The sequence below is a fragment of the Epinephelus fuscoguttatus genome, linkage group LG5 (genome assembly GCF_011397635.1).
Source record: "Epinephelus fuscoguttatus linkage group LG5, E.fuscoguttatus.final_Chr_v1".
Lineage (NCBI taxonomy): Eukaryota > Metazoa > Chordata > Actinopteri > Perciformes > Serranidae > Epinephelus > Epinephelus fuscoguttatus.
In genome coordinates, this window is record NC_064756.1 from 13,706,875 (window position 1) to 13,823,477 (window position 116,603).

The 116,603-nt window shown below is 41.7% G+C and overlaps 3 protein-coding genes across 3 annotated transcripts; 2 read left to right on the forward strand and 1 right to left on the reverse strand.

The window, feature by feature from the left end:
- Window positions 1-4,291: 4,291 nt before the first annotated feature.
- On the reverse strand, window positions 4,292-35,938 carry serpini1 (serpin peptidase inhibitor, clade I (neuroserpin), member 1). The gene is made up of 9 exons (XM_049576206.1): window positions 35,855-35,938; window positions 19,066-19,354; window positions 15,869-16,099; window positions 15,405-15,599; window positions 8,958-9,162; window positions 8,285-8,382; window positions 5,519-5,605; window positions 5,310-5,399; window positions 4,292-5,220 (listed from the first exon to the last, which is right to left on the reverse strand). The coding sequence occupies exons 2-9, from the start codon at window positions 19,331-19,333 to the stop codon at window positions 5,144-5,146; spliced, it is 1,251 nt and encodes a 416-aa protein (XP_049432163.1). The 5' UTR covers window positions 19,334-19,354; window positions 35,855-35,938; the 3' UTR covers window positions 4,292-5,143.
- A 2,722-nt stretch (window positions 35,939-38,660) lies between these two features.
- On the forward strand, window positions 38,661-52,537 carry pdcd10a (programmed cell death 10a). Its single transcript, XM_049576211.1, has 8 exons — window positions 38,661-38,852; window positions 41,460-41,653; window positions 45,696-45,749; window positions 45,935-46,052; window positions 46,628-46,754; window positions 49,111-49,189; window positions 49,285-49,367; window positions 49,798-52,537. The coding sequence occupies exons 2-8, from the start codon at window positions 41,570-41,572 to the stop codon at window positions 49,877-49,879; spliced, it is 627 nt and encodes a 208-aa protein (XP_049432168.1). The 5' UTR covers window positions 38,661-38,852; window positions 41,460-41,569; the 3' UTR covers window positions 49,880-52,537.
- Window positions 52,538-56,848: 4,311 nt separating this feature from the next.
- LOC125888686 (WD repeat-containing protein 49-like) lies at window positions 56,849-94,688 on the forward strand. The gene is made up of 17 exons (XM_049576194.1): window positions 56,849-57,101; window positions 57,324-57,632; window positions 60,726-60,899; window positions 61,391-61,474; window positions 61,625-61,717; window positions 62,881-63,052; window positions 66,528-66,695; window positions 67,004-67,152; window positions 67,793-68,026; window positions 70,518-70,682; window positions 75,628-75,743; window positions 79,794-79,924; window positions 86,162-86,248; window positions 86,401-86,514; window positions 89,037-89,227; window positions 92,536-92,733; window positions 93,622-94,688. Exons 1-17 carry the CDS (start codon window positions 57,021-57,023, stop codon window positions 93,826-93,828), a joined length of 2,673 nt encoding a protein of 890 aa, XP_049432151.1. The 5' UTR covers window positions 56,849-57,020; the 3' UTR covers window positions 93,829-94,688.
- Window positions 94,689-116,603: the final 21,915 nt, after the last annotated feature.

The following is a 116,603-nucleotide window of genomic DNA, read 5'->3' on the forward strand; positions in this document are numbered from 1 at the left end:
GAATGTGTTGCATATACAGCTCATTTACTACCCACATGGGCCCCACATATAAATGCTGGCTCAGGCCCAGGGGCCCAAAGTGACCTTCATCTGCAAAATGTCACTTGAATTAACATGAACTGAGCAGCAAGCCTCAATATGACCATAAAGAGACACAAACACACCACAGAGAGATGCAAATGAACTTCAGAGATACTCAGAAGAACTCTTAAGAACATGACTAAAATACACACAAAATGCTCTCAAAGAGACACAAAATTGATTAATAAATGTCATATTTGTGTAGTTAAATTCCCTCTTATGAAGAATGCTATCAGAAATACAGAGAAGTTAACACTGACTGTGAATGACAGTAACTGAACGAGGACTTCAGCCTCCTGGTGGCCATGACAGGCTACATTGGCTTTCACTGAACAATCAGATGTGGGAATGAGGGGGTCAGTGGTGGGAAAATACGCAAATCCTTAATTAAGTAATAGTGCAGTGTTAAAACAATACTTCACAAATAAGTCCTGAACTCAAATTTATTTAAGTAAAAGCTGTAATTTTAATGGTGTGAAAGTGAGAAATGATCCCTTTCAGAGTAAATAATTGATACATTAATGCATCAGTAATTAAATGCTGTGTCTGTTCCAAGCTGTAGCCCACCAATACCTGCTTTATTCCCTGCATGGTTTAAACAACAAATGTTGTGTTTTTGTTCCTGTCTTCTTGGATGTTTTCATGGGGAGGAGGTTGATTTAGATTTTCAGTGGCACACAATAAAGACATAAGGCACAGCTATCATACCAGCTGGTGAAAGTAATTTAGATTTTGACTTCCTACACCCATGGGCTGTCGTTCCTCAACAATGCAGCTCGTTGTGTTTAAGATATTGCGGCAGTGAAACACACTGAGCGCACTGAGGAGATGAAAAAGCTATTAGATATTTCATCGAGGTAAATGAAAACCCCTGGTACTGCAGGGGACTGTGGAAATAATTCCTCCTGACATCGTACTAACTTGTGTTTAGCAGAGCTATCGCCTCTGCCGGTTATTTGCAGACAGAGTTGTCATCTGCAGCGTATAGCCTATCTGCTTTTGCTATTCATCATTAAAAGGGATTTGTTTTGTTCTTTTACGATCTGTTTCATCTACTGTGACAGTCATGTCATAGATAATTGGTGTTCCTAAAACATCGACTGAAGATGGGATGGCGGCTGTCACATCAAAGCATCTTTATTTTTTTATTGTGGTGTTTGTGTTTATCACACAGCACAAATGTTCATATAATGGCAGGGAACATCTGTCGGGGATGTAATCAAGGTTTATTTCCTAATGTATTACTATTACCATGCCAGTGCCATGCAGACAGCAATAGGTGAGCTGGTAGTGATAGGAGTGTTTCAGTAATTTTGGGGTGATAGCTGTCTCGCTGTAGTGCTATTGATCAAGCTAGATTGTCTTGGTGTTGGAGATATTGGCCTTAGAGATGTCTGTCTTCTCTCTAATAACCTAGTGAGACCCTGTGTCCTCATATGAGGACATCACATTTTGGGTTTACTTACCTTATACTTGGTTCTATTTAACTTAGACCTGTTGTCCTCGTTCCTCATATTTGTGCCATCTAGTGGTAGTAAGAGCACAATACACTAATTGTGTAAAAACAAGATGGCAGCCATCTCTGCCAAGTTTGTTTGCAGCCGATCATGACACAAAAGTGGACAAGGTCCAAAACCTGATCACATTTTATGGCTGAGACTTGTTTATTTATGATTGATAATGTTTGTAGTTTGATATGGCAACAAATTTGACCAACTGTAACAAGGACATTGGGACTTTATTATTGTCTCATTTGAGGACATTGGGACTTAATTGTTGTCTTGTTTAAGGACATTGAGACTTTATTATCGTCTCATTTGAAGACATTGGGACCGTACTGTCATCTCATTTGTGGACATTGGGACTTCATTGTCATCTCATTTGAGGACATTGGGACTTCATTGTCATCGCGTTTAAGGACATTGGGACTTTATTATTGTCTCATTTGAGGACATTGGGACCTTATTGTCATCTCATTTGAGGACACTGGGACTTAATTGTTGTCTTGTTTAAGGACATTGGGACCTTATTGTCATCTCATTAAAGGACATTGGGATTTAATTGTTGTCTTGTTTAAGGACACTGGGACTTGATTATCGTCTCATTTGAGGACAGTGGGTGTGACTCCCTCCCCAGGCACAATCAGACACAAGTGGTTTTCTTGATAGGTTTTACTGAAGTCTTCTCTCCTCATCAAACCGTGAAAACTAACAATACACAGTATTAAACATACAGACAACACGTTAGCTGAATAGCAAACATGATAACAAACAACAGAAAACAAAAATAAATACAAACGTAATAAAGTACCTCGTTGGCTGCATGCTAGGAAAGGAAATCATCTTGGAATCTTCTTATCTTCATATACACCAGTAAACATTACTCTTGTTCTAAAAGCAGGTACAGCTCACCCTCAGGTGCATATGAGCATCTCTCTACGCAACCTGCACTCAACAGCGTCAGCTAGCTTCTAACTCACTCACGTTAACCAGACGGAAACAGCTCAACGGGGCTTCAAAATAAAAGACTCTTCCTGTTTACTAAAAGAGCACAAATAAAATACAGAATATTACCCAAAATAAATTCTGACTCAAAGTCATTCTTAGATGGAAACTTCATGGAAATATGTAACACATATAGTGGCAACAGTTACAGTAGGACTTAATTATCACTGACAATGTTCTTTCAGTTTTTTCAGTTTTTCATATTTATCAGGTGCCACTGATCCCAAATAGCTAGGGGAAATTAAAAATGTATACCAAGCAAAGGTTCAGGTCTCAGGAGGATTTAATGGAACTGGATGACACTCGGCTTGAGGTGCTCAAACTGCCAAAAAAATTTATTTGAAAAACTCAACGACAATGTCCCTTTCCAAATATCATGACTCGGTTACTCAAGATAACAACAGACCTTGTTGTGAGCAGTTTCATGTAGGAACTATTTTTTTTTTTCACCAAATTACACCCACCAACTGTATCACCGAGCAGTAGGAAGTGTGCATGCACTCATGGACAAGAGGATCGTGCTCCTGACAGTGCGAAATGTAAGCACTGATGGTGTCCTCCACTGAGCTCTAATGTTAGCTAGCTCAGTGGTGCTACATGAGCTAGCAGTAGATGCATGCTTTTTTTCTTCACTGTTCGGTAGAAAGAAAATAGTTCCTAAATGAAACTTCTCACAGCCATGTTTGTGGATTATCTTGAGTGACCGGGTCATGATTTCTGGAAAGGGACATTTCTGTTAAGTTTATGTAATGCATTTTTTTGGCATTTTGAGGCCCACAGACTGGGTGCCATCCATTTGCATTATATGTGAGAAAAGGCAGACATCTCTACGGCTGATATCTCCAACACTCAGCAACGCACACCATAACAAACTAGCTTGATAAACAGTACTACAGCTAAGAGGGAAAATATGTATTTTTGATTCTGGGATGAACTTTCCCTTTAAAATGAAAGATACACAACACAGAATATCTATATACGTAAGGAACAACGTCACTTCTACTGCAACTATAGTTATGAAAATTGGATTCTAAATGATAGCTGTATGCAGTTAATAGATTGTAATTTTATTTACCTTTGAGGTTCACCAGGCCAGGATATTTTGTATTAAATAGAAAGACTTAAAATAAATACTGACTCTTACTTTCTCATATACACACTTCCTTATGACGCAACATTTATCAGAATCAACATGCAGGTCTCATTCGTCCTTGGTCACAGTTCATCCTTGCCTGGCCCAGTGATATGATCTGTTTCTTTGTGTGTGTGTGTGTGTGTGTGTGTGTGTGTGTGTGTGCGTGCGTGGTAGCTAGGTGATGCCACAGGCCTGAAACCACTCCAAGATGCCTTGGCAGGACATTGTCTGCCCAGGGAAACTGAGTTACGGTCAAACAGCCAACTTCTGCCCTGGCTGTTCAACAGTACCAGCCCTCCGTGGGGCATTATATAAAGTCTATTATATATTCAGGCATTGGATACATAATGGAGTTATTCTAAAATGGTTTCATAAACTCCTGAAGCATTGCATGGTTTTCAGTCACACCAAATCCTTCATTTAAAGGACCTGAAAGATGCATTAGCTGTTATTGCTCAGAGTATAATGCCAGGTTAAATGCTGCGGACCACATAAGCGGACCACAGTCCACATAAGCTCTACTGTCCTCACAAACACAGTAAACACACAGACAGTTTTTTTTTAATGGGAACACATTCATGTTTTTATTGAGTAAAAGACTGAATACAGCTGGTGTTACTGTTTCTCCTTGTATGTACATCCAAAATTGGTGCAGCAGATCTTTTTCAGTGCGTCTGCATGCTCCAGTCCATCTCTATAGCAACCCGCCTTAGTTACGCAGTCCCCTCTGCTCACCTGTGAGATGCCCAGCTGGGGCTTAATCAACCACTCAGATGTGATAAGGCATATTAGTTCATCAGCAGTTTAGCCATGTGCCTATGGTGTGTAAAAAAATGACTAGAATACTGTCTGGAACAGATATATTACTAAGATTCATCGTATAGGGACAAAATGTTTGCACATGTTTATTCTGCAATAAATACTGAGTATATATGTATATATAGAACACAATGTCAAATGTACAGGGATATAATTAAAGTGTGAAACCTACAGTGTGCACGCACTGCATCTGGAGTAAGAAAGAGTAAATATATTTTTTCAAGAAGTAGAGAGAAAACTGTTTTTGTGCATCGTGTGTGGCTGCAAGTGAGTACGAAGCTGCTGAACTTAAAGGGGTTGTGCGTGGATTACATATCATGTGTTCTTCTCTCTCATATACAAACCATCCTTCACCAGAGAATATGTACAACTTCCTATTTCTGCATGTCCGTATCCAAGAGTTTAAAGCTTCCAGTATCAAAACACAGTCACATTATATGTCGTATGTCATATTTCAATATATAATATATCATATAATATTCAGTTTATTTTTTATTTTTTTCTTCGAAGAGTATAAAACACAGCTGAAGATGGCAATAGAGGATAGGTAGCGTTTATGATGTCAGGATCTGATAAACGGAGATTGAGGGACCTCACACCGCGGTTACATGGAGTCGAAGTCATGGTCGTTTGGCTCGATGACTTCAGGGGTCATGACCCTGCCCATGAAGAGAATGGACCCTGGGAGAGGAAGGGACAAAGAGAGTCAGATCAAAACACACATATTATATATCAGAGTGAAATTTCCACGCTCAAATACACACACATACCTGTCCTCCGGTTTCTAATGACAAAGAAGAACGGGTGGTCAGCCATGACCTGTGGGTACAGCACCAGAGTCCTGGTCAGGGCGATCATTCCTGAGAGGAAGAGAAGAAGAGGGGGAACAAACACTGCAGTCATTTTTGTGTCAGATGTGAGCAGTGTTTAGTGAACCTGATCAGGGAGATTATGATGAAGGATAAAAGATGGCGTCTACCTGACCCAACAGCTCCCTCTGCGCCCTCCTCAGTCACATCCAGGTACGCCTTCTGCACCGCCTTCCCAATGTACAGGTCCTTACCATCTGTTACACACACAAAAGCCCGCAGATCATCACTTTGTCTTTGGAGTACTCATCAGTCAGTGTGAGATGTGGCAATGGTGTGATGTTGAGTCCAGTTTGAGAGTGAAACTCTCTTAGTCTGTGCATCAGCAACTTTTAAAGGCATACTTTATCCAAAACGGTTTAACGGGGGCCGCCTTTTAACAACAGCGAAACTATATCAAAACATATGGTTAAAAACGCTTACATAACTCGTGCAGTATAATCCAAGTCTCATTTATTCACAACATATGCTCAGCACTTCCCAAACACATTTCACTAGAATGAGCAGAGTTCAAATGCATGTGCTTGCCAAGGCATACTACAGTACTTGTCGTGAGTGAGGCTGTTTATGCAGAAGTGTTTTATGTAGTAAGGTTTCAGCGAGGGAGTTGTGTGAGAGTTTGTAAACGGATGTTTTCATATAGTCTTGCTGTTATTAAATGCAGCCCTTTTAACTTCAATTCATTGAGAATTTTCTCTTTCTCTAGATTCTCTCTTCACGGTGGAGGCCGACACATTCTCAATCTGACCTCGTCACATATCGACGTTTGGTCATGGACTTTCCACATCCACATACAACGTGAAAGGTACCCTGGGTGCATTAGTTGTTGATGTTCTGGGACACTATGTCAAGTTACGTGTGTTGTTACTTTCTGTTGATCTGTTCTGTATGTCATCTATTGCATGTCTGTCCGTCCTGGAAGAGGGATCCCTCCTCAGTTGCTCTTCCTGAGATTTCTACCGTTTTTTCCCCCCATTAAAGGTTTTTTTGGGGAGTTTTTCCTTATCCGCTGCGAGGGTCCTAAGGACAGAGGGATGTCGTATGCTGTAAAGCCCTGTGAGGAAAATTGTGATTTGTGATATTGGGCTTTATAAATAAAATTGATTGATTTATTGAAGTTTTGCCTGTTACATGCATTGTCTTCTTGCAAAATACACTTCTGTTTTCACAGGAAATTTAATGTTTACATACAGTCTCTTCCAAAAACAACACCGCAGATTGACAACTAACGCACGTGGTTGGGTTTACGCAACAAAAGCACATGGTCAGGTTTAGGTAAAAAAGAAATGGGTTTGGCTTTATAATCATACGGGACAGGAACACCACTCTCTCGGGTGAAAGCTGGTGTTTGTTGGACCCATCCACCACCCCTCCTGTCCAACCTACTTGGACTTGCGCCCGCCGACGCTATTGAGCTCCGTTAAACTATAACGGTGACCAGCTGCATATCACGCCGACATTAAAGGACAGCTTTCTCGTTAGTGGCTGACACTGCAAGTCTCTGCCCACATGCTGGATTTCGATGTCTTCAGAGTGACACCAGGTTGGTTATAATGATGGGAGCAAAGTCATGTGGCACAGTGATCAAACCTACAAAATCTTCATGGGGAGGAATTCGGGGTGAATTCATGGGTCAAAGGACAGACATGTTCACATGTTCATGTCCTGCATGAAAGCACATGTTGACTTTTATGCAACCCCTTAATTCAAGCACCTGTCTGTGGTCATATATGTTGTTTTGGCAATCATCGGCAAACAACCTATTCTGTCATTTGAGGACTTACTAGCTTTGCATGACATAGTAAAATTAATAACAATTTCTACTGTCTGCATTACAGCACTGTTTGGGAGTTGGACATCATTCTACGACCTTTTCTTGCTAGTCTAGACACCCTGTATCCTCAGCGAGTGCCGTTAACGGTGACCAGCTGTATCGTGCCGACGTTTGAGGATGGCTTTTTCTGTCGGTGTCTGACTGCCCAAGCACTGGATTTCGACAACCTGGGAGTGAGACCGGGTCGTGGACGCATATGAGAAAACCATTTCTTCCTGAAGTCAATGTGACACGCTGTGAGTAACTGATATAGCAATGATCATTTTTGGGGTGAAGTATTCCTTTAAAGCTGAGGGTGAAGTGTCGCACACCTACATAATAGTCAAATCCACATATATACCAGAGCTGTTCCATTTAAAAATGCTGTCTGCTCAGACAGAACGTCCTTATGAGTTGATTAAGAGCATTTTAAAATACCCTCTCGTATCTACCTGCCTGCCAGAATAGACCGTGTCCTCTGAGTACGTGTTGAGCCAGTACAAGATGTGCTGAGGGCCGGTGCAGCCTGCAGACTGTTTCACAATAGAAAACTAGCTTCACATAACTGGTAGGAACAGGCTGTATAGCATGAAGCATCCTGAGTTTTTATGGTTGTTTTTTTTTTCTGTATTAGGATATATTTTGGTCAGACCCAGATTTTCTCTAGGAAAGAGCATGTGAAGCTCATGTAGTGAATTTTATCCTCATTATTTTCTGTAGATATTTGCTTTAGATGCAACATATTTATGCCCCTCTATTTCCCTGCCTCTATGTATATATCTGTCTCTCTCTCTCTCTGGATCTATTTTTAACCACATGATGTGACAGCTCTGACCTGCCCACTCGGTGCCAGTTACCTTGGTTACCTGAGAAAGTACTGGAGGCAACTTCACTGCAGCCAAGATGCAGAAATACTGAATCAACTTCTCATGCTGAACCCTTCCAGGACTTAATGTCTCTTACCATTTGTGTCTGTGTCTCTGTGCTTTATATGATAATCTGTAATTGTGTGTCACATATTTCTGTGTGCGTGTCTGTGGTTTTCCATACAGCTGAGTGTCACCTGTCATGGCAGAAAGATCGGCATCATTGGTGAAGATGTTCTTTATCCCCAGCTCCTGCAGAGTGCTCCTCAGGTCGATCTTCTGCTCCACTTTGAACCTGGATGGTGCAGCCAGAATTTAAGAAAGTCAGTATAAACATTTTAATGGAAATTTGAGGTGGATAATAACTTATCATCTTGTGACAAATGATACAGATCAAGTAGGCGGACAAAAAACTTGATTCTGTATCTCGTGCTTGTACTTCTTTCTCTGTGTGTTTTAAAGGAGAAACCATTTAACATTTCAGGGTCAATTACTCTGTGTTCAATATTTGTGGTGCACTAAATCTGTCCGAAGAACGGCCATTTTACATCAACTTTAACAAAGAACTCATACAAAAAGCTACAGAAAACAATGAAGGATGCAATTTATTGATAGGAAAATGTATTGCTGTTATGGCTTTTTCCACTGACTAAATTAAAAAGAGGCAATTACTGCAGGGATATTCTCCATGGGTTTTGCATTCTGGGAAACAACAGCATGTCATCGTAACAGGTAATCACTAATTGATGCACAAGTAACCGAGGCATGTTGAGGTAAATCAGGTACACAAAACTACAGAAGCACAATGGTACTGCAAACAGAGGATATGGCACAGCAGGCATGTGTGCGTTTGCCAGTGTTATCTCTCACCTAGGTAAGTAGACTTCCACCTTCTGCCGTTTGACATTGTTAGCCCACTCCTCCAGCAGCGGTGCTTTGATGATGGGCTCCAGGGAAGCCAGCGGCACCTCCTGCCGAGGCAGAACGATCATCATGGACATGTCCTCCCCTTCATAGGGCATCTCCAACACCTGGTACACACCGCCGGCTTCCTGTGAGCCGTCGCTGAACTCACCTGGTGGGCAGGAAACATACACAAATGTAGGCATTGAAAGATGCGTGGAGTGCAGCCGTGCAGACACACATACACATGTATTGATGCCTCCTGTAATGGGTTGGTGAACTTTGCTGAGGAGGAGTACAAACAGCATGTTAAAGCACATTGATCGACTGTATTGATTACGGTGAGCGTGGTCATTTCCCTGATGCGCTAATTAAAAAGCACAGACGCTTCACTTTAAAGGCTTTAGTTACACTTGGTGTGAGAGTGTATTATATACATACTGTATGTAGCTCAGCAGGAAAAATACACTTGACTTTCTTCAGGCAGGAAATAAAACCATACACTGTATAGAAGTAGTGGACGTAGCCACAGTGACGTCACTCCACTGGTTTGTGGACTACAATTACGAAGCCTAAAGTGTGGCATTTTGGTGGTCACCATCTTGGTTTTTTTGGAGCCAGTGACCATATTTACACGAGAGGGTGGAGCTGACTGAGAACCCAGGGACACCGCTAGCCTTGCGTCACCAGGCTCTTCACTTGTGAATGGTTTCCATTCACTCTGAATTTTGTCTGCATTCTGGCTCCGGTCTAGAGAGCAGATCCGGAATTCACCAAATTCACCAAAGTAAAAGTGTTCACCAAAGTAAAACTTTAAATTCTGGTGCACCATCGTCTCGTCGCATCCTCTTTCACTGTTTTGACAGGTGTAACATTATCAGGCAGCGATGCTGGCGATGCCATATTGTTGTCGTGGTTGTTGTTGTTGTTGTGGTTTATAGAGCAAGCTACATGGCAAGCATCTCTCTTCCTCTCTCTTCCGCCCCCACTGCCCCAAACTTTATCGAAAAAATGCATTTACGAACTACAGGTATAATATACAAAACTAGGATCAAGTGCCTATTAAATAAAACAGACAACTGAAATAGACAATAACTTGTAATACAATAAAAGAATGGCTGGGGGCTTTTCTTGTAAATTATATTCTTTAAATTAAAAAGTTTCACCTCATTTTTATTAGCTTGGTGCTTTTATTTTGATAGAAAGGAGCATCCATTGAATTCCGGATCCTGTGTCTCTCACCCTGGTTCCGGTTGCTTACCAAAACGGCCACTAAACGGCCCCAGACTAGACACCGCTGTGGTAGCAACTTGTCAATTAGAAGCTAGCCACGCCCTAAAGTATGCACTGCTTTGTTGTCTATTTTACAGAATGAACATCACGCTGTGTTGAAGAAGATTTGAAACTAGCAACTGAGACCATAAACTCATGTCAAATGTCGACTGAGGTAATAAATCAAGTGAGTATCAGGGTCATTTTGTCATAGACGCTAAAATGAGACTTCTTTTTACCACCAGTGGAGTCGCCCCCTGCTGGCGAATAGAAAGAATGCAGCTTTAAGGTACTTCTACATTGGTTTAATAATGCTAATGATTCCTTATTACACATAGAGGGCATTGAACACATTGAACCTTTGGTCAGGGGGGTGACAGAATACAGAAACTTAATCAAAGCTTTTTGGATCCATCGACAGGATGCTTTAAAGTCTCCTGGTCTCAGTGAGGATATATATTCTTCACATGTTTTTTGTGATTTTTCATTATTCTCTACAAGCTTCACCATTTTTCTCACAGCCTATATGTTAACATAGGTGTATATATGCATATTTAAATTTATTTTTTCTATCTTATCTGATATCACTCTGTTTTTTTTTATTTTTGTCATTATTGTCTATTTGTTTCACCTGTCATGTCATTATGTGGAGCATGTGATGGCCTCTGATTCATTCCTGCCACTATATAGGTGGGGCCCTACCTGTGTTGTATGTTTTGAAAGCCCTGGCAAAGACTAGCTGTGGTTGAAACATGTTGTCTCTTTTAATGATTTAGCCACTACAGTACAGGCTTTTTATTTTTCCTTCCTCGTTTTTCTGTATTTTTATGGAGTGCCTAGATTGCCTTCCTGTGTGTATGTTGTTTCCTGTTCTCCACCAGCACCTGACACATTTTTTTTTTTTACATTTGTACAGAGCAACCAGTCCTTTCTATTTCTACTTCTACTCTGCAATGGCTTCACTTTGCAGGCAAAGAGATGACCCCTTGAATAAAACCCAGTTAACCAATCTGGGATCTAGAAAGAAAAATACTTGCATGTATGCACACATACAAATACACCGGCCCATACACATTCACACACATGCACACACAAACATCTGTAAGAGCTGATATCGTCTTGCAGACATACTACAGAGGCAGAGAAAGTGATATCTCGATAGTCTTGAGGTGGATCTCTCACAGGCTCGTCCCTCGTGTCTAATTAAACAAAACCCACAGATAAAGATTCTAATCAGGACGAGCCAACAAACATTTACTTGAATTAAGTGAGACAGTATTTCTTCGTCAGGATGAGATAATCCTTTTATACTCCAAACAAGTCCAACTAGATTTTAAATCTAAATATAAGATTATCTCACTTACTTAGGTATTTGCAATGTGAGATGGAGATTATGGAGCAATTAACACTGCCAGCCTTTATCCCAATCTTGGCACATGATTCTTTCTTTTGAAGCTGCTGAAAAGGGAAATCACAACAAAAAGACTTGTGATCCTCCATTAACTTACATGTAGCGTTCTGCACAGTGGCTGCTGATGCAGAGCGAGGCCACATTGCGGCAGAGAGCGGGGTGTGGCCTCCCAAAACATTTTACTTAACCAACATGATTGTGTTTCAAAATGAGAATGCAAACGCAGAGTTCTCCCCAAGGACCTGTCCCTGTTCTGCATCCACACGCATCCACACGCTACGCTCACCACACACACACACACACACACACACACACACACACACACACACACACACACACACACAGATCTCCTTGATCCTGGGTATGTGAGGATGAGTATGTGAGCACCCTGTGAACGTAGGTGTATGCAAGCGTGCAAGCTCACATACAGGCTGCACCAAAATAACTCAAACGCGCCAACTTTAGTAGCAGTGCAGTAAGAACCTGACGTAACTGTCTTTGGCAGTACGTCAAACCAAAAAAAAAAAAAAAAAAAAAAAGACAAGATGCAGAAAAGACAGACAGGAATCATTCAGATGTTCCAGCGTTACAGCCAACCTGCAGAACTACAAACAGTCTCACACCTCACAGGACTGGCAAACCATCCAATGCACAGATATCTGACACATATAGTGTTCCCAGCTCAATGCATCCAGATTATGACTTTGATAAAATAAGCTTTAAAGTGTGTAAGGTATAGAAAAATTCAACAGGTATTTAAAGTCAGTGCCAGATCAGAAAGAAAACCCAGACAGTGATTTGCACGTACAACCTAAGCATTACAACCTTTGCATCTTGGACTGTTGGTATGATAAAACAAGACATAACAGGACGTCATCTTGGGCTCTGGGAATGTGCAATCTAGATTTTTCACTATTTTGTGTATGTGTATTAGTTTGAGCGATCTGCATGAAACTGGGTGAACATAATCTAGGGACCAATCTAGGGCGTGGCTCATCACATAAAGGTGTATAACATCTCAAGGGTTTCACCCATCACCACGCAACTTTGTAGGCATATGACCACACATAATCTGAGGGGACCCCTCCATTATTGACCCCATCAAACAAAATGGGGGCGCTAGAGAGCTAATTTCTTATCTAGGCCTAACCACCATACGGATTTTTACTAAACTTGGTAGATATGTAGAACAGGACGCCTCAAGGTGACTGGAGAAATTTAACTCTAATTGGCAACTGGGTGGCGCTATAACAACAGAAAAATGCTTAAAAATGGCTAAAATGCGACCGATCGCTGTGGCTCCCCCTGTGGACCAATGTTGTTGTTTTTTTTTCTAATTTTTGGTGTGACTAAGTCATGGTTTGGTATGCTGTACATAATCACGGAAACTGTCAGTGTGTCATTCTGTCAGTCAGTCATTCTGTCTGTCCCACGTTTTTCTACTCACTGACGTGGTCAATCTATGTGAAACTGAACATAGGCATTGGAGATTGGTAGAAGGTGACGAAGCTACCAGTGGGTATGGACTAGTGGATTATGATTTAAAAAAAAACACTCACATTGATTATTGGGTTTATTGGGTTTTCTGTTTGTCCTCTTCCTTTTGTCATGTTCATTCATGTTTAAGCTGTTTCCTTATGTGTCATGTCTGCTTTTATTTCTTGTCTTTGTGTGATTTCCCGCCTTAGTCTTTTGGCATTTCTCATAGTCAAGGATCCTTCCTTGGGAGTACGAGTCATTCCAAGGAAGGATCCCACAGAGGTAAGGCAATTCGGTGAACACACATCGGAACAGGCTAACAAGTGCCCCCAAGTGTGTGTCATTAACCCTCAGCAGACTGAGGGGGTTTTAGTGTACTGTGATAATTTTGGCTCTTTCTAATGTTGTTGTGCAATTCGAACAAATGTAAGTAGTATTCTCTGACTTTTAGGGAGAATATATTTCTGGATACTAAAAATAACAGGTAGGCTAAATGAAACTTTTGTAAAAAGTAGTTTTAGAATTCTGCAACAATGTATAAAAATTGACCTTACCATTGCAAATTGCAAATTATGAGGTTTCTGGCAGTATTTTGTTATGCGTGTATGATAAAAACTCCTGGAGACATTAATCCAAATAAATGACATATTTATCTGAATCCTGCCAAGCGTCAAATTTCATTGAAGAGGCCCCGCCTTCATTTCCAGCAGATCATGTGCCAAGAACTGTGGGTACTTTAAACCTGCTTAGGATACACACATGCATCCTTGAAAATTCTCTGAAGGCAGGACTCAGTCCTCGGTAGAGTTTGAAGGATTCTTGACATTGGACTTCGATTGCGGAATTCGATGACATAGCCTCCTTGAAATTCAGCCGTTTGAGGATCCTTCTTTGACTTTGAGAAACACCCTTTGTTAGCCCCGCCCTGATTAGTTTCACTCACCTGTTCTCACTCCCCCAATCAGTGCCTTTCCCTCATGTACCCAGCTCCACACCTGTCCTGCGTTAGCATCATCAGTCCGTCTCTGCTCCTGAGTTTTTCCCAGCCAATCAGCTCCCTGCCTGATCACTTTATCCCCCTCATCTGAGCTTCTCCACCCTTTTTCCCCACCTGCACTTCATCCCCTCGTCAGACAAGTTTGTATTTAAGTCATGGTTTTTAGTTCAGTCTTTGTTGGATCCTTGTTTTGCCCGTGTGATGTTCAGTTGCTGTTTCCGTGGAGTAACTATGTCCAACTATTTTGGCCACAATAATCTCGACATGGTTAATGGTAAATGGACCTGCACTTGTAAAGCGCCTTTCCAGTCTTCCAACCACTCAAAGCGCTTTTGACACTACAAGTCACATTCATCCATTCACACACACATTTATACAGTGGTGGCCGAGGCTACCATACAAGATGCCACCTGCTACTAAGTTTCAACACACCCACACAACGTCATCAGGAGCAGTTTCTGATTCAGTATCTTGCTCGAGTATACTTCAACATGTGGCCTGGATGAGCCAGGGATCAAACCGCCATCTTCTGATCATTGGACAACCCACTCAACCTTCTGTGCCCGCACCTTGCTGCAGCACCATATTGAACAATACATTATTTTATTGTTTCAGCTGTTTGACCTCTTGAAAGAATTTTGTTCTTGCATGCTGTTTGTGATTTGTTTTTTGACAAAGTATTAAATTTTTGAAAAGCGAAAGGTCTTTTCAGAGAGATTTAATTACTATAAATCTACAATTACTCAAAATTATTGTAAATCAGCATAATAATGGGCACAGTATGATGTCCTGTAATCTAATTAGAAGTAGATGTTAATAAAACGTCCCTCAGAACGCAGGCGTGTGAAGGAGGGAAAAATGAAATTAAATACAAAAGACGTGCAAAGACAGCCTTGTTTGTTCTGCCTACTGTCAGAGTAGATTTAGCAAAAGCTAATATAGTATTACATGACTTTGGACAGACCGTCACAGTAAAGCTTATATAGCCTTCAAAATATACTACTAAATCAAACAGACATACCAGAGGAGTTTTTGCAAGTGAGGAAGATTTTAGCAGCGGAGCTCACTGAGCAGCAGAGAGGAGACTTTCCTGGGAATAACACTCAAAATATGAATATTTCAGATCTAAGATTAACATTTTAAATAACCTCAGGAAATATGAGACGAATTTTAAGGGCTCCAGCAAAAGAGCCACTAGTACAATTCTGAAAGATGCACACACACTCGCAGAGACACACACAAAGCTCATCCCTACCATAGTAAAAGTCTCCCTGCTGGTACATCATGAGCGTCTGGACTTCAGAGCCGTCGTCTCTGCTGAAGGAGAAGGTTCTGGTGTTCTCTGGTCTGAACTGGTTTTTCCAGGAACCTCTGAAGTAGACGGCATTCACCAGGGTCAGGCGGGTCACGCTGCTGAAGTCCTCTGCTGATAGCAGCTCACGGATCTTACCTGGAGGGAGTTTGATAGGCTCCACATTAAATTCATTGGCCTGAGGACACCACCTGCTGTGATGCAGCTTTTGAAGTTGCACACGAGGATGAGGATGGAAATTTGTGCAACTGAGGGCTGGAAATGTATTAACTAAATTTTGTTTTTGTACAAGATCATCTGATCTAACAAACAATGATGCGACTTTAAAGTACCCTGGGATCATAGATGTATTTATGTATTCATCACCCATCTGTTTCTTTCCCTTTCTTCTTCTTTCTCAAACTCACTCTCGGTATGATTTTCCACCCAGCTGTTGATCTGCTCGGCCACGGCTGCTGATTCGCTGAAGTCCACTGTTTCCACGTCAGCCCGGAAGTACTTTCTCATCAGATGCAGAAACTCGGGGTTAAAGGTGACGCCTTCCTGCAGGAAGAGGCTGTTGGCAAATCGGATCACGCAGTGTGTATCGTCCTCCGACAGAGCTGCGGTCAGATTCTGGAGCAAAGAGAACTCCACACCTGGAGAACAGAGCAGATGGAGGCGCACACACACACACACACACTCAAACTGCAGGTGTGTATACAGTGCAATGGAACATATCCATACTGTAAAGTTAAAACAATGGCACAGCATTTAAAAAAAATCGAATATTATGCATGAACTACCAATAAATGAGAAATGGCGCACATGTTCCTTTCTATATCAGAGCGTAAATCTATCATTCACAAATGTTTGATGCACATTTTATATCTCTTACTGTTAAAGTCTCGTGTTCACATACAGACACAGATTGTGAACATTTAAACTATAGAGTGCTCCAGGGATGATGTTTTTCTTTAGGCCGGCATGGAAGTTAGTGTCGCCCTGGTTCCCTCGTCAAAAAGCCAGTGGGATTTTTACCATCAGATCAAAAATGAACACCACTTTTGTGATTTATTTAAGCCTAAATTCAATCACCAGAAGTAAAGAGCTAAGGCTAGGCTAACATTAGACAATATTTGTAGTAATCTCACTTTGAGTTTTATACTGGTTGTTTTAGGGCTGTAAATTTTAAATCTGTATTTTTGTTCTGTGTTGTCTGTCTGTAACTATAGCCCCTTTTACACTGCAAGATTTCCCGCGAATGTTGGGCCGTTTTGCCGGCCAGCTGCGAGCGTTTATACACACAGAGGTGGAATGGTGCCCAATTTTCCGCCTTGCAGGGTAGTCATATTGGCGGAATCCTTTTAGTTTAAACATTCCAAGGCGGCCTTCCGCCACGGGAGGGCCTGTTGATGACTTGCGGGAGGAGCTGCTGATGACGCCTTACCTGCGACCCACTGGCGGTGTATAAACAGGAAACAGCTGATAGTAGGAATGAGCAGCTAGCAGCAAGAGGGAGACGCAAACCTGACAAACACTTTAAAGATGAGCAACTGGGGAGACAAGGAATTGCGCGCCCTCCTTGTCCTCGCAAACAAAGAAGCCATTAACCGTCAGATGACGAGGACGATGAAGGACGGGCCGACATATTAGAGAATCGCCGAAGGACTGACCAGCTGCGGCTCCCCTCGGAGTACGTCACTGTTTACGTCACACGCTGAGCTACATGTTTTTTTACTTGCTCACGCCCCCATTGCCCCGAAAAAGCCGCATTCTGTATCAACAAAAGTAAGTAGGCGGCATTTTGCTGCACTCCCCGATTTTGTTTTTATGCTGAAAGAAGACTGATTGGGCAATTGCTATCTAAAAAGGGCTTGTTTTTGCTGGCTGTCTTGGTCTGGACACTCTTGAAAAAAAGATTTTTAATCTCAAAAGTTTTTTTTCTGGTCAAATAAAGGTTAAATAAATTAAAAGATAAATAAATAAAACAAACGACAGGCATAATGTGACGTCGCCACCACAATGAAACGCTAAAGCTGTGTTCAGCGTGATGAAGCTCTGTCACCTCATTTAGCCACTTGGTAGCAATCGTGTTAATGTTCAAAATTCACGGGTAACAAAACGTGAAAGTCTTTTAAGCTTGTGTTAACCACAGAATTTATTTCAGACATCCAAACAAAAAAACACTCAAAAAACCCACTGACTTTCAGACAAGTGAACAGTGCTGAAATGCTGACTCATTTCCGAGTTTTCAAACTCATTCCCGGGGCACTCTATTTAAACCTGCAGTACTTCTGTCACAGTGGTAATTAAATCTTAGCACGCATTTATCAGTTCATTCAGTTGTTGTGTAACTGGTAGGTTTATTCACATTTTACAAAGCACCTTTCATGTCAGCTTTCTGTTTTCGAGTGAAGGGAATCATGGTGATTAAAACTACTGTATAAAGCTTTGAATATGTAACAGATGTATGTACCTTGGAGGATAAAAATGGGCATCAGGAAACAGAAATAAATAAATGACCACACATTTTAAAACTGAAATGATAATTGGCTTTTGACTGCTAGAGAATAAATGTTACTAACCAAATTTAAACAGAAATTCGGAAATAAATGCCCACATTGTGATTACATATGCTGCCACAGTAAGCATTAGCAGGACATCTTAAATACCCATCTGTGAACTTTATCAGCAGCTTGGTGAATTTCTGCAAACTGGCTGGGATGCAACAGTGTCTATTACTATATGTGTGGGAGCACGTGCATGTTTCTGAGTATGTCCTATGAGACTTGTGCTTAAGGCTAATTCATGTAATTATAGTAAAGGGACAGCTCTCACCTCTAGCGCTATTTATCAGTCTAGATTGTTTTGCTGTGAGCTGCAGCGTGTTGGTGATACTGGCTGTAGAGATGTCTGCCTTCTCTCCAATATAATGGAACTAGATGGCACTCAGCTTGTGGTGCTCAAAGGGCCAAAAAAATACATTTGAAAAACTCAACAGCAATGTCTCTTTCCAGAAATCATGACTCAGTTATTCAAGATAATCCACAGACCTTCTTGTGAGCAGTTTCATGTAGGAACTATTTTCTTTTCTTACCAAACTACATGCAGCAACAGCATCACCATGCAGAAGGAAGCTCACCTAACACCACTGAGCATGAATTAGCTCAGCTCAGCCAAAGGGGATGCCAGACATGTTTATATCTTTCACTGCCACAAGCACGAGCCTCTCACTCATGAGCAGATGCACACCTTTCTTTCAATATAGACAATATCTCCAATACTCGGCAACTCATGCTAAAACAGTCTAGATTGATAAATAGCACTAAAGGTAAGGGGGGAAATATGTATTTTTGATTTTGTGGTGAACTGTCCCCTTAAGGGCATACTCTCATGATTTAATATTGCATTTTCTTAAAGTTGGGGGAGACATTATGATTGTCCCTAAAGCCCCAAAAATTCTTGATCCAATATTTCCAAAAAAGCAACTGGATAGCATCTTTCATTAGACCAGTAAAATGATGGAGCACCCCTTTTGATTTTGTAACTATAATTTCCTTTGCCAAAGACTTTCCACTGTCCCTGATGCTGGTGACCATGTGTGTATGAACGTGCGTCTCACCTGGCAGCAGGTGGCTGAATCCCACAGCTTGCCGTATCTCCTCCAGTGAAGCCCCCCTGGCTCCCAGCTCCACCATGCCCAGGGCCACAGCCACACTCAGCGGGGAGAAAATGATATTATCCTGATCCCCCGCCGCCTGCAGCCGGTGGTACAGTCTGACTGAGAACTCTGATATAGTGTCCTCTGGAATGTCCGCCGCCCGGCAACCGTAGCGCGGCAACAGGATGGAGAGGAGGAGGAGCGGGGACAAAGCGTCCAGGATCAACATTGCAGCACAGACCACAGACAACTGTGTGAAAGAGGGATGTGTGGAGTGGAAGGGGGTTGGATGGAGAGAAAAAGAAGATGTGTTTAATGTGATGATGGAGCGATAGATGTGAGAGAAGGAGATGGAGAAGAAGAAGGGAAACAAGAGAGGATAAGGAGTCAATGAGGCAAAGAGGGATGATTGATTGGAGGGATAGATGGGGGATGGGAAGCCAAAAAGGTGGAAGGAAGGAAAACAGATGTGGATGGAGGGATGACGATTTGAAAGAGAGAAAATGATTTGGGCAGGGACGGAGCCAAAAGTAGAGAGAGGAGGATTGCAGAAAGGGGGTAGGGGGAGAGATAAAGGTAGAGAGGATGATTGCGTAAGGGAGAAAAAGAGATGAAGGACAAGTGGATTTTGGAGGGGAGGGAGACAGAGATGAAAGTAAAGAGAGCGGGGAGGCAGAAGGACAAAAAGACAGCAGGGAGAGGAGAGAGACAGGAAACATCTGTCAGTCAAACATTCTGCCAGTTTAGACTGTGAACACAAAAGAGGAATGCATTCATAAAAACAAGTCTGTAATAATTAGGCCTGTCCTCAAACGTTAGTCGGCAAGATGTTATTGGTCACTTGGTCGCAGAAAAAAAAAAAGAAAGACAAACGCGAAACTCTATTAGGAGCTGCATCTTGGTCCAAATAAATCAAAACCTATATGACTGGACCATGTGGGAATTTAATTTGAAAGGAGGAGTCAGGTTACAAACCAATCACAGCCAACAGATATCTTTCCCTTCTTCTGTAAATATTCAGTCTGATAAATACGGAAAAGTTGATCGTGTTAGTGCAGGGCTACCCAGAGCTTTACATCTGTCCCACAGACGATAGGCCTACACACTTATAAACAGCACCTGGAAGAAGATCAGCTCTGCACTCAGGATTTCAGGTAAATAGGCTATGCGGTGCTTGTTAATGGCACTTAGCAACCTCAGATGCAACCTTCCTCTGCGTTTTTGAAAGCTGGCACAAAAAAGGCACAAGAGTAGTGCCCAGCACCAGACCTCGCGTCTTTCAGGTGGTTAAACACGCGGCATGTGTACGGGCCCTAATTTCCAGGGCTGGTACCTGCAGTTATTCCACAGGCTAGTTAATAACATGTCGGGCAGGAAATCCAAAGTGTGGGATCATTTTGAGAAGGTGAAGGACGAAACCAAGGTGATATGTAAACTCATCTTCATTGGTCCACTACAAACATGACGTATCATCTGAAACATGGAAGTAGCTACATGCCCATTAGCCACTTAGCACAATCATTACTGCTTTGCCCACAGCGTCATTAACAGGCGGCTCGCTCAGTGTGTGACATTATAGTTTAACGGTACCCGGCTGCGTAAGGGGGAAATGTGGTGGGACAAGGACAAAACTTCTGGTGGCGAAAGTCCAACTGGGGTGGGCAGGAGGGGTGATGAACAGGTCCAACAAATATTGACTTTCACCCGAAAGAGCAGTGTTTGCGTAGAACATCGACAACCAATGTACCAAGGGTACCCTGCACGTCGTATATGGGCACAGAAAGTCCACGACCAAACGTCATATGTGACAAGGTCGGAGTGAAAATTTGTTGGACGTGCACTCATAAATATAAAGATAAAATATAGGCCTATATTAATGAAGGTTCATTAGTACGGTTTTGTATTTCTCTGTAATGTAGCACAGTGTCAACAATGTTACTGATACTATTCTTTCTCACACCTTCAACTCAAACCATTGTGTTGCCCCGCCCAAAATATATAAATTATAATTAATTAATATCTTAAACATGAGGGCAACTGGTTGTCTAATGGCTCTAAATGACGACTATCGGTCTTATTCGGGGGCAACCCTAGTAACATTTCTACTTGTTAGCAGAGGTGAACTTAAATATGCAAAGAGGGACTCATTTCCCATAAAGACACTGTTGAAAAATGTTGTAAAAGAAAACAGTTGGGTAAAAGGAGAGAGATTAAACCAGAAAAAGAAAAGGATTAAATGAATATAGATGAAAGGGCAGTGGGTCAGAAAAGAGATTAAACAAAGTACGAAAAAAGGACAGAAAGAAGAAAAGGGTAGACGTAAAGCAGACATGTCAGGAGTTAAACACATTGTGCAGAGTTACAGAAATAACAGCCAGAAGGAGCTGCAGAGAGGCACTGAGATCGTATATAAACAACATGAATGTGCGGTAACTACAACTGTACTGCTGACTGCAGTCAGTATTGCTGTTCAGAGCACATCTGCTAAATGAGCTTATACATATTTTATGGCCATTCTTATCATCTTGAGTTAAATCAGCTTCTTTCCTTCAGAATCTGCTTCCCTCCCTCTCTGTGTGTGTGTGTGTGTTTGAGCCTTTGAATGTGAATGGATGAGTTTCTGTCTGGCTGTACAGAATGACTGATTAGGAAGCTGCCCTTAGCTCCCCCCGTCCTCCATCCTTCCCCTCGTGTTTCCATGCCATCACACTCCTCGCCTCCTTTTTCATCTGCCTCTTGTCCATATGTTATCTATCTTCTCCGACCCCCTTCCTCCCTCTCATCTCTCTACTTTCTTACCTTTCCAGTCTCTTTAACCCTCCCTTTATACCTTTCGAAATTAAAAGAAATATACACACACTGCACCATCTCTCTGGTGCTGTTGTTGCCAGGCAACATTGTTTTCTGCTGCCCAAACAAAAAAAGACAAAGTCAATGACATATAGCATGAAGAGAGACAGGACAGGAGATATCGAGAGATGATGATAAAGTGTGACATAACACATGGACGTCTGTTTCTTGTTTGTTTGTCCCTCTGCGGTGCTGTTGTCAATTATACACTTTGCATAAAGGATTCAGCTGGCAGTCCCATGCAGGGCTGGAATCTGCTGGCTGCTACTGTATGTGTGGGCCGGCAGGTGACTGTGGTCACAATGTACCTGAGTGTCAACAGCAACAACAATGGGCAGCAGCCAGAGAATTAGCACCCCATCCTGTCATCCTGTCCTTTCCTCTGCTGTGCGATGGCATGTGACAAACAATTTCCCCTCCAAAATAAAGCCAGTCCAGCCCGGGGGACGCATTAATGTCAAACCCATTAAAGGATTAACCTGGTGTTAGTCTATATTATTTCTTATTGTCAACTAATTCCATGAAAAGACCAAAACCGTCAATGAATGGATCCTAGTATTCTGCGTCTATGAAGCCAAAGATTGTCCCTCTGTGCCACAGACCGCCATTGTGATCCGAAAACTATTAACAGGACATCAAAGAGCCACAGTGTTACTGGGTCCCACATTCTCATGAACATGGACACTGTAGTTTCTTTTGACTCAAACCCTGATACACCATCCTCCTGTTGTAAAAACACACTACAGCAGCCAAACTATTAGATTTTTGGGAAATTATTTATCCTTGAATAAGGTCTAGTAAAATTCACCTAAATTCACTCATAACGCCTATCAAAGGCATATCCAAAGTAAACTGAAAGCTGTTTTTGTTCAGTTTTTAGTATATGGACATAGTCTCATTTGAAAGGTAACCATATTTTTCCCCCCAACAGTCAAAATCACTGCAAGTGCTTCTGTCATTTTAACACTGAATTATTTTTTGTTTGGTTGTTTCTCTTTTTTTGTGAGAAAAGATGCTGCAGATGACTTGAACAGGGAGGTGGGAAATCTGCTGTGGCGTGTCAGTGTCTCATTGACAAGACCCATAAGCCATCGGGGGCATTTGCTGGCTACTGATTGGCTATAATCCAAGAAGTGTAAGAAATCAACACAAACCCTCGTTGGCTATCAAGGCCATGGCAACAGCACTGGATGCTCCTATTGGCTCAAGTGGGGTGTCAATGAAAAGGCCAGGAGTTTGCCTCCATTTTGATATCCAGGTGGTCGACTGTTTACATGTGGAACAGAGAAATTACGGACAATATGTGGAGAGATACGAATGTCTGAAACAGTGCAACAGCAGTTCGTGGATATCTATGGATGTAATAATGTGTCTGGACTAAATATTTCACTGGATTTAGACTGTCTGGTTCAGTGAGAGTGTGGGACAACTGCACAAGGACTATTTCTGTCTGGATAATATCAATGTGTGGATTAAAATTATGGTTTATAGTTGAGTAACAACTGTTTTATTTTCTGACAGAGGCTTTTACTGAACCTGCTTCGGTGGCTGTATCTTGAAAATGGTCAGTATTAATGGAACTGCAAGGGATTAGCTTGAGCAAACCACTTTAACACAGCAGATTGTTTACACAGCAGTTGGTTACATCATAACTCATCAAATGATTTCTTTTTCTTTTAAAGACAGTTTTTGGCATATTTAAGTTTAAGTTTATTTCCTTTATTAATCCCCCTGAGGGGAAATTCAATGTTTTCACTCTTGCTTGTCAATTACACACAGGTCCGAAAGACACACACATGCACAAACAGGACTTATACATGCACAAATTGGAGAGATGTCAGAGTGAGGGGGCTGCCCTTGGTGAGGCGCTCCAAGCGGTTGGGGGGTTCGGTGCCTTGCTCAAGGGCACCTCGGCAGTGCCCAGGAGGTGAACTGGCACCTCTCCAGCCACCAGTCCACGCTCCATATTTTGGTCCGGACGGGGACTCGGACAGGCGACCCTCCGGTCCCTATGGACTGAGCTACTGCCGCCTACCAGCGCCACATGTCACTTCCACTTCATGTCCTTCTGAACTGACAGTCACCAACTCATCTTGTTTGTTCTCCATCTGTTATTAGATAGTACAGAACGGGTGAGAACAATGGAGAGAGAGGGGACGACATGCAGCAAAGGGCCATGATTTGGAAGCAAACCCAAGGCCAATGCAGCAAGGACAGTGTTGAGCTACTGGGCACCCTGGGCTGTTGGATTTCTAACAGGTTTGATATTCTTATGGCTAATTATGGTGGCCGATGTGAAAATTTGTTGTTTGATTTGTCCGTTCTGGGCTACTACAGGACAATATGACAGACTATGTGAGAGAGTACCTGCTTTGTATGTAGATACACAGTAAATGGCTCATTTTAAGGTAACGAAAACACAACAATTCTTATTGTCAGGTGATCCCAAACTAATGAAAACATAGTCATGAATATTACACACCATTTCTGCCAATAGATGCCCCTAAATCCTACACACTGGACCTTTACAGTAACATATCCTGATCGAATGGCTGGCCAGCCCTGCCTACATTTTACAACAAACTGCATCTAGGTCATAAGATTTAAGGGTTTCATTCCTCATTGTCTTGCAAAACACCAGCGCCACATGTCACTTCCACTTCATGTCCTTCTGAACTGACAGTCACCAACTCATCTTGTTTGTTCTCCATCTGTAAGTATTCTGACAAACTGCTTCTGACAAGCACGGCACTGACCAAACTCCAGACTGGATTTGCGTCTGCTTGAGTCAGAAAATGGAAATCCATTTTGGTTTACAGAGTTTCTTCACACAACACTTTGTTTACCAAGTACGCAAATATGTAAACAGTTTGTCTGTATAGATACAATAGGGTGGCTTCTGACTGCCCTCGTGGAATTTGTTGAAGTGTAGAATAACACCAGCATCTATTGACATATTGATTAGGTCCTGATGATTAGTAAAATGTAAGATATTTGATCTGATCATAGTATCTCGGCTAGATTTGACTCATCCAGTAGCAGGATGGTCCATAAAGGTAACAGGCAGGAAGATGTGGTTTAAGCCTTGGAAACTGGCTTGTTGCATTAATGATGCACAACTTTAAATAGATTTTAACAGGAGAATCAAATGACACACAAAGGCACAAACCTGGTTAATAAACGGTGAGTCACGTGTGTTCACCTGCTCTCACATGCCGTGCGTCAGACACTGAAGAGAGAGCGAGAGAAATCCAGGGAGAGCAAGAAAGGCTGAGGGAAAGGAGGGGGCGGCTGGCAGAGATGTAAATGGAGGTAATGTTCCTGACCTTCTGAGCTGTGGGAGCTGAACTTTTCTGAGACAGACAGCCCCACTTTCTGTAAGGAAAGACCCAGCCATGCAGTTAAGCCAGGGAAAGTAGTGTGGAGCATCATTGTGTGTGCACCTGTGTGTGTCTGTGTGTGAATGTGCATGTGTGAGTGGATAATAACACCATGGGTGGCTGGCCGTTACTTGTAACGGTGACACCGTTCTGACCTTTTGAGTTGTGGCACCTTGTCTGTGGCCATTGACGACTTTGAGCCAAACTTTGGCTCCGATCTACTCAGGTGGGGTTCTCAGCATGCCTCCCAGGTAAGCGGGGAAACCCAACACTCGGCTATAAAATGTTCTCTCGTGACTTAAAGAACCGAATAAGTCAGAAGATCTCTCGTGGTTTAAGTTGCAAGACTTTAATCCTGACAACTTGATTAATTCCGTGCAATTAAACTCGCTGGCCTTTAAAAGCAGCCTCTAATCTCTCTGTGTAATCCTAATTCTCAGACAGAATAGATCGGCAGCTGACATTTCCACAATTAAAATGTGACGTCACCCAAATCCACGGCACGTACGTTAATCCTTACTGCCATTTAAACCCAACACCTTGAGACGGCATGCTTCAGAGGCCAGGGGAATTTATTAAACATGGGCATCCTCATTCACGGTTCAAATCCACAGGCACACACACACACACACACACACACACACACACACACACACACTTTGAAGTACACGTTTCCATGTACACTTCCAAGCCAAGGTTACCAAGGCAACTGCAAGTGATGGACATTTTTCGTTTTGCAGAGCTGACAGAGAGACTTTTTACCCTTTAAAGATATCTTCCTCCTTCCATATAGGCAGATAAACTCTCTTTCCTTTTTTTTTTTTTTTTTTTTACACACTACTCAGCAGTTTCTGACTAACCTCTCTCTTTGCAAGAACTCTTCACACCAGCTCCAGTTCTGTCACTCACTGCACTCCCTGACATTGTCTGGTTCAAACACACACACACTCTCTCCCCAGACACACATGCAGTACACTGACTGCACTCAGTAATTTTGCGAAAAACAAGTCAAGCTCCCGCTCCTCTTCTTCTTTCCTCTGGAAGCGATCGCAGTGGAGCTGCAGCAAAGTCCCCCAACAGTATCTCCCTCTTTAACCCAATTCTCTGCTCCAGCTCAAATCACAGCACACTGGTTCACTTAGGCTCTGAGTACACTTCCAAACTGCTGAAGCTCATGGGCGCTTTGACGAAGTCTGTGCAAATGCTAACATCCCATTTCATGAAGGCCGATCCCTCTGGGAATAAACTGCAGAGAACGATGTGTATGATTATCTCTGGCCCCAAAAAACCTTGAATTTCTGCGACGGATGCTCTGTTAAAAACGGCAAAGTAATCTGGCACCATGAGGATGTCGAACTTATAAAGGGCTCTGCAGTACAGAGATAATGGAGTCTGATTATCATTCATGAGTTTCAAGTTTTCCTCGGAGGCGCCATCGCAGCCGCTCTTTACATATTGTTCTGGTCTTGAACCAAGTGAAACGCACTCACACTGAAAATGATTAAACCTACATCATTAATCTCAAATCACTCATGCCTGTTTCCCCAGTTTGATTAGACACCCGTCTCTCACCTATTGCTCACCCGCTGATGTGGAGACTCCCAAGACGGAGCAACAAGATTTACACAAGGAGGCTGCAATAAAGCCCACCACTGGGTAGAGCCTTTAACTCCACTGGAGTCTAGGAAAAAGGAAGCACTAAACTCCTATGGCGGCCGGGGACTTTCATTACTGTGCCCAATAAAGTGGATACAACCCATCAATCAAGCTGTACGTTCTGCTCTTGCCCCCTATTTGCACTTCTGTAGCAACCAGGCAACAGCAGCTACGTGACTAAATGGCTACTGTGTCTCATCTAGGTTTTACTTTTCATCTATTTAGAAATTATAATTCTAAACTATTCTGATTAAAATTCCACTACTGTACCGTTTTAAAGGTAAGTTAACTTCCTCTTCAACACATTTTGTAGGGGTTACAATATTTTAAACTGTGCATATTCATCAATTAAATAAAATCCTCTAAGGTTTAACATCTTCAAAAGCAGTACGCAACCGCTCCCCTAAAGCAACGACTACAGCCTCACACAGGTATTTCTATTTTGAATATAAAACATGCAATGTGTCAGCAAATAAACTTCAGTGAATTATTTTTTAATTAAAGTGTAAATCTTAAAATAAAATGTATAACCAGGCTCCAAAGCCAAAAAAGCCTGAAGATCAAAACTACAGTAAACTAGGCCATCTTTGTATCTGCACACCCAAGGTGACTGTAATTTAAAAACTGGCGACTGTCAATTTTGCTGCTAGTGTCACACTAACGAGGCTCTGGCTGCGATCCATCCGTGATTAATTTTATTATTTACACTCAGTGTTATCCTACTGTGATAATGTCAAAATGTTTGCTGTGCAAAAGGACTGTCGCTGTGACCAGCAGTGCAGATTTGACATTGGTGGAGGTGATGCTGAAGGAATAAAACAAGTGAGGCTGATAAAGGTAATCAGCCAGCAATATGTGCTCCCTACTGTGATTCACACCACAGTGGGCTTGGGCACAGTGGCATGAGGTAGTTACGATGGGCCCCAGTGCATGCTATCGTCCATATACACATTACACAATCAGAGACGTGACATTGGATAACATCAACATACATATTACCCAGCAATCATCATGGCATATCTGTATATAACAAAAAATACTAAAGAAAATAAGAAATTATTGATTTCATAAAACAATTTTAATCATTTATTTATAGAACAGGATTTTTGTAGTTACAGAATGAGCGTATAATTTTGTTATAGATGCGACTGATGGAGATGGGTTTGTTTTTTTTCAAGGCCATATATAGCAAATGGCACTGTTTTTAATTTAACGAGAACTCTTCTTTGGACACAGGCGTATTTTCAAGGCGGCAATCACTCATGAGGGCCCATTCTCCACCCAACACATTGTCGGAGGGCCTACTCTTTCTATGGGCCCACACTGCCTGCACTTTCTATATTTACGCCCCTGCTTGGGCGGTATCTATTTTTGCATACTGTTCTGATATTTCACACGTACATTTACACGGTACATGTTAAAAAGAAAACATAAAATCTATGCTGCCCACCCATAGAATAATGGACAGGAAATAGTCGCCCTTCTTGGTGAAGGACCCGATGACACTTGTTGCTGCAGCGAATAGCAACACATCAGCGGGCTAAATGGTGATAATGTGTTAAACAGAATCATGTGGCTAAAAAACTTCTTTTGTAGTTGGAAGAAGTCATCTTGAGAGAAAGTTTAATGTGGCAATACTCCCAAAAAGGGGCAGAGGAATTTTCCTTTTTTACCTTTCCTGTAATTATTAGTGATTTTAATTCATATCATTTTCCGTAACCGCTTATCGTGCTGGGGGTCGAGGGTGTGTTGGTGCCTATCCTAGCTAACACTGGGCGAGAGGTGTACACTCTGGACAGGTCACCAGACTATCACAGGGCTGACACATAGAGACAGACAGCCATTGACGTTCACATTCACACCTATGGTCAATTGAGAGTCACCAATTAACCTGCATGTCTTTGGACTGTGGGAGGAAGCCGGAGTACCCAGACAATGCTAACCACTGCATCACCATGCCGCCATTATTTTAATTATTTAACACTGAATTAGATTAGTTTTATTTAAGATACCAGCATGTTCACTCAAGAGAGGGTCACCTCTAACCTCTCAGCCCCTTAACATCCCCTCCTTGTTAAGTTTCAGATGCTTCCATCAGGGTGGAGGTCTTGCCTCCCTAAATGCAGCACTAAAGGTGCGAACACACCAAACCGACATCAAAGAACTAGCGGTGACGAAAGCCAACCGTTGCGTCATCTACATCGCCTCATGTCGCCCTGTGTCAGTTGCATTTGAACACTATATGGACTACATCCGACGGCCAAGTGGCCCGTACGTTCTGCACCTGCGTGAGAGAGAGCGGAGTGACAGAGTGGTACATCCTGACAGCTGAGGGGTTCAAGTGCCTTAAAGGCCCTGACACACCAAGCCCACGGTCGGCCATTGACCAAAGTCGGGCCGTCGGTGAGCGTCTGTCGCCCTAGTTTTTACGGTGTGTCCCGCACCATCAGTACTTTGGCGTTGGCGTCAGTGGCTTTTTGGCCAATTGCGCACGTTGAATCGGCGGAGCTTGTCGGTGAGAGAGATCACTCTGATTGGCTGTTCAGGTTTTATTTTCTCACCCCTGTAGCAAGTGAATCTGCCAGTAGTGAAACCGGGGCTAACCGCTGCTTCCTCCTCAGGCTCCGCTGCACTCAGACTGTCCTTTGTCCCGTCTGCTGTCCCTTATCTTAACCAGCAGTGACCACTATTTGTCCATGATTTATCCCTGACAGTGTGTGATACTGGATTCTGTGTATTATGTACTGTCTGTTTTGTTGTACTCATGACTACTGTCTGTATCTCAAATTGCCCCTCGGGGACTTTAAGGTTTTACCTTACCTTCGGTTGCAAACAGATCAAATTCCACAGGTCAGTAAAACCCGAGGGGGAAACACTGAGCATCATCTTATAAAGTAGAAACTGTCTCTCCAGCAACTGCAGGATTGTCTCATTTACAGCATTCTATTTATTAAGTGGCCAATTCGATAAATTCAATTTCCTCGTGCATAGGAAATTATAATTAAGTGTGAAATGCGTTATAGATTATTATTTATTCTGTAATTGAGAAGCCAACAAGAGATACGTGCTGCTGTGGAGAGAGAAACCCTGATTAGCTAAAACTTCTACAGTCTCATGAGTAGTGGAGAGACTATTTCATTTGTAAAGTGCCCTCCTGTATTTCCGGGTTTCAGTCACACCCTCACAGCAATGGCACAATACATGGGGTTTCTGGTGTTTGCTCTGGGTGTAGCCATAGATCATTAGCACCTGCTAAACTTACAGAAACAACCCATTAAACAAAGAAATTCTACCCCTGCAGTTTATATCCGTCCCTGTGGCAGACACAACACCTCACCTACAGCTCATCCTTACCACAGCAGCTTGTTAGAAAATGACACAACGTGCTACAGACCCTGCCTGAAGTCCCAGGATGCTCACTGTACACTCCACAGAGGGCAAACAGAGGTTAACAACCCTTTATTAATCCCTGCTAACAGAGACACCCAGAGGGACCCACACACACACACACACACACACTCACAGAGCGATAAAGAGGTATAAAGACAGTTTAATACACTGAGAGAGAGAAGGGGAAAAAAAGACGAGACAGAAACCAACAAAAATAAAGATGACACATGGGTTGGACATTAGCAAAAGAGAGGCGAATAAGGGGGACAGGAAGAGCACTGAAAAGCTGAATGGAAACAGCCTCCACGAAGACACCAGCATTGACTCGGAGCCAATGATATCTAACGACCCCCTGCATGGCATGGCAAGATGGTTGACTGCTCCCCACACTCTGCCAAGACACACTCAACAGTGTCTCTTTTCTTTCTATCAGAAAAACACACACAGACACACACACACACACACACACACACACATACACTAGCAGCTACGGCGCTGTGGGAGCACAGTTAGGAGGTTTGAGATGTAATTGGATCGGCCTCTATTTGGGGTCAGTGGTAAAAGTGAAAAGACTGGAGGCTTTTTCAAATGGACTAAAGACCGGGGAGACACTGGAGCACAGGAAAGGTCACTATCAACTAGTCCTATGGGGGAGACATGCACGTACGTGTGTGTGTGTGTGTGTGTGTGTGTGTGTGTGTGTGTGTGTGTGTGTGTGTGTGTTCGATGGGGGGTGTAAAGATTGAGACAAGGCAGGTGATGCCGAATAAGAAGTGATAGCCCTGTGAGATGGAGACGGAGAGAGCAGAGACGGCAGGGTGATAATAAAAGTGTTTGAATCGCTCACAAACTGAACCGTTCAAATTATTTTGCTCACTTCGGAGGGAGGGCGGAGGGTTAGCCGGCGAACAGGTGTGAAAATTGAGAAGAGATCGAGAGAGACAATGACGGTGACAAGTGAGACAATTAGGAGAGTAATTCAAATTGATTTGGTATTCGAGCCGTGGAGTTTGAGCGAGGGGAAAATATGGGTATTACCAAATCTCTTCAACCATCTCGCTGTCCTCCTCAGAGAGATCTGTCTCTGTCCCCGCCACAGTCCCTCGTCTTCACTCAGCCCCCAGTCCTCAGTGCCATCAATCAATCTGCAGATCGTTACCAGGTTGCATGTGTGTGTGCATATGTGTGAACCAGAGAGTTGCTGTAGGCTGCACAGAGCATAGAGGGTTGAAAACATTCAGTACGTTTACATGACACCGAAAACCGAATTATTGCCTTAATCCGACTATAACTGGACAACTGAAGTGCATGTAAACGCGTTACTCCGACTAATATCGGAGTTCTCCAACTCCGATTAAGACACCCAGATAATGCAATTGGAATTCGATTTTCTCCGGCATGTATACGCCTTAATCGGAGTTAAACTAGACAATGCATGTGCGCATGCTCCACACCCCCCATGCTGGCATGTGATCCTGGAATAGACAAGACATACTATTGCTGTAGCCCTCCAACAGCATACAGCGTCCTTGTCTGCCTCTCAAAATCACCATGACCACGAGGGATAGCGTGCACCTTATCTGCACAATCAGTAACGCGTACATTACGTACGAGATGAACAAAGCTGTACGATTATCCATCTTGCTGTTGTTCGAAAATGCCGGTCTGCTGCCTGACTCCAGTTGTTTATTATTAAGTGACGTAATAGGTCAACCGGAAAGGGAGGCGTATTAACCTGCTGATACTACGCATATCGCCACCTAGTGTTGAGGAGGAGGACGCATTCCCATCAGTAATTCGATTTTCTCAGTTGCATGTAAACTGGGACAAGGACAGAAGTCCGATTAGACGCCAAAATCGAATTTTGAGCATAGCTCGATTAAGCTGTGCATGTAAACGTACTGACTGCTGTGAAATGGCAGTAATTCCCTTTAAATCTGTATAATCTTGTATAGAGTTTTGTATAAAGTTACAGACAAGTATAATATCCACCAACTCCAAAGAAGTACTGTTTCAAAAATGATTGCTTTTAAATATTAAAAAGTAAACCAGTATCTTGGCAGAATTTATCAGATAATGTTCTCTTTATTTTAGAGGTTTCTGTTCTGAGATAACAGAACAGAGGGCTGCAATTGTTTTTGTTGTTGTTTTATTTTATTGCGGATTCATCTGTAGATTATGTTCTTGATTAATCGATAAGTTGTTTGATGTGGTCTATAAAATGTCAGAAAATGTTGGAAAATGTCAAAAAGCATTTCCATAAAGCCCAAAATGAAGTTCTCAGATATCACGTTTTGTCCACAACCCAAAGATATTCAGTTTCATGTCACTGAGGAGTAAAGAAACCAGAAAATATTCAAATTTAAGAAGCTGGAATCAGAAAATTTCAACTTTTTTTTCCTTAAAAAGTGTACTAAACCAATTATTTGATTACCAAATTAGTTGCACTGTAAAATTCATTTCAGTTTTTTATATAAAGCCCAATATCACAAATCACTTTTTGCCTCAGAGGGCTTTACAGCATATGACATCCCTCTGTCATTTGGACCCTCACAGAGGATAAGGAAAAACTCCCCCAAAGAAACCCTTTACAAACCCTTTACCCTTTACCAAAAAAAGGTAGAAACCTCGGATTTGGTATTTGAGACTTGGAGTTTGAGCAAGATGACTTGGATACAAAAGGATTTTGTAGGTTGGTAAATAAAACACAAGCATATCATTTTAATTTTAAGCAAGTAAAATAATTGATAATGGGTAAATTAAACCTACTCTACCTATTTGTCAACAGTAACAACTGCAACTGCTACTCCAAGATATACTGTATAATCCCTGCACTGCAATACGTGCATGTGTCAGCACCCATGCCACGCCAAAGTCAGTTTCATCTGCGGGACCGGAGACTGTTGAGCTGCATTCAAACACTGCATACTCCTCTTGGTTTCTGTTTCTCAGAGGAGCTAGGAGTGGGAGTGGGAGTTTGCATGTTCTCCCCGTGTCAGCGTGGGTTTCCTCCAGGTGCTCCAGCTTCCTCCCACAGTCCAAAGACATGCAAGTTAATTGGTGACTCTAAATTGCCCATAGGTGTGAATGTGAGTGTGAATGTCTGTCTCTATGTGTCAGCCCTGTGATAGTCTGGTGACCTGTCCAGGGTGTACCCTGCCTCTCGCCCAGTGTCAGCTGGGATAGGCTCCAACCTCCTGTGACCCCTAACTGGATAAGTGGTTACGGAAAATGAATGAATGAATTAATAAATTTACCTAGGAACTTTGAGCGTGTCATAGCTGTTAGATTCAGATACGTCTTTACTCAAGACATGAGATGAAAGCTTCTCAAACAAACAGAGTGCAAATTGTTACCTCACGTTTATTAAGTAGATTCTACAGGTTTGTTTTAACAGTAGTTGACAATTAATCGATTAATCGTTGCAGCTCCAGTATATATCCAGTGTTTTTTTCCCTCCAACACTCAGTTTGGTGCATTCATTTAAATAAACAATTCATTTCCATTCTTTTGATTTCCTCTCTCTGCTCTCTGTAACTCCCTGATATAACTCCTGACCTCTTTCCTCTCTGAATCTCTCCCTGCTCTCATCCTCCTATCTGGCCAGGTATAAACTAATCCCCTGTGTCTTTGCTGCAGCAGAATGTACGGGGGGACAAACCTGCTGCCTGAGTGCGTATGTGCAGGTGCTGCGCCTCAGTGTGTGCGTCTGTTTGGAAAGTGAAGGGAAAAGTGGAAAAAACAGCTAAAGACAAACTACTGGAATGTAGTTAACCCACTTCTCTTTATGTTTTTAATCATATACTGTAAATGTATTATATAACTTAAACTGCTGTGCTGTGTTTTATGTGCTTCTCATGTGGATGAATCCCATTTCTGGAAGACAAATAAGCAGTTTTTCACACCAGTCACTGCCAGCCTTTTTTTCCACTGCATTTCTAGTAAATTCAGATTCAGTAACCACGAGCATAAAAGTATTTCAGGAGGACAAAGACAGATTAAATTTGATTCCCCCCCCCCCCCCCCCACCTCACACTGCATCAAATAACAGGTTTCAGTCGAGCCTAAGATGACGTATCTGTAGGCAACTGCAGTACTTATTGCAAATTTCCTCTTATTCTCGCAGCAGAATATGTAACTGACAGGAAAGCGTCAACACTCCAGCACACACACACACACACACACACACACACGCATGCACGCAAGCAAGGTTATGCTTGGCAGTCACACACATGCACAGGCTGTGCGCAGGGCGTTCAGACTCACTCAGTTGCTTCTCCCTTCCCTCATTTTGTTTCGCTAGACTGATTTGAAAGACATTTAATTATTGAAATGCAATTAATGCAGCGTTCAGTGGGAACAGGCAGAACACACACACACACGAGCGCTAACACCATAGGAAGGGATAGTGAGGAAACAGCAGGATATCAGAAGAGATTAACCAATAATTCAGATGCATATGGGATTAATTCATTGAGATTATGACTGAAAGGGATGCTGCTTTTCTGAATATGGAGCTGCTGAAACTCTGCTGCCAAATGAGGATTTAGGAGGTCATTATCTTAGTTGCAGAGATAAAGAGATCATAGGTGGATTGAGAGAATGAGGCATGAGAAGGAGGAGACACTAAATTGTTTTTTTCTTTTCTCCCCTCCTTTACATTAAATTCCAATGATTTATCCAGGGGCTGCAATGTCATTTTTACATATAATTACATCATAATATTGTAGCTTTGAATTACAGGAGCTGGATTTTGTTTCTCTCTTAGATATCTGACCTGAATCTGCAGGTTACTACATGGATTTCCACCAAAACCACCATGAACACACACATACACAGACCTGCATGAGGGAATAACAAGTGTGTGTGTGTGTGTGTGTGTGTGTGTGTGTGTGTGTGTGTGTGTGTGTGTATGTGTGTGTGTGCGGGGTGGGGATAGGGTAGGACCAGGCTACTACAATCTGCCTCGTTAATTCACACACATTCACTCACTGCGCCTTTGCCTGTATTTCAAGGACAAGAACCACACTGCAACGCCTGGGCATGTTGTCAGTGAAGAATATGACAAACAAACAAACAAAAACAAGCAATGCAATCGTAAACCAAGCGATAAAAAATAAGCAGCAGTGGATGGTGGACACACGGTTAAACGGCTTTAATCAATAGGCTTGGAGAAATATGTTTGGCTCCAATGTGCGTCTCCACCCGCCCCCTTATTAAAAGCCCACACATGTTGATTTTAACATCATAATCCTTTTATACTAGTCCATAAAAATAATCCTATAAAACCAACACATTCCCACACCTACATAAAAAACAATTCTAGACACAAACTCAGAAATAGCCCTAATTATTTTTATATCTCACAGAAGCTGAGCAGTTAAGGTTTATTATCCCATCATGCCATTCGGATAAACCAGTGCAGCCTGTGTGACTGAACCAGTTGTAGGTTATTGCATAAAAACGGCTCTTACCGATAAGCGGTGTTAGATATGATGGATGGATGTGTGCGGTCTCTCTCTGCTGCTCTCCTCCAGCGCCGCAGCTCGCTGCTTGTTCATTTGCCGCAGACCCCGCCCCCTCCGCGTCCATTGGTCCAATGAACGTCGACCAAAGAGTAGCCAGGTGAAGCAAGAGGAGTCACCACTTCCTGCTTCCGGGTTTGCTTCAACCCAAGAGCGTCGGTCCTCCTTAGGGCGGCTTTATGTTGATCTGGCAGCTTTATTACAGATTAAATAAGCCTCCTCAGCATAGCAAGTAACGAAGTAACAAATATCAAGCGTATAACAGGCTCTGACCGCTGCAATTTGATTAAATATTCTTGATACTGCTGTTTATGTGTATCGCTTATTGGTAGAGAACCATCTTGTCCTACAGTGCATCGGTTAATCTCATAGTGCGCTCATTAATTTGCTGTTATTTGAACTCTAAATATATATTTAATATATCACTGAAGACTGAATTGGACCAGCAACTGTTAACACACACAGTTTGTGCTTTCTAAACGTGGGAAAACGTAATAATGTTGTTGTGTAGCTCTGAAAGTGCCCCAGGCAGGGGTTAAAATAAACCACCCTGTGACTACAGAGAATTTGGATCTGTGATTGAGGCCATTCCCACAGGTTTATGCCAATTAATTAAAAAAACAAAAACAAAAACATGTATTCATCTACAAATTCATGTAAATTAAGTCACAGCCTCTCACAGAAAATGACAGATGCTTAAAGAGTACAGTGCAAAACATTACAATAAAGTAGTCTGAAAAAGCTGTAGGCTGCAGCTACGGTTTATAACACCTACCTTTTCAACCAAACAAAAACATATGTTTTACCAAAATATACTTATAGTAGAACCTCTGTTATTCATAAATGGGATAGAAATTCAAAATTCAAAATGTCAAGTGAACTTTATTTATATAGCTCTTTAAAAACAGCACTCACAGAGAAAAGCAAAACAAAAAAAGAAGATAAACATGATCATAACGATAAAGCAATATAATAATAATAACAACAGTAATGATACCCTATTATTACTGTTATTATTGTTGATCCTGTAATCCATCTTATCCATCTTGCAGGGTCACTTTGCACATCACTTACTCTCATTCTCAGTTGCTGCTAATTATTCAGTTTGCTCAGATTTGTTTTTGATAAACATAGCAATGGCTGTATTCAGCTGTCCACTGTTGTTTCATTGTTTCTGCTTAATGTATTTGGTTCTCCCCACCTCCTCACAATTATTGAGTATTTATACATGTGTTTTTTGTCCTTGCTGTGCAACTAATTGCCCTCCAGTAATAAAATAAACTTGAAGTTGGAGCTGAAGTTGAAGTTCAGGTTGCTAAACATATGAGACAAAGCTTGTCTTCTAAAAAGAAAAACTCACGGTCACTCACAAATTGGTCTGGAAATATGTGGCTTTGAAAGATTCATTTTAAAATCTTGCACAGTGTCTACCCTTCTAACATAATGCTGTCAAGATTTGCTGACTTAGATGAAAAATGTACATTTTGCAACAATGAACGTGAAACGCTGGTACGTTTGTTTTATAGTTGTTTACATTCTACACAGTTTTTGAAAGTTTGGGAATATTTATTTTATCTATTTATTCAACCCATATTTAACCATGTAAGTCCCGCTGAGATCAACAGTCACTTATACAAGGGAGACCTGGCCCAGACAGCAGCATACAAAAAGTTATGGCTAAACAACCACACACTGAAAATCACAAAAGCCATACAGTAATATGTAGAAATATTAAAACACCTACGCACAATGACAAGACCCATTTCACTCATTCATCCTTGTACATATGAAGGCTTTAAAGTCAGGCAGAGAGACCAGTTCACATAGTTTCAAATATTTTTGAAGGTTATTCCAAGTGAGAGGAGCAGAGCACATAGAAGCTTTCTTCCCCAGCTCAGTCCGTGCACTAGGAACAGACAACATTAACTAGAGATCTCAGACCATAGCTACATTCAGATCTCTGTTCAATCAAAGTACAAATGTATGAAGGGAGTTTACCCAGTATGTCTTTACAAATGAACAAATACCAGTGACTAGCTCAGTCCATAGGGACTTGGGTTGGGAACCGGAGGGCTCCTGGTTCAAGTCCCCGTCTGGACCAACTACGGAGCGTGGACTGGTGGCTGGAGAGGTGCCAGTTCACCTCCTGGGCACTGCCGGGGTGCCCTTGCCCGGCAGTGCCCGGCAGTTCACCTCCTGGGCACTGCCGGGGTGCCCTTGAGCAAGGCACTGAACCCCCCAACTGCTCGGGGCAGCCCCCTCACTCTGACATCTCTCCACTTTGTGCTTGCGTAGGTCCTGTTTGTGCATGTGTGTTAATGACAACGGAGTGAAAAAACTGAATTTCCCCTCAGATTAATAAAGTATATGAAATTAAATTAATGGAAAAAAAAAATGAAGTTTCAAAGATGTTATTTTTTACTTCGAAAGCAATGATAATAAATTGAATGCCCTACTTGTTAGTTTTTTTGTTTGTTTGTTTTGTTTTTAATTTAACATGTGAATAACTAGAAAAGTATATCGACCATACATCATTTTATTGTTTAATTTCAGTCTGACACTTGTATCTTTGAGATTTTCTGCTCGCGATTACCTGACTTTGTATTAGTCACTCTGTTCAATAAAGTTGACATTAAAAAATGCACCACCTGTACCTTTTTGGGACTTGCAGTCCATTGTGGTGGCCATTACAGTGACAACGCATGACGGAGACTCACCGAAAGAACTACAACCAGCCTCTCCTGTGATACCAACGCTCAGCTCTTAACACCGCCCACCCCGGCTCTCAGCTCCAGCTTTGTCTGGCACTAAACTTCCTGAATGAGACTCAAACCATAAAAGGAGGCGTAACTGAAGGGAAACAGCAGCAGCACCTGTGTGTTGTTGTGTCTTTTATATTTATATCACCGGACATTAGCGACACAGCGCCGGTGAACTACAGACGGAGGTGAGCACCTGCTTTGAACTGCTAATCTCATGACAGCGCGTTAACGCTACCTGTGGGTGTTACTCGCTTTTTAAAACACTAAACACCTCTTTCTCTACTCTTTATTGACGACAACCTCACCACAGGTAAGTGTCGTGTATTAACTGTGACCTCTTTCTACCAGAGGGTATAGTTTTTTAGTTATTTTAAAGTGATAAACTGTGACATCACCTGGCATCACTGCCACAAAGGTGGTATGTTCAGTGGACATGGGAAAAGGGAAGACTCTCCTAGCTGTCAAACAGAGAACTAACCTCAGTAACCTCACCATCAAATTTCAGGAAGAAGCAAGATAATTTGTTTCACAAATGCCACCACAGAGAAATTATGGTGCTTGGCTTGTACATGTCACAATGACTTATACCTGTAATCTTATCAGTAGAGTGTTTTAGAGAGCTCCGATTGCCCTGTTGGCTTTGAACTCAGCTGGATGGTAATAAACCAGACATTCAAAATTGTTGTGTGAACTTTGAGCCATTTCAATCAGGAGAGATAAATTAATGGAGTAAAGATAATACTTAATAAAGAACATGAGTGTACAGATTAAGATTTAATAGAGGTCTTAGGCTCTTGGATACCAGAGGGAGATATTTTGTGATTCAGGGACATCTGAGCAGCAGGCACTGGTGGTGGTGGCTGATGACTCTGAGGCAGATGAGGCTGATGAATCCATAAAGACTAGGTGGCAATCGGGGGGTAACACAGACTATCACGTCTTAGTCTCGCCACCAGACAATCAGAGATCTCCGCCTTCTGATAGTCTGGGGACACTCCTTTCTAAAGTGTGTTTAACACACCGGAGAAAATGGCCAGCAACAAAGCAACACCTCTTGCATTTTTGAAAAGGACGAAGGAAACGTGAGCTCCCCCTTTTCTTGTCCGCGAGGAAACAAACACACAGAGAGCTTGAAAATGGATGCCGAGAGATTTAACTCCGTTTTATCAAACGTGTGCACAAGATTGTGGAAATGAAGGACTTACAGCGACTTTGTTTAAAACTTTTAACGCAGTCGGACTATGTTTACGAGCACAAGAGTTCAGCGAGCCACCGAAGGACCGCCCTGCGGATTTACTATTGGTTCTGCAACGTAGGGAGTTTTTTTTTTTTTAACTCTGAAATTGTATACGCCCATCTAAACACAAAATCAGGGAGAAAGACATCAGTTTAGTTAAGCAAAGCATCTAAAGACTGACTTGTGAGTCTAATCACATCTAAAATAGCCTCTCAGCATTACTAATAGGTCGAAATGAGCATTCATCAATATGTTTTAGCACGAAATGGCTGGTTATCAGTGAGCTATTTATAGTACATTTGGTAAGAGTTGGTGGTAAAAGCAAATACATCTGTCCACCCATCTCCATTTTCCTCTGAGACTTTTTTATTTTTAGATTTGGAGTCCATCGCGAGCCTTGCTAGGCAGATTCAAGACTAGCCACCACAACTGAGGTTTATTTAGACATGACCCCAACAACATTCAGAGGAAAAAATGCCAGGCCGTAGACGCAGTTGACAAAATGTTAAAAACTTTTTTAAAATTCTATGTATAGGCTACGTATTTGACGTACTCTTCCGGCTGTTGTTGGGAGCCAACAATAAACTAGCAGCAGATGATTGCAGTGTTTTTGGAGGCAAATAGTTAAAAAGGGAGTTAACAATGTAGCTTGGTCCTAGCCCATGTAGAGCTTTGCATACAAGGAGGAGGAGCTTAAAATCAAATCCAAATGATACAGAGAGCCAGTGCAGAGCAGCGAACTGTAGTTGCTGTCAGGTCTTTGTATGATGACTCACTGGATTCTTGAAAAGATCAGGCACACACATGAAGACAGACCTGGTATGTTAAGCAGTGACTCTGCCCTGCAATAAATGATCTGTTGTATGATGAGTTGAATGAAGACAGACGTCATATTGCATGCTTTAAAAGTGTCACCCAACAAACAATGGCAGAGGAAGAACAGGTCTTGGTGGTGTCAGATAGAGACAGAAAGAGATATCAAGGAATTAAGATGACATCATAGAGACTTTTTACTCTTATTTTAACTAGCAGGATTCACTGTTCCTCATGACAGGATTGAGGAAGAAAAATCACTGACAGTGTACGCCAAGGTTCTATATTTATCACAGTGATATTTTTATTGCAGCAGTAATATTGGAGAGGGTGATCCTCATTCAGGTATGACTCATGCCAGTTTGTCACCATTGCACCCAGTGGGACAGTAAAGCTCACACTCCTCAGCAGTACGGCTGTTGCGTGATGATCATGTCTGTGACTGAAAGGCTTTCTGGGAAGTGGTTCACACGGGATTTTATGACATGTTATGTGAAGGAATAAAGCTGGTGCATTGTTGGAATCATTATGAAATGGATTTTATGACTTTATTTCATAACCAAATTTTATGTCTCCTCTTTTCAATGCAAACACATTTAAATACACCAAAATAAAGTGGTTGAAATGATTCCTGATTTTAACCATGGTGCAAATTTAATTTCATTGTCAGTCATTTTTATCTACCGCCGTCTGTCTCTTCATTCTCGTTCACTTGTCCTGCCTTCTTCGTCGTCTTCTTCAGGTCCTTGTCTGTTCCCATTCTGTCAGCCTCTGTGACTGATTGAATGAGGTGAAGCTGGCATCGGTGGACAAGCACATACACAAAGGACCATTGATTGGTCAGGTATTACCATGGAGGACATGAAGAATGAAGCCGACAGAGCCTCAATAGTCTCTATGGCTCTCTACACTGTGATGTTCCCCGTCTTTAACCAGGTAAAGAATGCAGAGTTTCAGTTGATGTAAAAAAAAAAAAGTGGATGTGATTTGTAGTAAATTGAGGTCAAGTAGAAGAGGCTGTAATGTGTGTTTAAAGAAATGCTGTTGGAGGTTAGCTGAATGAGATTCTGTGCAAGGTTCAGATGTTTATGATGCAGCTGAATAGAGATAAGGGAACAGTAGATGTTCAGTGTTCCTCGTTAATGTTCAGTTAACAACAAGGAAGAAGTGTGAGCGAGGATATGTGCTGTCATTGTCGTTATGTGGTGTGTGTTTGAACAGTGGCCGACGAAGGCCCAAAACATTTTCATTAGGAGAAAGTTGCTGCAGCTTCAGGATCAATGCCAATTCAAAAACACAGACAGAAATCCAAAACAACTTAAACAACAGAAATGAGCTGCAAATTAAAAGAAATGCCGCAGAGAGCCAAAACAAATACATTAACAAACCATGCAGAGGCAAAAACACAAACACTGAAAACAAATGCAACAGAAAAACACTGCATAACCAGTCAACACAGCGGAAGTTCTCCAGGGCAAGCGCCTTCGACCCGACGGAGAAAGAGAGACCAGACAAGCGAGTGTGCTTGTTTTTGAAGAGGGAAGAAAAGTGAAGTAAAGAGGAGACATAAAAAGGTACGTATACTTTTTATCTGTGACCAGCAGCTCTATAGCTCGCTCTGTCAGTCTGTCGGTCAGTCTACAAAAAGTTTCCCAACCCTGGCAGCCACAGTTTTTGCCCTAGTTAGTTGAAACTTGGCATGGAGATCAAGTGTGCGTGTATGTAATGGACCTGCACTTGTATAGCGCCTTTCTAGTCTTCTGACCACTCAAAGCACTTTTTAAACCACGAGTCACATTCACCTATTCACATATGTATTCATACACTGGTCGCAGAGGCTACCAAGGATTTTAATGCACTTACACACCAATTGGGAGCAATTTGGGTTCAGTATCTTGCTCAAGGATACTTCAACAAGCGGACTGGAGGAGCTGGGGATTGAACCCCTGATCTTCCGATTAGCGGTCAGTGTGTGGAGGGCTGTTTGTGCGCATTTGCACTTGTCTACATTTGACACTTAGTCTGTTACAATATTATAAAAGTGCAATACATACACGTAGCTTGCATCAACTAGAAATCCAGTCTGGATTACTTGGATTAAAACAATTACAGACTCATTTCTAATCTACGTTTTCGTATTAAGTTTTAGAGAACATTGTTTTTAATACACTGCTGGCTCATCTAACCAACAATGACATTTTAGAGCGGCTCCAATCTGTTTATCGAGCAAACCACAGCACTGATACAGCCCTACTGAAAGCTGTAAATGACCTGAGAATTATTGCGTATGCAAACAATGTGGCTGTTCTTCTTTTAGGCTTAAGTGCAGCATTTAGTACAGTTGACCACAGTATTTTATAAGACAGACTGAAGAAATGGGTTGGTGTCTTTGATAGTGTTTTAGTTTGGTTTAAGTCATATTTAACTGATAGACAGTCTTTTCGGCAGACTGGGTGCTCATATGAGACTTATGGTATTCCTCAAGGAAGCATTTTTGGCCCAGTTTGGTTTCTTTTTATATGTTTCCACTTGGAAACATTTTGAGCTGCCACCATATCAGTTATCATTTTTATACTGATGCCACACAATGATACATCTCTGTCACCTCTGTCACACCAAATGCCCCTAATGCACTGCATGCTCTCATTGCCTGTCTAGCTAACGTTAATGTATGGATGAGTAAAAACATTTAAAGCTAAATGAGGAAGAAACCGAGATTATTTTAACTGGACCCAAAGCAGCAAGAGAAAAACTGCACTCAATATTTAGCTGCTTTAGCAAGCACATTAAATGTAATGTTACAAACTTTGGAGTGGTTTTAGACACAGATTCAAATTTTAATTTGCATTTTAACAAGGTCATCAAGACATTCTTTTTTTGTTTTAGATACATAAAGTCAGACCTTTCTAACCTAAAAAGATGCTGAAATACTCACTCAGGCTTTCATTACCAGTCATTTAGGCTATTGCAATTTCCTTTTCACTGGATTACCCAAAAAGTCCATAAAAGAAACTACATTTATTTCAGCAGCCTTGTTAACTAAAACAAGGAAAATGGATCACATTACCCCACTGCTTTAGTCACTACACTGACTACTTGTATGTTTTAGAATTGATTTTAAAGTTAATTTACTTGTTTATAAAGCTTTAAATGACCTTGTCCCTCCATTCATCAGAGATTTATTTTCATTTTATGTTCCAGCCAGATCACGAAGGTCCTCCACTGCTTTACTTTGAAATGTTCCTCATGTGTCCCATAAAAGTAGTGTTGAGAGTGCTTTTCAGTTTTATGGCCCAAATTGTGGAACTCACTGCCTCTGGATATTAGAATGTTGAGCTCCTGCAGTATTTTTAAACGTAAATTAAAGACCTGTCTTTTTAATTTTTTAGTTTTAAGTTTTAATTACCTTATTTTGTCCGTGTTGTTATTTTTTACTCTATATTATTTATTAGTTTTTATTCTCTAGATTTTTATATAGAATTATTTTGTATTTTTTTGTATGTATTTTATTGTTTTGTTGTAATGTCCTGATCTTGCAGTACTTCATGTATAGTTGTATATGTTAATCCTTAAATTGTGTCTATGTTCTTTCGAGTTTGCTATGTGAAGAACTTTGTATGAGGCATGTTTGTATGAAAGGTGCTATATAAGTAAAATTGAATTGAGCTTAACAGCTAATCCTGTCAGGGAGTCTATCCCAGTTGACAATGGTTGAGAGGCGGGGTACACCCTGGACAGGTCACCAGACTATCACAGGGCTGACACATAGAGACAGACAACCATTCACACTCACATTCACACCTACGGACAATTTAGAGTCACCAATTAATCTGCATGTCTTTGGACTGTGGGAGGAAGCTGGAGTACCTGAAGAAAACCCACGCTGACACGGGGAGAACATGCAAACACAGAGGGGCTCCCCCAATTTGGGTTCAAACCAGGAACCTCTTGCTTTGAGGCGACAATGCTAACCACTGTTCCACTGTGTATGCTGATGGAAGCATTCAGCTCAAATCACTGCCATGCTTAAAGGTACACTATGCAGGAATTGTTGGTTACTGTTCGTGAACATGTAGCTTCCTTTCATATGCGTGCTGCTACTACCTGGTTGCTACCTTTTTATAAAGTCCCGACCACAACTCTTCATTGTTACTGGCTGGGGCTCCATGCCCAGGAACGTCCCTAACACAGCAAAATAGGAAGAAAGTAAGAAAAAGTGGTTAGAAGTGATGATTAAGAGGGATTACTTTTTTTGTTTTTGAGAAAAATCCTGCATAGTATACCTTTAACCTCACAGAGCCGCAAACATATCTGTAGAAATTAGATAAGCATAGAAGTCTTGTTTTCTATTCTCTGGCTGATCTGTCTAAAAAAATGGACAAACATAAACACACAGGGGTCAAACAACAAAAGTGACAAGACAGATACAATCAGTAAAAGATACTACTGTGCATGTGGCAATACATACTTGAAAACAAAACAACTGGATCAATCAATCAAATAAATTACACACAACTTTTTACTGAACACAATTGTGTCCACTCATCCTGAACCTGATCACTGTAGTCGTTTTTTATTTTTATTTTCCGATTTTAAAATATTTCATGTTCTTTTGGTTAAGTTTGAAAGGAAATTGATGATTAAAGGACTTTTTATTTTAGAGCTACACACATGTGAGTACACAGAGGGCAGACTGACAGACTGAACTTCCGGTCTGAAGTAGCGGCGAGCTCTGTAATACCAGAATATCAGCTCAGAGGAATGAAATAGATTTCAGTTCTACAGACGGACAGACTCAACACAGCTTTTCACAGCACAATAGCAGTGTGTCCTTTGATACTGCAGGATTCCTGGCTTGTATGTGATGTCTGCAGAATTACATTTCAGGACAGAAGAGAGGCCATGATAAGAGCAAAGATGTGTGTTTGTGTTACAGCCACTGGCTTACGTTTGTGTGTCTGTGTTCTGTAACTTGCAGTTGGAGAAAGTCAATTTATCAGCAGCGCAGACCTTGAGAGCAGCCCTTATAAAGGTAAAAAGAAAAGTTTTCTTCGTTAGTTGGTTTTGGATGAGCTGCCATCTTTCCTGTAATAATTGTGCCAATACTTGTACGTTTTGAATCATTTTAGACCATCAGCTGAATTTTAGATTTGATAGATTTTAGTGCCACAAAAGACCAAGATTGACTGGGATTGCTGTGTGTCTGTGTGTTTCAAGGCAGAGAAGGAGAGTCCAGGTCTGACCCAGGACTTTGTTTTGAAGATACTGGAGAAGAAGAACGTGAAAATCAACTATCATGAGTCTCTGCTTCGCATGGCTGCAGATGATTTGGATGGTAGGATGCTCAGTGAATGGTGGGAATATGATGTGACACATAGGGCAGCCATGTAGACGTATTAAACTATCCGACATTAAGTTTCTGCCAGCACATGCACTTCCAACCTAGCTTTGGTTTCTGTGATGCCTTTGCCCACATACCATTATACCCATTCTCCACTGGGGGGAGCTGTTTCTCCACAAATCCACCACTCCCCCCTTTTTCAAATGCTCCTCCGTTTCTGTCTGTAATTGAATTCCTTGTGCTGTGTACAGTGATTGATGGTAGTAATGAATTCACACATGCATACACACACACTTTGGATGAATTTTAAATGTACCTGCTGTGTGGCACAGCCCAAGTTCTGCTTTAATCCTGCCGTCGGTTAACAAACTAAACACTGTCACTTTAAAGTGTGTGCACACACACATTCACACAAGTATATTTGATGCCGTATTAATTTTATACATTTGCACAGCAGACCACCATTATTAATGGCTCCGCTCTTGTGTCCCCTGCAGGTATTTGCATGTGAATTGACATGCTGGGGTCTGAGGAGTTTGTGATTTTTCTCTTTGTCTTTGTGTTTTCAGAGTTGGTGATTGACAGGCGAGAGCCAGAGTTCCAGGAGCTGAACGAGAGGGCCCGCGCTCTGAAACACATCCTCAGCACCATACCAGATGAGATCAATGACAGAGTAGGCTTCCTACAGACCATCAAGTAAGACAGCTCAGTGTGTGAGTGTGAGAGCGGGTGTGCAATGTACGCCAGGTTTAATTCTATATAAAAGTTTCAGTCCAACTTCTTGTGTTAATTGTATACATCACTACAAAATGCCTCTAGAGGATTTTGCCAACCACTGCAGTAGGTGGTTATAATCTTTCTCTTTCATAGTTTATTTGGTGCTAAAGGTTTGATACAGTGTGTGTATTTGTGTTAATGACCCTCAATGCATTAAAATTATTATTTTGTGTGTGTGTGTGTGTGTGTGTGTGTGTGTGTAGTTTTGGATGAGGCGTAGTGGAATACAAAATCAAAGGAAATACCTGAGTATCTGTGAATCAATGCAGATTTGTTCTATGCAGCATAATAGCACAAAGACAAAGCTGAAAATCATTCAGTAGTTCCTGGGGAGTTTTGAGGTCAGTCTGAGTCAAAACAAACACATGCACACTCCACACACTTTAGTGCATACCTTGCTATCTACAGCTAACGTGTATTGTTGGTACGTTAGCTGTATGTGGTGAATAAATAGAGAATGCATAAACAGGTCAGTAGTCCTGTTCATGCTTGACACTTTCTCTGAACACACCTTAAAGGAAACAGCCACTTCAGAATGAAAATGCAGACGGTACTTACTGACCCTCATGCCGACAAGAAGTCTAGTGTAGTTTTTTAATCCACAGAACTCGTTCAGGGTATCGGAGGATAACAGCTAGCCGGAATAACAGCTACACTTGAAGTGCATGGAACCCACATTTTGAAAATGTAATAAAACTCTGCTAATGCATTTCAAAAATGTCAGAACAGCTCGTCTGTCTTAATCCAAGTGCCCTGAAGCCGCGGCATGCAAAATTGACTTGAAAAGACATATTTTACTCCACTTTTATAACATAATTTCTCACCGTGGTCAATTAGCCTGCCCTGCAGGTGTGCTGCATTTACATGGCAACTCGCGAAAGAGTGTTGGTGTCATTGTGTTATCATGACATTGATTCACCCGATCTAGTATCAGTAGATGTGCTGTTTGGGCAGCAACAAAAAACTACAATATTGTGAATGTTAAAATTAATGTGCAGATCATCCTTTGTGCACTTATATAATAGTTGTTATTCCACTGTAACACAATTTATTTGGCTTCTTGTAACAGAAATAGGTTAGTAGTATACAGCTGTTAATTATTATTATTGTTATTATTATTTTTACGCAGTGGAATTGGAATTGGATACTCAGTATATTCAGGTATTGGAATCAGTATCAGGAAGAAAAAAATGGTGTCTGAACATCTCTAGAGATTGAATTTAATTGTGTACATCCACAGGTTGTTTGATATTTAATGGACATTTAATGGAATTTGCCATTTTTTTCCCAACTGGTCAGTTGTGCTATATCTGCGACTGGTTATAAAATAAAAATCAGCATTTACGTCAAATACACAATTTTTCAAGTCCTATTTTTAATTTGCAACACAAGTGTCGAGCGTGGCAGTTCATTGGCAACCTTGGGAACAGCAGCCATGTCAACTCAATCGGTCTTCAGCAGTTCGATACTCGATACTTAGAACTCTCCATGAACAAGATACTAAACCCTGAACTGCTCCCAATGGCTGTTCTGTCTGTGTTTGAGTGCGAGTGTGTTAAGGTGGCAACTTGTATGATAGCCTCGGCCACTAGTGTGAATATGTGTGTGAATGGTGAATGTGACTCGTAGTGTTGAAAGTGGTTTGAGTGGTCAGATGACTAGGAAGGGGCTGTGCAAGTGCAGGTCCATTTCGCAGTCTTCCATCTCACGCAACGTCTTAGTCTTCATCAGCCTGTGGAACGAGTTAAAGTGTTTAGAAATTAAATCATTAAAACATGCAACACACACACACATCTTAGTATTAGACATGTCTTTTTATGTTATAGAATAGTGATGACAAAACTGTAAAGTCCCTGCATGCCATTTTGTATCCCTGTCCACTGCACCACACTACACACATACACACACTACAGAGAGAAAGTGAAAGACATTTCATTTTCTTGGCCCACTTTGCCATTATTTTGATCGAATTCAATACTCTTAGTGAGTCACTGCTTAAGTTACTTACCCAGCGGAGGGCTTAGAAATGAAGTCAATTCAAAAGGAATGCTGAAAAATTAAAGTTATGAAACGGCAGATTTCAAGTGCATACGAGGGGAGAAAAAGTTGAAGGTGAAAGCATGCTCGTGAGAACAGGGAAAGAAAAGGAGACGACGAGCAGGATCAAGGAAGCTGTAGTTATCAGGGTATCACTGCCTGACAAGAAACAGACAGATTTGGCGATATTGTTTTGCTAACGTGCATTTATTTGTGTGTGTGTGTGTGTTATCCACAGAGACATCGCCAGTGCCATCAAGGAGCTGCTAGACACAGTTAACACTGTCTTCAGGAAATACCAGTATCAGAACAGACGCGTAAGTAGATACATGAGGAAGACAAAGTGCATTTAAACAAACGTAGCTTCTGTGGAATAAGTGGAGCTGAAAGGATGTCTGTGTTTATTGGTTAGGCACTGGAACACCAGAAGAAGGAGTTTGTGAAATACTCCAAGAGCTTCAGTGTCACTCTCAAAACCTACTTCGGAGATGGAAAGTATGATACTGTTTCTAGTTATTCTCTGTTTCAGGAGGTTTTTCTGTCTGTTTTCTGTCCTCGCTTTCAATCATTCAGCCTTTTCTTTTTCACATGCACACACTTCTGCCAACGCATTTTAATAGCTGCACACGCACGCACACACACACACACACACACACACACACAAACACACACATACACTTACACACACTGTCACCACCATGTAAATGGTTGTCGTTTGATCACAGGCCCGCTTCTATCAAATCCACCATTACTGAATAATTCCCTTGACCCATTTCCTGTGGATTCACGCTGGCTTGTATTCTCTGAAGCCTGACATTCTCCATTCCAGCCAGATCAAAGTGATCAATCCTAATATTGTTGCCATGGTTTCTTTGCTGTGTGATTGACACGTGTGTCCTTGTGTCTCTGTCACGGTTGTTTCCAGAGTAATAAACGTGTTTGTCAGCGCCAACCGGCTCTGCCACCAAACCAACATGATACTGCAGGCCTTCAAGATACTGGCGTAGGAACCCGAGAAGACGCGCGCGCGCGCGCGCACACACACACACACACACACACACACACACACACACACAGATGTTTTCATTAGCGAATAGGTGATATGAGGTTTTGTAATTTGTAAAGACATTTTATTATTTTGGGCTGTATAATTTATAATTCTGTGGCTTTGAGGGGAGATCAGGTAGTTTGAGGTTCAAAGTGAATCAGGTTGACAGTAATTGCCAGGGATTTTTAACTCTCTTTTATGTTGTTCTTTTATCAGATTCTTAAGTCGATATTTCTTCGTTCCTTTATACATTTCCCTCTCTGTTAAGTGCTCTGTGGTGCTGAAAAAGTTTTGGGGAAATGTGATTATTTCCCATGTCCTTAAAAGTTTGGTGATTGCGCAAGTCTAAAAAAGTACAATGGAGAAAAAAAAAAGTGGGACTCAGTTTCCGAACACATTCCCACATTTTTGCGCCTTTACTCTCTTTTTATTGTCAGTTTTCCTTTTGTTAGAGGTAATCTTGATCTATTCGATGGAATCACGTACCTGCCGATAATATCCTGCCGCTATCAGCATACATCACATTCGACTTAAATCTAATAGGTTCAAATTCTGTCAGGAGAAACGTTCAGGAATTTGAAATGGAGGCTGCGTTCACTGTCTGCTGTCATTGTCCTGTACTGTTCTAGTGTGCACTGCTTCACCCGGTGCACCATAAGCACATCATATCCAGGTGAGCTGTCTAACTTTGTACTTTAGTCACAGAAATATCTACATTCACTTAAAAACACGTACAAAAAACAAATGAAGATTCCTCTTTATTCACCTCTTTTATTGCCAAACTTTATATATGTATATGTGTATAAGTGCACCATGAGAAAAGTCTTGATGAAACAATCAAAAGGCATTGCTTTTCATTGTTTTCTATGAGCAGACAAACACTCATAGCATCAAACACTAAGTACCTGAAATCAACTCAACCATCTTTATTCAACACATAATTTCGTGATATCCTTGCAGTCATGGTGTTAAATAATAAATCCCGAGTCCTCTTGTCTGGGACCGAGACAAGACTACAAGATGTGGTCAAGTCCGAGACACGACGGAGACCAAAAAGAGACCAAAAAGTGGTCTCAAGACCAAGACCCATCTGGAGTACTACAACCCTGGTACACTGTCAGCTTTGTTTGCCGTATATCAGTGGTTTAAACCATTTCTTTTTCTTGGGACCTCTTAATTAGCTACTTGTGCAGCCCTGTCTCCCAGCCCAAGTCATTTGAATCAGCAAACACATTTTGACGGAAACTTAATGCAGAGCAAATTATGTTTTCAATTAACATAATGAGGAGATGTTGCTAGTTAACGTATCTAGCAAGTTGCGAAAATGTTGATACTGAACGCATCAGCAAAATGCTCACTGACAACATATTTCAGTTGTTTTCTGCCAAAATAGGCAATTATGCAATACACCATCCACTTCTAGTGACTACAGCATTACTTTTTTTAATTACTGTTTTTTATTAGCAGTTAGCTTAAATCACAATCTTTCCCCAAAGTGCATTTGTGCCTGAATTTAAGTCGAGAGTCCTTGCTATAACATTTTTGTTTTTTAAATGTAACCAAAATCATGATCTTTCCCTAAACGTAACCAAAGTGCTTTTGTTACCCAAACCAAAGATAGGAGTCTGGACACAAACCCGAAGTTCTGGTGTCAAGGTCCTGCACTCTGTACAATTAAGAAAGCAGTTTAATTACGGACGAATGTAATTTCCAGGAGACAGACTTGACATGTGACATGGGGTGGGAGAAGTTCAACCACAATGATTTTTTTTCCCTTTTTCTGATCATTTGATGTAAAGCAAAAACAATTATGTGTGAATTTCTTTCATTTTTTTTTTATCCTGTATCTGCACAAAAATTCAAATCTACCATAAAACTCTTTGAACCCTACATTTCACTTTATTGTTTGCTGGTGAAAGTTCATTTCCCCCTCCTTTTCTAAATGTGGCAAACTTCACCATCGATGGCAGGAGATCACACTGGGATATTTCCAGCAAAGCCATCACAGTGTTTGATCAAAGATTTTTTTTTTTTCAGAAATCCACTGACATCTGTTTGAATGTCACAGATTTTACATCAATGAGCAAATCCTTTGTTTTGTGCTCCAATTTGTAGCACAGTCTCACACGGGGGAGTGCAAGGGCACAGCTGCAATCGTGGGCACAACCTGGTGCTGAAAAACAGGTCGGCTGGTAGAGTCCAAATTCAAAAGTAGTTGAAGGTCATTGCGACAAATGCCAGAAGCAGACTTGGTTCAGTGAAAGAAGGTACAACAGAGGAAGTTAAAGGACTTCAGTAATATTTCTCAGAATGATCAAGTGTAACACTCACTGGGTATTCTTTTCAACTTCTAAAGATATGAATATTTAAAAAACACAATTGTTAAATGATGGTTAGTGACTTAATTGAAGTTTTATCCAGATTTCTAAGAATTTGAAGCAGCAGATTTTGATCTTAATAAGCTTACAAGACTGTATTTGATCATGACTGTATCATTTCTCTCTCTGTCTTTCTCTCTGCCTGATACTTAAATTGCCATGGCAACATTCTCCGAACCAATGTAAATAAAATTCCTCAAGGACTATTAAACAAGAGTCATGAAGGTTGACTTGAGAAAGCATTTTTTTCTCTTTTTATTGGAAATTAAAGGAGTTTTGTCACATGAGAAAGATTTTCAAAAGTGGGTCTCTCTTCGGATTTCCATTGTAGTATGAAAGTGCTTCATTTCTGCTCAGTTGCCCTTGCGTTCTCTTTCTTCACATGCACCTCTTTCCTCCCAATACTAAGATCCGTACCCATTTTTTTCCCCCCATTCCAGCAACTTCATTCTTCTCCCTGTATAATAGTGGATTTTCCATGGTGGATTTGTGGTGGGCTATTTTTGGGCTCTGTACTGGCTCCTACATGCACCACTGTAATCCAATTGTGATAGAGTTAATTTTTAAAGCTTTATTATTGAAATTGCTGAGACCTAATTTTCTGATCCTGTCAGCGTTGACGACCGCTGTAATCAGCTAATTCAAGTTATTCCAGGCCATTAAGTCACTCGCAGGGATTGGTCGTGGTCACTGAAGCAGCGGGGAGGAAGGGGAAGTGATCATATCTGTTGGATGTAAAGTTTCTGTCTGCGTTCATGCTCGCAGTCATATTTGTCTCAGTTTAAAAACCCCCAGTTAGACTTTCTCCTTTTTTTCTTGTGTGTGTGTGTGTGTGTGTGTGTGTGTAGCTATGAGTGACCCACAGGAAGTTCTCTCAAAGGCATTCGAATGGCACTATAAAGCTCTGGTGGTGTGTGGTTTATTTTCGTCCAGGTCCAGGTTCACATCAGTACTTTTTTACTTGTTTCAATGCACAAAGACTTTTATGAGCAGCAGTAGAATACCAATGTTCTTGTGAGTTGTGTTGCTGTAGCTATGGTGTGCGTGTGTGCGTATCTGGGTAGGGTGGTAATTGTACCCCATACAGATTATCTCCTCTCCAGTGCCTAATCTGTGAATAGAAGTAACACACACACACGCACATTGTTACGTACAGACGATAGGGCCTGGACTCACAAACACAACTCTTTTTGACTACTTGGTTGCCAGGAAACTTAGTCTGAGTCTTTGAGAGTGAGGGATAATAAAAGAAAAGAATTGTGTGTGTGTGTGTGTGTGTGTGTGTGTGTGTGTGTGTGTGTGTGTGTGGCCTCTGCCACTGTCTGGGCTACTGGGGGCAGTTAGTTAACTCTCTCTGGGTGTGTGTGTGCCGCAGCCAAGGCTGGTAGCATTGATTGCTTCTCAGACATCGCTGGCTTAGACAAACCTCTGGACACAAAGAACCTCCTACGGACAAGACCCAGCCAAGGCCAAGAAGGACCAACCAGTGGCTGAGGATTTGTTTGAAATGTCATACATTTGAAAAATGGTGTTTCAACACCTCAGAGCACGGGGGATTCTGGGACAGTTTTCTGTGGACACCCGTTGTGGACTGAGTAAGTTAGGTAAGTTTGAATTTGTTATTAAGTGAGAAAGTGTGCTCAGCTCGACGATATGGGCTTCATTATTAAAAATCTGCTTGACTGAAGCGTGTGTACACACTGGGAGTCCGGGGAAAGGCACAGCTAACTTGACAGTGATGTTGCCAGGCCAAGAGGCTGTCATTATGCAGTTACAGTCTGCTGCTAAGATGGCTTTTTGGACAGTTTGACTGCAGCGGATGATACTCTGTGCTACTTTAATGAATTCCGGATAGAAATCCAGCAGTGACAGTTTGGAGAGAGTTGACTGGACCTTAAGGGGCCATCGAGGAAGAAGAGAAGCAGCTCTGGTAGGTGGATTTGTTCACCAGCAGATATGCTAGCACTATACTATATATTTTCCTGTTAAAGGTCCAGTGTAGGATTTAGTGGCATCTACTGGTGAGGCTGCAGATTACGTGTAGGAGAACTACAGTGGCCAATGTGCCAGTGGTCCTGTCTAGAGCCAGTGTGGTTATCCATTTTCGGCTTCTGTTAAACAACATGGCTGACTCCCTGGAAGTGGAGCCGCTCATGGGTGTTTAAAAAGAGGTGGAGACAGTGTTTGAGACATGCCACTGCAGTATAAATGGATCTTCCGCATTGTGGGGCTCATAAAGCAAGCACAGTAGAGACTTAGAGGGGTCGAACAGCTAACTTTTATTTTAGCCCTCTACCAACTTGAAGTGGGATAAAAACGATTTAATTATGTGTCTTCTCTAGACTCAAAATGCTTTCTGACCAAATGCATCAAATCCTGAAAGTGAAATGAGTCAGTTTGTAGGGGCTGTGACACTCAAAAAAATGTATCCACTGATTTATAGATGTCTCTTTCACAGTGTAATCTATTCTATTCTGTAAGCATTTTTGGGCCCCATGGCATCATGTGACAGACCCAGAAGTTGTAATTTCATGTTTGGCCACTTTGTAAAGTTGTCTTGTTGGCTTGGTTCTTTTTAAGGTCACAAAAATGTGGCAAGGCCCGGCAACTTGAGGTGCTGCGTGCATTAAAATTAATTTAGAAATTTAGAGTGAATTAAAAGCTGACAACGCTACCTAGGAATCTACAGAGCCCAGGACCCTGAACAAAGGGCTCACAGGTTTTACAAAAAAATCAGAGGAGCGGTTTTAAAAAAAAAACCAAACAAACAGGAGGATAAAAGTCAATTAAAAGGGGAAATTATTACAATTAAAGATAAGCAATGATGGTACAATTAATCACTAGTGTTAAATTATAAAACACTAAAAATGGCTGTTCAGCAGTCTGCTATAACCCTAACAATCAGTCCGGTCTCATTCAGCAACTCCTTCCGAGGTCCTCCCTTTTGGCGTCACACCAACTCCAGCCTTGCACAACTTCCACGCTGATCCCAAATTGCCCCGGCCATTGGATCTGCAGAAGCAGTGTGTCCCCCACTGCTACCCTAGCTTCAATAGTGTGCCCTGGCCTGCCTCATTATATATAAGAGTACTCACGGTCTTCCTGGGCGACTTCCTGCTGCCAACCCAGGCCTTAGTAGAACGACCTTGGTGGACACTGTCAACTGCACGTCTCCTTGCTGCACTTATCGGGGATGTGGCTGGTGACTCTCAGGAGGACCTCTTCTCTTTCAACTGCTTGGTTTAGTGTCTTCTGCGACCAGCGTGGTCGCTTCCTGCTTCACCCTGCCTCAATAAATCCATCTAATCGGGTCCCTCCGCACCTGTTGTTCATCAGGTGATATGCCTCTGGGTGTGGGTGTGTCTTTCAAGTTCATAAAAAACGCACCTCAAAACAGACTAAAAACAAGCAAAGCGATTAAAAATACAGCCACAGCAACCCAGATAAAATCATATAAAAACACACAAGGTTAAATAAAAGCACAGCACACTGATTAAAAAAATTGCAAATGAATAATAAACACAGCAAAACATGACATCAACACAGATTTTTGACCCAATACTTATTTTCAGGTGATTATTTAAAGACTAATAAAAACATATTATATACCACTGCTACCAGGAGACGCCTCTAAAACCTACACATTGGACCTTTAAGTTGTGTTGTAAAATTATGTACAATTGAAAGCACTTTCATAAATGTTGGATATGTTTGTTTGTTCAAACACTTGTATATCGCGCTTGAGCTCAAAATATGGGCCTCTTTTTGTGTTAATTCATGGAACTGTGTAATCTCATAAAGACTGATGCCAGCTTCTTGCCCCAAAACAAGTCAGGATGTCTTTTCATGCATTACTGTGACATATCTGTTTCAGCCTAACACTTTCTGTCAGTGTAAATAAAGAGGTGGATGAGCCATCATATCAAGATCATGTTGCAGTTAATCGGCATTATAAAAAACATAATAGCTGCAGCAAAGCATTGATTTTTGCTTTCATTACACACCCTGTCATCTAAATTTCAGCTCGGTTTGATGCCGCTTCCAGTGAATTTGTCTCATAAATGTTTATGTGGGGCTGGAAATGAAACCGAGGGTTTGCTGTCGTCTACCCTTTGTAGTGCCTCATAAAAAACTTTTTTCATCATCTCACATTTCTGCCTCAGACCTCAAACATGCTTTTAATCACCTAACAGGCTAATTTAAGAAATCCTACCTTGTATTCATGCTATTATTCATGCCGCTCACCTACCTGATTCAGTATTTTATTTCACATTACCTGACATAACAGGGACTTGACATGCTTTGGCAACCTGCTGCCTCCTCGAACTGTTCCCAAGACATCATTCAGGGGACCTATTCACCCACCTTTGAAAGCCACTGAGCTGGGGTAAATTTCTGTTGAAAATGAAAGACCTTTGCACACCATTCAGCGTAGGCATGTTTGGATAGAGTGAAAAGAGCCAACAAAAGAAGTCTGCCGCTGCTGTGACTGTGCCGCATGATTATGTGACATGACAACACGCTGTGAAACAGATATAGAAGGTTACTAAGGGATTACCTGAGCTGGGAACATCTTGTTTCATCATATAACACCTAGAAAAGCAGGGGAGCTATTATTTTACTGTGTGTCTTCAGGACAGACTCTCTCACACACACACATGCTTTGCCTTCCTGACCTTGTCGGGTATGTAGGTGATTGATTGACAGGTCTGAGCTGTAACCATGGGAACGAGGATGGAGGTGGCACAGCTTGAGAACAGGATGAACACTGACGACTATAGAAAGCTACAGGGCCTTTTCGTGGTGAGTGTTTATTCATAGGCTCATATTACAACACCTTTAATTCACAGGAGAAACACCTAAAAAAGAGTGTTATAATTAATACTGTATCTCTGTTTGGCAGCACTGCATAGTACCACACCTCCAGGTCTCAAAAGAAATGCTTTAGAAACAGAGTCTGCAGCACCTTAAAAGAGACTGTTTATCTGTGTGCAGACATTGTGCAATGTCTCCCGTCTCCCACAGGACCCCTCGGGTGCACCGCGCTCCTTGTCCAGAGCTGAATTCATCAATCTGGCTTGGTCATCAGTCGGTCGTGGTTCCAAGGAGGAATATGGCCTCCTGTTTGACAGCGTGGTTGTCACTCAGGAGCACCGTGGCCTCCTCCTGGATATTGACGCAGTGAAGGAAGAGGGACGTGTCGACTGGGGAGGCCTGTGCTCTTTCCTGCTCCTGGAGCTCTCTGATAAAGTGAAGAACACCAGAAGCAGTAGCGTGCCTTGCTGGAAGCCACCGCGCACTTTGACCTGTCCGCATCGGGACCCAGTTCAAAAGGTAAAAAGGTCACCAATCTCTTGGAGGCTTTTTTAAGAACAGAAGAGTCTGTTATGAGGGTTGGAACATGTTGCCCATTTTAACAAATGATGTATTGCAGCACATTATCTGAAAAACATTTTGACATTGACTGACTGGAGAATCCAAAACTCTGCTGACAGGGTGGAATTCCACATTATTAAACATTGTGCAAGGAAAAGTGCGAAAGTATTAGGGTCTTGCTCATCAAAAAGGCCCACCTCTTTTGAGATAAATGGCTCTGGACTCCTTTAAGTTTAACATCTATCAATTAATATGTAAATGAAGCGGCCAGTATAAAGTGCCTACTGCTGTGGATAAAGTGATGGCTCACCACTTTAATCTTTCAATCCTGAGAATGTCAAAATGTCAGAATGTTGTGTAAGTTGTTTTCCAAATGGCTGGAAGGTTTTGACCCCTATAGCTCAGATCGGTCTTAGAGAGGCAGACAGACTAATGGGGCTTGGTAGACTCTAATTTCAGTTTATAACACTGTCGGTAAAGGGTGGCACAACTCATGCAGGGTAGCGAAAAATATATTTAAAGCTACACTTACTCAACTAGCTGTTGAACAGTGTTTAGTATCTAAAGACCTAATATTTCTCTGAGACTGCCCATTGTTTAGATGGCCCAAAACCCCAAAGTCACAGTAGTTCGAACAATGTCCCATTTTTGTGACAACCTGTTCTCCTTAAAACAAATGCCCATTGCTCCAAAGTCCAGTTTTTCCAAAACACATGTGTCATGTCTTGGCTTTAAACACCCACATTTGGTGGCACAAAAGCTGCTTGAAAAATAGCTAAGGGTCGATGAAAAACACCTGGATTCAGTGGCGCAAATGCTGCCAGGAAAAGCTAGGAAAAGTTGTTAAAAATGCCCAAGATTGGTAGCTCCAATACCATGGAGAAATGCCGCAAAAGTTTGGTAAATCCACCCGGGATTGGTCGCTTGATCGCAGCTGAGAAATGCAGCAAAGGGTCAGTAAAAACAACTGGGTTTGGTGGTTCAACTGCCACTAGGAAACACTGGGAAGAGTTGGTAAAAGCTCCCAAGATCGGTAGCTCGAACACCGCAAAGGGTCAGTAAATCCACCTGGGTTTGGTGGCTAAAATGCCGCTGGGAAACACTGAGAAGGGTTGGTAAAAAAGGCCTGAGAATTGTAGCTCGAACACCACAAAGAATCAGTTAAAAAAGTCAGTGATACCTTGAATGCCACTGAGAAATGCTGCAAAGGGTCAGGAAAAACAACTGGGATTGGTGGCTCACATGCCATTGGGAAATGGTGCAAAGGTTTCGGTAAAACCACCCAGGATTGGAAGCTCGAATGCTGCTGAGAAATGTCACAAGGTGATGGTGAAAACACCCGAGATCGGTAGCTCAAACACCACTGAGAAATGCTGCAAAGGGTCAGTAAAAATGACAGGGATTGGCAGCTCAAATGCCGCTGGGAAATGGGGCAAAGGGTCAATAAAACCAAACAGGAGTGGTAGCTGGAATACCGCTGAGAAATGCCTTGAAGGGACAGAGAAACCAACCTGAATTGGTAGCTCGAACACAGCTAACAAATGCTGCAAAGGGTCAGTAAAAACATCTGGGTTTGGTGGCTCGGATGCTGCTAGAAATCACTGGGAAGGGTCCGTAAAAACACACGAGATTGGTAGCTCGAACGCCACAAAGGATCGGTAACACCACCAGGGATCGGTAGCTTGAATGCAGCCGAGAAATACTGTGAAGGGTCAGTGAAACACCCGGCATTGGTGGCTTAAACACTGCTGAGAAAGTGAAACTAACTGCAGGGAGTGGGCTTTTTCGGAGAATCAGGACTTCAGAGCATTAGGCATCTGTTTTGGGATAACAGAATGTCAAAGAAATTGGTCCAATGGGACATTTTTCGGACTAATGGAGCTTTGGAATTTTGGGCCTTTGGAACAATGGCATAGCACTTGTCTCTCTGTGTCTGCTAAAATTGTATAGAGGCCGCTCTTTGCTAACATGTTAGTTTAGCTTCTTTTCCACATGTTTTTGGTATGCCACGTATTTTCGCAGTTTCTTGCATTGGTCTTACTGATTAGCTGAAATATACTGGGGTTTTTGGCTAATTGCTAATCTACTGCCGTGTAATCTCATTAACAGTAGAATTTCAGCACCTTGCCACCTTTTTACCAGCTTCAATGAGACTAAAAAATCAAGGGAACTGATTCTAAGTCGCACTAAAACAGTTGTTTCACTGGGACAGGCTAGCTTGAAAAGTAGGCTGGATGTTGGCTCTTTATAGCAAAGGCAGCCACACAGACAAGTCAAACTGAGCAGCAACGTGCAGTCAGTTTTAAGAGAAGCCAGCGCTGCTCCATTTGGTACATCTGAGAAAAAAAGTCACTTAAATCTCGTCGTTCCAGTGACTCACCTGCTCTTGATAAATAGGTAATTAGAATAAGTAACGATAAATACTTGACATGCCAATCTGAGGGATCCGAAGCCTGCAGTTGGCTGTGGGAGAGTGACCCAGTCTGCAGTAATTACATCAGCAGTACATCTAAGCCCTGACCTCTGTTCTGTACGTATTAATAAACCTCTTCTTTCATTAAAGATATTCAGTGTCTCCTCCTCATCAGACACAGTCAGCTCAGGCATTTTTTTCTGCTGCTCTCAGTTTTTTCTCCTTGAAGCTCAGCCAATAAAATGGCACCATTCATTAATCCTTTTTGTTTTATTGGTTTTAGCGCGGGAGAACATGACGCTCTGCTCACTTTAACTCACAATGAGAGTAAGATGAAGGGTGGAGCTCTTGTTTGATGAAGTCATTATGATAGTGTAGTTTTATGGCAGGAAAGGAAACTATTTATAATATATATAAGGATGTTTTAATCTTCAAGGTTGTCGCCCCCATTTGACTAATTAATGTCACATTAAAACGCTACATGCTGAATGACAGAGAGCTTTAAAGCTGAAGGTCAGTTTCACAAAGTGTAAAGTAAGCAGAGTCTTTCTGTGGCTTTGCACCGATCCATATATTTGTCCGGGTTAAATGTTGCTGTGTTGTGATGTCCTCTGGTCCCCCAACCCCCCCCCCCCCAGGTGTTGTACCTGCAGAGTTCAGGTCAGTATCTGACCGTGAGCAAAGGAGGAACTGTGGGGCTGCGGGACAGAGAGGACATGTCCCTCCTGCACACACATCGACTGCAAAACAGCACCGTCACACCCAAAGACCTCTGGGTCACAGACATGGTGCTGCTGCACAATGTAAACAAGGTGACTTGCACATTTAGAAACACACACACAACAAACAGCCGGTCAATCAGTCAAATTATAGATTGGTGTCCTGGTTGTGTTGCCAAATCTGGGTCTTGCAGCAGAGCTTACACAACTGAAAAACTGTTTATTAATTATTGATAAATACCCTGTGTTATTAGAGCAGAAGTAAACAAGCATTTCATTCAATAAATAAATCATTGATCATTCACACTGGTTAATGGCATCGCAGACATGAAGTCATTGCATAATGCTTAGAAAATAAACATGAATTTTTCAGTGATAAGACCATCAATTATTGATTGACAGTTATACAAATACAGATTTGTGGGTAACTGATATAATGCTGTTGCATAACACGTGAAGATTTTCCAGTTACTGTCAGCATCAATTATCAGTCAGAGGAAATCATTATAGGATCACACTGATGAGTTGAACCGCTGTCTTTCTGCTCCTAATCAACACCAATCACTCCTCTTCTGTATTCTCAGATAGCAGTTTCTTTCACAAGTAAGGAGGTGTGTTTTTATGACTTACTATCGAAAGTGGAGTTCAGCTGCAAGTATAAACTCCAGGTAAGAGCTACATCGTTCCATTGGTTTTTAGCATTTTCTACCATCACACTCTGGATACTGAGCTTCCAGAGTATTTATAAAATAACCTGAAAAAGCATAGATGGACATGAGATATAACATTACACACACATAACTTCTTTTCCTCTGTAGGGTTTGAAGTTTACTCCGTGGTGTCTAGACTACTGGGTGGATCCTTCTCAACCGGATCAGGCCGTCCTCACCATAGGAGACATTGGAGGACAGGTGATACAGAATAACAGACTTTTGGCAATAACTGTGTCTGAAAAATGAAATATTTGTATCACGTTAATAACACACATATGATAATATTGTTGAAATAATACAGCTCCTCTTAAATAATTTCTGCTTCTTTCCACCTAGCTTCATTTGTATTTTGAGTGTACCTTAAAGCTTCAGTTAAAAGCTGAGTCTCAATTAAACACAGAGTTGCTTCTACTGGCTGCAGTTGAAAATTAGCCAGCTGGCTATCTCTGGCACTTTTACAGAAATGTTGATTAATGTGCATTGTCCTTATAGATTAAATAAAGTAAAGTAAAGCTGGGTGCGGCTACACATTTTGACAAATAAACGCAGGTCCAAATTAGATGCCAGGTCTGGTTGTCATTGGTTCTTTGAATGCCAAAGAATTATCCATTTTTATTACTAATTTATCACTATTTAATACTTATCTTTATATATGAGCCCAGTCCTTGAGTGCATCTGAATTTCGTTGTATGTTTGTACAATGACAATAAAGAAATCTGAAGATATGAAACCTCTTGTAGCCCACTGGGTTGTTGGCTAACCGCTTGAGATGTTTAAACTTTTGCCAATATGGACATGCTACACATTATTAGCTCAGTTAATTCTCCACACTTCAGTCGTTCAGTTCATTTTACCGTAACTACGAGCACCAAAGTATAATTCATTGAGATTTACAGGCACGATAAACGAGAGAGATATGTGTCCATTCCTCGATTATTAATGTTCCTCTAGTCCATAAGCGTCCACTAATCAAAAGAATCAAAACAGATTTTCTTCAATTAATCCAAGTTGTGAACAGGTTTTAAGATGTTAAAGAGAGATGTTGTGTTCTCTTTTTTATACAAGAAATATTCATACTGGTTTAAATAAATAATTTGATAGTAGTTCCCATTTTTGCTGTTTTGTAATTTTATTATTATTATTATTCATTTATTTTAATTTTAATTTAAATTTAATTTAACTTCTTTTTTTTAATGTATTTTTAGCATCAATTCTTGTGGCCACAATAATTTTATAGTGAAAATCTGATTTCCTGCCAACCATAGTCAGAGATCTTTTTTGCATTTTTCTGCATCACCTGGATGTGTTCATCAGTCTATGGCTCCATAACTGTGTGTGTGCATGTATGTGTGCTGTCCCAGGTCAGTGCTTTATATTTTACCTCAGCTGAGATCTCTCTGTTTGAGAGACTCAGCCTGCGGACGGACTCAGACTCAGCAGACATCGTCCTGTGGGACGACCTGGTCAAAGGAAAGCATCACTGCTGTTACACTGTGACGCACCAAGCTCACGCACCTGCCTGGGTTAGAAAAGGTAGGAAATACACACATGCTTATAAAAAAGTTTACTTAAATGTGTCGTCAGGAAAAAAAAAAAAATCATAGATGAAAACTATAAAGTCTCTTTCTGATGATAGCCTGATGTACAAATGCACACAAGCATGTGTTTGTTGTAGCTTTGTCATTGTTTCCTCCGCTCTCCATTGTCCTGTCTCAATCCACACTTCTCTGTTTACACTGCTATTTCATATTGTATGTAGATGAAGCAGAAATAGAAGATGAGTTCCAACATGCCAAAGTATCAGAAAGCGAGTTTCATGTTAGCTAATGGGACTCAATCCTGCTGCTCGTTCCTGTAACTGCGTTCACGTGGGGCTGCAAGTCAGAAATGAGTGGCTCTGATTACAGAGACACACACAAACACACACTCTCACCTTGACACCTGCGATGAGAGCCACTGCCTGTGCTGGCTTGCTCACATTTTCATTATCGCTACAATAATGGCTTATGCAACACCATGGAAACGCTTGGGTGTGTCTCTGTCGCTGGTGCGCACACACCAACACACATGCAGCGAGTCCTGAGTCATCCACTTTATAGTCTTGCATAGCCAGACTTTTGACTATTGGCATAAAGTCACGGGCTTGAGGTCTGGCCTCCTGAGACTCCCCCACTTGAGCTCAGCCTGGGTAACAAAGAGGTCGCTTAGTTGTATCTCAGTTGCATCATTCGCACAGAGCCCCTCTGAAGAGTCACTGGGCTGTTTGATAATGATTCAGCCGAGGCAGCGCTCTGAGACTAGCTTGGCTGAAAGGGGAGATCCTGATAAAGGGGGAAAACAAGAATAAAGTACATATAAATAACCACAACAAATGGGAAAACAAAGGGAAAACAAAAAAGGGGGAAACAGAGGAGACAGCGCCAAAACATTAAAAGCGTTGCTTAATTGAAATTTCGCAGGCTGTGTGTGCGCATGCATGCAGAACAACAAGAGAGGGTGCACACTAAGGTTTGCTGTCTGTGTGTGTGTGTATGTGTGTGTGGTGTTTTGAGAGTGTGAGAAAGGAAAGGAGGGAGCTTGTGCGACTGTATATGTGTGTTTGCATACCTCTGGGGTGCTGGTGCTGTTTCTTTTGAAGTTGCCCACCCTGCAGTATGAGTGGGCTGTGTACCATTAGACATGGCTGGTTATCCAGACCTCCAAACCTTCGGGCTCACGGGCCACCAGAGAGAGGAGGGGGAAGGTGGGGAGGGGGGAGGGGAGGAAGGAGGGAGGGAGGGCGGTGGAACTGAGAGGAAAAGTGAGAGGAAATTAGGAGGAAATTGGGATGGACACAGAGCCGAAAGGACAAGGAAGGAGAACTGTGGGAAGTGTGTGTGAGAGAGAAAGGCATTAACATATCTGCATAATGTTGCGATCAAAGAAGTGAAATAGGACATTATGGAAAAACGTCAGCGTGTTGGTAAAATCTCTCAAAATGTGCGGCGATTTGGTGCAGGACAAAAGAGGCTTGCTTTGATGTAAATGACTCTCGCGGTTTAAATTCTAAACTCACAGCAATAAAAGTGTGTCATTACATACAACGCTGGCTAAAGCCGTATGTGTATCTGCATCACAAATAGCTGGATTTATGATTTGTGTGTGTCAGTGAAAGAGAGAAGGCCTCATTAATCAATGATGAGTCATGCAACGCTGTCTGAAAATCCTCTGATCTTTTAATTCACAGGCGGGAGAAAAGACGTGGTGTATGAAATGCAATCAGACGTAATTATTTGGTCTAGCAATGCGGCTGACCTCTGACCTGCGACTGTCACATGCCATCTCGCATCCCGCACTTATTTGTGCAGTATTTGAAAGCTCGGCAGCCTCTAATGGAGACGTGTGGCATCCAATTTAGCTGTTCTCAATCAAAGCGTTAATTGAGACGGATGGTGATGCAAGATCCATTACATTTTCTGTAATACCAGTGAGCAAATCAAACCGGCCCTAATTCTATGCTGTGCTGAGCGCCTGCGGATTGGTTGGTTTACTATACAGCAGGGTTGCGGTCAATGCACATTTAGCACAGCCATTTCAGAGAGTGGATGTCCTTCAGAGTTCTGGTAGTGAAAGCATTTTGGCATGAGAGGGATGAAGTAACTAATGAACAGTGTGTCATCATCAAAATGTGTTGCAATGTTGTTTTTACGTTGAATTTGTCGGAGTTTAAACTTATTTATTCCCTCTGCTGGTAACTTCTGCTGCATTATTGCTCCACGCAGAGGGGCTGCTTGGAAGCCAGTGGCCTTCATTTAATGATTGTTTCCTTATTTCCTCTCTTAAACTGAGTTTGCATGAGGAAACTTAAAATCAGATCTGTGCAGATAAACATTTTAATTAAGTGGCAGTACTGTTATCTGTCAAATGGAGACTTTCCCTGTCTCCTATAAATTATATTTGTATATTGCTAAATTGCATTCATAATTATGTTGTAGTGACAACTTAATTGCTGCCTGAATTATGCTCAGAGACAGTGTGTCTTTGAGTCAATTAAATTAATGCACCATGCTCGATTTGCAAGTAGGTGGTCAGGTTGGATAGAGGCAAAGTACAGGACTGTGACACCAGAGTCTCGAGTTTGCTTCCAGTCTCCTGTGTGTGGTTAGGTTTAGGCAGCAAAAGCACTTTGGTTAAGGTTGGGAAAGGTTGTGATTTTGGTTAAATATTGATAAAAAATCTTATAATAGAAAAATTGTGCTGCGGTCACTATGAGTGGATAATGTTTAAAGAATGTCCATTTTGCCAGGAAACAACTGAGCAAGTGAACATTTTGTGTCAAATTTTTGCAACTTGCCAGCTATGTTAATTAGAAACATTTTCTCTTTTATATTTATAGAAAACATATTTCGTTCAGCAATACTTTTCCCTCAAAAAACATGTTTGTATATAAGAAAAAAATTGTTGCATAAAAAAAAAAGCCAATGCAGAAGTGCCAAAAACTGCAGTTCCTTCAATGGCCACTTGAGGCTGGCTCCTAAGGCGAGTCAATCCCCACAAGCCCCCCTTTCATGTGGGTGGGGTTGTTGTCACTCACTGCTCCATCCAGCACTCACTGTATTTCCTCCTTTATCAGTCTGCACCTTGTTTATCGTCTACAGAACGAGGCAGAGTGACCATCCTCCATTGACCAATCAACAGACTGCAGTGCTCACAGTCACTTCTGGCTCCAAAAAAAACAAGCTTTGTCCATTATTGTATAAAATCTATGATATAAATGTAATTCCTAGGGGACAGAAATGCCAAGAATACACACATTAACCAAGTGATGTTTACTTTCAGAAGTTGGTTGCAGTTCTACATTTGAAACCAGCTGTCTCACCAGTGCCTGGTGCATTATTAACAATAGATTTCCAGGGTAAACAGCAACCACAACAAAACAACAATAAAACAAAGATAAGACGAGGCAAAAAGTTAATTAATTTCCCTAACTGTCTGTTTGTATATCTGTTAAACCTAATTTACATTGCAGTACGTTACCTGGGCTCGCTGGAAGCCTTTGTGTCCTGTAGCACCAGACCGCAGAGCAGCATGGTGATCGGCTGGAGGGAAAAGGAAAGCAGGAGTCTACGAGTCACTTCTTTCTTTACAAAGAGGGGTGTGTGGGACATGGACCACCACCATGGACTCAACCTGATAGGTGGGTACCAGTCAGACTTGTAATATTTACTAGTGAATAGTTCACCATCGGGATAGTTTGATTTATATAGCCTGAAATCCACAATTTGTTGGAGAGGGTGAAGAAAGTGCAAAAAAACTTTCCCCAGAAAAGTTGTACGTGTTTGGTTGGCACAGTGGAAAGGAATCTTTGCTATGCTCACACAAAGGCATAAAGAGGCATCAAAACTATCAAATGATTTTTTTGAAGGAGACTAAAATCAGCATGGTTTACTATAATTAATTGCAGCTAGCGCTGCTGCTAATTTGGGACTCTCTGATTGGTTGCAGCCACAGCAGGTGTGGATCATCAGGTCTTGCTGTGGAACCCTTATGTGACTTCAGAGCCGGTTTGCAGGCTCGTCGGGCACACAAGCCCCATCGCCGCAGTTCAGTTCATGCATACCAAGCAACAACTACTCAGCTACTCCAAAGATAAGGTAGGAGTGTGAGTCTGTGTGTCTCTGTGAGCAGCAGCGCTCTGCTAGAGACGATAATGTACTGATAAAGAGCCCTATCACTGTAATATTAATTGTAATACCTTGCAATAATTGCTGCAGAGGAAGGAGGCCACGGTGCAGATGATCGGTAGCCTGTTTCACACTGTTGCCATTATGAGAGCTGGTGTCTCTCAAAATGAGGACCGTATCTTTAAATCCTTCTTCTCTCTGGTGCAAAGAGGATGTTAGTGCTTGTGCTGCTTTTCCTCTCCCCCCTTGTAGCGCTGTGCATGTTTGCCTTCTCTTTGGCTTTTCTGAAGATAATGAATATTTTAGAAGTGATTTATGTTCCATCTGCCTTCTGCTCAAACACCATCTGCCATTGCAACAAACTCTGAAAGGCTTTACCTCGGCTTCCTCTGGAAGAGCTCCTGGAACAGCGACAGTCATCTTGTTGTGTGCCGTAAAGCAATATAGCTGAGTTCTTGTGAATTTTGACTAAGTGGCACATTGTGCACAGGCTTCTAGTGTAGCCATTCTTCTTGGCACTTCATGTATTTGCTCTGTAATTATGATAACGTCTCGTGATATTAATTGGCTTTCATAGTTCTGAAGTACAATGTACTCATAAACTTTCCAGGTCCTGTGTCTATGGGATGTATCTCTTCAGAAGTGTGTTCACCGTCTGGCTGGTGTCTTCCCAAAGACGCAGGAGGACACACACACCGTCCTGTTTCTCCACGAGGAGCATCAACTCCTCTTGCTTTCCTTCAACAGTCTGCTTCTCCTGCTGGAGACCACGAGGGAGGAGAGGCGGACCAGCAGCCATGAGCACCCTGTTACCTGTGTGCTGTATAATAGTCTGTTCAGACAGGTACACAGGTCAAGTAGCTCCCTGAGACTTTATTTTTTTGATTTTCATCTCTTTAATTGTTTATGCTGATCTTTATCCAGAGACATATGGCAAGCAGTAGGCAGCCAGTATGGTGTTTTAAACTGAACCGCAATTGACGATGCAATCTCAATTTAGAGTCCATTTATTAGCCACTCCAGAGCTTTCAGCTGTATCACACACTCTTCATCAGTAGATGGAGTTTGCCTACATGTTCAAACATCAACTTTCTTCTAGCCATTTAAAGGCTTCCCATCCATTTTGTTTCAAGTTCAAGGTGATCTCTACTCTCCCCCTGAGGGAAATTTGTTTTGCAGCCAGGGTTCAGGTACTCCGGCTTCCTCCCACAGTCCAAAGACATGCAGGTTAATTGGTGACACTAAATTTACCATGGGTGTGAATGTGAGTGTGAATGGTTGTCTGTCTCTATGTGTCAGCCCTGTGATAGTCTGGCGACATGTCCCGGGTGTACCCCGCCTCTCGCCCAATGTCAGCTGGGATAGCTGACATTGGGGACAGCTCCAGCGACCCCCCAAGAGGATACGCGTTTACGAAAATGGATGGATGGATGTATCAGTATGTCCTGTGCACCCATTTCCGAATAAAGAGGCAAACTCTTGCTAAAAAATGTAATTTAATTAGATTTAATTCTAAAAAAAAAAAAACACGGGGAACCTATTTGTAACAGTTTGCACATGGGAATTTTTAGTGTGTGACACATCAAAGGCCCTGATTGGCAGCCAGTTTGAGGGATGATATCATTTAAAAGGTGAAAGCCGTGAGCGCGACAAAGGATTCCTTTATTGCACAGAGCAAATTACAACAAAGCGCCAGTAAAGACGACCTACCACCGACAGAAAAGAGAGAAAAATCTGTCAGTAGACAGTATCACGAAAGCTACTCTTCTTTCTTTTCTTATGTGTTTTATTTTATGTCGTGATAAGAGCGAAAACATGTCATAGAAGCTATTATGCACAGATATGAATACAGGTGTGCCTTGAGATTTTGGCTTGCCCCTTAGTGTGCCTTGGGCACAAAAGTAAAAACCACTAAATCAACAGAGCCACGGCAGAGAAATGGAAATTCATATCATGCCAAGTAGGCTACACATGAGCAAGAGTGCAAAGTTCAAGTGTGAGAAGAACGTGCGAAGAATACAGCCAGAGTGCTACTGCTATGAAGCATATCAACAGGACTTAGGATGAAGGACACGTGAAATCTCTTGGTGCTCCTAACAGCTGCCCTGAAACAACGTCCAGAGGGCAAAACGCTTAAATTCATCCATGAGTGGAAGGTCATGGATGAGTTTAGCATTAGTCCTTCGAAGGACCTGCCTGTTATAAATGTCTAAGAGTTTGATCTGACTCCTCCCTCTGCCTCCTCTGTGAAATCTGACTGCACACTTTGTTAAGACTTCCAAGTCTGTTCTTACTGGACATATTTAGATTAATAAACCAAACATTTAAAACAGATTCAATGAAACATCTGTAAAAGAGAGTCTGACCTCAAAAGCAATGTAAAAAGACTTCACCTTACTCAGACAAAAGTCTCTGGACCTTTGTGGAGGTAGTATCAACCATGGAATTTCAACGTCTGTTTTCAAGAACAATACCCAAATATTTGTAGCCACCCACCGGGTCAGTGTCAACAGCTTTTTACAACAGATGGCAGTGGGCATGGTGGTGACCTTCTGAAATTAATGACCATGCCTTTTATTTTTGACACATTCAGAAGGAGGAGAGACTCACCACACCGAGTCATCCATCACCGACCCATGATCCCGAACCTCCCCTTCAAGAAGGCCAACAATAACAGAGTCATCAGCAGACTTTAAGATGTGTCTATTTATTCTGGCTGCTGCCACAGCTATCAGTGTACATGATGTAAAGAAGGGAGCAGAGAGAAGGGACAGCATCTCTGATAGTTTGTTTATGAAGATCATATAAGCTACAGAACAGCTACTAAATGGACCTTACATGAAATTGTTGGCTACGTTTGTATCACGTAATGTGCTGATGTCATTAAACTTTTTTGGATGCTGCCATGACATTGATGTTTCCTCCTAAATGTATGTGTCATTATTGTGACCTCTTCCATATATTGTTCCCTTTAGCCCTCTCTGTGATGGATTTAAACACCTGACACAAGTTTCTCACACAGTGTAGGAAGTAAGGAAATAGCTAATATATTCAATATGAACATCTTTCATTTTAAAAAGTGCATTCACTCCTGATTTTTTTTTCTTCACCCTGCTTTTATTCCCACTTGACAGCAGCATTAGTCACATATTTTCCTCAGACGTGACTTAGCACTGAAATAAAGTGTAACGAAGTGTGGAGAATTGTTTGGCTTTGTGAGAGTCATTAAAGAATACATCAGTGGAACCTGCCGTGCTCGCAGCACAGACAGGATCAAACTCCTTTTAATGATTGATACCCTTTCTTTCTCGCTCTCTCGCTCTCCCTCTCTGCAGGTAGTTAGCAGTGACTCTGCCTCCTCTGTGATCTGCTGGCTGGCTGACACGGGCCAAAAGGTCAAGCAGTTCCACCGTTGCCACGGCAACGCTGAGATCTCTGCCATGGCCCTGGATGGTACGCAGACCCGGCTGTTTACTGCAGGCGCTGACGGAGAGGTCAAAGTAGGTGGGCACACACACACACACACACACACACATGCACATCCTCGTTCAGCTGTGAACCATGTAGCTGCAGGTCGATCCTCATAGAGATGCAAACTCTGAAATGAGTCTGAAGACAAGATGTGAGGCGAAAGGTTAAGTGCCGACTGTTAGAAACCACAAGAATTTCAAACTTGTAATTTCTCCTACAAACGAAACACTTCACTGAATTGTTGTAATTTGTCACTCTATGGCTAAATAAAAAGGGCACCAGCTGCATGCGGTGCAGGGTGCAGACGTTTTTTTAGCACATAGGGCAGCTTATATGGCACGGCACTGCGTTTTATCAATGGAAAAGCAACGTGGAGGGCACTATTTTATTTAATTTATTTGTGTATGCGATCATGAATTGGATCACGTGGAACTTGTTTAAATGATCGAAGGAACCCTTAAGCCCAGTTCAGACCAACAATTCATGACAAGACAAAACTGTTTTAGAACATTGAGGAGAAAAGTTGCAGTGGTGTGAACTGCCCGGTCTCAGCTCGACTCAAGCCGGCTGATGGTGTCACCTACACCTCAGCTGGTCTAATCGTCGGTGGCTGGTTTTAGAAGGTAAAGCACGTCACCTGTTTCAACAGCCAGTCAACTTGTGGTGAAGTCTGCTGATCAAGTCAAAATGACCGCAAATGGCGTGTTCACTTGCTGTAGCCGGTGCTCTGTCCCCACCGAGCCCTGTGTTTCCGTCCTTATGTGTGGCAGTATCAGACTGTGGATCGCTGCTGCTCGCTGTATGTGCTTAAGCCCCCCTCACGCACACACATTCTCATTGCCTAACTAATTGGCGCTGCTTAGATACATTATTGTGGTATATTGATTATGAATACAGTCCATATGATGCTTTTTGTTTTTCACCTTTCATCACTACTATAAATCCAGCTGTAGTCAGTATGTCACTATCACGATCCTCATTCATATTTTTATAAGCTACAAATTATATTCAGCCACAAAATAAGCCTGAAAAGCTGCAAACAGAGCGGCGGTACAGAGAGTTGTTGCATAGAGATGATACACTGTCTCGGCGAGTTGCATTGGTGTGAACCAGCAGGTTTTTAGAACGGTGCATTGCAAGTAGCTGCCTGTTTCAACCCGTTTTGTCATGAAGCTTTGGTCTGAACTTGGCTTTAAAGCTTCTGTTTATGACATTCAGAGCAAAAATATAGCAGCTATCAGCTATTTGTTATGTAAAGATATGGCTAACTAGCTACTTACCACAGCTCTGCACATCACTTATCTGGCAGTAGGGGCCGGTAACCGCTGATAACGGCGACACTTACATTGCAATAGTATAACGCCCACCCTCCTTTGCCCCCCAGGTTAACACCATCAGATCTATCAGCACTGTTGACGTTGATAGCATTGTTCACACTGTTAGCATCCTTCGCTGCTCCCTGCCAGCCCAGCCACCTCCTTGTTGAGATCTCTGCACACCACTCCAGCTCAGGCTGTGAATCATAGATATACTCTGAATGTCGTATACAGCTCTTTTAACAATGCATGTATTAATGGATATTATTTGTTATTAACCATGCCACTGCTGTTATGATATGTCATATTGTCATTGTTAAGATAGTGTATGTTTGATTACGCCAGATGTGGTTTTACAATAAATACCAACTTTGGCATGACTCTGCAGAAGGGGCAAGTTTCTACATCTTCCAGGAGGAGGCACTGTAGACCTTTGGTAATGTGTTCCCTTCCACAGCATTTACCATACACTTATCTTTTTTTAATCTTTTAAAGATAAAAAACAAACACAACATTTACTGCATTATGTGCTGTAAAATCATATTAGTTGTATTGCATATGTATCAGGCAGCTGTACTGGTGTGACAGTCTTATGTCAGTATGTGTACAGCCACAAGAGTGGCATACCAGTCTCAAGTGCTACCTCAAGAAACTGTATGTGTCAGTGAAAAATTATTGACATGTTTGTGAAGGCCGGCGTATTTGTAATCAACAGTGACGCACCACGAAGATATCAGCACATGCCTCTCAAACAGAAGTGGCACACCAGCAGCCACTCTTTGATCTCTGTGCTACTGTATGCTTTTGAATCAGCGAGATAGTGTGTTTGGTTATGCATGTTGACACCATGCATAATGAGTGTTTGTTCACATTTTTCCATTTTAGAAAACAGTTATAGCCTCCTCTGTCTGTACCCTCTCTAATTATGTGTGTGCATATGCAAGCACATGTGTCTTCTCTGAGCAGAATAGTGTCGAGCACAACTTTTTTTTTTTTTTTCCTGTGAGTTTCAAATTTGGTTGGTATTCCAAACAAGTGGTGCTCTGTGACTGTATTTGCACTCCACATTCGAGCACTGCATAATGACTCCAAGCTCGGTGCAATTGTTCTCGACAGATGAGTAAAATAATTATGCATATTATAATCAATATAATCAACCACATCAGCTCTCTGACCCCATGAGCCCTTGTGAGGATGCAGCCATGTGCATCCTGTGCATGTGCAAGCAGTGTCAGGTATACACTCACAGTGCCATTTGAAACAAGTACACAAGTCGTCCTCAGCAGAAGAAGCAGGCACCCCTTGGGCCAAATTGGAACAAGATGCATCATCTCGCCAATTTTCATCAACACTGAACCCGTGGTGTAGCAGTTAGGGCCATTCAGAATTTGAAATTTTGACCTTTTAATTACAACGTTCCCATTGGGCCAATCAGTGTTTCTTTGTTAAATGCCACAACACGCACAGATCCGAACTGTGTCATCATCCAAGATTGGACAGGCAGTGTGAAATACTACCTGAGCTGCCATGTTTGATTGATGTACAGTAGGATAGTGACTTGATCGTGTGTGTTCTCACGTAGGTGGCCAAATATTCTGATTTCAAAACATCTTGATCTCACTTTTTTGGAAATAACAAGCAGTTGGACGTCTCCCAGGTGTAAACACAACTGTTGCTATTTCTGTTACCTCTTTGTTTCCCAGACAAGAAAATATTGGGAATGTTAGGAGAGTGACACATACAGTTTGTATGGAAACATGAAGGTGACATATTGGGTGGTGTTCTCTTTTGGCATTAACCTTTGCTTTTAATGGAGCTGTATATGATATTCAGAGCATCTATTATTAAAGCCCAGTTCAGACCAATGATTTGCGACAATACAAAACTGTTATAGAGAGAGAAAAGTTGCAGCGGTGTGAACTGGCCGGTCTGAGCTCGACATCAGAGCAAAGGAGAGAGAGTTGTTGCATAGAGATGATACACCATCTTGCATTAGTGTGAATCAACAGGTCTTTGGAATGTTGCAGAATGGTGCGTTGCAAGAAGTTGCCTGTTTCAACTCATCGCGTCACGAAACTTTGGTCTGAATGGGCTTTAGAGTCTGAGCTGGGATTTTCTGCACACAGCTCTCAACATGAAGATGACTGAGCCAGTGGCTAATTGCTTACAGTGTGAGCAGTAGCTACTAACAATGGCAACAGCGCTGACAGAGCTAAACTTGTAAACCAAGGAGTATCAGTGGTAACTGCTGTATGTGTTCAGTGCAGAGCTGCAGTGATTAGCTAATCTGTGGGATATACACACAGGGACTCAGGCGCACTCACATGCCTGCACAGCTGAATTGGCTTCAAGAAACTTGGATTACAACATGTGACTTCACTCTCTGCTCAGGACATTGTAACTCCCTTATATTTCTACATAGCAAATGGATTGCTGCTATATGAATGCTCTGAATGTTCTATGCAGAACCTTTAAAGCCCAGTTCAGACCAAAGATTTGCGACGAGACAAGTTGAAACAGACACCTACTTGCAATGCGCCATTTTGCAACTTTCTAAAAAACCTGACGTTCACACCAATGCAACTAGATGAGACGGTGTATCATCTCTATGCAACGACTCCACTCTGTTTGCAGCTTTTCAGGCTTATTTTGTAGCTGAATATTATTTGTAGCTTCTTGAAATATGAATGAGGATAGTGATAGTGAGATACTGGCTAGTTGTATTTGTAGTAGTGATGAAACGGCAAAAAACAGAAACAAAACGAGCATCAGATGGACTGTATTCATAATCAATATACCACAATAATATAACCACCGTCCCACACCAGGATCACATAAGGCTTGAAGCAGAGGGCTCAGCGTGGACGGAGCACCTGCCACAGCAAGCAAACACACCATCTATGGTCATTTTAACTTGACCAGTGGACTTTACTACAAGCCGACTGGCTGTTGAAACAGACGCTTTACCTTCTAAGACCAGCCACAGGTAATTTGACCAGCTGAGTTGCAGGTGACACAATCAGCCAACTTGAGTCGAGCTCAGACAGGCCAGTTCACACCGCAGCAACTTTTCTCTGCAACGTTCTGAAATGGTTGCGTCTCATCGAGAATTGTTGGTCTGAACTGGGCTTAAGGTTCAAGTTCCATGTGATCCAATATATGAATGACCCACAAATGAATGATGGCAACAATATGGTTAGATGGCTTTTTGTTTTTGTTATCGTTCAGTCTGACTGGCTACATGGCTAGGCTAGCTACAGCTATTTTAGCTAAGGCTAAATATGGAATCATTTTACAACCAGTGGTAGAAAACCATTGCCCACAGGCCAACAGACAAATGGACAAGAGTTACTCAATGTATTTATTTCGGGGGCATTTGTAAAACAATTCACCAATGATGGTATATTGATAATCGCTGCACAAATGCCCTCTTGTCACTATGTTTGATAAAACAAGGAAGGGCCCTCTAGGGTGCCTTCCTCATGGATAAAATACAACAAAGAACACGGAAGTTTGGATGTCAACACACATAGGGAACGTGACTTCATTGCAAACACTTGTTTGCTGCTATATCAGTGACCTGAATGCCACATACAGCACCTTTAAATAAAGCACATTTAGTGCTGTGATAGCGCTTTGAGTGTTATTTGTGCTGCAGGTGTGGGACTTCAATGGCCGCTGCCTCCACAGAATGAATGCCGGCCTGGGTCGGGCTGTGGAGATCTCACAGGTCCTGCTGCTGAAGAGGAGTATACTGGTGATGGGCTGGGAGAGGTACTTAAGATGTGTGCATTTACGTGTGGTTACTTACCCTGTGTGCCACTCAAATATTGGATACAACACCAAATGTGTGATGCTGAAAAACTTCAACTGTGTACAAATTTAAGACCCAGGTGAGCATAATGAGTTTTGATGCAGTAGCACCCTGATAGACTGTGTATGTTTGCACACTGTGTATGAAAGAGACTGCACCTGTCAAAGAGTCACAATGAATATGTGTGTATGTGAGAAATACCGTGTGTGTGTGCATGTGTGTGTTTCTGTCCTCTCCTGCTCCCTCTGCCTGCCAACGACTCAGAGCCAACCAGACATCTGGACTCTAACGAGTATTGCTACCTCACATTTGTGTGTTTCTATCTGTGTGTGTGTGTGTGTGTGTGTGTGAGAGAGAGAGAGAGTGAGTGTGTTTCTTTTTATACCCACATCACATCTGCTCTTCATCTTCATCTTCATCATTTCACACCCAGTGAGCTGAACTCAGCAGTGTGCTATCATCAAGTTATACGACTCCCTCTTTCTCTCTCTTCTCCACATGCGCACACCAACTCACACACACTGTCTTGCTCTCTGGGGTGTCACAGCGGTAAAGAGAACATAGACGACAGATCAGCAGCAGTAAAAGAAAATACTGCCGTGATGACTTTCATCACTCATATCATTTCCTGTTTCTTCACATCCACCTAGACTACAGTTTAATCCATAGTGCTGTGTCGCATGGTATCTAATTCAAAGTCTGATTGCCTTCTGCTGCTCATACAATCTCATGCGGGCTGAAATATCCCCATCCAACTGATACACACATTCCTCAGTTTGAAACAACAATGCTTTATCTTTTTTTCCGTTCACGTACACTACCTGCACAACAAGAACAAACAAGAAAAGAAAAGTGCTGTCATGAGATGTAACAAAAGACTACACAAGTAGAACATATAGCAGGTGTGCTGAAATCCCTGTTTCACATGCATGGTGTCTGTTGGTCACTGTGGTGTATGAGCACAGCTTCCATGTTTATTTCAAACACTGACCTGATGCAGAGTTGAAGCAAAGCTTGAATCTGTTGCAGGGGAAATATGATTTATACTAAAATAATCACACACATCATCCCAGTGATGCATTAGAAAATAAAATGTATTACATAATCTGATAAATACAGTATCTGCTGGTAATAATCTGTCTCACTTAAAATGGTCCAGAATATGAGGAAATGCAAACAGTTCATTTTAGAGTAGAACATTTGAAAGTTCTTAGCCCAGGTTTAAAATGTCTAATCTCACAATGTGCATGTTGTGCTACTACTACTTCTTCTTCTTCTACTACTACTATTACTGCCATTACTATTATTAGCTCCTCCCCTGCTACTGCCACTACTATTACTGCTATCACTGCTAGTGCAATTACTTGAATTTCTACAGCTACAGCTACAATATTGCTATTACTCCGACTGCTCCTGGTAGACCTGCTACGTCTACTACTGCTACTATTACTTTGCTGCTCCTGCTACAGCTATTACTATTACTACTACTATGACTGCTTTGACTATGGGGCGGCTGTGGCTCAGAGGTTGAGTGGGTCTTCCACTACTGGAAAGATCTGCAGTTTGATCCCTGGCTCCTCCAGTCCGCATGTTGAAGTATCCTCGGGCAAGATACTGAAGCCCAGATTGCTCCCAATGGCTGTTTCATTATGTGTGTAATGCACTATACAGACTTAGATTAGTTTTACATGGGCACGTTGGATAATGTCACTTTACCACAGGACGTTGGTAATATTAATGGCCAATTCGCACGGGATAAGAAATATCAGTAAAACTACCACAAGTGGGAGGGGTAAATCCATTCACGTACCACCGTCCCCTCCTGTCGTCATGTGCGTATGACGTTGCTTCCTGTGCGTACCACACTCGAACACGCTTGAATCGTGTTCGTCGTAGGCCCACAGTACCTGAGGTTTGTCTTGTCTGACTGTTAAGTGCAAAACTGAGTGCTTCTTCAAGAGCCTCCATGCTTGAAAATCCGTGAAAAACCATGTGTTAACAGGATATGATGAAATATCTACACACATACTTACTGTTGGTCTATTTGCATGGGATTAGTATTACCTGAGGTAATTTCCTGGGACAGAAGGTAAAAGTCGCGGTAATCTTTACTGACATCGTGCGGTAATGATAACTGACATGGCACATTCGGATGGGACTAAAATCTCTGGTAATTATTACTTTACCCCACATACCTATGTAAAACTAATCCCGTCCGAATAGGGCTTAAAGGACAACTTCGGTATTTTTCAACCTGGGCCCTATTTCCCCATGTGTATGTGTGCGTATGATTCATGGGTACCACTCGTTCTAAAATTGGTTCAGTATTGAGCCGCGAAACAAGCTAAAACGGTAATGGGGGCAAATGCGTCCATATAAAAGTGCTTTTTTTCGCCACTGACCAGTTCAGATCGCCAGTGCTATCTCTGTAAATAGCATACTAACTTAGCCTTTCCCTTACCTCTGGGCTGCGTGATGTCACGAGCTTTGCTCCACTGTGTCTGTAGCTCTCTCTACTCGTGGGACAGCCGTTTTCTTGAGGAAGAGGTGTTTCGGGATTGGATGCCTTCTCCTCTTTGGCTGGCAGTAGTCATCTTGGGAGAAGTGAGCACTGCAGACCTGATGGTCTGCAAGGCGCAGTGTCTGGAGAGGAGTGTTAGCATCCATTTGTAGCACAACTAGCCACAATTTCAGCATCTCACCATCCGACAAAAGCAGCCTATGAAAGCTGTACGGGGTGTTGCGCGACATCCTGTTCTTGCGTTCGGGAAAAAGGCCCGTTTATTTGAGCACTCCAAAAACTCTGGTAACACTCCAGGGGGTAGCACGTAAAAGACTGTCCTCTGACTCTTCTAGCATAACACACACTTCACACGCACATAATCATTTACATTACCAAGCGGGGACGACTTCCGCCTTTCTGCTCCAACACTGACTGACAGCTGACTTCACTCATTCACACTCACCACTACCCCAGGGCCGCTACCATATGCTATTTACAGAGATAGCACTGGTGATCTGAACCGGTCAGTGGCGAAAAAAAGCACTTTTATACGGGACGCATTTGCTCCCATTACCGTTTTAGCTCGTTTCCCGGCTCAATACTGAACCAATTTTAGAACGAGTGGTACCCATGAATCATACGCACACATACACACGGGGAAATAGAGCCCAGGTTGAAAAATACCGAAGTTGTCCTTTAAGAGTGTGTGAATGGTTACTGAGTAGCAGGTGGAGCCATTTGTGGTAGCCTTAGCCACGAGTGCATGAACGTGTGTGTGAATGGATGAATTTGACGTAGTGTAAAAGCATTTTGAGTGGCCTGGAAGACTAGAAAAGTGCAGTCCATTTGCCAACTGTTACTTCTAGGTCTACTATCACTATTACTATTACTATAACTGTTACTGGTAGGCCTACTACATCTAGGCCACTACTGTTATGTTGCTGCCACAGCTACTGCTACTACTACCACTTCTTCTGTTATTACTGCAGCTGCTACCGTTAGTACTACTGTTCCAATTACTCCCACTGCTGCTGGTAATACGTACGACTATTACTGCTTGTACAACTGCTGCTGCTACAGTTACCATTACTCCTACTGCTCCTGGTACTACTACCATTCCCACAGCTACTACTACAATCACAGCAGCTGACACTGCTACTGGTACATCTTCTTCAATTACGACTACTGTCACTACTGCCAAAACTACTATTACTACCATTACTACGCCTACAACTACGACTACCACCACCACTGCTACTATATCAGGTATCTTCTACTAACATTACTATTACTAATACTGCCACTGCCATCACTACTATTACAGCTACTTATACTGGTGTTACTACTACTACTACTACTGGTATTAAGGATAATAACAGCAATGTATAAGATTAAAACAGATCACTTATTCATATACCAACATATACTGTAAAGAAAGTCTGTGTATGTATCACACCTTTCATACCTTCCCTCCCTCTCACCACCTCCTCTCTGTGTCTCTCTGTAGGATGTTAACAGTTTTCCGACTGCATTCCTTCTCGCAGTCTTTTGTCGAACCGTCAGAGTGGAAGGGAGGCGTTCAGCATCGCAGTGATGTGCTCTGTGCTGCATTCCAGCCTCCACAGACTCTGGTCACAGGTGTGTGTGTGTGTGTGTGTGTGTGTGTGTGTGTGTGTACACATGATCGGCACTTTTGATACTGACAGGAAAACTAAAAAGACAGAGTAAATTTAAAGATGACACACTGTTTACCAACACACTTTGTTAAGTAACTGACTTATTGTGGGTGCTTTGTTAACTTAGATTTTAACCGAAGTGTACCAAATGACGCAAGGATGCACGTGTGTGTGTGCTCCTGTGTGCCTGTGTGTTCCCTCCTCCCTGTAACACTTTTATGGCTTAAATTAAGAGTGAGGGCTCCTGCAGAGGAAAGAAAGAAAGGAAAAATAAAGACTAAGACTAAGAAATAAAAATGAATTAAAAAAATAACTGGGGGCAGTTATTTGCTGATTAAAGTAAGTGGTGTTGTTATCAAAGGACTGGTGCGCCGCACGTCCCTCCCTGCTGGAAACAGCTCTGTGTTTTCATGTGTGCCTGTGCACGTGTGCGGGCAGAGACTTATTATATTTTAGCCTTCACACTCAAAAGCGCAACTGTGTTTGCACGTGTGCTTTTACAGCCTTTGCAGATCTATGAGTGCGCACTGCAGCTGTGTTTGTTTGCACCCTGAATTTTATCATTTTCAGTAACATTTCAACAACATTCACATTATATATACAGTAAAAAAAAAAAAAACAGTTATAAGTGGATTAAAAATGATCTAATTAGAAACACCCTGTCTGTTTTTTGCACGTCTGCCAAAACCTTTTAAGTCAGAGTTCTTCCCTGCTGTCCTTTGTTCACCACACTGCAGACAGATACAGTATATTAGATGCTTTTTTAGCAGTTTATTTCATAAATCAGTATTTGCCTCCTCAGAGGAGCAACGCTCTTTTTCTTTTTTCCTACTCCGAGCTGACATTTGCTTCCACCACAGGCCGAAACCTTTACATGTCAGAGCCCATTAATTGGCAAGTTCTGTCCTAATTAAATTCTTAATTAGAGCCGTATTAAAGGCAGGTGAACTGAAAAGGTCAAGCAGTATATATGATTAAAAAAAAAAGCACGTACAGTACTCAGCACTCACACTCCTCTAATAAGAGAGATCAAGATGTATTTCCAATAAAAACGCTACAAACACTTCCTCCTAGTCGTGTATGTGTGTGTTTGTGCAGCAGCGAGAGAAAGAGAGGTAAAATAACCATGACTAAGCACTACCCACAGAGAGCTGGGAGGGACAATTACTCAGACCAACAAATTTCTTTTTTTGTCGGACCAGCAGGGGTGGGTGTTTTTTGTGTCTATATTTATTACCTCACCGAGGGTATTCCTTGAGTCAAAGTGTTGGGGGGAAAAAAGATAAAATCATACATTGCTGAAAATTATCCAGAATTACCATCAAAATGATCAGGCAAGTGATCAGCGCATGGATTCAGTGGTGTGAAATGCAAATGACTCACACATGAAAAATCAGTAGTAGTCCTAAAATCATAGCGGCGCTTATTAAAATGCAGAAACGCTGGGCCCCTCTGGCTAATGGAGGAGCAGACGAGGAGGGTTTTCTCTTCTTTCAATCATTCTATTTCTTTAATTCATCCACTTCTGAGCTCATACAAACTTTGGAGCCAGTCTCCAAAAGTTTGTGCGCATGATTTTTACAGTTTTTTTTTTTTTGTTTGTTTCTTTTTGGTTTGGTTGGTATGATTTTGTGGATTTTGGCATTTAACTCTGTAGCGATTCATCTGGTTTGCCAAGCTGTCACATCCAGCTACTCAAGACTCACATTTGCCATTAACCAAAGACACAAAGTTGCATAAAAATCAAGAGAAGACAGGCAGAATGTCCCAGTCTGTGAAGGTCTTTAGTATGCAAAGATGGGATACTTTAAAATACCATCAAGGCGCCTCATCACATCCTCAGATTTTTCTGCCTGGGGGATTGAACTGGCAATCCTCCAGTCACTGGTCCACTTCTATAACCATCAAACTACAAACACTCTGCACCCAATTTGCCCCAGTATGCTCTTCAGTTTGTGAAGTTGTATCACTTTGGCTCACACACACTAAAAGTTCAGTTTCAGTTTACCTGCAGCCTGAGCGTGCAGAGCGCAGACATAAACTGCAGACCCTCTCTGGCCTTCTGGGACGCGTCAACCCCAGAGATAAGTATAGAGAGCGATAAAGTGAGGGATGGAGGTGGAAAGGTAGATAAAAGTGGGTGTTCTCGAAGCAGGAGGGAGAAATGGTTTGGAAGGAAATGAATAGCTGGAGCTGGAACAAAAGCGCAATTCAGGAGCTACTTTGTGAACTTGGAAACTTCTTCAAAGTTCGCTCCCCAATTTCTTTGTCGGTGTGTTCGTCTCCTCTCTCTGTCTGCTTCTTCTCTTTTTTTCCCCAGTCTCTAAGTGACACTCCCCGTTCACTCCTGTTTATTTTTTACCTCATCTCCCTAGTTAGCCTGCTGAATTTCTTTCCAACACACACACACATGCAGCCAAACGCTGCACCCGCCACCTCCTATTTAATCCAAATGCCCAATTTAAATGATGTTTATTAGAACTCTCACAGTGGGAATGAGGGGAAATGAGACATAGTGCTTTCTGTCTTTAAAGCATATGTATGTGTGTGTGTGTGTGTGTGTGTGTATGTGTGTTATAAGGCTGCAGAGGTGGGGGTTTGTATATGCTAGAAAGAGAGAATTATGTACGTCGGTGTGTTTGAAGGTGTGTTTATTTGCGTAGCTGTCTGAAATGTGACAGCGTGGTTGCATTTTCTGGCTTAAAGCGAATCACTGAATCCTTTTATTAATAGTTGATGCAAGACATTGACAAAACAAAAGCTGTGATTGAATCTTTTGCAGTTTTCCAGTGAGAAATCCCCCTTTATCTGTGATTTCTTTCTCAAACTCCGATGAATACAAATGTTTCACCTCAGTCTAAGCAGCACTCTACCTGATCTTTGGCTTATGATTTCATAAAAAGAGACAAAAGATGATTGTTTATGAAGACTTCATGGGTGCCAAACCTGTGATCCTGCAGTTTTTGTAAAGGTTTTCAGAGGTTCTGGTAGACAAAAAAAATTATGAAATGATGTAATTCATTCATAAATTCCTCCTACGCTTTAATATTATAAACGTATTGTGCTCTTATTCTCTGGCCTTTGGGCAAACGTGAAAGAAAGATGAATCACAGTCACATCCCGATTCTCAACGTCTCCACACTTATCCACTCGCACACCATAAAGCCAAAGGTGGATGTGAGCTATCGCCGTGTTATTTTCTGCATTAACTATTTTTGCTAATTCTTTCTTGCCCAAATCCTTCGAGCACAAAGACGGTGTCTAAAAGCGATGACGCATTAGTTTCAGTTGCCAGCGCATTTCTTCAGGGTTGCAGTGAGTAATGCTGTTCTCACATCAAAGCATGCGTGCTGCCAAATAATGTGTTAGTTATGTGCCAAGTGAAAGCAGCAGTGGCATCAAGGCCACCAGTGACAAAAGTCAATTTAAAGTTCTGTTGGACACACACATACTCAGGACTAAGTGTGCGTGCGTGTGTGTTTTTATGTGTGTTCATGCATCTGTTTGTTTGTGTCTCAAGTTGAATCAAGCTGCAGCAGAAACATTTGGCTGATGTGGGACTGAAGCCTCCTCATCCATATTCAGAGTCTTTGCTAGGTTCCGCTTGGCTTCTCACACACAGACACTGTCAAACACACACACACGCACACACACACCCAGCAGGGTACATGTACACAGGGGTCCTGTGTACCTCCCTCAGTCACAACCCCCCTCCCCTTTCCAGTCTTCCTTCTTTCCTCAGATCCCATAATCCTCCATGGCTGAACACCTTCCAAGCGACCGTGGACCAAGTCGTCTGAACTTTGATGGACAGCCAAAAATGTTTTAGAAATGGAAATGTGAGCGTAGACATCAGAACACTGAATGACAGCAAGGACATCTTTTTCAAGCAGAGGATGTTCTGATTTATATGTACCATATATTTAAAATTACGTTCTTGACAAGTTAGTGAGTCAAAGGGGAAGATGTTTAAAGTCTTTGGAGGCCCCAGAGGGAGCTGCGTGATGTCCGATAATGTCCTCAAGTGATGTCACTTGAGTCAGCGTCTATTAGGTCTGGGTGTGGCTGTGAACTTACCAGACTGCCTGTCGCATTCTTAAGGTTTCAAATATGGCAACCTGTTCAGTTATCTGTCAGCATCCTTTAGCATCTGTATGAGATATACTGGGCTGTCAGCTGACTCCAGTGTAAACCCATCTGTGACATTTAGGTAGTAGAAAGAGCTAGAAAGTCCGAGTCGGGAGGGTGGGTGCCGTGGTGGGTAGGTCAAGCAATCACAGGACTTTCACCCAGGAGACCGCTGTTTGTGTCCTGTGTGAAACGTGGATTTTTTTTTAAAACTCAACTACATTTTGTAGTTAAGACGTAGGTCTTGTGACATACATACTCGTTCACTTTATTAAATGAGCAATGGAGGGATTCAGTGCCATCTATTGGTGAGGATTGCAGACTGCAACCAGTTGAAACTTCTCCTGGTTAGAATTGCTTCACTTTTCCTTGTTCAGGACGTTTTTACTGGGAGCTGAATTATCCGCAGTGGTGTCCTCCTGTCCAAAACAAATGGACCTGGTGATTTAAACTGGTAAAACACTTCTTGTTGCAGAGGGGCTGCTAGTTACATTGGCTGACACAAAAATGAGAATGGTCCTATCTAGAGCAGGTGCTTGGTTTGTCCATTCTGGGCTACTGCAGAAACATGGCAGTGCAATATGGCGATCTCCATGGATGACAATCTGTTCCCCATGTAGATATAAACAGCTCTTTCCAAGGCAATGGAAACACCTCAGCTCTTATTTTCAGGATATTTATTACATTATATTCAATATCTACCAAAGTCCAAACCATGGTCTTTTTTCTAAACCTAACCAGGTAGTCTTGTTGCCTAAACCTGAAGTAGTTATCGTGACAAAACCTATCTTTCCTCTGGACATGGATTTTTTAAAAAAAGAGACTATGCACAAAAGGAAATTGAGATGAAACAGACATGCCAGCCCTGAGCATCCAAAACTGATGCTAGAGGGGTATCCAGAGCATCATAGTTGGAAGTGTAGGGCCTCTGACCAAGCTGACATATTTGATGAGTTGGGAGTGAGTACGTGTTGTATCAGACCTCTGTGGCCTGCTTTTTGTCTCCGCTTGAGGCTACATTAGCTGCTACTGGAATTTCAATCTCAGTATTTCCTGGTACAACGGTACAACAAATTAGTGCCCGATGAATTGCGTCTTTACGTTATATACTTACCATTACGTTAGGTACCTGAAGTAAAGTAACTTAGGTTAGGTTTAGTGAAGTAAAGCTACTTAGGTAAGGTTTAGAAAGGAAACATGGTTGGGCGTCAGCATGTTACGTATTTAATGTAAAGTTACGTAGGTTGGTTTTAGGGAAAAAAACAAGGTGATTACGTACCTTAAATAAAAACCTATTCACTGTGAACATCAACATGTATCCCTGTGTCTCTAGGCCTTTGTGCTGTGTATGTGTGGTTTCCGGTTTTAGTGTATAAGAGAACTTATCAAAAGTAACGAAGACGATGTTCATCCAGCTCCTCTTTAAAGCTAAACATTGTATAGATGATGCGGATATTTACACCCTCTCACCCCCTTTATCTCTCCGTCTCTCTCACGCACAGACACACAGCGTGATAAAAGCCACTTGAAATACAGACGCTAGCCCTGGGACGCATGAATAATGCAGGCAACCCACACTCTCATAAACTTTATACCTCCTATTGCTCCCACCCTTAGCTAACACACTCCTCACATATCTCATTAACTCCTGCTGTTCAACTGCCGAACCACCTGATGAGATTCCTGTCTCATATAATAAACACACACACACGCACACACACTTTCTTATATATAATGCAGATTATTTGAAAAGCACTTCCTGTTGAGGTAAATGTTGAGTGCTGGAACAGATGGTAGCTGAGGACAGATGTTGAGTTTTATTATCTTTAAAGTGGTTTTAGAGGCTGGCCTGCATGATTCAGCAGCACGAGGAGAGTAAGAGGGTGTGTGTTGACACAAAGTTTGTGTGTTAATTGTTTATAATTATTTTTAAAAATGCTCTTCCTGTTTCAGTGTACTTAGTTTGGCTGTTAGTGTTTGCTGATACATAAATGTCAAAAAGCAGTGTTGAATTTTAGGAGATGATCATGAGCTCTGTCACTTTGTTGGGTCTCATTTCTGATGTGTGCAGGAAGCTATGACGGAGAGATTATAGTGTGGAACAACAGCACTGAAAAAGCTCTGAGGAAACTGCGGCCACATGCTGAACACAGAGAAGGCAAGAAGTCTCATTTTCACACACAGATGCGACTAAATTCAGCAAACACTTTATTCGCAATTGTAAAGCTAAATGCTTCCCGCTCCTCTGCCTGTGGTTTGTCTTTTTGCCAGTCTGTTCTTTCAATGCTTTGTTCAACTCTGATTTTCTAGGTCATTTCACCGATTCTCCTCTTTGTGTGAACGGTAAAGAAGACTCGGATAACTCCGATGCGATCACTGCATTGTTCTTCATACCAGAACGCACAACTGCTGTTGCAGCTGCAGGTGAAAAATTGAGACAGCAGCTGTGTAATTCTTATCAACCTTAGAGTGTGTGTTGTTTGTTAAAATAGGCCCTGTAAGATGTATAATCTTTGAGTAACAATGTTTGGCAGCATCTCCTCAGGAGCTATCCCAAAATAAAAACAGTGATTACAAAGCAAATTCTTTTCACCCCGGTACATTCTGTATTTTGACCTGAGTCACAATGTTGCTCAAATTAACGTCATCTTTTCCAAAAATGTTGCCTGTTTTATTATAGCTTTCGAACTCTGAAACCAGGAGGTGATTTGCCTTTTTATTTTGAGGCCAGAGCCCATTTAAACACTCATTCTGTCTGTATACTGTAGTTTGAGTTGTTATGTGTTGATGCAAACACAGTGAAGTAACTTCAGAGTTGAAAGAGTTCCACCATCAAAAGCCTTTCTTAAATGCCAGATACACTGCATATACAGCTCTGTTTTTGTTGTTGAAATACACAGTTGCACACTTGTGTTTACACATTCTAAAGAGGCTCTGGGTATCTTGTGCTAAGTTACTGTACGGTAGCTACACATCAATGATTGTTTGATGTGGTGAGTTTGCTTCAAGTTTTCCCATTTTTAACTACTTTTTATATGCAGCCATTGAAGCTGTGAACTTTGTTTTTCTTTATTTTAACTATACCCATGGTTGCTTATGCTTTTATTTAAGTTTGATTATTTTTTTTCTCTCTCAAATGTTATTCCTGCAGTGTCTGCTGCATCTGCTAGCTGTAGCTGTTTAGCTGCTTGGTACAAAAGAAAAAAAGAAGCCTGGCCTTTATGCCTGCTGCTCAGACTCACTGAGGCAAGGATGTGTGTGTGTGAGTGCCTAGCAGAACAGAGTCGCTGTCAGTAGAGCAGCAAATCTAGGAGCTTCCAGTGTCCCTGATCCAACTCATTTTCGAAGCCTGGACCACCAAATTCTAATCAGTTCATTCTTGTGTCTAAGTTGACGTTTGTGCCAAATTTGAGTGAACTTTTTTAAGGCCTTCTTGAGATATGGCATTCACGAGAATAAGATGGATGCAAAGTCACAGTAACCGTGACCTTTGACCACCAAAATCTAATCAATTCATCGTCGAGTTGGAGTGAATGTTTGTGCCAAATTTGTAGATCAAGATCAAGTTGTTCTTGAGTTACTGTATTCATGAGAATGAATGCAAGGTCACATTGACCTTTTACCTTTGACCACCAAAATCTAAGGAGTTTTGTGTTGAGTCCAAGTGACCATTTGTGCCAAATTTGAAGAAGAAAAAAAAATCCCTCAAGGTGTTCTTGAGGTATTGCATTCACAAGAATGAAGACCACAGTGACATTGATCTTAGACCTATGACCACCAAAATACAGATCAGTTCATTGTTGAGTCCAAGTGGACATTTGTGCCAAATTTGAAGAAGAAAAAAAAATTCCCTCAAGGTGTTCTTGAGGTATTGCATTCACAAGAATGAAGACCACAGTGACACTGATCTTAGACCTATGACCACCAAAATACAGATCAGTTCATTGTTGAGTCCAAGTGGACATTTGTGCCAAATTTGTATAAATTTCCTCAAGTGTTCTTAAGTTATTGGGTTCACGATGCATATGTGGTCACAGTGACCTTTGACATTAGACCAACAAAATCTAATCAGTACACTGCTGAGTCCAAGTCAGCGTTTGTGCCAAATTTAAAAAGAAATTCCCTCGAGGTGTTCTTGAGATACAGCGTTCACAAGAATCACAGAAGAGGTCACAGTGACCTTGACCTTTGACCCCAAAAATCTAATCAGTTCATTGTTGACTCCAAGTGGACATTTGTGCCAAATTTGTAGAAATTCTCTTAAGGTGTTCTTGAGCTATTGCGTTCATGAGAATGAGATGAACGCAAGGTCACACTGACCTTTGACGTCTGACTACCAAAATCTTATCAGTGGATTGCTGAGACTAAGTGAATGTTTGTGCCATTGTGCCAATTTGTGGAAAAAAAAATAAAAAATAAAAATTCCCTCAAGGTATTCTTGAGATATAGCATTCACAAGAATCACGCAGACGAGGTCACAGTGACCTTGATCTTTGACCTATGACCACAAAAATCTAGTGAGTTTGTTGTTTTTTTCCAAGTGGATATTTGTGCCAAATTTGAAGAAATTTCCCAAATGCGTTTTTGGGCTATCACATTCACAAGTGTGGGACGGATAACTCGAAAACATAATGCCTTCAGCCACGGCTATCACTGGCACGAAGATGTAAAAATGGGCAGAACAACCATAAAATGACTACAAAGAGACACAAGACAACCACAAGAAATCACAAAATAACCTTAAAGATGCATAATGACTACAAAGAGACACAAAACAACAACAAAAAAGAGGCAAGACGACCACAAAGTCTGTGTGTATTGCTCTTATGTAGAAGAGGTGATGGGGCCTTTTGCATATCTGTGCCCATTGTTTTATAATCAGCCCATGCTCTACAGAAGTCCTGCACTGATTTTTCCCGACATGTATACCACTTCATCTCCATCAGGTGGTGCAGACTTGGTGTCCTGTGGAGCGTCAGGTGTGGTCAGACTTTGGAACACCGTCCACAGCTGTCTGGTGGGGCAGTTCACAGCTCACAACAAGGACCTGGGGTCTATCGTCACAACTGTCAGCCCCTGTGGGAAATATTTAGTCACAGCCGATAGGGAGGGGACACTCAAGACTTGGGACATACAGGTGAGTGTTTGTGGCTCACACATGTATTATGTCTTGTATATCAGCTGCAAGGGACTGCACTGAAAATACATAACACCATGATGTTTGCACACACTGTAAGAACAAGAGACAGAGTGATAGAGACTGATGAACACAAAGCCAGAGGGAGGTACAGAGATCAAGAGGCAGACTGTAGTACACAATAAAGAAAGACTGAACCTCCATATTTCCGTTAGATCGGGCATGTTGTTCTCTCCTCAAAGTGACAGACAGTGCTGTCATTTTGAAGCCTCAGTGGGACGCTGGAGTACAAACAGACCAGTCAATCATTCAGGAAATCTCCACTGATACATTAGGAGGAGAAGGTGATGTCCCCATCCTCTGTGGTATTTTATTATGCATTTTAGAAGCCGTTTAAATTGATGGGAGGAGTATTGTTTGCATTTGGCATCCCCATTTTAACAGACACTGAAATGTGTGGAAAATGCTGACACCCTCCCCCTAGATGTGAATAAAACCATTAAATTGGAATTATCAGTAGTTTCAGACAGGTTAGCTGAGAAAGATTCACTTTAACACGTGAACACTTTACATACATAACGCATGTTGAGTAGCTGAAGAGTTTCTTGTACCTCAGAGAGGCCTTTGACTTTTTGACTCTTGATTATAAGGACTTAGATCGCGCCATCGGTATAAGGCGTAGCTGCATCACTGTCATGCTCCTAATCGCAGTAAAAGAACACCCTCTCGGGTATTATTGCCACAATATTCAGAGCTCAACTCTCTGTCACAGTTTATAAGAGGGGATGAATTCAGATGGGTATGTCTCGTTTGGCTTCCAGTTTAATTTATGCTGATTTATGTATATATGTAGCAGAGTTGAAGAAGTTGGACAAGCTCAGTGCTCTAGTAGAAATCCTGTCCTTTGGCAAGTTGGGAGCATGCTTTGGAATCAGCTGGATGACTAACATGATTGCTCAGTATACAGTGCTGTGCTGTCAGATGGGGGACTTTGCAGTTCAGTATCAGGTCTTGTCCTAACGTGATGCAGTTGTTTGCGGTAGTTATTTTACATATTACACAACATGCCAAGTAGAATTTGTGTTAATTAAAATAAGTGTACTGTATGTTTTTCCCACAGCAAAATAGACGTGGCCAGAGGTTGTGTTTCATTTGTATTTTCATACAGATTCGTTGACTGTTCACTTAACCCCTTCCCTGAACGGTAATCATCCAATAATAGCCTAGCAACTGTAGGCTTTGGATTTGTGCACATGTTGGAATGGGATTCATGGGGCGGTATGTCTTTTTAAAAAATCTTTTTCCAAAACTAAAAAAACCCAAAGCAAAAATGTAAGAAACACATAAAAGAGTGTGCCTATCTGCTCAAATGTAAGCTGCAAATGTTGGCATGTACAGCCAACTTGCTTACTATCACAGTAGTAACCCTAATGTAGTTTTATTCCAAAGCAAAGGACTGGAGAACATCATTAGCTAATGTTACGTTATTTTGTGGGGCTACAGAATACATTAAGGATTTGCTGTCCCCACTGTGGTTCTGAACAGCATTCAAGTTTAGGGGAAAATTGGCAGAACTGTCCTTCTTTTTATTGAAGTTAGGGAAGTTTACACTTCAGCAATCCCAGCTAAACATATTTGTTAGTCCTAATCCTCATTAGCATCCTGCAAGAGCGGCCGCTAAACCTGCACAAATATTATGTGTAATTCTCAGAGCACCCTCAAAGGGTCTCTTCTACCTGCTGTGTTCTTGGCACAAAGGCAGCATTTATATTTTGCATGTGTATAATAGCAATCACTTGGAAATCAAGGACAAATTGCACTCAGCTGCAAACTTTCTGGGTGTGCGTGCGCTGTAATATCATTAGCACTGCATCTTTATACCTTGAGACAGGGCAGGTAGCGATAGTGATGCACAACTAATGTTGCTGTCAGCAGGCGAAATCCATTCTTTGTGAATTTGCCGTTACTTTATTGTCAAATGATGTGTTACTTGTCCAAAAATGACAATAAAACCGTAAAACTTCAATTAAAAGCCTAGCCATTAAACCCCCAGTCCTTTTTACTAGCCCGTTATGGCTACACATTTTGACAAATAAGGTCTTGTCTCCATTAGATGCCTGGTCTGGCTGCTAAGTAGTTCTTTGGATGTATAAAACAGGTTGTCGGCTACCCACTTAAATAGCTGTAGATTGCACATAGAGATATAAATGTTTAAACTTTTGTCAATATGGGGATGCTACACATCGTTAGCTTAGTTAGATTCAACACAGTTCAACTGTTCAATTCATTTTACCGAAAGAGAGCACCAGAGAAAACTCAATTCAATCAGATACATTAGCATGACAAAAAAAAGGTGACTCCCTTCCTCTGAAGCGGTCAAAAAGTCTGAATATATGTCCATTCCTTGATTACCCGCTAAGTTTTTCATATTCCTTTAGTCCGTAGGGGTCCACTGATGAAATTAATTCTTTTTCAGAAAAAATGAATCCAAGTTTAGAATATTGTTTTAACAAGATAAAGTGTGTGTCCGGTCGGTATGTTGGGTGCTGTTATCCTTGAGTGCTGTAAGGAGAGTGTTATAACACTCTCTAGCTAGATTAAATGAATGATTTGTGATTGATATGTTATTTGAAGCCTAATTTTGATACATGTAATATTCATACTGGTTGAAATAAACAATTTGATCATTCAAAGGCCTGTCCCATTTAGATGGCTGTCCCATATATAAGCCTGCTGACTTCAGTGATTTAGGCAAATCATAGCCTGGACTACTAACTGAAGTTTTACAGTAAATCCAGCCACTGTTCATCACCCATCCATGTTTTCCTATAGTAATCAAAGAATCCGAACAGGGCTTACATCAGAATCAAATACTCATATTGCATTGTAATATTAGAGCTAACTATCTCTACAACGTGGTCCCAGAACAATGGTGCTCCTTTGTTACTGTCTACTGCATGGATCTTTTGCTTTTCTTTCTAAGGACATGTACCATTAGTTCAGTCAGGAACACTCAAGTCAAAGAAAACTCTATTTCCATTTGCAGTATTGTATTTGGCGGTATGGCTCTGTTCTGGGGCCCCTCTGCCTTTCCTCAGCCCATGCAGAAAGCCTCTTAAACGTCCCTACAGTACGTGGAAAGCCTACAGTGGAGAGCACAAATCTCCCTGCCCTTCCATGCGCCTACATGGAGAGCATTAGTGGTCTTACAATTCTTTAAATTGAATGCATGTTTTTGTACATCTTGGTATGTTTCTTCCTGCAAAACCTAGATGAAGTAACCACTGCTTCACTCCTCTGTCCTGCAGCATTTTTGTCTTGAGCCATGTGATGGAGTAACGAAAGAAACTCCAACACTACTGTGTCGTTTCCGCCCTCACCTTGATCGTGTGACCCACCTGGAGACGTGTCTCCATGGCGACACACTCCTCCTTCTCTCTGCATCGTCAGACTGCAGCGTGGCTCTGAGCTACCTGCCTGGGAGTACCATCGGCCTGTTCGGACAGGTACACAAACACACACACTCAGGTCATTTCAGTTCACTGCAGCAGTTTGAGTCACATAACATAACCTGCATGTTTGAAACAAATTGTTTTGGATGGCAGAGATATTGTTCGGCGCGACACTGTCAACGTAACGTCCTCAGATCCTCACAGTTCAAATGTACAGCGGTGCGGGATGGCTCTAATAAAAACTTTACCTCCCACTCTGCGGCATGCTGGTGGTGGGTGGTAGCATCCAGTTGACGAAATGGATGTGAAACCCAGCATCAAGCCACGGTTGGGCGTGTGTGTGTGCGCGCTTCTGTCAAAGGAGGCCCATATTAAGTTAGCCCGGGGCGGTGTCTGCTGAGTGTTGCTTCATTTCAGTTTGCCTCGGGCTCACACACACACACACACACACACACACAGACACAAAAATACAACCACACAAATACAAGCACAACTTAAAGAAGAATGTGCATGAAGGCAAACAAACATGCGTATACACCTACATACTTGTACTGTATACAATACAGTGTAAATTCACGTTGAGCAACACACACACTGAGCGAGTTTGGGTTACTCTTAGTCTTTTCTTCACCACGTTTCTATTTCATTTGACACTAATAATAGAAGACCATCTACATTCAGCACATCAGGTTATCAAAGAATACACTGTTAATTATGAATACATTTTGGAGTAAGGAGAACTCAGAGAGACAGTGACTCACATTAAAGAGCTTCCCACTACAGTCTGATGAAGGTTCCTCAGGGCAGCTGCACGTTTAAGTCCCCAAATCCTTACAGCGAATCTGTGGCTTCAAAGCAGCAATCTTGTGGTCGCAAGGTCATCTCGCACTGATCCCAAAATGTTCCTGCTGTTTTGTTTTCACTGCCGTCTGTCATCCGCAGGAGGAGCAGTGGTGCTTGGAGAGACCTGCACCCCTGCACCCACAGCAGGAACCAGAGCGGAACCAGAGAGACCAGGGAGGCCAGGGAAGGGAACGGACACCTCCCGTTCCCAGTGAGACACTCCCTGACCTGGGACCCGACACCCCTGCAGAGGGTGGAGAGTGGACAGAAGAAAACTTTTATTCAGGTGAAGAGTTGACGGTCTAAAGTGCAATGTGCTGGTTTTGTACAACTTTGTTTTTATTGCTTTGTTTCACTGTCTGGTAAAACTCTTCAGCGTTTTTTAATTGTCCTGGAGGCATCTAAGGGCTTACCATGATTTAATGGGATTTCGGAGGAACAACTAACATTTTATCTTTAATTTTAAGTGAAAAAAAAAAAGAATCTGGCAAGTTAAATACTAAAAACAACAACTCTTGTTATAAGAGAACTAAGCCATTGTGTGCTATGCAGTCATGAGAGTGAGTCACACAAACACCACTAAATTGCAGCTTTTTCCACATTTTTATTTCTATTCCTTAGCACAGTGTGGTGTGTAACAGTGAATAGTCACTGCTGCCACTCACAGCCACAAAAAATGAAATAGCATTTGTGATGCTCCCAATTCTATGATTTTTACTCTGATACTTAGAGAACAGAAACATTATTTTTTCGGGCAGTTAGAGTGTGCCTTGTGATTTGAAAGTGATTGCTCTGCTGTAATATAAAAGTCAGTAGAAGCTGGCAGTCTCTGCTGCATTCTCAAATTCAGTCCTCCCATTCATTGCCAATGGAGTAGCTTCAGGCTGGTACATACATTTGACACCACACATTAGAGGGTTTGATTCCCTGGTTTTCTACATCTCAGAGATGGATTTTCATGTCACGAATACTGATGGGGCTGTTGTGGTCTGAATACGGCCTTTGAAATATTCAGCAAAATAATCATTAAACTAAGCCTTAAAGATGTTTCTGAGTGGGCTATATTTATTCTACTATGTTTATTGATCTTGTGATTACTGGACAGGAGGTATCAGGAGAGATGGGGTTGACACGTCATTGACAATAAACCAGGATACAAATAGCACCCCGCATTTAATGTTCTATGTTTCTTAATGCAGTGTTGCAGTTTCTGTCCTTGTTTTATGACTTTTTGGTCACTCACTGACAATTTACTGTCATGTTTTACTGTCAAGTGTTTTTGTATTTCATTTTTCTGCATCCTCACAGAAATTAAAGTATTCAGATTGAGATTATTTATTGTCTTTGCCAAGTGCAAAAAATGAGTGCAAAAAAAGATGATCAATTTCCTGAGCTTTGGAAAGTCTTTGTAAGAAACTAACACATTTGGATATTCCATGGCACACATCATTACAGGTGCAGTGTGTAAACTTGAAGGGGATGTAGTGGCATCAAGTGGTGTCAACTGCAGATTCTAACCAGCTGAAACTCCCAGGTAGAATTCCTTGAGTGTTCATTGTTCAGGAGGTTACTGGAAGCCAAATTATCCCCAAAGGTCTTTTCCTGTCCAGTACAAACGAAAATTTAAAAAAAAAGCAGATTGACATTTTAAAAATTAGTGTCTTTCCGATGCTGTTTGTTGTGCAGGGGCTGCTAACTATGGTGGCCGACACGAAAACACAAAAATGCAATTGGCAGTATATAGAACCATTATCAACCCGGTCTCACTCCAAAGTTGTCGAAATCTGGCGCTTGGCAGTGACTTGAGGCGTAAGACACCGATGAAAAAAGCTGTCCTTTAATGTTGGCATGACACATGGCCATGGTCACCATAATAGTTTAACAGCGCCCAGCAGTGTCAGGAGGAAATGTGGTGGAACAAGAACAAAAATAAGTGAGTGGGCGCAGCGAGTGGGGAGGTGGATGAGTCCAACAAACTTTCACCCGGAAGAGGGGTGTTCGCGTCCAGTGAGATTCCAAAGCCAAACCCTGTACTTTTTTCCTAAACCTCGTCAACAACCAACGCACCCAGGGTACCTTGCACGTCGTATCTAGACGTGGAAAGTCCATGACCAAATGTTGACATGTGATGAGGTCGGAGTGAGAATGTGTTGCCAGTGTTTAGTTTGTCCATTCTGAGCTATTGTAGAAACTTGGTGGTGCAACATGGCAGACCTCATGGATGAGGACATGCTCTTTAAATGGCTGATTCCAACGTAATGAAAACACAACGATTCTTATTTTCAGGTAATTGTACACCAAAGAAGACACACAAACATTTCAGCCAGTATGTCCCCTGAATTCTAACCTTTGAATAAGTGTGCCAACATGGAAATTAGCAAAGACTGAGGGCCGAATTCACAAAGAATGAACTGCGGCCGCTGATAGCACCTTGAATTGCACTTCACTTGCACCCACAGTTTGCTCGGTCTTAACGTCCTATTCACAAATGATATTACGCTAATGATATACCAGCGCAAACACGCCCACAAAGTTTGGTAGCTGAGTGCAGTTTGCCCCTGATTTGCCCGATTGCAATTAGCCACACATGGCAAAGTGTTAATGCTGGCTTTGCGCCAAGAACACCGTGGCAGAACAATGGCAGACTTTGTTTGGCAAAGTACTGAATACTGTATACCCTCATGTAGTGATGTCTGCTGGTGAGTCAGTCTAACAGTGTCGGATGGGTTGAGGCTATGGATTTGACCAAGTCTGACCACTTTATCACTATTCCCTCTCACTTGTAGCTGTTTTTTCGTTATCTTTTGAATTTAATATGAGTTATGGAACCGTTTTTGTTCACGTTTGTTTCCCCCGTTTTGTAAAATAAATTATTGAAAGTTGCTTTTGAAGTGCGTGACAGAAGTGCGTTTTGAGAACGACTGCAGACTGTCACCTGTTCAACTCATCAGTATCTTCGGATGCCATTAAAGTAATAATATATATATATATATATATATATATTATTTACAGACTTCCACAGAGGAGCACCCAGTTTGCACCAACTTTCTAAAGACGTTATTTACTTCACTCAAACTGCGTGTGGCTATTAGCGCTGGTGTTAGTGAATTAGACGTTGTTTATCAATGAGGCTCATTTGCATAGAAAGGTAAAACAAAGAAAGGTAATATATGCATATTACCTCATTTAAATATGTGCAAATAACACCAGAGCACCGAGACACAATCTGCTTGGCAGCGCAGTTAGTGGAGCATTTCACCCTCTGCACGTGCTTTGTGAATTAGACGGTATCTGTTTGCTCCATTTTTACCGTTTAGCAGCCGCAAAAGCCACACAATCCTTTTGTGAATTCGGCCCTCAGACTTTAAGATGAATGCTGTCTTTAAACAGCTCCTTTATTTGTCTCCAGAAAAACAAGGCAGCACAGTTTCTGGAACGTCGCCCTAAATGAAAATAGACAGTAAAGGGATCCCAGCTCTATCTGCCATCTCTGTGACTGGTGCTCTATTGATTTATTGTTACACACACACACACACACACACACACATACACACACATACACATACATGCACACATACACACACTCACACAACAAGTCAGTCAGACTTCACAAGGCCTATTCAGAGTCCAGCTGGTGTAAGCTCTTGCTCAGACGCCTTACTCCAAAGACTTGAATAACTGTAGTACTTCAATGCTCAGTCTTGACCGGAAACAGTGTGATGAAGATAATCTGACCTTAAAAACCTAGATTTTCTTTGCCATAAATTGAGTAACTGTGGCTTGAAGACGATAAAAAGTCTACAGTCATGCTAGCAGCTCTGTGAATCCATGCTTGGGCACAGTGGTGCTTTGAGCTGAATGCCAACATGCTGATTTCAAGCAAGTATAACGTTTTCAAACCTGAAGTGTGTTAGCATGCTAACCTTCTTTGCTTATTAGCACAAAGCACAGCTGAGGCTGATGAGAATGTCATTAGCTGTGCATGTATTTGCTCATAAATCAAAGTATTGTACAAATTGAAATTTTGACATGATGATGGCACAACATAATGACGAGCCAGGAGATTAACAAAGGTGTAACAATCAATCCTGAGGGAGACATAAGTGTCTGTGTCAAATTTCATGATAATCCATCCCTTAGATATTGAGATATATCACTTAAAACCACAACTTTAATGGTGATGTTAAAGGAAATGTCAGCGAATCACTTGAGTCATTAGGATCAATCATTGGAGGACCATGAGTATCTGTACTTTAATTGAATAAATGAAGGGGATCATCAAAGTCACCTCACCTCAGTTATTGAGATATTTTCATCTGGACCAAAGTGATGGACCAACAGACTGACCATTGGACAGACATTATCGTACGCAGAGTAACTCCGCAAGTGTGGCAAAAAAAAAAAAAACATCTTTTCAAGACCCACCTGTCTGGGCAGCTGTGGATCAGAAGGTAGAGCCGTCGTCTATCTACCAGTCAGAAAGCTGGGGTTTCAAAGCCGTTGGGTGACATACTGAACCCCAGTTGCAAAACTGAACATAGGTGTAGCAAAGAACATTTATTGTGACGAAATCAAGGACATTTACATCATAAACTGATGCACACTGGGCAGAGAAGTTCACCAGAGTGCAGGAGATTAAGTGTTTAATGCCCCTGTATCCTCTTCCATAGTCCTCAAAACGAAAACTCTGAAATTGAGTGCATGTGAATGTTTATGATGTGCAGGTGGTGTAATAATAGGTGCTAACAAAGATCTAACCAGCAGATAGCATCTACAACATCTGGAGAGACCTTATACAGATCTTGGGTATATACAGGAAGTGGAATATGAATGTTTTGACGAGCATGACCCGACTTACAATAAACAGCCGAAGCTAGCATGAAGTTCCATCCCACTGTCTTATTCATAGTAGAACAAGAATGTCACAGGTGGCACCTTGCATTGTAGCCTCAGCCACCTGTGTGTAAATAGGCGAATGGTGCTTGTGTTATAAAGCACTGTGAGTGGTCGCTAAGCCTAAGAAAAGAAATGCAGGTGTCATGTTTAGCTGTAATTAGACGTGAAATCAAAGCTGTGTCATGGAGTGTGGCTGTAGGGAAAACTAGTGCTTAATCCTTGCGATTATAACCTAAGCCCACAAATACTCATTTCATGACCATAAAATTATAAGCAATCAAAGAACAATGTAATATTAATCTACAGTGTAATAGTTTCTTCAGGATAATGAAAGCGGTCGACGTGAAGTAGAGAGAGAGAGTTTAAGTGTCTCAGTGAGCCCAAGGGCAGGTCAGATGACAAAGGACTCCACATTTTAAAAGAATATCTAACTTGTGAAAAGGTGCCCACCAGGGCTCTACAAAGGGGGTCAATACTGACTCTGTGAATGTGTGTGTGTGCGCGTGTGTGTGTACTGAGCTCATCAGAAAAGTTGGTGTGGTTGATTTGGTGGAAGGGCCAATTGGCAAGTCTACACTGGGCTGCCAGCCAACTACTGGGCATGAGGTGAGGAGAGGGAATGGCCTCACTCCATCACCAGCTGAGTGTTAGTGTGTGTGTGTGTGTGTGCGTGTGTGTGTGTGTAAATACGTATGTATGTCTGAATAGCCTCAGTCCATCAGAGCAGCCATTTACCGGTGAGTGAGAGTGTCAGGTCTGTTCCGCTCACTCCATCACTGTGTGTGTGTGTGTGCGTGTGTGTGTGTGTGTGCGCGTGTGTGTGTGTGTTTGTGAGCAATACAGGAGTCATGGATATTGATGGGTCTGGGCGCTCACTCTAATCTCTGCGGCAACACAAAGTACTCTGGTATCCACAGGAGAAATAAGACACGCTGCCCTCTGACACACACATACACACATACACACACACACACACACACACACACACACACACACACACACTCAACGGAGGAAAGTGCAGGATTTAATCTGTGTTTTTACACAGCCATAACGATCGCTCGAAATTATAACAAACTAGATTAAAAGTGTGAACATTGGGAACATGTCTAATAACCAAACGAGCCTGTGAAATTCAGATGTCGTTAAATGTAGCACCAACTTCTCACACACACACACACACACACACACACACACACACACACTTACAATGTGGAGAAGCAATTAGAAGCAGGCAGGTTGATTTTGATTTTAATTGGAGCCCTTGCTGTGAGCTCCACCTGTTATCGTCGACAGCCAACAAACATAAATGTGGAGTTGTCAGTTCTGCAAAACTCTTTCGCTCAGTTTTATCGAAATTCCCGCAGCCTAATCACCCGTTCCTTCTCCGAGTTCTCGTAATTAATTGGTTGAACAGTTTTAGTACGAGGACGAGATTGGCAGCATTTAGTAAAAATGTGTTTTATTATGATTATGATTTCTGCAGAAATTATTACCAACTCTTTGAAGAAACTTAACGTGGAATCAGATTTCCAGTCAGATCCAACCCTCGCCGTTTGGATTTCACTACACCGTGTCTTGCCTTCCTCTGTATCCGCCTCTACATCCTTTTGCATAGTGCCTGTGCCAGCCTCTGGGCTTATCCTTCCCTTATTTTCATAGAAATCATCTTTTACACTTGAGCTTCATACGCACTTACAAATGAAAGCATTTGTCAGCACAGTTCTATTTCCTAAAAGATTCAGATTCACATTTCTTTTGGTTAGTGAGGCTTTAAGGTTTGATGTGCTCCTGTGCTTCTCATCTGAAAATTCTGTGACATGGTTTTGGAGGGTTTTTGGCTGTGAGTCTGAAGAATGAAAAGTTATTTTAAGATGCTAAGATTGACGTCAGTGTCGGTCAATTCGCCCATCACTTTGATCCAGGCTGAAATATCTCTACAACTATTGATTGTATTACCATGAAATTTGGTCCAGGCATTCAGGATTAATTGCTCTAACTTTGGTGACTTTGGTAATAATTAATTTTCATCTGGTGCCATTATTAGGTCCAAATTGGTATATTTACAATACTTAAATGTATGACAAAATACCTGCAAAAATAATGACATTCCGATCAGCCTCAATTGTACTTTGTGTTTTGGGTAAACAAAGACATTGAACATGGTAAACATTAAACCTGCTTAACATCAGAATGTTAGCATCACTATTGTGAGAATGTTAGTATGCTGACATTAGCATTTAGCTCAATCTTGGAACCTATAGATCACTTTGGAGTCGACGTCACGCTTACGTCACCGCAGAAAAACACCGTAAATACCTTGTACATCAATGGAGGAAAACAGAGAGCTCACGGGGAAAAGAAAGATAAAAGAAGAGGAAATGTCTTGTTGTGCTGTTGGGTGTCAGAAAACAAAAACTGCAAACTTAATTTTTACCGTATTCTGTTGTCAAATATGCCCTATGAGGCGAATAGGAGACGGTTATGGTTACAAGCTATTAAAAGAACGGACTGGAATGATGAAACCATCCGTAATTCTCGACTCTGCAGTGCCTATTTCATATCAGGTAAGATTTTCTCCACTGTTTATCAGACACAAAGATGTAGTCAATAACGATAAATTAGTAACGGCAGTAATCACAAAACACCCATCCCCAGTAGGCTATACCATTGACTAAAGTTAGCAACATTAGCGTGTAACGCTAGCATGTAAACACACTAAATTGCTCATAGACAGTTGAATTAATTCCTCAGGGGGAAATTTCAATGTCACAGCAGCAATTTGAAATACACAAAATAGGAGCTGCTGCAACAGGCTGCCGTTCACACAGCGCCAGGAAGGTAGGCGGTTTATGATTGTTCTGTTTTCTGTTAACACAATGCTGCATTTTATTGATGTTTTGGGGGTCGTTTTGATTTCCTTAGAGGCCGTTGTGTGCACGTCCCCGGTTCCAGGGTCGTATGTTGCCCATGTCTGAGGTCTGACTAGCGAGGTTACATTAAACAACACTTTAAACAACACTTACCCAGCCATACAACTGCAGTACGCTGTCAGTATTTGGTCGACTTGTTCGAAATCGCCCACGTCGACTGTTTTGTGTCCTTGTCGCTGGCTAGGCAGTACTTCGGTCCGTAGAGCGCAAAAACCATCAGATAAATCTCGGTATTCAATATCTTGGACATGACCGCAAAGCACAAAATTATAAGCATCAAGGGATTTATATGCCTTTTTCATTTGTATAAATGCTGGGTTTCTCCACAAGATATAAAAAAATGTCCAGCCACTGTAGCTTTGGCCATTTCGTTGGGTCGGTGACCCACTGACCCGACAGTAATTACGGGTCAGGAAACCTCACTCTGTTGCTAATTGTTAGCTTATTACAGTAAGCTAACCTGTCTTCGGTTGACAAACCCTTAAAATAATCCGAGGAGGTGTGTGTATCTTTCATATTCCTTATGATTCTTGATTTTTGTGCTCTTGCCTGTACTGTTGACAGTGGAACTGTCACAGTTTCTGCCACAAGTGAGGCCCCACCCTCCTCACTGTTTACCAACACTGAAATGGTCTATTGGCTATGGATCTGACTACGATAAGCCTCAGGGAGGCGACAGCCAAAATTTCAGGAGATCCAGTGCAGCAAGCAGATATCTTGACCAAGACTTCCATTTCTGTGTGCAAATCTGTGTGCATATGAATGTAGATACATTTAAACAACAACAAGAAAGCTAATATAAAGCAAAATCATTGTCAGACATAGCCGATGGGTTCAGAGGTTATATTTCATCCAGTGTGTTCCACCTCTTCACACGGACTGTTTACCTGCTGCTCAAACCTGATTGGTCAATGTTCTTCAGACTACGATGGGACTACAGACTACAAATGGAAACCAGCTCACCTCTGATACCAAAATCTTTTACCGTTGCCACAGATTCTGCATACATACATATCTATGCACAGTGTTGATTTTGACAGTTAGATTTAGTTTTAGTCTTGAGATGAAAATGCTTACCGGTATTAGCTTTAGTCACATTTTAGTCATTTTTATTCTACATAATTTTAGTCTAGTTTTGGTCGGCGAAAACTCAAAACGTTTTAGTTGAAGAAAATTCATGATGTTTTATTTATTACTTTTAGTCATTATGTTTTCTCTATCTTTAAACTAATCCAGTTAGGCTAATTCATGTATCAAAAATAAGAACCGAGGTGACAGGTTTGGACAATTTTTTCCACCACTACAAATAATTTCTACCGCTAACATTTTCGTCACGTCTCGTCTCATCAGTGAAAAAGGGAACATAGATTTTGTCTTTTGTCTTTGTTGTTTTTATCATCAAGATCTATTTTTAGCTCGGCACTTTTTGGTTTTTGTCATGGAAAAAAGGTTGATGAAAAATTTTAGTCATAGTTTTCATCAATGAAAATGACACTGTCTATGCAGATTAGAGATTATATTTAGCTTGACTAATATATTATCTGATATCATCTTATTGCAGACATGTCTGTTGGTGTATATTTAGGCAGAAAAGCAACAACAAATTGCCGACAGAAATGTCAAACGAGGTTTGAGGTCATTTGGAAACATAGTCACCATGAGATAGTTTGTTCATCAGAGAGCACTGACAGCTTGTATGTAAAACAAAAAAAAAAAATGACGCCTGATATTGCTGTCAGATTTTTTAAAACTCCTAAATATCAGTATCAGCCTCAAAAGTCCAGTATCTGTCAGGTCATGCTTTCACATTAACATCCAGAATAAATGAAAAGTCACAAACAACACTTGGCTGTTTCTGATGTGAAATGCTTCGAAATCTTTTCATTAATACCGACTTTTATGGATAAACACAGAATTATCAGTCTGTTCAGAGTCTGTGACATTTTTTAGATTTTTAACCTTGTAGATTTTAAATGAGTGATGGAGAAGAAACATTCTTTGTTTTCCCCACAATACTAACTTAACTCAGTAGTTTTTACTATTATATTTACAGTGTATCTCTACACACACACCTGCCTGCTGATCACTCCTTGCATATAACTTTATTTTTCCACAGATACAGTGGAGCCTGTCGGCTTTATGTTATGTGCAATGTGCAAATTTACATATATGATCAATTTAGTCATGAGTTTCCTCTCCTTTGCCCTCGTCATTATCCCCCTCCCTCCAAACCCAACACATCTCAGACTGATGATGGATACTAATGACTGAACTAGAGGTCATTATCATTAATGTAAGCTCTACAGCACACACACACACACACACACACACACACACACACACACACACCTCAGATAGTCAGAAATAGAGACAATGGGCACACTCTTAAATATGATGTGGTACATTACAACCAGCTCCCCTCTTCTTCTTCATGTGTTCACAGTGAGTCCAGCATGTAAATGATGTGTGCCCAATTAATATAATTCACTGTGTGTAAAATATGGGGCCAGTGCACAACTATTCTGTGTTAAAAGAGCAGTGTTAAAGTGCCAGGAAGTGAGCTGATGATGCTAGCCTGCCGCTGCATGCCCCTGAGCCTATGGCAGTGTTAGCATTTCAAATTGAGTTACACGCTAAACAAGCAAAGCGCTGCGCGAGTGCTAACTCATCTGTTTATAGCAGGGCCTGCCTTGTTTGTTCTCTTTATGTGCGTATTTGGGTATAGATTTGTGTGTGTGTGTGTGTGTGTGTGTGTGAGTGAGTGAGTGTGTGTATCTGCTTCTAATTCTTTGTTTTAGTAATATGAAAACAAATTACAATCCTCCGAGCGTGTGTGTTGGTGTGTGTGAAGGTGTTGTGTGTGTGCTTGTATTTTCTCCTTTCCCAGGAGTTTGTCTATGGGGCTAAACACCCATCATGTAAATCAGTGAGCTATTAGGAGCTGGCTCCTCTTCCTCTGCTTTCTTATGAAGATGAATAAGAACCAAGCCAGTGATAAAGGAGAGAGGAGAGGAAATGAGATGAACTCTGTGATTAAAGTGCACTGCTGTACGGGGCCTCTCGGTGCAGTTATCTTGTGTGTGTGCATGTGTGTGTGTTTTCAAATAATCTGCATGCCTTCCACCGTGACTTTATTTTAATTTAGTGGTCTCAGTCAGTTTTTGAAGTGACATTCAAGTTGTTAAAATCACATCACGCATGGGCACACACTCTGTACACACTCCTATAGCCCGTGTATGCATCTCCATGATCATTCGTGTGTGTCTATACATCAAACGCATGTTTATTTAATTCGTGAAAACCATTAAATTGCAGTTCCACGGCACGAGTCCCTGCACATATTGCCTCCAGAGAATTATGTACACTTATTAGTGATTTTGTGATTATTGCAACCATGCAGTATATTGTATGTGCGTGCAGTATGTATATATGTTCATGCATTTTCCTCACATTAATTGGCCTGAAGAGCCCAGGGTTGTTATATTGCCTTATCTATTTGAATGCTGTATAAATCTCTGTTCATATACTCTATTTTTTAAGATAGCTTCATTTGTATGTATGAGTTTGGTGGCAGGTGAATTAGTCTGAGTCTGCATGCACGTTGCAGCTCCGGCTGCCTTATTGCAGCATAATTACCATAAATCAAATTTGCATTTGTCATGTAATTTAGCACTCATCTTGGTGTTGCCTGGTTAATTTTAGCGTCCACCGCAAATAAGATTTATTGTCATAGGGATTAATAACTGGAACACGCACACACACACACACACACACACACACACACACACACATGTACCTCCCACGCATGTCTCAAGGGAGCTATCATAATACCACGACAGTGTATGAACATTTGACACTTCAGATACAGTATTTCACCCCTCAGCGTTTGCTCTCGCAAAACCTGGCTCTCTTTTACTCTTTCACTCTCGTGTGATTACCAGCCAATTTACTGAGAGCGGGTGTTATGACTCAGATATGTAGATTGTTGGGGTGCAACGGAACACCTCATCCACAGGACAGATGTCACAACAACACCTCCGAAGTGAAAATGTTCCCATTTTAATGTTTGGATGTGAAATGTTTCAGACATGTGTCCCCAGTTCTAAAACTTTAAATTTTCACAGCAGAATCTAGAGACTCATTACCTCTAATGCTCGCCTGATATCAGACAGAATTATCAACTCATTATTTTCTGTTTCCATCCTTACTTTGACATCTCCACGCAAACTGATTTCTGTGGGGGAGGGGGATTTGAGTTTCCCTAACACATCACCAACATATCTTCCTGAATCTAACTCCATTTTTTAAATGGAGATAGGAGATACACCTGCTTTTTATCCATGTGTTTGTGCGGACAACTGGCTGGAGGATTGGAGGATAATGGAGGATTTCCCCAGAGGGCACAGCACAGAACTCGGTCCACATAGAACCTCTGTATAGACTTGCACGATGTAAACTAAAAACACGGCGACACTCAAGGAGGTTCCTATAGATTTATTGCTGAGATCACGACACAAAAGCCGACAGTGGTATCGTCACAGATGGTAAAAGACCCCTAAATCAAGCATCGTGTGACGATGGCGAGTATGTACGTTACACTGCCTCTACTGTTCATGAGCATATTTCATCTTGCATATGTATAGCATTAACTTCGGATGATGTGCACATTTAACGCCCCAAATAGGCACAGGATATGCAAGTTAAAAGCAAGTCTCCGGTCCTAGTCCGCACTGCTGCATGCTAACATGTTGGTTTTTCTGGGGTTTTAAGAGTTGAATTGTCTTCTGTTATCCTGTGGGCTGTGTTTTGGAGTTTTCTGTTCATGTTCTTTCAATCATGTTAATTAATGTTTAATCTGTTTCCTGTTTTATTTTGTAGATTCTCTCCTCATGTGTTGTGTCTGGTTTTACTTCCTGTCTGTGTGTTTTCCCACCTGTTTTCTGTCACACCTGTCGTTAGTCCCTCCCTGTTCCCAGAGTCTTCCCTTCACACCTGTTTTGTATTAGTCTTGTTTGCTCATCGTGCTTCTCTGGTTGGTTTTCAGTTTAGTTTTGGTTCTTCTTTCATTTGGACTTTTAGGCCTTGTTTACATGGATACTGATACAAATAAAAACAGATTTTTATTTATCCCATATTAAATAAATTCCAGGTTTACACGATCAGTTATGAAAACGATATCCCTGTTTACACGAAAACACAAAAACGGCAGCTTTTTGCTGCAATTTGCATGCCAGGCCAGTCGGTGGCAATACACCATATGTCAAACACCATAGAAGAATGTTCTGCGCATGCACAGTGATTAGTTTTCCTCTAGTTTCCGTTAGTGATAAAAAATAATGATAAACTACATTTTAACCATATGTAGTATAGTTTGCTGCTATGCACTTACTAATATTGGGCACAGCAAACATCTTTGTGTGCCAATGTAGCGGTGATGTTGATGCAGCAGTGCTAAGTTCATTTGTAAGCTTGTAAGGCGTCCCAAAAGTGCTAACAAAATGTAAACAACCTGGCATATATCCGCCATTGTTGTTGTGGTTCCCGGGCGCCTAATGGGCATGCGCGAACTGGGTTGCAATGTCATTGTTTTCCAAAATCTCTGTCTATCCTGTTTACACGTCTCCACAGAAACAGATATTTTAAAAAAAATTCACTTTGGAAGCTGTTTTTGAAAATCTCCATTTTCACAGAAAAAACGTTGGTTACGTGTAAATGATAGGTGCAAACGCAAAGGTAAATACTGGTTTCTACAAATATACCAAACCGTATAAACAGGCCCTTAGCTACCTGCCTGTTCTGGATGTTTTTTGTAATCTATTAAAGCTCGCTTTTTGTTAAACTTTAAACCTACCTGCCACTCTGCATTTAGGTGCTCCCTGAACTGATTTATGACAGGAGTAAACTTCACAAACAGATTCTACATATAGCGTGGAGAACCTGAAGGCAAGAATAAGATTTTGGTATCAGATGCATTCTGGTTTCTGTTTAAAGTCCGTTTGCTGTCTGAGTAATATTTACCAAACATGTTTGAATGTCAGTTAAATGGTTTGTGTGGTGGGGCAAACCACATCGGCATCTACAATGTATCTACATTCATATGCTGATATCTGTTCATAGAGATTGGCTAAACAACTGGTGCGCAGAAGAGGATGTCTTGGCTCAGATATCAGTTAGACCAGATCAGCCTGAAATTGTCCTCTCCTCCAGAGGTTTCATCGTCGACCCACAAGGGCCAAGAAAGGAGTGAAGTAAAAACAAACTGCAATGCTTGGCGATATAAGGGACGTCAATTAATAACAGCCTTGATAGCAGCGTCTATCATGTCTATAGCAATCGCCATTGACGTTATTACTCCTCATTAATTCGGGCACCCTGCTTGACAACAGCATGACACCAGCGTTAGTCCAGCTCATGGTGCTGATTGACTAATTATTAATCCCCCGCTGCACTCACTGGATCAATGGATTGCTAACCGAGAAACCACTGTTGCACGTCACAGTGGCAGACAGATCAGTAAACTCGGGGGAAACGACTGATTCAAAGGTCTGAACCCAGGAAACTTTAAAGCATTATACTGTACGTTCGGCTTTTTATGTGTATCCTCCTGTGCCGTCACTGATCACTTGAAGTCCAGACTCTCTGAGTTTAACATCTTGAGGCAGGATAAAGACAACACTGTCACATTAAGACGTGGTCCAAGAGCTCTACTTTGGAGCCAAACTGACAAGAACTGGAGCCAAAAATAAAGCGAGTGGGAGCCAGGTGGACAAATCCATAAATAAACCTCATCTTTAAATAACTGAAACTTTTTTCATACGAATATGAAAACAAATTAAAGAAGACTTTGCAAACTTTTTGATCATTTCTCTTCCACTGTTTGCTTTGGTTGACTTATTGTAGGTATCTAAAAAGCACAGGCCATTTTTTGGGCATTGTGGCCTGTCAGTGTTAGAAATCAAATGTTTCTTATTTTTTGTAGTGCAGGGACCAAAGAGAAGACTTGATGGATCTTACTGTTGGAGCAAAAGTTAGGAATTTCTCAAGCCAGAACTTTTTTATCAAGCAGTAGCAAATAACCTTCATATAGTTTACTCTCTATGTGGAGTCTATGTTGTGATGAATGAATACCAAAACAGATTTAAATGCTGGTGGTACTTAGAATGTGTAACTTCACTTCCTTATTAGCTGAAATGTATAAATCATACATACACATAAACTCAATACTGCTCATTAAGATGTTAACTTAACATTCACAACTAGTACTACATATGTGACCTGTGTTCGACATCTTCTGCTTTAATGAACCACTCAGAGCTGGCAGATGGTGGTAAGAGCCAAGTTTATTCAACACGTAGAAAACCCTCGTAAGTCTGGGATAAATAACGAAGGACAACAGTGTTAAGTGACCTTGTGTGGACAACAGGCTCATGCTCTGTAAACAGATAAAGCTAGCTCTATGTGCTTTCTGAGTAAGTTAATGTAACCTACTGTCTGCGTGCCCGTTGCCAGACTCCCTCGCCACACCTTCCCTGGACTCTGCATTGTGATTTTTTTCTTTGAAGAAGCTGTGGTGTTAGAGAGAAGGAGGCATCAGACGCAGGGTTCAGGATTGTGGCTGAGACCTCGACTGCGGTTTTATTTCACAGGAACATTCTGAAACATCTTTGTTGCTCTGTCACAGTGGCTGCTGGCATCAAATCCTCCACAGGATCCTCAACCTTACAGGGCAAGAGACAGTTTTTGTAATTAATAAATCTCTGACTCAAACAATAATTAACATTAAAAAATAACACATCCTATGAAACTAAACATAACTGTCAAGGTAAACTAAATACAACTCTCTGAAATGAGTAAATTATCAACATAAAACATACATTCTCAAACAAGCTTAACAGCTAACAGGTAAGCTAATGCTACTAATGCTAATGCTATGTATTCTCATTAACAGCATGCTAGCCACACTCATGGCCTCACCTTTATAACATCATTAAACAGTAAAAAACACCGTTCATTTATAATCAAACCTATGGCGGACTGTAGCCTGAAGTGTTGCTAATATTGTATTAAAACCCAGGACACTGTTACCATGCTCACTTTACAGGGCAAGAGACAATTAGCTTTGAAGAACATGGCGTCCTAACTGGAGTCAATCTCAAAGCTACGGCGTCCTGCCAGGGACAAACAGTGTGAACTGCTACCTTTGATGCGAAATGGACAGCCCAACAGCGCCTCCTACTGGCTTAAGCGGGTAGCTGCCTTACATTAACTTTACATCAACAAGCTAGTTACTTAATGGAAATCTTCTATAGCTCTAAATTACTGTTTACATTTTTAAGAAACAAATTGTACAATACAATTATGAAGGGATACAGTCCTTGTATAGTGCATTTTAAATTTGAGGAGAAATGTCATATACTAAACTGTTACCCTTTTTGTGTATTTCATATTCACAAAAACATTTGTATTTTAATACTGCATTTTAAAACACCACAGACAAACCAGCCGCTAAGATAAACATTTTATTTCCCTGTTTAACCTACCATAACACTCAATGGAGTAACAGTTCAGTGACCTGGAATAATAGCAAAGGACCCTTGTGTGGACAGCCCGTGCATGCTCTGTTTGGAAAGACGGACTCATGCTAGTGTTAGCCTGTTAGCTAACAGCACAACAGACAATGTTTACTGGCGGCAAAAATAATAAAAAGGAATATTTAACTTGATAAAAACACAGCGCACTTAATTAAAAACAAGGAATATATAAACAGATAAAGCCAGCTCAACTTCTACGTGCTTTTTGAGTAAGTTAACTTTATGTTTGTCCACAGACATCGGTAAAGGCGCTTTCACATGATTGCCAATTTGCCGACGCCGCAGCGCTCGCCGTCGGCTTGACCCAACGCTGATTATACGCACACACTGATGGCTGGCGGAAAGCGCTGCTGGCGGTGGAATCATTGGCTCTATACAGAAAGGTCAGCGTCAATCAGGGTCGAAGTTCAACAAAAGTCGAAGTAGTAGTCAAAGTTAGCGCGTGAAAGGAAAAGTAGTAGTCAAAGTTAGCGCCTTAAGTCAGTTACTTCCTGGAAATCCTACATAGCTCTGAAAATTACCCACAATGCACCGCTGTTTACTACCTCACGCCGATACTGACTTTTGACAGCAGGTGGCACTGTTGCTCCCTCAAATGAAACTGAAAGGAAATACAACATAGTTACACCTTAAACGCTCAAAATTAATTAATTGGATCCAGAAACTGAAGCTTAATTAATGAAGTAGGAAATAAGGCAATTTACTCAGAGGTAATGATGAAAAAAAAAAAACAGCTGCAGATGCAAACTGTGAAATGATACATAAAGACAAAGTACAAGTAATTTGAGTACCGTTGGGGAAAGATCAGTGACATAGAAGGGCTGAATCTCCCTAGCATGGCAGCTTACCATGACATGCTTTGGTAAGTTTTTAAAACTCCTCATGACTCCAATTATGAAATAATATTTTCATATGCAGAAGGGGTTTAACATTAACTGCAAATTAGAAAGAGTTATTGGCACAGTATTAGTCTAACAGACCTTTCTTAATCAACTTTTAATGTTTTTCATGTTCTTTAATCAATATTACTGTTATTACTATTATTATTCATATTTTTTACTTTTCCACAGTGGCTGCTACTTTGATATTGCAGACTACGGTGGCCCTGAGGTGCAAAACACATCAACACTGAATGAAGCACAATTACAAAATAGAAAATACACCTCAGGGCCACCGTAGTGACACAATGAAACTTCTGTAATAGCCTTGGAGGGGTTGGATTGCATACAAGGGTATTGTTTTCTTAACTTGTGGATTTGTTTTAACTTTTTGTTTGCTCATACATCCATGAGTAAACTTATCCGTCTGTCTGCTCACTTCTTCCTACTTGTCTCCCTATCTGCTCTATTTTTGTGTTTCTCAAACTGGGGATTCAACACGGATGTAGCCTGAATGAGTTTTTAATTGCATTATGATTACTGCAGCAGTTGTAAAGATGGAAATGACCGGATATTGTATTTTTTATGAGAGGGAGGAAGAGAGAGGGGAATAGTGAGAGAGGCTATTCAACCCATTCTAGCATGTTATGTACAGGAACTACAGCATAATGAATGGCCATCACTCAAATCAGGCTTATGTGCTGTGTTATTGCCCCGCTGAGAGGAAGGAATGTGTGTATGTGTGTGTGGGTGAGTGTGTCCAGTCACGCACCATGTCGGAGACAGTAAATTCAAGCAGGAAAGTATCTAAAAGAGGAACCTGAGACAAAAGATTTTGATGAAAACAATCCATCAGCATGCTTTTAAACTGCACCTACTATGCCATGTGTGTGTGCACAAGGGAGCACAACTATATTTATGTATCCACTTGAGTGTTTTCTGTGTGTGTGTGTGTGTGTGTTTATGTGCATATCTGGATTGAATCAGTGCAGGAGGGACATTTGACTCAGAGCAGGAAGATGCATGCTATCAGAATGCTAAGCAGCAGTTTTAAACAGTCTTAATATTGAGAAAGGTGTAGGGCAATAAATTCACTTTGACACTGTGCGCTGCTTCCCTGGGGTAAGGCTGCTACTGATCAGCAGGTACACACACACTTTGGTTGTAAATACCAATGCCCTCACTAGTCAAAACAGGTTTCTTTTCCACTTTATCTACCCTAGTCTGCCCAACTGTGGAGAAGGGAGGGCAGAGGAAAAGGGATGTGTGTGAGATGAGGGGAAGTGTGGAGAGGACGAGTGTAGACTGAGAAGAAGGACTGGAGGGAATGGGAAAAAAGTAATGGAAAGAAACAAGTAAAGGAATAGCCGATGAGAGAGGAAACAAGAGGGCAAAGATGAGAGAAGATGAAACGGAGAGAGAACAGAATCAGCAGATGGAGAGAGGAGGACGGAGGATGAGAGGTTGACTGGTGGATAGAAATCGGGGAAATGGAGAGTTGAAGGAGATGTGAGGGTGTAGAGGTTAGACAGGAAGGGGCAAAAGAGAAATTGTAGATAAACAGCAAAGAAAGATAAAGGGAGCGAGGTGAGGAAGGGATGGGAAGAGAGGCAGTGAGATGAATAGACAACAGAGTGTAGGAGAGTAAAGGTGATGAAGAGAAGTGTTTCATGTTCACCCGCATGTTCATTAGCGAGCAGCCTGACACACCTTTTTAGCTTTGTGTGTGTTTATGAGACACACCAGGTGTCATGTGATTTCCCTGCCTTAAAGGTACAGTCAGCGGTTCGAATCCTACACACTTTTTGTCAAATTCTGTGCAAGTGTCGTCACAGTCCGCTAGCTGTCCGTTCTATGTGTAGTGAAACACAACACAACACTATGCCGACTACTCTTCCTCTTCCACCTTCTCGCCTATGAGGAACAAAGCTACACTATGATAGTAAAGAAATGTAAATAACATCAGTAGTGTTGTGAAGATTCACACTTAACAAGCAGCCCAGTATCTCTCACAACTCCTCAAATATTGACGTTTGGTTAGTTGCCCTCAGCATCAGATACAGACACACAGAGGCATTTTCAAGTGGTAGTATGAGACAGGACAGCCATATTTTTGAAGCTTTGAGCTACTTTTGTTGTATAAAGAGTGAGGAAGTCCATATAGGATGGATGGATAGAAGGTGGACTGGTCAAACAAACTCAGGACTTTCACCCAGGGGGCCTCTTTTTGTCTCCCTGTAAACCAAAAGTCATTTGAGTTATTTTGATAACAACATGTGCTAGTATGTGTAGCATAAGAGATCACAGGGGGCTTGGAGTCTATCCCAGCTGACATGGGCCAGAGGCAGGGTTGCCAGACTGTCACAGAGCTGGCACACTAATTAACCTAACCTGCATGTCTTTGGACTGTGGGAGGAAACCAGAGTATCCCGAGAAAACCCACGTTGACATGAGGAGAACTTGCAGGCTCCACACATAGGGGCTCATTTCTTCTTATAATATAGGTATATTTTGAAAAGACACTATGAATGTAATGAGCTTAAATCAACATGCAGTCCATGAGTATCCAAAACTGACAGTGGAGGGGTACCGAGCATCATAGTTCGACATGTAGGGCCACTGACCATGTGTCATATCTCACAAGTGGTGAGTGGGAATCTGTTGTCATGAGAGCTAGCTCAAAGCTCAATTCACATAGATTAAAATGAAGTTCACAAAAGTTCACAAACTAGTTTACGTTCATTACTTTCGTTTTTTGAAATACAAGTAATATCTTGGGATCATCATTCACTCGCAGATATTTTCCAAGACTGGTCAGATGCCTCAACTTGATGTGTTATTTCAAATTTGTTGCCGATGTGTCTGATGTTGGCACTTGTTTTTCAGACCTGGTGGGCACAGTTCGTAAATAAAAGATTTTTTTTTTTTTTGATTTGTGCTGATTTCTTCCTTGAAAGTCATTCAAATATCCACATCAATTGGCTTCAGCAGTTCTGATAGCTTTGTTTGAATTGCTATGAGCACCAGCCATGCAGGGATTGTGCGTGAATGCACAAAGAGGTGTAGATATAGAAACATTTCTGTATCTAGGATAAAGAGAGTTGTTGTATCGACATCCTGGATGCTGTAGATCCACGGGGGCCCCTGCTGTGAGGGTTAACAATGCTTATGGTCATAAGATGTGAAGTGATGGGTTCAGTTTACTGTTCACCAAAAAGATAAGCAGGTCAAGTAAATACGCTCTTTTAGCACGTTCATGTACATCACTGAACAATAGAAGTATTACTGGACCTACTAGGAGCGCTGATGGTAGGGGTGTTTATTTGGATGTTGAGTTTCAATATCAACTCCACCTCTAATTAAGAAGTCATCTCATCATATCTTATTTCATGTTTGAGGCTCAATATTATTTACATAAGCTAACGACCTCTGCACCAATCTGCCAATATGCCTACTTTTTGTACTGTTCTTGCCTGATTTTCATCTTTGTTTCTGTCTCCACTCCACAGGAGACAGTGTTGAGCTTCTCATCTCACTTGCAGAAACATTTTTCAAACATCATTTCACTTGGTGCAATCACCAAATTGGCCCCAACAGCTGAAGAAGATCAAAAAATATAAAAGATTCAAAGTTACAAAAACTCAACAGTAAGTTAGCCTGGAAGCTCAGGTTTGATGTCGATGTCTATCTTCAGATCAGTGAGACATCTGAGGCAGTATTAATACTGTCAACTCTCAGAATGTAAAGGCAAGGTGTAGCATGCATGCACAGAACCTAGTATCCATATTCTGCGCACAATCCAGCCCCGCACACATAGATGTAGGCAACACTCCAGCAGTAAAGGTCCCGTGCCATCTATAGGCAGTTCAGAATAGAAAATGTGGCATAAATATTCATATATTATTACTATTCTGGTACCATAGCTAGCTACTGCTCAGTTCTCCTTAAGGCCACTGTGAGCTCTTCAAAGCAAATGGATTTCTGAGTACTTTAACATATATTATAAAGCCCTGCATTTTAAGAAGCCTGTTATGTGTGCGTGTGTGTGTGTGTGTGTGTGTGTGTGTGTGTGTGTGTGTGTGTGTGTGTGTGTGTGTGTGTGTGTGTATGTGTGCACTTGAACAGTCCACATTGTCTTTTCTGAATGCTAAAAACCCTTTGACTGAACCACTTCAGTGTGGAAATCTATAGAGTAGTGCATCAGAAATAAGGGAAACGCTCCACCAAATACACACCCCCATACACACACACACATATACACACACACACACACACACACACTTAAACAGCTCCTGGCTGGTGGCTTAACTCCTTTCATGTGCTATAGGCTCTCCCCGCACACCCGCTCACTCGTGTCTGGGCTCAGAACGTGGTGTGACAGTTTGGCCCTGTGGTCACATCCCCATAGCTGATATCCCCTAATAATCTCCCTCCGCTCTCCATTCAGCCGCTAACTGGAAGCATGTGTGTGTCATGAAAGTATTATAGGGTGCATGTGTGTGTGTGTGTGTGTGTAGAGATAGAGATAAGAGGAGAATGCATGTTGTGTGACGGGACATAAGACAAATCACAAATACACAGCATTCACAGATTTTAGCCGGGATTTAAATTTTTTATGTGACTGAAATATTGAAGCCCTCCACCTGCCTGCAGCGTATATCTTTCCCAACCTCTTCTCACCTCCTGTTCAAGGTTTTTTAAATTCTGGACAAGCTCTCAGATCTCTTCCTTTATCTCTCTCTCACTTTCTTTCTTTCTTATCTCCTTCCTTCTGTGCCCTTACACCCCTGCATGTCCTCTTTCTCTCCCCCATATCCTGTCCATCATTGCTGCCTTCCTCGGCCTACGTGATCGCTCTCTGTACTGTGTCCCACGTCTCTCTCATCCTCCGTACATCCTTTCCATCGACTCTCTGGCTGCTGCTTGTTTCGTTCTCTCTGTTCATATCAGTCCTCCACCCTCCCTCTTTTTCTCTCCCCCTGTCTGTGCATCTGTAGCCCCTTCTCTGTCTCCCTCTTTTTCTCCTCCTCCCTCACACCTCTGTGTGTCTCTCTCCATCGCTCCCTCTCTCGCTGTCTGTTCTTCCATGAAATTAAAGCGCTCTAAGCTGCTGTTTAATCAGAGCCTGTTTGGGAAAGTGCTGCGAAGACAGAAACTGTCCATCCCAAGTGCTGCGTCTGTGTATGCATGTATGTACTGTTTATGTGTGTGTGTGTGTGTGTGTGTGTGTGTGTGTGATAATGACTATTATTCTATATGATGAAGAGAAAAAGGCAAGAAATCTGCATGTTTCTGCATCTCTCCGTGTGTTTTTGCACACGTGTATGCGCGGCGAAAGATGTGTTTAGATGGCCATTAATCCATAGATAATCAGTATTAGCAGGTGGTGTGGCCTGATACAGTGATGATTAACTAAAAATCTGGATTGTTTGGAGGCTGGATAAATGAGCACAGATCAACAAAGCTAATTAAATACCATTTGCCGCCACAAATCAGTAGTTAATGCGTCAGTGTTTGCCGTGGTGGAGGTGGGAAAGGGAAGGCATGACTGAAGCCTGTGAGCTGGTGGAGAAAAAAATAGAGACTTCACTGACTGTAATGCATTCATGTCTTTCCCTAATGATACAGATTTTGTCGGTGTTTAAAGGAATAGTTTGACATTACTGAGAACGACACCACACTTTTATGCTGAGAGTTAGATAAAAAGATTGACGCCACGCTAATGTCACTGTATTCAATATGGAGCTGGAGCCAGGAGGTGATTAGCTTAGCACAGACCTGGAGAT

What these genes read in the sequence shown, in the direction of transcription:
- serpini1 (XM_049576206.1), bottom strand. Translation starts at nt 19,333, where the DNA reads ATGTTGATCCTGGACGCTTTGTCCCCGCTCCTCCTCCTCTCCATCCTG. An exon ending in CGATCTTTCTGCCATGACAG is followed by an intron (nt 5,606 to 8,284) that starts GTGACACTCAGC and finishes TGTGTGTAACAG; the next exon opens with ATGGTAAGGACCTGTACATT. An exon ending in AGAGGGAGCTGTTGGGTCAG is followed by an intron (nt 5,400 to 5,518) that starts GTAGACGCCATC and finishes TCTTCCTCTCAG; the next exon opens with GAATGATCGCCCTGACCAGG.
- pdcd10a (XM_049576211.1), top strand. Translation starts at nt 41,570, where the DNA reads ATGGAGGACATGAAGAATGAAGCCGACAGAGCCTCAATAGTCTCTATG. An exon ending in GGCTTCCTACAGACCATCAA is followed by an intron (nt 46,755 to 49,110) that starts GTAAGACAGCTC and finishes TGTTATCCACAG; the next exon opens with AGACATCGCCAGTGCCATCA. An exon ending in ACCAGTATCAGAACAGACGC is followed by an intron (nt 49,190 to 49,284) that starts GTAAGTAGATAC and finishes TTTATTGGTTAG; the next exon opens with GCACTGGAACACCAGAAGAA.
- LOC125888686 (XM_049576194.1), top strand. Translation starts at nt 57,021, where the DNA reads ATGGGAACGAGGATGGAGGTGGCACAGCTTGAGAACAGGATGAACACT. An exon ending in GCTGCAAGTATAAACTCCAG is followed by an intron (nt 61,475 to 61,624) that starts GTAAGAGCTACA and finishes TTTCCTCTGTAG; the next exon opens with GGTTTGAAGTTTACTCCGTG. An exon ending in TCAGCTACTCCAAAGATAAG is followed by an intron (nt 67,153 to 67,792) that starts GTAGGAGTGTGA and finishes TAAACTTTCCAG; the next exon opens with GTCCTGTGTCTATGGGATGT.